The 144,179-nt window shown below is 40.0% G+C and overlaps 5 protein-coding genes and 1 long non-coding RNA gene across 8 annotated transcripts; 2 read left to right on the top strand and 4 right to left on the bottom strand.

Annotated features, from left to right (window-relative positions):
• Positions 1-4,569: 4,569 nt before the first annotated feature.
• cdc123 (cell division cycle 123 homolog (S. cerevisiae)) lies at positions 4,570-16,291 on the bottom strand. Its single transcript, XM_012851493.3, has 13 exons — positions 16,159-16,291; positions 15,862-15,933; positions 14,724-14,787; positions 11,810-11,842; positions 10,912-11,007; positions 10,713-10,819; positions 10,467-10,518; positions 8,976-9,051; positions 8,628-8,750; positions 8,335-8,363; positions 6,901-7,008; positions 6,674-6,811; positions 4,570-4,968 (listed from the first exon to the last, which is right to left on the bottom strand). The coding sequence occupies exons 1-13, from the start codon at positions 16,230-16,232 to the stop codon at positions 4,909-4,911; spliced, it is 1,032 nt and encodes a 343-aa protein (XP_012706947.1). The 5' UTR covers positions 16,233-16,291; the 3' UTR covers positions 4,570-4,908.
• Positions 16,292-17,176: 885 nt separating this feature from the next.
• On the top strand, positions 17,177-22,333 carry nudt5 (nudix (nucleoside diphosphate linked moiety X)-type motif 5). The gene is made up of 10 exons (XM_012851494.3): positions 17,177-17,251; positions 17,533-17,616; positions 18,569-18,636; positions 18,726-18,778; positions 18,863-18,970; positions 19,150-19,245; positions 19,377-19,478; positions 21,192-21,200; positions 21,283-21,336; positions 21,602-22,333. The coding sequence occupies exons 2-10, from the start codon at positions 17,563-17,565 to the stop codon at positions 21,709-21,711; spliced, it is 654 nt and encodes a 217-aa protein (XP_012706948.1). The 5' UTR covers positions 17,177-17,251; positions 17,533-17,562; the 3' UTR covers positions 21,712-22,333.
• Positions 22,334-36,849: 14,516 nt separating this feature from the next.
• LOC105916857 (spexin prohormone 1) lies at positions 36,850-39,077 on the top strand. Of its 3 annotated transcripts, XM_036149112.1 has the most exons (7): positions 36,850-36,960; positions 37,181-37,264; positions 37,359-37,416; positions 37,535-37,561; positions 38,456-38,518; positions 38,697-38,783; positions 38,895-39,077. In XM_036149112.1, the coding sequence occupies exons 1-7, from the start codon at positions 36,955-36,957 to the stop codon at positions 38,957-38,959; spliced, it is 390 nt and encodes a 129-aa protein (XP_036005005.1). In that variant the 5' UTR covers positions 36,850-36,954; the 3' UTR covers positions 38,960-39,077. The 3 variants fall into 3 exon arrangements, with proteins under 3 accessions (XP_036005005.1, XP_036005006.1, XP_036005007.1); XM_036149113.1 differs by lacking the exon at positions 37,535-37,561; XM_036149114.1 differs by lacking the exon at positions 38,456-38,518.
• A 6,704-nt stretch (positions 39,078-45,781) lies between these two features.
• Positions 45,782-46,144, bottom strand: LOC110367070. The gene is made up of 3 exons (XR_004933107.1): positions 46,112-46,144; positions 45,989-46,039; positions 45,782-45,868 (listed from the first exon to the last, which is right to left on the bottom strand). It is a non-coding gene; the product is annotated as an uncharacterized LOC110367070 (long non-coding RNA).
• A 7,444-nt stretch (positions 46,145-53,588) lies between these two features.
• braf (B-Raf proto-oncogene, serine/threonine kinase) lies at positions 53,589-121,062 on the bottom strand. Its single transcript, XM_012851492.3, has 19 exons — positions 120,904-121,062; positions 103,283-103,384; positions 102,929-103,189; positions 99,814-99,917; positions 88,205-88,307; positions 87,130-87,278; positions 83,585-83,704; positions 82,977-83,136; positions 77,488-77,527; positions 72,280-72,416; positions 72,088-72,205; positions 68,334-68,418; positions 65,273-65,449; positions 65,154-65,200; positions 64,916-65,034; positions 64,676-64,807; positions 62,734-62,868; positions 59,035-59,188; positions 53,589-56,062 (listed from the first exon to the last, which is right to left on the bottom strand). Exons 1-19 carry the CDS (start codon positions 121,057-121,059, stop codon positions 56,040-56,042), a joined length of 2,322 nt encoding a protein of 773 aa, XP_012706946.2. The 5' UTR covers positions 121,060-121,062; the 3' UTR covers positions 53,589-56,039.
• A 3,186-nt stretch (positions 121,063-124,248) lies between these two features.
• mrps33 (mitochondrial ribosomal protein S33) lies at positions 124,249-133,964 on the bottom strand. The gene is made up of 3 exons (XM_036149187.1): positions 133,816-133,964; positions 132,418-132,634; positions 124,249-127,054 (listed from the first exon to the last, which is right to left on the bottom strand). Exons 2-3 carry the CDS (start codon positions 132,630-132,632, stop codon positions 126,949-126,951), a joined length of 321 nt encoding a protein of 106 aa, XP_036005080.1. The 5' UTR covers positions 132,633-132,634; positions 133,816-133,964; the 3' UTR covers positions 124,249-126,948.
• Between the last annotated feature and the right edge of the window lie 10,215 nt (positions 133,965-144,179).

Below are 144,179 nucleotides of genomic sequence, written 5' to 3'. Positions count from 1 at the left end.
TTCTAAGCATCCGTTCAGTGAATGGATGGGTTCAGAGTCACCTGGTGACGTCGTAATGTAAAGCTGTGTATCATCTGCGTAGTTATGGTAACTAATTTTATTTCTTTTAATAACCTCAGCTAGTGGGAGCATATAGATATTGAATAGAACGGGTCCTAGGATTGGACTTTAGGGTACCCCACATGTGACTTTTGTCCGCTCTGATGAGAAGTTACTTATTGACACAAAGAAATCCCTGTTCTTTAGGTAAGATTTGAACCAGTTGAGTGCTGTACCAGAGAGCCATTGGTACTAGAATTGTGAGGGGAGGCTGAGTTCAGCCCGTTGCTGTTGCACCCCCGACTCACCCAGCCAGGTAGTCACAGCACTGAGACCAGCCAAACCAGCGGACTTCTACAGGAGCAAGCCAACTTCTGGGAAGGCGGGAGCGATGCAGTGATGAAGTTAGGTTTGTGCGACCAGCCAACAGTGTGATTTAAAAACTTCAACAATACACAAGAAATAATTTCCAACAAGAAAAAAGTAAGATACTGAATATCATTTCAGCTTGAAGCATTTACTTGACCAACAGATGGCTTTGCAGGTTGTTGCCATATCTGTTTGTAAATTTTGAATGTGAGCGGGGGTGTCCAGGCAGTTCGTGTTTGCGCGTTTGTGGCCTAAATGTTTTGTGAAAGAGGCTACCCACAGATCCCCCAACCCAAATTAAGGCAGTTTACTTATGCGGATGACCCAATAACCATAAAAGGGCATCAGTGAGAGAAGGGCCTAAGGAACTGAACACAACTTCTAAGGCTTCATCTCCTCCCATACACCAAACTCATTGTTAATTTCTTCTTTAACATGGTATATGCTTAAAAAAAGACCAAAAACCATTTGATCATGATAAAATAAGGTTATATACACCAAGCCTCCATCCTGATAATGTCATTCCAGTCCTTTTCCTTTTGGAATCATATTTTTTTTTTTTGCGTTTTTTTCCCCCCCACTAGATCTTGGAACATTCTTCATTGTTTCACCTGGAGATGCTAATAGCCGTTAGCTGCCTCCTTGTTTTAACCCCAGCTGCGCACGGGCAGTATGTACTTCCGTTAAAATTGTATATAAACGCGAAAGGCTTTACTTATTCACAAATTGAGAAAAAACAACAAATAAAACACCGAAATAACAGCTAATATGCCAGCAGGATGTGATCATCTTTCATAAAAACTGTGTATGCAACCAGAGGGTGCTACTGACATATAAATTAAAAAAGTTAAATAACGTGGCTAAGCACCTTTAAGGTCATTGCTGATTTCTTTCCATCTTGGCACCTGAATGATCCAGAGCTGACAAACCGTTTGCTTTTACCGAAGTGACTATTTGTCGATCATCGGTTCACTGTATGCCTTTTATTATTTGCACTTGGTAAGCAATTACACAATCTGTTCAAAAGAACACTTCATTCCTGTATTTCAGCATGAATTATGGTTAGTGCCGTTTTACCATCCAACTTGTATTTCAACAACTCCGATAAGCACCTAACGATTTTTTATAGGTCCTGCTGCAAAAAGGGATTGTAAATAGCTCGTGCTTCAAATTTCCTTGAAATGTTCAGTGTGATGTATTACGGTTTCCAGTCAAAGCGGACGGTATTATTATGGGGCACATTAGCCGTGCCGCATACGCTGCTGAACGTCCACAGCCGTTCCCCTGAGGTACCGGGACTCTCAACTCACTCACTTCCTCCTTCGCCAAATGATTGCTCCGGTGAAGGCAGGGACCTGGTGGGGGGGGGGGGGGGGGGGGGGGGGGTGATTGGAGCCATGTCCCATGGCCGCACAGCTCATTTAGCTCCCAGCGTAATGAGGAGTGTTACGTAAGAAAGGACAATCAATTTCTTTTGCGCTTGTTTACTGCACCCACTGGACTGACAGTCGGTCAATATATGACAAGAAGTTTAATGGAGGTTTTTTGGAACTCGTGTCCACAGCGAGGCATGATGGAGAGCAACGAACTCGGCAGGGGCAGCCGAGGCAGCTGGGAGCAATGAGTGTGTCAAAAAGGGCTCAGAGGGAATTAGCAGAAAGAGGTGCAGGAGCAGAAATAAATGAAAGATGACAAAGTAATTAAGGGGGTTTAATGGTAAACACGGAAGCTCATTGGTCTCGAAAGCCACAGAACAACACTGCGAGCGTGCTCCAGTTCATTTTAAATGAAAGGGCATTAATACAGTTCATGTCTATAAATGAGAACACCCTATGGAAGTCTGGGTGTTTTTCCTTACATTATTGGACATTATAGCAATTCTACAGGAACTGAGATTAAAAAAAGAAAAGAATTAACAATAAAAACGGCCTCTGCCTTTAGTTGCATTTTAAACAGCTAGAAAACAAACACTGGCCAATCACATCAGGTGCACATGGTAAAAACAGTTACTCAGCATTCTGTAGGAACTTTGTCCCGATTAAACCTCAGACATTTAGTTTGTTGCTCTGGACACTTGATGGTAGAGTGATCACCAGGGTGAGATCACAGGAGCTTTCTGAGGCACAATCAACCCTGACATCCTCCACCAGAAGCTCACAGCGCCGCCCTCCACCTGTCACTAGGTTACCAGCTTCCTGACCAGCAGGTGAGGCTGGGGAGCACCTTCTCCCGCCTAAGAACAACTTATACTGGCGGCCCCCAGGGGTGTGTTCTCTCCCCTCCCCGCCGACTATTTGAGAATGACCCAAAACATCCAAGTAAATCCACAAGGTGAGATAAGTAATGGGAATTCCTGGGCCAGGTCAAAGCCCAGATCTGGGTTTCTTTACCGCAATCCCCTGGACTGAACGTGAAGTGCAGTTTTCTGCCCAACTTCCCCATTAGTAGTTAGACCGATTTCAATAAATTACCTGCTGGAAACACATCTACCGTATTTTTCGGACTTTAAGGTGCAGTTAAAATCCTTAAATCTTTTCAAAAAGTGACGGTGCGCCTTACATATGAAGCCTCCGAGAAGTTTATAGTGTGACGTGGACCTCCGCGAAGTGAACTACACCTGAGTATGGGGGGGCCTTGACATGAATGCACTTCTAGTTTTGACATTACAGTCAGGCAGTCTTGTAGACAGCTCAGGGGTCCAATCAGGTAGTGACAGTGCACCGTAATGCTCCAAATACCCATTGAGCGGCGTGGCCTCGTTGATTACCAGCTCATACTTACACATTTTGGGTTTGGGAGGTTTAGCTGCGCTGATTTTACTGACTTTTACTGTTGCGTATTGTACAGACCGTGAGCTCATAAGGTCTCATTTCAGCGTAACTTTGACAACTTTCAGTGTAAGGGTCCATTATGCTGAAATGCACTGGCGAGAACCCTGCAGGTGTGCGGTGGGAGCCTGCTGGAAAAGAAATGGCTCTGGGTGCTCAGCTAGCTAATCACACATTTTACCATCTGTTCTACCGCTTCGTCCCGCTGGCAGAAAGTGGGAATTGTAGGAATTTGCCACAAGAAATGTAGGCAATGGTACGCTCCGCTATGATGGGTAAAACGTCCGCACAGCTCACAGTATAAGCACAGTACACTTGATTATTGGGGGGGGGTTAGGGTTTAGGCAGCTCGCGCCCGGAGTACCCGCCATCAACAATAAACCTAGTAACCTAATTCAATATAAAAGTTCAGTTTATTTTGGCTTTATGTTAGAAACAGAGCAGTGTAGTCCAGCTACTCTGTCCTCCCAAAAGAGACGGATGACTTTCTCAGGAGAGAGCTGTATACATGAAGGGGCGGAGTGATATTACACACTTGAGACAAATATTTAGTGTGCCTTATAATTCGGTGTGCCTTATATGAGGACAAAGACATTAATTCACTGTGCGCCTTATGGTCCGTAAAATACGGGTACTTATACGGCTCCATGTATTCCTCATTTATCCTGGGACTCCAAATAGAAAAGGGGCTATTGGGATCTGGTGGGGTGACGTGAAACAGGCGGTACATGAAAGAAACCCCTTAAACATCTCTTAGCTGGAGGTCAGGAAACTTTCATCAGATATCAGAGAGTGGTGGATAGTTGCAAGGTTCATCCCACTGAAGATATCTCAACCACACCAGTTAACCCTTTTATTAGAAGGTAGGGTGTCCTAAACTTTTCCTCAGCTAGAAAACACATACATAATGAGTAACACCAGACTAATTTTGTGGTTGAAGTGCACTTTAGGCAGTGCAAAGTGGCCTAGTGGGTAGCTTAGAAGGTTCTAGGTTCTAAAGCAAATCCTGGCCAGGGGCCTTTCTGCTTGGAGTTTGCATGTTCTCCCCATCCATGCGTTGGTTTTCTTCGGGTATTCCTGCTTGCTCCCACAGTACAAAAACAGACTTAAGTTAATATGTCTCTCTAAATAGCCCTTAGATATAAATGATTTTGTGTGCATGGTTGTATGTCCCTGTGTTGCCCTGTGATGGACTGGCGACCTGTTCAGGGTGAACGTTGCCCGTTGACCGCTGGAGACAGGCACCCCCCCCCATGTTACCTTGGAAGGATAGGCAGATACAGACAACAGATGGATGGACAAATCCAGAAATAAAAACAACTCTGGACAAATATGAGAAGAAGTTAATATTTAATTGGGTGTTTTTAGTTTTTTTTCCACATACCTGTCCAGAACTCATTTCTATATATAAAAGCAGGCAATCTATACAATACAACACCCTACAATCAACTCTGCAGAGGTCTCTGTCCCAGGTACAGAGGAAGGCGAAAACCTGACAGAAAAATTGGGTCTTCGGGGGTTGGTAGCGCGAGTCGTTAAATTAACACGTTCCGTTTCACAGCCGTAACTCAGTTTAAAGGAGCTGGTACAGACCACTGGGTGAAAACAGCATGAAGAGAAAACGACAGAGAGGGCAACAGTCTCTACACACACTTTACATAGAAGGCTGTCATCACTGTGGAGGATTCTCTTCCTCTTCCTCCTCTTCAGATTCCTCCTGCTGGCTCTTCTTCTGTGAACAGAGAAAGGAGTGGAATGTAGGAGACACCAATGAAACTTTATCAGACGGCAGGCAATGAGACGAACATTTATACAGAGCAGGGGCTTCATGTACAAAGCGTGCCTATGCACAAAAAACCCCTGCAGCGCAACGTTCCACACAACCCAGATGTATAAAAATGAACGTTGCCTTAAAGTGTGTGGTAATCAACGCAACTTTTTTCGATCGACAGTAACAAATGACCAAAGTACTAAGCGCTGAGCCATTCATATATATATCGGAGTAGGCACGAATCGGAGTAGGCAGATGATGTCATGTGTACTTCCCGGTTTTATATATATATATATATATATATATATATATATATATATATATATATATGTGTGTGTGTGTGTGTGTGTGTGTGTGTGTGTGTGTGTGTATATAACCGGGAAGTACACATGACATCATCTGCCTACTACGATTCCATTTGTATTTTTTATTCTTATTTTTTCTCATTTTCTTTTTGATCCACTGTATATAGGAAGATGCACTGTATATAACTGATGCACGCTTTCCTACTCCTGACTATTGACTGATTTCTCCAATGTGAGATCAATAAAGACTATCTCATCTGTGAATCTCCTTTTTTTTTATATATATATATATATATATATCCCAAACCTGACCACAGCCACTATCATGGTTATTTGGTCACGTGGTGGGTGTCTTCTAGGTATTTATACTACTTTACATATTTATTTGTAGGCGGATACTGGGCGTTCCAAGCGGTCCTTGCAACTGCGCTGAATTTCCTGCAAATCAGGACATCTAAAGGAAAGGTGTGCGGTGGCATATGTACCACCAACTTTTAGTGTGAGAGCTGCACTCTCCTTTATGCACAAGGCCCCAGATGTTTAGGAAAAAACTCAACCTGTGAGAAACTTGACCCAAAACTAAAGTCTAATTAGCAGAGATGATAAGATGTTTTTTTTTTTTGTGGCCACTTTCCGAACTGACCTATTAATACCGATATTTTACCAGACACATTTTTTATAGAGATACTTTAAACCACTTGAAGCATCTTACATCAGTGATCCCTTTGAGTCTTCTTCCCTCAGTACGCGTATCCACACCAAAGAGTGTTGCTCTTACCGCCTCATGGTTCAGCTTGGCTGTCGTGTGTTTGGTGAGATCAGATATTACAGGGTTTTTTTTTCAGTTTTTCAGAGCATCTCTATATTATTTTTCACAGAGGGGAAGAAAGAGGTGCAGCACTTTAAATAATTCATGACGGCTCTTAAAAAAGCCGAGGTGTAATCGGTAGTCACGGCTCCGTTTAGCCAGTTGTGATTAAAATCTCGGCTGCGAAAGCTTAAAAGCTTTCTGTTGGTTGAACTAAGCCGAAACACTCCTCCCAGTTCAGCGTTTGATGATATCATGATGGGGTGATATACATTTGAGCTCTTCATGTTGAGTCCAGCTCACAAAACACACAGAACTATCAAAGAAACTGCAAGAAGCCAAAAATGAGATCCTGGAACAGGATGGACCGAGTATGGCTCGTTTGAAAGGACAGCCAGGAAAGAGCACAAAAACACGATGTAAGCACAATTTAGGTTTGTTAAATTGTTTTTGTAGACACCTGTATGCATTAGGTTAGGTTTAAATTACAATTAGAATCCTCGTTTTACCATGAGAGTGTAGAGAATGTTTCCTTGCAGGCGTCGGCACCTACCAGTTTCAGAAAGTCCATGAGTTTGTAGGCGTCCTCTCCGGTGGAGAGGTCCACAAAGTCCCGCGGGATTCTGTAGCTCAGACAGGGACTGGGCTGCACCGTCACCTCGCTGGTGGTGCAGCGGAACGCGGGGCCGTCCTGCACAAGCACCAGGGCGTGACCTTCATGGGGCTTCAGGTTGGAAATGAAAGCAGTGCGTATGGATGCATGGCTCAGCGCTTGCTAACCTGCAGCTGATGGGCGATTTCTCCACCAGACATCAGCTCCTCCCAGCTGAAGAGCAGCGAGTCGGTCACCTCTCCGAACGGGTTCAGGTCGATGAGCCACACCCTCCCCTGGGAAAAAAAAAAAGTAAACATTTATGCTTAACGCAAAAATTTGCCTACGAATGTATTCATCCACAGCTTTTTGTTCAGTCTGCCGTGTTACAACTACAGGTGTAAATCACCAGCTTAGTCGCGATATGATGTTATATTGATTTGTTTGGATGACGATATGATATTTGCCGATATCACAAAGTCTGTTACGATATGTTACAATTTTGATTAACTTCAATTCACAAGTCTGCAATCAATATGATGTAATGACATCTGTCTATCTAAGACTTATTTACATTGATGTCAACTCACAAAAATAGGAAATGATTTGACATTTTTATTTCTAAGCTCTTGCAGGCATCAGGGATTTAAATCAAAAACAGCATTCATCTAATAAAATAAATAATATACCACCTGTTCACTATGGTCTCATGCCTTGTGAATTTCAAATTAAAGGTGTATCTTAAAAATGATGATATGGGTCGATGTTTTAATTTTTTACATCAATGCAATTGGATTATTAATTATTTAATCGATGTGGCTCGATCTACTGTTGCACCCCTACTTAACATATGGCATATGCTTTTATCCCAGTGGTTCACAAATGTTTTCTGTTGCGCCTTTGAAGAATGAAAAACATTTCAGGCCCCCCATCCCAACAAAATGGGTCAAAAATGTAACTTTATTGTTTTCTCTCTTAATGCCTTGAAGTCGTCACTGTAAAGATTACCCATAATCCTTTTTACATATCACCACAGTTAAACACGTTCTATACCATTTAATTTTATCATTATTATTTTATTATTTATAATTTACTACACACTTTATAAACTGTATAACAATATAAAAGGTTCTTAGCCTACAGTTAAAAAAGAGGAAACTAAACTCAATACATATACATACATACATATATATATATATATATATATATATATATATATATATATATATATATATATATATATATATATATATATATATATTTATTTATTTATTTATTTTACTTGAAATTAAGCGTAACAGACTTCTAAAAAAATTCATTTTCGTGTGAAAATTAATTTTTATTTAATAAATTTAAATTAAAAAAATTATTTATAAAATTTTAATTTTTTGATATTCATTTTTATTTAGTCTTTATTGTGTGGGGGGAAAATAAACACTGTCAGACCGCCATTTTTCATCTCGTGCACCCACCACACCTGCAGCATACAGCTATGTGCCGCTTCCTGTTGATCCAACAGAAAATCTCTATAAAGCACGTAAAGTTTGTTGTTGTCCTGACAAAAAGTTGACAAGCTCAAGAGCCAGGCATAGCTTACCACATAAAATAGATAAACGAGTTACCTGGCTATCTCTGTACACATCAAACACGACTGTAAATGAGAAAGAAAGAAAAACATTAGTGTTAGAAGTTATTTCACATTAAATTCACTTTTTTTTTCTCCACAGCCACAACTTTATAATACCAAACAAGCTAAAATATTAAAATTTCTATACAGCAGAACCCAGACTCATTCGTCTTTCCTCCTCTTTGCTTCTGCTTAATCAACTCGTTTCTACAGTCATAAATAAATGATGCTGCTGTGGCGGCAGTGAAAGGCCACGGACACGCAGACGCATAAAAAGCTGCAGCTCACAGTCCTCGTCCAGGAAGTTGTACTGGACGTGCTGGCTGAAGAACGCCTGGATGGCCTGGGAGATGTGCTCCTCCTGCTTCAGGACGTGCTGGTAGTACTGCGTGTAGTCCCTCTGGGAGATCGCTGCGGGATCAACGCAGACACACGGTGAGCGCAGCTCAAATTGGATTTTATAATTGCTTCACAAATGAGCCCGCTCGACACGGGGCAAGGCTCAAACTCGGCCCAGCCGCTGTTCACGCTCCGGTTCTTCATCCAGCCTGTCGGACTCACATCCAGCGCTGCTTGTTTACAGCTACTGATATTTTTCGTATATTTTCTGAATATGAGGCTAAAGTTTTTTTTTACCAATCAGCTTGTTTTCTTTGACGAAGCAGCGAAACTCTCCACCAGGAATCAGCTCGCTCCACTTCCTCAAAACCAGCTGGGGACACAAGGACAGCACCGACTGTTACTATCCAGCAGAGTATGCACTCCATACTGATTGTGGAATCCCTCGTGTTTTGGCGATTAAAATTGTTCTAATGACAGCTGCTACCTTTATTTCATTGTTACAGCATATTTATATTGTAGCCTGCAGGTTAAGTCTATTTTAACCTTGTATTGTCCGCTGTAAATTATTTTTGTTATTGTTTTCAGCAAGACAAATCTTCCATCTGTCCAAGGACAACAGATTGAAAATGAGCCTATTGGCTGATTCTGGTGCATTTACAGCAATCTTAATTCATGTACACAGTCACAGCCAAATACATCAACTAATCAAATTAATTCAAACAATTTCTCCATTTTTGGTTCAATTTCTGTTTAGAGAATGACGACTGTGGGAAAATCTCCTGTGTTTTTGGATTTAAAGCAAGTTTAGGAACCTGATCCCAGATTTAGGATGCTGGGGTATGTAAAACCCTACAACCCAGAAAGGGTGTGCTGTCTTTTTACCATGGAAGAAAAAGAACTAAACTGTTGCAGTGATTACCTTCCTTTTTTATATCAGTTCCCCCCCTTGGCAAATGTTGTTTGTAAAGAAGACTCTCTATAGAAACAGATTGATTATATGAAGGAAGCCCAGTGGACTCTCCATCACACATGCACAGAGCTGAATTTTATGGCCATTTCGCATCATTATTTTGCACTGCCAACGTTGCCGAACTTTCATTAATCAATTTAAATTTAAAAGTACACAACTGAACAATTACTGCATTTTTGCACCATTATTATTTTGCACTGCCAGTTTTTAACTTTTCAAATTAACTTTTCCCCCCTTTTTTTTTTTGCACCATTATCTTTGCACTACAAACATGGTTGAACGTTCTTCTGCACATTTTGTTTTAACCGTTTTTCTCCTGCACTGTACATTCTTATCACTGCTGCACTCTATATTGCAATGTTATTTTATTTCAATTGCAATCTCATTACGTTATCGTAAGCTGTATGCAACGTAATTTCATTTTGTATGCACTCTAGCACACAAAATGACAATAAAGTTTGTCTAAGTCTAAGTTAATGCATGGGAGTTAGAACATGATTTGGCATTCATTGTTTTAAACCAACATGCTTTTTACACCTTTAAGTGCAAACCTCTTCTCACTCCTTTTTTAAACTTCTACCTAATTGATCTGGTGATTTATTTTCTATTTCTTGATTCATTTGTTTTATTTTTTGCGACACCCTGCCTTCCTTTATTATACAAATGGGAATATTCTATATGTCTACATACTTATTTTTTTGTCTGTTTTCAAATAAATAATCTGAAAAAAGATGTATTTTCTGTGGTAAAAACAAGCGCCTTAAATATGAGTACATCGAAGGAACAGTATTTGAACAGAAAGAAGACTAAAATACCTCATAATTGATGACTGGATCTGGAGAGTCCTGGTCGCTACACTGAAGGAATCTGCAGAGCAAATGGCACCAAAGCCAGTTATATAGATGGATTTAGCTAGCAGAGGTATGACTAATTCACTTCACGGTGATTGATTGCTTTCTCTGCACACATACCGCTTTTATAAAGCCCTGCGCTACTGTACATCAGTTCAAAACACTGCAGAGCACAACATGAATTCATCTTCCTGCAGTGTGAGAGCTTACGGCTGCGTGAGGTCGTGCGTGATGAAGTCGGAGCTTTTGAAGAGCAGGAATATGTCGCTGAGGCTGCGGCACTGCAGCGAGCTGTTCAGGGCGATCCAGTTGGCATCCTGTCAAAGGCAGAAGGAGGCCGGCTTGTTAACGCGCCTCGCCACATCAGCATACACATGCAGCGCTGAGCAGATGAATGCTGGGCTTTTACCCGCGGAGCGCTCCAGTTGAGTTTGGGGAAGACACGCCCACCCAGGGCGTTTATGGCCTCCAGCACTGTCGAGGTGAATTCTGGGAATTCGGGTGCCTGCCAGACACAAAGCATGATGACATCACAACTAGATTCTCATAGGCATCATACACTCACTGGACACTTTATTAGATACACCATGCTGGTACTGGCTGGGAACCCCTTTTGGCTTCAGAGCTGCCCTATTTCTTCTGGCGTAGATTCAAAGAGGCGTTGTGGTGGATACTTTAGCAACAGTGAGAGGATCTGAGCTTTGTGACATGGTGCGTCATCTTGTTGGATAATCATCAGAGGATGGGTACGCCGTAGTCATAAAACGGTGGACGCGGTCAGCGACACGCTGTGAGCAGACCGCATTTTTCCAGTCTGTTACCGTCCAGTTTCAGTGAGTCTGTGTGAGTTGTAGAATCTGTTTCGTGTCGTGCTTTCAAAAGATTGTCTCACGGCTTCCTTTGAGCTGCCGTTGCCTTTCCTATCCCCTCCAACCGTCCTGGCCCTTCTCCTCTGACGTCAACGAGGCATTTTCGGGTGGCTTAGTGTGTGAAACTCTCGGCAGCTTTTCTGAACCCGGTCAGTCTGGCACCGACAGTGACGCCATGGTCCAAGTCGCTCAAATCTCCTTTCATCCTCATTCTGGAGCCCTCATCTCTTTAGCGAGACCCAGGGAATTAACTGCTACAAATATGATTAGTGGTTTGCGTCAACAAGCCATTAAAATATTCTACTGTACCTAATAAAATGGCCAGTGCGTGTGACTAACTGAACTACTTGCATTTCTAAGTCCGACTTAAAAACACTTTGTGAAGTATGTTTGGTGACAAATATCCCAGCACATGTTAGAAAACACTGAACTACTTACAGTGGCTGTGGCTGTTGTCTCGTCATCTGACCACTAGAGGGGAGCAGAGAAACAGAGGAAGTCCAAATGAGTGAGAATTAACCGTGAACGCCAACAGATTTTAATAAGTGGAGTAGAGAAATGCTCTAAATGCAACTCTAGTCATAAACCCTTGAAATACAACTGAGACTTTGACTAAAGGCTGGATTGGCCTAGTCAAAGCCCAGATTTGACTCTAAAAGTCTGTGATGGGAAAGAAAAATTACAGCACAAGCGCTGAACTGATCCAGTTCAACACACCTGGAGCAATTTTAGATTGAGGCATGGCCAAACGTCTTAGTGGCTCGATGGTCAAAATTTAAAGAGGCATAACAAAACATACACACAACGATAAATTATAAGTGAAATATTCTACTTTCGTTCCCTAATTTTTAGCTTCTATGGTGTCTTCCCCCTTCCTTATTTCTTAGGCTTTTGCACGTTTATCCCACTTAACTGCTTCAAAACACTTAAATATTAGTCAAAGATAACACAAGGAAACACAAAATGCAGTTTTTAAATGATGAGTTTTAATATTATGGGGAAAAGAATCCTAATCTGCATGGCATTGTGTGGAAAAAAGTGATTGCCCCCTGTTAACACATAACTGAGGTTTGTCACACCTGGGTTCACCTTCTCTAGCCTGATCACTACCACACTTGTTCTTAATCTAGAAATCACTTGAATAAGACCTGCCTGACTAAAGCTAGACCTCATGCTGGGATCCAGGAATAAATGAGAAAGAAAGTATCAGGTCTATCCATCTGGTAAAGGTTACAGAGCCATTTCTAAAGCTTTGGGACTCTGGTGAACCAGAGTGAGAGCCGTTATCCACAGACGGTGAAAACATGGCGCAGTGGTGAATCTTCACAGGAGTAGCCGGCGACCAAAATCGCCCCAAGAGAGCAGGAACAATTCATCCAAGAGGTCCCAGAAGACCAAAAAAACTACATCCAGAGAACTGCTGGCTTTACTGGCCTAGGTTAAGGTCAGAGTTCACGCCTCCACCATGACAAAAGGCCTGGACTGAAACAGCCTGCACTGTAGAGGTCCAAGATTAGGGCTGGATAATAATTAAATAATAATATATATCGATAAAAGAAAAAAAGGGTCAATAAAAACTTGAATAGAATGAAAGTTTTCCTTCCTTTTGCATTCTAGCCTTTCATGTAGGTTAATATTACAGTCATTACATCCTCCGGACCAATCACAACGCAGACCCAGGAATGCTCTGTCACCAAGCTCCGTCGCCTTCAAAGAGTTCAGAGAGCATGAGTTCTTTCTTTTCTTTCTTTCTTTTTTTTTTTTACTTGCAGTTTTGGTCAAAAGTTAGTTGAATAAAGGATTGGTTTGAATTCAGTGTTTGTGTGTTCTTTATCTACAAATAGGTCGCTAAGCAAGAGCATAAAATGGCCAGGGCTGCACTTAAAATACATGTTTTGAATTTGTTGATAATTATCGATCAATTTAATTTCTTTTTTATTGATATGCTTTTTTTTCCTATATCATCCAGCCCTATCCAAGATGAAAACCACTGCTGAGCAAAAGGAACATGAAAAACATTAAGGCTCGTCTCAATTTTTCCAGAACACATCTCAATGATCCCTAAGACTTGTGGGTAAATATTCTGTGAACCCACAAGACAAAAGCTGAACTTTTGAGAGGGGATGTGTCCCATTACATAAAAGTAACACTGCATTTCAGAAAAGAACATCATAGCAACAGTAAACTACTGTGGAGGTGGTCTGGGGCTGGTTTGATGCTGCAGGACCTGGAAGATTTGCTGTGATAAATGGAACCATGAACTCTGCTGTCGACTAAAAAAAATCCTGAAGGAGAACATCTGTTCACGACCTCAAGCTGAGAGCAACTTGGGTTCTGCAGCAGAACAATGATCCAAAACACACCAGCGAGTCTACCTGTGAATAGCTGAAGGAAAACGAAATGAACACTCTGGAGTGGCCTAGTCAAAGTCCTGATCTGAATCCCATTAAGATGCTGTGGTATGATGTTAAAAAGGCCGTTCATGCTGGAAAATCCTCCAATGTGGCTGAAATACAACAATTCTGTAAAGGTTAGCGGGCCAACATTCCTCCACAGCTCTGGAAAAGACTCACTGCAAATAATCGCAAACGCTTGATTGCAGTTGTTGCTGCTAAGGGCGGCCCAACCAGTTATTAGGTTTAGGGAGCAAACACACAGGGCCATGTAGATTTGGATGTTTTTTTCTCCCTAAATAATAAAAACCTTCATTTAAGAACTGCCTGTGTTGTCTTTGACTAATATTCAAATTAATTTGATGTTCTAAAACACTTAAATGTGACAAATGTGCAAAAGCATAAGAAATCAGGAAGGAGGCAAACACTGTATACAGGTTAACATTCTGTTTATTTTCTCATATTTATAGATCAAAATAATATATCCAGTTTAAAGTTTACTAAAGCAGAGAAAATTTGAGAGTGCCCTTTACACTAAGTGCAGGTACTGTAAACGTCTAAGCTAATTGTCTGTCATTCAGACCTCATAAAGGACAGATCATTCTCTGTTCCATGGACGCTGGCTTTTTAAAGGGTTTTTATTGGCTCAGAAGTGGGGCTTTCACATGTATTGATCAACATCCAGACCTGACGCTGAAATTAACTCGATAGACTGCGAATCAGGCTCCACAGGGCCGGAATCTAAGCTCCTACTTTGACATACCATAACTTGACTGATCATTGCTGCCGTTTAAACGTTTAATTTTTCGCAAGTATTTTAGACTAAGATCACAGTTGCTGTTATTGAGCGGAAAATTGTCAATGTTGAAGATCTCAAAATTGAAACCGGTAATTTCAGCCCATGGCAAAATAAAATGCAGCCACTATCTCTGTTACTGACAACCTCAAGGCCATCTAACCTGAACGTCTTCCTCAGCATCCGAGTCGCTGTTGTTGGTTTGTGTCGGCTGAGAGTTGTGATCACTGGTGGGGGGGGGGGGGGGGGAAGAGAAGGAGGACAAGTTTACAGTGCATGGTAGGCATAAAACTCCACTCACAGCCCCAGAGAACTACTTTTCCTTTTGCCCAATTTACTTAAGGTGATCAGAATCCAAATAAATCAGAATGGGCTGGAAGGTAAATTTAGCAGAAAGTTAAAAAAAAAAACATGCCTACATCAAATAACCATTGTTCTGCAGAATATTGAACTATTAAAGAGACTGAAATTATATGCAGTGGTTGCGTATGACATGCAATTATTCAGCAAGAGAAATCAACATGTCATACCTATGCAATGACTAGACAGAGTAGGAAACAGGAGTAGGAAGGGGTGTGAAATAGGTGTATGAATTGGTGAAGGGCCAGATTGACCCGGTCATTTGTTTTCTATAGATCTACAGATTCTGGTCAGTTCCTCCAAGTCTGACACCGTTCCCAGCTGCTCCTCTCATCTTAACAGTCAGTGCTCGCTTCAAGCAACTTCCTTCCTTAAGTGTTTGCTCATGACTGATGGTAGGATGGAGTAATAACGTAAGGTGGCCACGGCTACGACGTGATTCGGTGAAGAAAGAGCCGAGTCTAAAGCTGAATAACCCGAGCTGTCATTCCATCTATTTTCTAAACCACGCCTACAGTTATGAGAGAAGGATCAATTTGCAGGTTCTTAAGCGAAGCTGCGCTGAACTGGAAAAAAAAAAAAAGACCTCGGCTACAAGTGAATGAAATTAGTTTTCTTTGTAGGGGAGCTGATCTCACCCATTGTAGTCTGGGAACACCTTTGGATCCCAAAGTGAACTGAAGAGGAGAGAATGGAATGGAAATTAAATGGTAGGCGGATGGATGTCCACAGTGGCACCGACTCTGGCCTCCACCTCTCTTCTTAACCTAGCTTTAATATCTTTTGGCATATTTCCACATTATGGCTGATTTTTTTTTCTTCGTCTCTACATTTCCAAGTAAAACTCTCTACTATTGTTAATAAGATCACCACCAATTTACTTCCCGTTCCACTTCTGGCTGTGTATGTGTGTGTATGTGTGTGTCTGTGTGACATCGTACCTTCCAGAGACTACCAGTGTCCCATCGTCCAGCAAATAGTCTATTACATTCTGAGGCAGTGGAAGGATCAGACTGGAAAACACGACAGAAATCACTCAGGTATGCAAATGGATGATTAAAGCAGGAGGATCTTAAGAGAAGCTGCGCTCAATTGCAATTAACAGATATTCCAGTGACACAAAAACATCAAAACAGAGGACACATATTTCCATCGGCGCTAACGTTAGCCGCGTTTCACAGTTACACCAACAACCAACCCGTCTCTGTCTGTTTTTCGACCTAACTGTCGGCGTTTACCTTTTAATCGTGTGTTTCTTAAATATCGGATACCAAACCGAGAACTGACAGTGGACAACTTGCTCCTTCTTCATGCTGCGGTATTGTGAGAAGGAAGCGTGTCCGTCACCAAATATCCTCCGGGTCCAGGTTGTTGTTGTTGTAGTTGTAAAATCGCTAGCGACTCCACAATTCGTTTGCAATATCAAAATATTTGAAAACATTCATGTTCGTTTAAACACAATCGTTTACTCTTTATTTAAGTATTTTCATTTTAATACGTACAACGTCAGTATTTTCCCTGATTGTATTAAGCGTTTGCCTTTGTCAGAGGGGAAGCATTTTGACGATGCACACAAAGGCGTTGTGAATGCACATAGATCGTTTATTAGCATGATCATGTCTTCTAAAACTTTATAAACTGTAATTTGACTTAAAGTTTGAAAACAATTACTGTAGTTGGATAATAATTTACAATCCAAACGTGTGATTATTCACTACTTCCGGTACGCAAAAATAATTATATGTTTAATAATATGTTGTTGTTGTTTTTCAGGTTAGAATAAAACATGACATTTGGTTGCCACAAAAGCATGATTGGATTACGGGAAAGGACAGCATTTCACTTGAAGAAAAATCCAACGTTTTTGAGAAAGTAATTTCAGATGAAAAACTGAATATGAAATTTAAATTAAAAAACTGCATAAAATAAATGGAATTAAATTATTGAAATTTTGAAGGAAAAAATGAGTTGTTGCATTTAGCGACATGTTTAGCATTTTTTTTATCTGTTATTCCTTATCTGAGTTACTGTATTGAAGTTAATATTAAATCTTTGTATGTTTTACAGAACCTCACACAAGACGACCAGGAATCTATTTATTAAGTCATATATCTTAAAAATAAGAACACTTGTTAAGAATTATTTTTATTGAATGTGTTCTTAGCTTTACTCAGGTTGCAAAATTTGTTTCCGATCGGATAAAAGCAATACAAGAACAATAAAATAAAATGCGCGTCGATGACGTTTTGTCTATAACAGGAAGTGTCGGAGTGACTCATCGCTCAGCATTTTACCGTCTCTGGTGCTAGTTACGCACGGCTTGGATTTCACGTGAGTTCAGTTTAGGCTCTCTCAATTGAAAGACAAATATAAAGCTAAAAAAAACAGTTTCCGAACTCTTGCTTCGCCTTCAACTACAGAACTTATATGCTTGTGTTTAACAGACTGACAGCTGGTCTACATCCGACTAATGTTGAATTAAAGGAGCAGCTAAATTAACACTTTTATGTTGTCTTGTTGTTGCAGCTAACTGAGGCTATCCTCCAACGTTCACACTCATAGCTTTTAATATTAGGTTACTGACATAATAACGGTGGGTTCATTTTGTGCAGGCTTCTAACTGGACGTCCCTTCATGTGAAAATGAGCAACCCCGAGGACCCTAAAGTGACAACACCACACATACTAAAAGAGGAGGTACGTGTGTGGGTAAACAGCTGCTGTTAAAAGGGCGAAGTGTGTGTGTGTTTTTATATATATATATATATAAAATTTGGTGCTTTTCAAGCCTTTATTTGTGGTAATTCTATATATATATATATATATATATATATATATATATATATATATATATATATTTATATACCCCTTTTGAAAGAAGTAGTGTTGGACAAGGCCACTAAATGAATAACTTGGCATGCAGATATATATTCACAGCTACCTTCAAACCTGGAGCCCCAGAGCAGCGTTTAGCATGAGGGATTGTAGGAATCTTCTAGGAATAACCTTGATTAAAACTATTGTTGGATTTTTCACAGACATTTTAAAACATACCTGCATAACAGGATGCAACTGCTGCCGTTTACAACGGTACAACGCAACAATTATTCTGATCAACTAACAAGCGGTTACAGTTTTCTTCTTAGCTGTGTAGGTCAAAGAATTTGCAGGTCTTTGCTTAATTCTATCCAGGCTGTGGGTTTTGGGTAGTTGTCCCGCTGGGAGGAGCTCGTTGAAGCCTGTTTATCTAAGAATAGCTCTTCCCATCAACACGTCCTCCTATCTTGGCTGTGAATCTCTACAGGTCCTCCAGAGTTCCCACGAGCCTCCTGTCCTGCTTTCGTGGCTCGCCCCTTGTCGTGGTTGTTGAATAGCGCTCTCTATTGACATGCAGTAGTGTCTATCTACCTCATCGCTGCTTTAATCTTCCTCAACGTTCTCCCTGACCTGCTTTCTGAGAACGTGTGGAATTACGTTGAGCATAAAGTGCGCACGAGGGATCTGATAGAGCTGTTTACTATAACCTCTAGCGGCGTGTTGTTTTAATGTAAGAAAACATTTAAGGAGGTGACGCACGGTAGTGGTCACCTCATTTAATGAGGATGGACGCTTTTGCAAGACACGGTGTTTTCTGCCCGCTGTCTTCCAGCTCCTGGCAGAAGGGAAATGGGTGAAGCTGGAGCAAACCACATACATGGACCCCGCAGGAAACACCAGGTATGGCCTTAACCTTGTCTAATATATGCGTTATCGAATCGATCATTCGCTCATTGCGTCGCTTCCTATTTGTGTTTTCGACTCCCAAGAACCTGGGAGACTGTGAAGCGGACAACCAGAAGGACCAACACAGAAGCAGATGGTGAGTATTGAGCTTTCTTGTTTTGTTTTTTTTCTGTGTTCCCTCACCGCGTCGCCGCTCACAGAGCAGCGTTTTGTTTTGCAGGCGTAGGGATCATCGCGCTGCTCAAACGGACGCTCCACAAAGACTGCGTAGTGATGGTGAAGCAGTTCCGTCCTCCGCTGGGATGCAACACGCTGGAGTTTCCTGCAGGTCAGCACGCGTTAGCTCCTGGAGGAACTAAACGTTTTTACGCAGCTGAATTCTTAATAAGCCACATTTTAGGCCACATCGGGAATCTTTTCTATTGATTTTTGCCCCTTAGCACCCAAAATACGGTGACGTTTGGACTTCTTGTTAGCTGATGCCTCTGGCGTTGTTGCTTTGTTTAGGACTGATCGATGAGGGAGAAACTGCAGAGGCGGCCGCACTGAGGGAGCTGAAGGAGGAAACCGGCTATAAAGGGGAAGTAGTGGGAGTCACTCCAGGTATCACGACACAAAGATTTGATTGCATTAGGTCCCTTATCTCATGTGACAGAGGTCAGCTGGGACAGGAGTGACGTCTACGTGCTGCCTGTAGACCTTTGTGATGATGGCTTACATGTTGTGATCAACAGTGACCTGCCTGGACCCTGGCCTGTCTAACTGCACCACCCAGATCGTCCTGGTCAACATTAACGGCGACGACATGGAGAACATCCATCCAACACAGCAGCTCGGTGAGAACACGCTATTCATAGGCTTTCCTCTAAAATACAATCGCCAAACTAAATCCTAACAGAGAGAGATTGACCAGTAAGTGTTGCCGCTTGTATAAACACAGGAGTTTTGGGCCGTTTGCTGGTGTGAAGCATACGAGTGTGTTTTACCTACAATGCCTCGATGGAAACACAACAGCATATTCAGATCTAACCTGAAGTGTACAAAACGATACGACAGATCTCCCCCTGTCCTTATTTCCTCCTAAAAACAGAGCTGAAAGTAAATGCTGCCGCTGGTTTCTAAGGAGTCGGGAAGTTGCTGCTACTTGATGAACCGATTATTAGGAAGTACGTTCTGCACTATCAAATAATTCAATTCAATTTTATTTATATAGCGCCAATTCATGAAACATGTCATCTTGAGGTACTTTACAAAGTCAAAATCAATCAGATTATACAGATTGGGTCAGATTATACAGATTGGTCAAAAATTTCCTATATAAGGAAACCAGTTGATTGCATCAAAGTCCCGACAAGCAGCATTCACTCCTGGGGAAGCGTAGAGCCACAGGAAGAGTCATCTGCATTGTCCATGGCTTTGCTGCAATCCCTCATACTGAGCAAGCATGAAGCGACAGTGGGAAGAAAAACTCCCCATTAACAGGAAGGAAAACCTCCATCAGAACTGGGCTCAGTATGAACGGTCATCTGCCTCGACCGACTGGGGTTACAGAAGACAGAACAGAGACACAACAAGAGAGACAAACAAGCACAAAAGCACACATTGATCCAGTAATCTGTTCTACAATAGATGGTAATAGCGGGTGATCTGTATATAAAATAAAAGGAGTTCTGGGCGTTTGGTGCTCTGAAGTATACAGGTGGAGTTTTCTTCAACAGCAAACAGGGAAGAAAAGAGCTACTGTAGCTGTCCATTAATCGGGGGAAAGTCTCATCAGGGTTTCAGCAACGTCATAAAAACACTAAGATTGTGTCTGAGGTATTTCATTCAAACGGTGACGAAGCTTATTTTCACCGGAATATATTTAGGACAGTAAAGAATCTATTTCAGAGGAGAATGTGCCTGTAAATTCATGTTTAGACTGTGCCACGCCCAGAGAAATTGCAACAAAAAAAAACAAGGACTGGAGTCTTTAGAGTCTCCAGGCCTCATGTAGTGTGTTAAACATTAGAACTAGAAAAAGGCTGAACTAGAACAGCTTCTTTGGACGGGCCAGTAGGAAGATTTTCATTTAAATTAAAGACCATGGCAGCACGGCTTCAGTTTGTAAAGGTTGCATCTAAACTAATCGGCATAAATATGATCCCAAACACAGATCTACAACAATATAGCTGCTGGAAAACCGTAGATCCAGATGTTGCAGTGGCCCAGTCAAAGTCCGACCCGCAGTCTGATCGAAATGCTGAGGTGGGACCAAAGAAGAGACCTGCATTGGAGCAGAATTTCTTCACAATGTGAAAGGCAGTTAGAAGCAAACGGCTGCAAAGCCATGCTTGTTTTAACACGTTGATGGATGTGTTTGATTGGCTGATCACCCAGCAGCTCAGGTCTGGGAGCCATTCAAAAATCTATTTTCAGTCAGGAAGTGCTGACTTGGGTCACAAACCTTCATCCCATGCCTACAAAACGCAGCTCAATCCTTCACTTGTGCATTATGTGCAATATTTATCTGCTCCAGTGGGTTAATCTTTCTCTCTTCTGTTTTCTAGGTGACGGAGGTGAGTTACATCTTCTTTGTTTTCACAAATACATTATTCTGTCAACACAAATCACCACACAGCCCTTGATATTCCTTTCCAGAGTTTGTTGACGTTATCCTTTTACCTCTTGATGAGTTCCAGTCCAAAATTGATGGTAAGTTGTGAGAATAATTTTAACACAAGCATGTGGATTTCAAACAAACTCGTTGACGTTCATCTCAGTAAATTAGAATAAAGCTGAAGGGCTTAGTTGTTTCAGTACTGCAACACAAAAAGCAAAATACCCCAATAAATACTTGAAGCTCATTGCTGTGCATAATGAAGCTACATAGTAGAAGTTTCACTTTTTGAGTTGAATTGCTGAAATGAAGTGACTGATTATGTACCAATTTATGGAGTCATCTTTGTTTATTTTACAGACTTGTTGCGCAAAGAAAAGATCATAGTGGACTCCAAAGTGTATATCTTTGCTATGGGAATGGTTCAGGCCTTCTTCAAGCCGAGAGAGCTGCCCGTCCTAAAGCAGTGACGGAAATGGGGACGGCATCCCTAGGAAGATGTAGTCTTTACCGGTACACGTGCCTTGGAAAATGAGGATTTTCAAATTCTGACAGTGAAATTTATGGAAAACCTGTGGCTTTTTGTTTTTTAGATCTAAATTAATCTGATTATCAACGATCGGTTATGTTAGTTGTTTTCACCTAAACTGTAAAGAAACAATGAAAGTCCTTAAGCCTTTGGTTTCAAAATAGATTCCCGGAAGGGATCAATGTACATTAACTCTGCATCTCAGTAGGACCTCAAAGACCCAAACATGAACTCCTTTTCATTCTCAACATGTTAAAGTTTCAGTTTTACATTCCCTGAATGATGACCAGTAACTTTTAATGATATTAAACCTGTTTTATTGTAGCTTTCAGGAAACATTCCTTAATAATCACTAACATTAGGTTTAACCATCTTATTCAAGAGGCACCTTGTACCTTGTAGGCACTAATTATTGTACGTGTAATATACCTGATGATGTATTAATAATGCGATTGGGTGTTTTACTGTGTAACCTCCAACCAGGCTCCAATACTGAGCATTCCTTCTGTACCCAAGTTACTGACCAATGAATAAAGGTGATACGACTTGTGTTGTGACTGAAATGTGTGTTTTTTTGTTCCACATTTTTTGTAACTTTACAAACAGAGGCACTTTGACACCAGATAATGGCCTTTCCCCTTTGTTTAATCCCACTACCGCCGTCCAACCTTTAATGACGAAACAATGGAAGGATTACATTGTTTATCTTAAATGCCAGTGATAAAGCAAGCCAAACCTACTTCAAAGTTTATTGTATTTCATAGATGGATTTCAGACTGTTCTCCACTAAATGTCACAAAATGATTAATCTGTTAAATGCTTTAACCAGAATCCCTTTGCAGCCCAGAATCAGCTTGTCCAAGACTCCCTGTGTTAGTAAAACTGTGCCAGACGTATTTAGCTTGAACTGATTCAGGTTGGTGTTGAGTTCACTTAGTGCTTTTCAAAGTACAACACAAAAAATGATGTCATTTTGTTGCACTATTCTGACTTAAAACAGAATATGGCGATGTCCTGATGAACAACCCAAGTTTAGAAGACCACTATAATGCCTCTCCTGAAACACGCCTAGCTTTTCAATGACTCTCACACAGCCTACAATTAATGATGCTTTCATAATGGAGCCGCTTGCTGCTAACGCTAGCAGGGTTTCTCCTTGTTTTGATTATTTTTGCCTTGATATCACTCATTGATATTTCAGCTAGTAATGTTTCAATGCACTGCAGAGTCCTTAATGCACAGTTTGCTTTGGAAGCAACATGGCTAAGGCAGTCAGGGACGTGCGTATGATTTTAAAAAGCGGAGAAAACACTTGGGTGAGCACATAAGGATGCTAACACTGTGGCTGCAGCTAACGGAAAAACACATAATTCACTAATGTGGTGGTATGAGCAATAAGCCAGTCCTCCTATGGGCAATTTGTCAGTATAAATATAGAGGTCTGTTAGAAAACAGTAATGAACAGCCTCATGAAGACCAAAAATATAAATAAAAAGTGGTGCAGACACTTAACAAGGTTAGGTTTTGAAATAGTCCTAACTTTGAAGGTCTAAACTGGCATGACAGGCAAACACTAACCAAGACAGCACTCAAGAGGCCAGGGATAACTCTGGAAGAGTTGCACAGAGCGGCACGTCCAGCTGTCCTAAATTAGAGTGCGTTTGGATTATGCTGCAGGGCAATGAGCCAGAGCACATTAACAAGCCCACCTATGAGAGGCCCAGTCAATGCATTGATTTGACTCCATTTGAAATGACCTTCAACAGGTTTTTCTTACTGAAACCCCTCCAAAGTGGCTGCTAAGAAGACTGGCCCACAGTAATATAAAATACTCCAGTTTCCGGTTGGTTTGGAAAACTGTCTTGGTTAAATAAATGAAATCATTTTAAAACTGCATTTTTTTGTTTAATCAGGTTGTCTTTCTTGGATTTTAAATTGGGCCCCATGACAAAAAAGCTCATACATATAAATATAATTTTCTTTTTTGGGGCTAGTCATGTGCCCTTGGAATTGACAAAAAGGCCTACATCCCTGTTACAAAAAGCTTCATAACAAATAATTGTAAAAAGATAAATAAAAAATTCTAATTCCTTTGGAGAAGCAGCATTTAATTCCTATACTCCACATATCTGGAACAAACTTCCAGGAAACTGTAAAAGTGCGGAAAGCCTGAGTTCTTTTAAATCAAGATTAAAACCACATTTGTTAAGGACTGCCTTCGACTGTTCTAGTTAAACTGTTTTACTGAAACATCATTAGTTCACTTTGTAGTCCAACTGTTTTTAATGTCTGCTTTTAGTTTCTATTTTTCCATGTTCTATTTTGTTTCTACATTTTATTCCTACTTGCTTTTATTCAGTTTTATTTTCCTATGTTTTAATCATGTAAAGCACTTTGCATTGTCTCTGTACTGACATGTGCTATACAAATAAATGTGCCTTGCCTTTGCCACTTCACTGGTCTGTGATCAACGGAAGGAGGAGACGACACCAGGGATTGCTGGATAATGCCCTGAACTTTCACCTTAAATCAGGTGGCAAGGACATAGAAACCAAAGAAATAAAAACTGTATCAGGGTATAATATAATTTTTTCTTCAAATACACAAGAACTGACAGCATACAAACAGTGGCCCCAAATGTTTCCAAACAAACAAATACGACAAAATATGCTTAAATCTGCATTTCAATTTCCATCATCATTGGCAAGCAAGTAACACGGACTTCCTTTTTAAAGACACAAGGATATTCCCGGGTGTCGTCCTGCGCCACACCAACAAACAGAAGCTTGGCAGGGATTGTACAGTTTGCCTTTCAGACCCTGAAACCCCAGAAGACCTGTTCCTCGGCTGTGCTGGCTGTGCACCCATCTGGAAGAAGGTGGGTGACATCACTGCGGAAGTGTACACCAACAAAAGGAAAAACAACCAGTGCTGGCACTGGACAAGGCTGTTTGGCTGAACAAATCGGTAGGGACAGCTGGGCGGTGAACTGGTACTCTGCAATATCATTCCTCCAACTGCCAGACACTGTTTAAGACATCTTTGGACCAATTGAGGAATTGTGCTGCTTTTAAAAACTGGACGTTTTATAATGTAAAAAAGTAAAGACTCTTCTTGTTCTTGTAAATGTATATTTTCTGCATACAAATTGGAAAATTGTGTATTACTGATATTTTTTTATTAAAAAAGAGGAAAAAAGAATCATGCCTTCGCTGTACACCAGATGCATACTGCAAAGCAATACATTTGGTCAAGTGTTTAAGAGCCACGCCTTCAGGCTTTCCATGTTTGTTACCACATATTATCTGGAGTTTGCATTAACAATAAAGCAAAACAGAAAGGAAATAAATTTTTTTTATTTTTTTTATTGCTTCTTTACATATTGTTATTGTGACATTCAAGAATTGAATGGAAAGATCCTCTATTGTCCCAAGGTGGGGTAATTCAGGAATACCAGGAGCAAATCCAGAGGTAAATGGAGCCTGCAGATACACACAAAGGTAAAATATATAAAGGAGAAAAATTGTGAATAAGAGACTGTCCAAGGGCAAATTTATACCGCAAGAAAAATAAAACTGTACTGTGTTATTAAAAACAGCATACTCCGACTAAAGAAATATGCAACTGAGTAGGATGGTTTTTAAAAAATGTACAGCAGAGTGAGAAAAGTAGATCTTTACTCTTTTGTGGATTTAGGATGCAGCGATCTGTTACAGAAGGACCTCACCAGTTCTGCAACAGCTTCTTCCACCTGGGTCAAGGGGACATCCTAGGCTAGACCAAAAGAACACTAAACCATAAGGAAAAAGGCCTAAAAGGAAAAACAAAAACTGCTTAATCATGACAGCAAAATATTGGGGAAATATGCAATACATTAAATGCCATATCTTCCCCGTCACAAATTGATGCTTTTGTTGACTGTGTCACTTCCTCAGTGCATTTTGCATTAGACAACATAGCCCCCTTGAAAAAGAAGGGGATTATTTACAGGAAGCTGGCTCCCTGGATTAATTTAGAGCTTCGTACTTTGATGCACAGCGTTAGGAGATTGGAGAGAAAATGGTGCTCTACACGTCTGGAGGAATCCTACGTAATATGGAACAACAGTCTGCTGTTGTATAAAATGACTCTTCGCAGAGTTAAAGCAACTTATTTTTCAGCATTAATCGAGGAGAATAAAAATAATTCTAGGTTTCTCTTTGATACGGTTGCCATAGTTACACAGAGTCATAGCTCCGTTGATCCATCCATTCCCTTAGCTCTCAGCAGTAATGACTTTATAGGATTCTTCATAAATAAAATTGATTCCATTAAAAATAAAATAATTGGCATCCTCCCAAATAGGATTACCTCATCCTCAGTAAGTGAGGCAGCGTTGGAGGAATCTTTAGAACCTGTGTGGTGTTTGAACTGTTTAGAAGCAGTAGAGCTTTCTGAGCTATCGGAAATTTTAGCTTCATCTGTATGTTAGACCCAATCCCAACCAAGTTGTGTAAGGAGATATTCCCATTGATCAGTGGCACTATTTTAGACATGATTAATCTATCCTAAGTAAATGGATATGTACCACAGGTTTTTAAAGTAGCTGTTATTAAACCTTTACTTAAGAAACCCTCTCTTGATCAAGATGACTTAATAAATTACAGACTTATAACTAACCTTCTTTTCTCATCTAAAATTCTTCAGAAAGTTGTTCCTAATCAAGCATGTGAACATTTACAAAGTAATTATCTATTTGAAGAGTTTCAGTCAGGCTTCAGAGCTCATCATAGCACTAAAACAGCTCTGGTGAAGGTCACTAATGATATTCTCATCATGGCCTCAGATAATGGACGTGTGTCTGTACTTGTCCTGTTAGATCTCAGTGCTGCATTTGACACAGTTGATCACAATATTCTCCTCAAAAGACTTGAACATACTGTAGGGGTTAAGGAGAAAATTATTATGCCGTTTTCCTTTTGTTTCAGAGTGCACCCATGATGCAACAGGTGGAAAAACTCATTGTTTCTTTTGCCATCAATAACAGGTGCCAAACAGACAAGAGACAGGCGGTCAAGGAGATGGTGCTGGCTGTGTGGGCAACACAGTTCAAATGTCCCAATGCTGACATGCATGTACCTATGATAAACTTCTCTTCCTCCCTTCCATACAAGCAGCACCTGATTCTGACCTACATGAATAAACACATCACCCGGAGGGTCAATCCCATCCCATACCTTCCAGAAAAGGACTTCCGGATGACCAAGGATGGCGTCCATTGGTCCAAGGACACCGCGGCTCAGATCCTCAAGTTCTGGTGTGAGCGGCTAAAATAGGTAGCCCTCTGAGCCTGCAAAGGAAGGAAGTGCATGGGACTAATTCACAAAATAATATTTGCAACTAAAAACTTTGTTCTTTCTGATGCACACTTCACTTTTGAATAGGGGTTTAACCTTTATCCCTATGCAAGGTAATAATAACCACAAAATAATAAGGTTTCAAACCAGACATGACATACAAAAATATCATAGCAGGATTAAATTGGCTGTTTATTATAGGGGTAACATGGAGGATGTTAATAATCCTATTACTAATATCAGACCCTTCATGCCTGAATCAGATTGGTCTCCTCCTGAAGGAAGACCTCCATCAGAGGCGGATGCTCTTATCCAACAGGATTTGAGATATTTTGATAAAAAATTCAAAATATAGAACACTTATCATACCCTAACCTTAGAGGAAAGCCAAGCACTGAAGCACCTAATGAATGATTTTTTTATTATTATTAAACCAGCAGATAAAGGCAGTTCTATAGTTATTCTGGACAGAGAACAATATATATAGGAAGGTAACAGACAATTATTAGATTATTAGATACAACCTACTATAGTAAATTGGATAAGCCCATATATGAGAACAAGGTACTCGTGGTCAACAGGATTGTTGAGAATCCATACAAGAAGAAATGTATTAATGCAAAACAAAGGGACTACCTCAAGCTCCTCCACACCCAGAGCCAGAAGGTTTTATTTGTTGCCAAAAATCCATAAGGAACCAACAAAACGGAGTAAACCCCATGAAATCCTCCCAGGAGACCCACAGTCTCTGATTGCAACAGTTATTGTACAACTGAATTCATTGATCACTTTTTAAACCCGTTGTCTGTTAAACATCAAAGTTTAACAGACAACGATACTTGTGTATCTTTAATCACAAGTATTAAAGATACTTGTGATTTTGTAGAAAAAAAATCTAACAGATTGACTTACCTACACACTCCTTCCTGTTCACCATAGATATACAGATTCTCTATACTAATATAGATATTAATGATCAGATAGCAAAAGACCAGACAAAGAACTGCTTTAACTTCTGGAAATTAACCTCAGGAAGAATGATTGTACATTTAATGGCCAGTTTAACCTGCAATTTTTTGTCCTAAATAAACGTATCAAAAAGCCCTTACATTATTATAGCTATTTAGATGACATTTGGGGGGCCTGGACACATTCTCAAGAAGACATTAAATGCAAACATTAAATTCACACTATGCTTCTGTTAAACTGGAATCCACGCAACAAACAGACTTCCAGGAAACTACCAAAACCCTTATATAGAGAGGCTATTCCAGATATTTCCAGAGAAGATGCAGATCTTCTTTGTTGGAGTTCAGACCCCCTGATGCATCTCACACGGTTCCACTGACTACTACTTACTCCACCTCAGCAGGCCCACAGAGAGGAAGCTCTTTTATTAAGGGGTCATAGAATTATTGCGGCCTACAGAAGAAATACAAACCTTAAGGACCTTTTAGTTAAGGCTGAGGTGAAGTTATTGGTTGAACCCAGAACCAGAGGTTTTTAGGATTTCTTTAAACAATTACATTGGGTACAAAACAATTTTAATAAAACAGTTATTCCAGCAGCAGGAGTGCCCATGCACTCGATAGGTGCGGAGCCCATCCCCCCACGTCCTGCACCCCTCCGCTGCATTGGCGGGCGCCTTGGCCCTCTGGCGCATTGACGGTCCTCAGGTTTGGGGCGAGTTCCCGGGTGGGCGCCGGCCCATTCCCGGCGGTGGCTTCGCGGGGCCTGGCCCCCCGGGGGGCGGCCGGGGCCCCTGCCGCGGGGGCAGGCGCCCCTGGGGCGCTGGCCCCCGGGGCCCATGGCCAGGACCACTTCAGCGTGGCTGGCTGCCGGCGGAGCCCACAGGCTAGTCCACACGGCTCTTGGGGGCCCCTTTGGGAGTCCGGGATTATGGGTCCCCTGACCCCTGCCTCTGTGCTTGGGGAAGGCGGGTCTTTGGTTCTCCACAACCACTATCGAACTATTTCCTTCTGGATAATTTTCACCTAAACTAGTGCACTCTCACAAACTCCCACAGGTGCTGGGTCACCAGTTATTAAATGTTCACTTATATACAGAAAGGCTATAATTTATTTATTTATTTTCTTTTACTTTCTTTTTTAGGTATCACATTACACATGTCAGCTTAAAAATTAATACATATGATTTAGCAATGGTATAAAGGTGTTACTCGATTGTATCTGTTGCTTTATGTCTGTTGGTTGTGCAGTTCTTTTTGTGTCTCTTTCCAGGTGATGGAGCAGACAGAGGAAGTTTTATCATTCTCTCCCCTTTATCTCTTCTTTCTTTCACCTCTTCTTTCTTTTTTTTTCTCTTCTTGTTTTTCTTTTACTCTCCTACTTTCCCATTGTAGTGTCCATATAATTTGAAATTCTCCCTGCAGGAATCACAATAAAGCTATTTACATGCACAAATCAAGCGGAGCATTATGGCGAAAGCTGTTTGCTCCACTTGTGAAAGTAAAATCTGTCGAGCTCTATTTGGCATTAAGATATCTACTTTTATTGCCACATTGCTAGACAGGACAATGAGAAAAAAAAAAAAAGAAAAAAAAAAAAGAGTGCCCATGCACAGAGAAATCGGCAACAGATTTTTCCTATTTCAGAATCCCTAACCAGCCAGTGCCTCTCTTTCTCCCTCTTGGACATGATAGATCAATATATTTTTTATGTCTACTTTAACCCTATCCCCGTTATTTTGAACTAAGCTTAACCTCCTCCGACCTATGACTAACTCTAAGAATTGGATTTCTGACAAGTATGGGGATATTTATGGGTTGACTTTGAATGATTAGATATTTTTCTAAATATTTTATGTAATAAAGTCCAAAATTGATGATGAAGACTATAAAGGGTTGAATTTACACAAGGTTGCTGTTATTACCATTATTTGACAGCAGATGGTGGTAACATACAAAGATTTTTGTAAAACTTTTATTTCAGGGTGCACACTATTTATAGGTTTTGGAAGGGCAAAAGCTAGACAATGAATAGATATAGTCGAAATTATTGGCTTCTGGTTTTTATTAAAGTTTTTTTCACATCTCTGGAGAAATGTTAGTAACACCTTGGATCCTTCTTTTTTTAGAATATGCACACTTTTTCACAAAAAATAAATATTTTATATGCTTCAGGCTGAAGAGTGGCTCTGTGACCACTGCTATTTTTTCAGAGAAAAAAATATGAATAATTTACCAAAACCTTTTTTTTAAAAAAACAAACAAACAGAAAAACTGTGTTGTGAGTGTTGCCAGATATTTTTGGAAGGTGTGTGTGTGTGTGTGTGTGTTTGAACACATTGAGCTGAAAACAATAGCTTATTTCTGGTAAAAAATTTGGAAAACTTTTCACAACATTTGCTGGGTTTTTACAAAGAATTAATAAAAAAAAAATTTTCATTGTGGCAGAAAACTAAAACTTTAACATTTTAATAAAATTGCATGTCCTTGTACTCATTTTATTACTTTTTTTTTTTTTTTTTTTTTAAATGAGTAGAATCTCTCAAACCTTACATCATCAATGGATAAGTCTCTGGTTAATCAAGCGTCCCTATCAATTTGTGTTAATCAATGGTGTAAATGCCCTAAATGGGGGACAGTTCTTCTGATCAGCTTAAAATGTTTCATGGCTGTGTGTGAAACAGAAATGTTAGATTGATCTATACTCTGTGAGAAAGGAATTTTATATTAGTTAGATTTACAACTGATGTTGATAAATTTTTTTAAATTGCAATATGATGCAACATGATCGCTAAAGTGAGTTTGTGTGTAATCTGGTTGCACATTTTGTGGGCAGCCTGTATGCAAATTTTTTTCTTTGCTCCAGTGTAGTTGTGTGCTAATGACATGTTCTATATTATGTGTTTTATAATTCTACACTTTTAACACGAGTCCAACAGAGGGTGAGATTAGTGCTGTTTTTTATTTTTTATTTTTTTTATTTATGTTGTACATGGACTGGAAACTATCAGTCAGATCAGTGGTGTCCATTCAATTAACTGAAATGTCAAGCATAAACAGACGTGCTGATACACATCAGCACCTATGTCAGGCTGAACACTGACTGAAGTAAACATTCATACGAGGAGAGGTAACCACAGCAGCCAGAGAGCACAAGGATCACAACACAGCAGAGTTTTCTTCTGCCTGCAACCCAAGTTTATTTAATTTGCCTGAGTTTCTCTGCTTGGTTCTGCTCTTTATGTTCCTCGCTGCCATATCTAACTCTCCTAGCATGAATGTGTCGACTTTGTGCTGATGTTCCCAACAGACTTCCTGATTGCTCCTGTTTACTCCATTGTCCCTTTTTAAATTTGTTTGAAAATAAGTCTGAACATCTACGAGTATTTGTAATATCGTCCGTAAAGGTGAGATGTTAGAGCCCAAAATGAAATTTAATCAGATGATACATACACTCTTTATCCATTTTCTATGTTTAATTGAGTAAGAAAACGAGGAAATTTGTTACGAAACGAAACGGTTGTCTAAAAATAAAAATAAATGAACAAATGATGTATAGATTCGCTTGCACTGTCTTTGCTTTGGATTTGGTGTTAGGGAAAAATCCATTATTTCAACACAGTCCTCGTCATTCAGCTTACCAGCAGGGTTTTAAACAGAATGCTATATCAACTAATGTTGTGTTTTATGTTGTTTTGTATCGTCTCAGATTTACATTGTACTAACAATTCCAACATTTCTGGAAGCTTGTGGAACCTTCTATGGAGGCCAAGATGATTCGGGTCATCAATGCCAAGGCCTCCATAGCTGGCTCTGACAGATTTCACACATCCTCGGTGTGATGATTATTTTATAGATCAGATCAGAATCAGATCTGGAGTAATCCTTGCAGTGTGTGCAATCAGAAAAGCAGTAATTGATGCGCAGAAGGAGGATATCTATACCCAGATGTGTCTTTGCAGCTTCAGCATTTTTACCATTCTTGTGTTTTGGTATTTAGTCAGTTCCCATTTCAGAGCTGGTGGCGCGTGAAGCTTTGTGATTATGCTCCCTTCTAGTGTGGTAACTAGGAACTACATACATTATAAGTTACATTATAAGTTGGCAAAATCAGGAGAAACCACATTTAAGTTATTTTTTATACTATAAATTACCCCTTTAAACATGATTTTTAGAAGCATTTGTAAACAGAGCTTTTAAGATATTTTTTTGTAAGAGTTGCATTTTAATTTCTGTGTATTGTCTTTGTGTGTTTTCTTTTAAAGAAACTCCCTCCTATTGATGAGCTGTTCCTTTTTTGACGTATATCCTTGGGCCAGCCAGCCTTCTTGCAAAAAGGTTTGGCGAACAACAGTAAGCAGGATCATCAACACATCGGTCCTCTACCAACGTGAGTCCTACCCTTGGCCTGGGTCTTTCTGCATGGAGTTTGCATGTTCTTCCTGTGCATGCATGGGTTCTCTCTGGGTACTCCGGCTTCCTCCCACAGACCAAAAACATGACTGTTAGGTTAATTGGCCTCTCTAAATTGTCCTTAGGTGTGAGTGTGTGCGTGAATGGTTGTTTGTCCTGTTTGTCTCTGTGTTGCCCTGCGACAGACTGGTGACCTGTCCAGGGTGTATCTCGCCTCTCGCCCGGTGAACGCTGGAGATAGGCACCAGCAACCCTCGCGAAAAAATATAAACACTTAGTTCATTTTTGGTATTTTACCATATGTGTTTGATTAGTGTCATGATTTAGGTTTTTGTTTGTTTGGCTTTGGACATTTCTGGACTTTTTCCCCATCAGCCTGTCACCTCTTAGCCACCAGCCACTATCCAATCAGCTCAGTCAACAATTAGTCCACATCAACTCCACCTGCTGCCAGTAGTTAGTCAGCTTTGCACCTGTCTACATATACCTGCTTCAGCCAACTCTTCCAGGCCAGGATGTGTCTCCCTTTCACCTTTTCTCCTTCTTTCCTTTCTTTCACTCTTCTACTTTCTTATTCTAGTCCATATAACATGAAATATTCCAAGCATAAATTATAAAAAAAAGCTATTTACATGTATAAATCAAGCGGAGCACTATGGCGAAAGCGGTACGGCTCCTCTTGAGAAAGTAAAATCTGTTGGGCTGTTTTTGGCATTAAGACAACAATTCTTATTGCCACATTGCCAGACAGGACACTATACAAAAATGAAGCCTTTCTGTGGTTCAGTGTAACTACTTGATTACAACTGCAATAATGACAGTTGTTCTGAGGACCAGAGGGTTACTGTATATGTGGGACCCAAGTGGTAAACTTAAGATTATCATCAATAACAAAACTAATGAGTCCAAACAAATTAAACTAAGAATAAAACGGGTTTGATATCACAGGGGTGAGCAGTGCATTTAAAAACCAACAAGATTAAAAATTCTAAACACTTTATTACAATAAAAGTAAAGCCTTTTATTGTTTTTACTAAAGCTTTACTTAAAAATGAAAACACCCTAAAAAAAATAATAAAAAGTCCAGCAGCAACAGTCCTGCAATCCTGTAAGTAGAGTGGGTCAGCTACTTATGCTCAGCGTCCTTCTGCAGTCCACCCCCCAAGTTATTGACCCAGCGGTTGAGCCGAGGGGGCCAGCGTCTCCCCTGAGCCTCTCCTCCATCCTGCCCTCGTCCCTGGCTCGGATGGGTTCCTCCCCGTCCGGCCATTGTGCATAGCAGCTTGAGCGGCAGTTCTTGGCCCAGGTGCGTCTCACCATTGCCCCACTGCGGTCTCGCTGCTCTCGGTCCTGGGGTTCACTTCTGCTTGGACTCGATCTGGATCTGCCGCATATCTTTCGTGTCGCAGTATTGCTGGACAGCGCTTCTCTCAAGATGCCTCTCCCGGTTCCTTCCGATCACCGCTCGTCGGTCAGCCGCTGGCCGGGCGCTGGCTGCCCTCCACAGCCTGCTCTGTCAGTCTCTGCCCTCTCTCCTGCTTCTCTGACTGGGTGTGGCCGCCCCTTTTCTTCCTGCCTCATCACTCTGGATGAGATACACCTGTGTAATCAGTCAGTGGCCAGAGGAAAGGGGTAGGATTTGGTGTCTCCAAAAAGCATGCAAAGAAATATACATACAACCATGCAACCAAACACAGCTGAAACAAAAAGACATGCACATAAAAAAATCCACCTTCCTACACATACTGGTTGCTGCAAAACATTGATTGGTAGAATCCAGAAGAACAGTCATCACCTGCCATCTGTTTGCCATAGCTGTGTGAGTAAAAAAAAAGCGAAAGATAAACCATAGATAACTGAGACGTTTATCGACTTACTCTGAAGTTGCTTTCATATAAACTTGCAGACTATACAGATTGAATATTGAATGGTTAAGAAAATAGTTCTGTCCAGTAATTCATAGGTTTGATAAAATTGTTTTGGTCTTAAACTTGCAGTAAATTACATAAATATGTAGTAGTTCTCATAACATTCCTACTTGAATATCACTAAGGTTATTGAAAAAGCTGTATTTCAACAATTAAACTCCGTCTTAAGAATGACCAGCTGCTTTGACGTTTTCCAGCCAGGCTTCCGTGCTCACCACAGTACAGAGACTGCCCTTATCAAGGTGTTTAATGACATCCATATAAATACAGATTGTGGAAGAACCACCGTGCTGGTTCTATTGGACCTCAGTGCAGCATTTGATACTGTCGATCACTCCATTCTGTTAGAACGCCTGGAGAACTGGGTCGGCCTCTCTGGTACAGCTCTCCACTGGTTTAAATCCTACTTAAAGGACAGGGAATTTTTTGTATCAGTAGGTAACTTTACATCAGAGACGACAAAAATCCCATTTGGGGTTCCCCAAGGGTCCATCCTGGGTCCCCTCCTCTTCAATATCTACATGCTCCCTCTAGCTCGGATCATAAAAAACAACATCAGCTACCATAACTATGCAGACGACACACAGCTCTACATCACCATGTCACCAGGTGACTATGAACCAGTTCAAGCACTGAGTAAATGCCTAGAAGAAATCAATACGTGGATGTGCCAAAATTTTCTTCAGTTGAATAAAAACAAAACAGAAGTAATAATCTTTGGACCAATAGAGGAGAGATCAGAAGTTAGCACACAGCTTCAGTCGCTTCAGCTAAAAACCACTGATCAGGCCTGAAACCTGGGTGTAGTGATGGACTCAGACCTGAACCTTCAAAAGCATCTAAAGACAGTTACAAGGTCGGCTTTCTATCACCTGAGGAACATTTCTAGGATTAAAGGACTGATGTCTCAGCAGGATCTGGAAAAACTAATCTATGCGTTTATTTTTAGTAGAATTGATTACTGCAGCGGTGTTTTCACAGGTCTGCCTAAAAAGTGGATCAGACAGCTGCAGCTGATCCAGAACGCTGCTGCCCGCGTCCTCACTAAGACTAAGAAAGTAGAGAACATCACCCCAGTTCTAAAGTCCTTACACTGGCTCCCTGTATCTCAGAGAATAAACTTTAAAATCCTTCTGTTAGTCTATAAATCCCTAAATGGCTTAGCACCTAAATACATCACAGACTTGTTATCAGCGTATAAACCCTCCAGACCACTCTGGTCTTCACCATCCCTTTTTTAATGACAGGCCCAGCTATGCTGCCGAATGAAATCTGTGATAGAGGGAATATAAGAGATACATATTTCCCCCACATGGCAGTTGTTCAATTTCAAAAATTTCAACTTATGTCTGAAGGTTTAAGTATTCATAAAATTTTAATGTGGTCATATCTAAGCTTTGTAAGTGTCTTTACTGGAATCATAGAGAAGCAGTTTAAATTATATAAACCTGGAGCTGGTCAGCAATTACATATATTCTCCAAAATGTTTCAGATTCTCTTATTAATACAATTCTAAGAAACAGCATTACATGTACAAAGCACTCACCACTGTGCTGTTGATTAAACAGACAGGCATCAGATTTATTTGTACGTTGAAAGGTTTTGGTATTTACGGTCATTTAGAGCATGATTATTAAAGTTGAACTCCATGAGGATGGCATACCGTGATGTTTATAATTGGGTCCCACTGCTCACATCCTAAAGGTCAGCCCAGAGCTGAAGATGGTTCACTGGCTGAATGGATAATTGACAGATGGCCCCCAAGTTCACAGTTGCTTCTCCGATAGCATTTAGTGAATAACATGAATACAGTTTGAAATACCATAACTTTAAGACAAGTTGCTTCTTGAGCCAGTAAACGGCACAGAAGCATAGTGTGCACACTTTTGTATCTGCAAGGTAGACAAAGAACTGTTTGCAAGGGGTAACTACTGCTTTTCAAAGCCAAAGAAATCCTAAATTAGCCAGAATAGGCCTTAACATAACCTTGGCAGATGAGCTTCATGAATATGAAATAATTGCCCTACCCAGTAATGCTGTTAGGTCCTCAATGGTGTAGTTGTATGACGTATGGAAACTACCAAAAAGAGTGTGCGTGAACTGAAAGTTTAGCCCTGAGAGATGGCATGAGGAGCGTTGTCCATCTGAGGGGAGTTAGCTTATCTGAGTACCATCAAGATTTCCACATCTACAGTCATTAGCTTCAACATGACTTAAAGCTACTCGGAGGACATACAAGAGCTTGTGGTTGCTACTTTAATTCTAAAACATGTACGATTGATAACAGATTTCATAGTAAGGAGTGTTCATTATTAGTAATGATTGAAATTGATCTGCATTTCTGTTCATTCCCTCTCCTACCCACTCCCATTTCATCATATCGACGTGACCTATCGCTGTTGGCATCATGAAGGAGTGCGGAGCTCAGCGCCTTCGCAGGCGGGTATAAATAGAGGGAAAAGAAAATCAGTAGCAGTTACCTGATCATGTTTTGTGTCAACATCTGAGCTGGACACCAAGCCAACTTGACATCTGGTACCATGAAGGTAAGAAAAACACACACATGCATGTTTAATCCATACATTACAATACAATACATTCTAGTTTGATGTGTTCAGACACCTTTCGTGTTTGCCCATTTTTTTATTTTTACATTTTTTTTATTTTTATTTTATTTTCTACTTACTCTTTATACACATATTAGAGAATTCACCTGGTAGGATTTTGACTGCAGCTCTTCTTCCGTCTTGCCTTTTCATCCCACAGGGTTTGAGGGGCATCACGTTGATACACTTGCTCACCCTTTTGCTGCTTGCATCCTTCATCTCACACTCATGGAGTGTGCCAAAAGTAACTCTTTAAAAAAACAAACTGCAGTGAATAAAATGTGAAAAACTGAAAGCATGAAATAAAACTGAAGGTTTTTTTTTGGCTTTATCTTTAGGGCTCATTTCAACGAAGAAACTGGACCCCCCAGGCAATGTTGTACTTAAAAGGCACACGTATGTATTTGCTTTAAAATCAATAAAATATATATTACAGTTGCAAAAGTGTTTACACTACTTAAACCTTTTTACATTGTGTTGCATTCCAATCATATATGTGAATATATTTTTTTAGGGATTTCAAGTGACACCCTAAAACAAGGTTTGTATATTAATATGAAGTGGAAGGGAAATTATGCTCAGTTTTAAAATTGTTTTAGAAGTGAAAATCTGACGGTATTGTTTTCAAACCCCAGAATAAATACTTTGTGCAGTTTTATTTGGTTGCAGTTACAGCGACAGGTCTTTTGGATTATGTCTCTACCAGATTTGAATACCCAGACACTGAACATTTTACCCATATTTATTTGTAAGGAGCTCAAGCTCCATAACACTGGATAAAGAGCATCTGTAAACATCATAGGACTTACTTAGGTCTGGAGTTTGATCTGATCTAATCTTTGAAAAGCACTTTTTTCCACGTTTGCATGGCTTGTGGCATATCAGACTTCTAAAGGTTTTTTCTTGAGACTCTTTTTATAGAATTTACGTATTATAGTCCGAGGTGAGACCAAATTATTAGACTTCAGGTCAACAGTCACTGTCACATAACACCCAAATAAAGTACATTAAAGTCTACGGTCATATTTGTGACCTAATGTCAACATTTGTAAGGAGTGTAAATACTTGCTAAAAGAGATCATATATGTTACAGAATAGTTTGATTTTATTGCCACAGCTGGAAATTTTGTTCAGAATGGCCATGGTTGATCAGAAACGCTGTGCCTGCATTTACAGAACAAAGATTTTAGTTTAAAATGAGATGAAACTCATCCACCTCTCCACCGTCGCTTCATGCATGCTTAGTATGAGGGATTGCTGCGCAAAGCCATGGACGATGCAGACGATTGTCCACTGTGGCTCTACGCTTTTTCAGGAGGAGTTTGAGTAAATTTGACTTTGTAAAGACCTTGAGATGACATGTGTTGTGAATTGGCTGTATATAAATAAAATTGAATTGAATTAAATGAAACTGACTTGGAATACTTTTTGTCAGAGGGTCGTAGGTTCATCTCTGAGGACCGAAAAGAAGGAGATGTCTATGACACGCTACACTTAGGTACAACAAAGTTTATTCAGTTCTCAGTTCAGTAAAAATGAATGTTTGTTCTGAGCAATATCTGTTCCCAGTGTAAAAACAGTCAGCATTTCCACGTTTTGTCACAGAGCTAGAATCAGAACAGAGCCATGCAGAAGGACCTGTGATGTGCGTGATTTGTGTTTTGCTTTTTTTCCAGATACCCGCAGTCAGAACACAGAGAAGCTTAGTGTTGATCAGGCAGCTACGGTGCTGCTCAAGTTCCTTCAGCAGGCCAAAGAAGGAGGTGATCACTCACAATTTGACTCCTTATTGTTCTTTGTAGTGTTTTTCCATGAGTATTGTTCTTTTTATAGGCAGCTTCATACTAAGGCTTTTGTTCTTGTCTCTATCCTAGCTGATGAGGCTCCAGATGAAGTGTATTTCCAGGAGCTACCAGTGTGGAAGAGAGAATACTTCTGAAAGCAGCAGCAGTCATATTTTATTTGTTTTTGGTGTAACACTGTCAAAAAGCTCCATTGTAAATATGAATAATTTTACTGTGTTTAAAGTAACATTTAATAAACAGTTGGGAATTGAACTCTGAGTCTGGAGTTGCTTTAAATGTTTGAAATAAAATCACTGCCTATTCATAAATCAGCATCCATTAATGACTGGTAGAAAGTGATTGTTTTCACAAGAAAATGCATGTATGCTGCTGCACAAGACAATTTAATGCCTTAAACATTATGTTATACTGGTACTGGTATGAGCGGGGATAAGGAGTTAAACTCAAATTTGAAAATTAACATCCAACTTTCAACCAGAACGTGGTTACTCAGGGAATACCTTCTAAAAGTTTAAACCTTCTAGGTATCACAAGTGATTTATGGGGATTTTTTTGATAGTGCAAGTTCGCATGTACATGTTTGCCCATAAGCCATGCCCACTTTAGCCAATCATACTCAGGGCGATACTTTGAAGATATCCACCAAGTTTTATAAAAATTGATTTACCCACGTTGGTTGTATAACTTCCTCTAACTTAGAGTGCCCCTTTGTGTTGGAACATGCTAAAAAGACAAACATACACTCAAACCAAAGTTATGCACCACTAGTATGAAAATTATTTCTAAATCTTAGACTAAGGAAAAAACTTTTACTGGCTTAAATAATTAATTTTCACATTATTTGCAATTTTTTTTGAAGATCTGTCCACATTGTTTGATCATCCATGTCAGAAGTAACCTGACCCTATAGCCAGATTGACATCGCTCCGCCTAGCTTCACTCACATCCATCTGGGACCTCTCCCATAGAGAGTGATTTCTTCAACCAATTTTATTGTCCAGCCAATCAGGACGCAGGCCTGGAGTTTCATAGATGTGACGTAGTGGAGAAGCGACCATGATGTGAGACTGTTCTGATTCAGACAATGGCGGCTCGCATTAAGGAAGCAAGCGTTAAAATTGATGCTGCTATTTCTTCCATGTTGTCCAATCTACCTAATATTGTTTCATTAAAAGAACATCAAAGAACGGCTCTGAAGGCTTTTGTTGGTGAAAACCATGTTTTCACCCTTCTCCCGACCGCATTTGGCAAGTTTTGTTTTCCGGGGTTTGCCGGTGGCGGAGCGGTTAGCGCAAACCATGTTAGGAGGCCTTTAGTCCTCGACGCATAGCCGAATACATCTGACTAGGGTCAGGTTATGTCAGAAGTCCTACCAGGACAGTTTCAGTTTGATTGGCCTTTACCCTAAGGAGGAGTTAACGAAAATAGGTTTTGCATATTACACAATATCATAACTAATTAGCATAACTATTTTTTTCTTTCAAAACAATCTTAGCATGACTCAAGAAATATACAGATAAAGAGATTATGTATCTGGATCTAGAGTTTATAAAGAAAACCTTCAAACCTCCATTTCTGTCATAGCAGCGCCCCCTAGTGGTTAAACGTTATTTATTTATTTTTTACATGTATGTAGATGGCCTTATTTTGTATATGACCTGTGATTTCCCTGACAAAGTTGACAGAATTGACTGAGTTCAAAGGTCAAACATCCACTTCATTATCATATTAAAAATATGCTCTCAGGCAAGGGTTTTGAAGTTTTTTTTCTTCCTGCTTCTCGGTAAAGGTGGACACTTTTCTTTTCTCTTCTCTCCTTCCTCCCCCGTTTCCCTGACTGCTTCTATCAATCTTTTTTGGAGTCTCGTTTTACACATCTTCCAAACTATAAATTATGAATCTGGTCAGCTGGACTCAACGAAATTGATAAATTTTTCTCAACAAGAAGACTGGGCGAAAGAGAGCCCATGTGCCTGACGGGGCATATGCAGCTGGACACACGGTGGGAGGACGATCATGTGTCTGTCCATTTTGTCAGTCAAGGATGTTCAAAATTTGATTTATGATAACAGGATTTCTGCTTTTTGGAGGTGGCGGTTACCTGGAGTATCGAGAAACTATGAAAACGTCGGCAGCTGTTTCAGCCCATGAACTATGTGAGGGATATGTCCGCTTGCAGGCCAGCTGTGGTTTCTGAACTTGCTAGCAGAATTGGTCTGATCTCGGAGAAAAGTATAAGCTGGATTCTGGCAGAATGACCACAATTTTGGCTTTTTTGGAAACGCCATTGAGATGTACCAGTGAGACTTTAAGGCAGACAGAAAAACAAGAGTCTGCCTGCCCAAAACAAATGCTGCTATCCAAACTGGCTCCCCTGCAATCTTAATTTCTCTTGGATGTTATATAAACAAGACGTTCGGACATCTGTGACCTTGAACAGAGCACGCTGAGAGAAGATGAGCGGCTGAGATCTTGTGAAAGCTGTGCGTAAGTAAAAATGCCGGTATACACATAATACGAATCTGATCCACAAACAAGCCAATAATTCAAAATTAAACAACGTGAAGTTAAAATATTAACAATTGTTTCATATTTCACAATACAGAAACTGGACGACGACACCTTGACCAGCCTTGAGAGCTACCTGGACGAGTGTTTTGACAGCATGTTAATGGGGAAGCTGAAGAGCTCCACGGTTTGAGAAATACAACAGAACCTGAAATTTCATGAAAGGAATACTTAATAGTAAGATTACTAAATTATACAAGACGCACATAATCTTCTTTATGACATTTTTGGTATTGTCACCTCTATGATTTATGATTACCAGATGCGTGACCTATGGCATGCAACCTATGACCTAAGATTTATGACATGTAACTTAAGACCTGTGACAGGGTATTTATGACTTGAGAGACCTATGACTGACTTAAAGATGACCAGATGCTAGCGTCAATTTTGAGAACACCTCCTAACTCTGTCAATTCCTAACCATATGGGAGGAGTTTCCGTCTTGAATACGGTTGAAAAAATGGTATTAAATAAAACATTTTTTTTTTTTAATCAAAGACCCACCACAAATTGGAGAAGCGGTCATTGGATCAGTTGCGATAGAAGAGGATGAAATAGGGGTTAGTATTTCCAAACTCTTTAGAAGCTTACGTTGATGGGTCGATTTTCTCTGTGTGAAAAAAAACATTGACATATCAGGACCAGCCTCTGGAACCATCCCTCTTCTAAGACCCTCTACCCAATAAATAGAGTGAAAGAAGGCTCCTGATACACTGATTCTTCACTCATTCTTCTCCTCGTTAAAAGATGGATTTTAAATTCTTCAGGATGATGTCTGCATACTGGTATAGAGTCAGATTATACAGGTGCCGAAATTTATAATCTGGTCCGTACCACCCTTTTCACCAGTCTTCCACTCGCAATCGTCCTCTGCCTCCTCAGCAATGAGCGTGGATTGCTACGGTGAAAGTGGCTTTAGTTCACTGTCAGAAATTTATGAAAGATACAAGCTACGGTTGTGAAGTAAGCCACCCAAGTCCACGACAGCATCAATGCTTGGAGGTGGTAAACGAAGATTTTTACCAGCAACGTTTTTACAGTCTCATGGGTTGACTCGATACACCGCAACTCATTCCCTCTATCCAGAGACTGCTGAGTATGGAACAACATACAGGCTGAAGATCATCGTGTCAAGACAATAACAGAGACGCTCTTGTATGAACTAAGTTCTTCAGACAGAATTCACGCATCGATTCAAGAGATGTATGAAAAGACTAGAGAAGTGTATCATCTGAGACAACTCCACTCAGTCTCTGAGAGCTACTGTTAAACATAGTAAACCATTGAATAAAATTGTTCTCATCCAACACGATAGTGTCATTATTTAAGCAGCTTTTGTACGGTCCAACCCTCTCCAAATAGTCTCTTTTACTGTCAAGACATGCCTGAATTAAAAAAAGGGTTATAGATATCTATAAATTGACCAGCTCTATCAGACTTGGATATTAAGAATCTCTTAAAGGCACAACATGTTTCATTAGAAATAGAGGTTTTACTCCACCAAAAGCCTTCTGCCCGTCTGTTTATCCTTGCTCCACCAAAATCCTTTTGTAGGTGTCTCTGTCACTGCTGGCTCCTTCGTGGTCGGGGATGAGAACAGGCTGTCACGTAACAGGAGGTGTAATTTGTGTGCTTATAAACACTTTCAGCTCACTTTAGCCATTTCAAAGATGGGAAGAAAGTTTTCACTCATCTTATTGGAGAAGAATTTAAATTTAATGTGTAGTTAAAGAAATTTAACTACACGTTCTTCATGTCTCTCATCCCACTCAGCTCTAAGTACATGATGACCTCATCACCTCTTAACTCTTGTATTCTCTAAAGAGGTCGGGAACTGATATTTTTCACCTTTTTAAAGTTTAGCAAATGACCCTTTATATAATAATCACTTTCAGAGAAAGTCCTGATTTAAAGAAAGAACTTTGTCTACCAGTGTGTCGATAACAACGGAGCATGGTGTTCTAGCGCCTTACATTCTAAACCTATTTCAGCCTTATTTCAATTCTTTACTGTTACGGCCAGTGGCCTTTCTCTGTTTAGTTTTTCTTCCTTAGTGTGTGTTTGTAGGTGTAGTTGCAGCTTCATGCCAGCTGGTGCCACTGTGGGAACTTGCAGCCCTCATGTGTCTCTTCCTGGTTTGCCTTCAGCCACTTCCTGTTGCAATCATCCTCATCTGGATTGGACACTGACCTGTTTGCCCAACCAATCTATGGAGAGACCTTCTTATTTAAGACAGCTGTGTTTTAGAGCAGCTTGCCTCACTGCTGGGTGGTATTGTTTGTTGTGTAAGGTTTTAGCTTTAACACTGTTAATTGCTGGTTGTGTTACTAGTTTGCTGTTTTGCTGCGACACTTTGTTAAACCTGACAAATGCTGGTTGTGTCACTAGTTTGTTTTACTTTTGCCCTTTTGGTTTATTTTAGTGTTGCTGCTGTTTCCAGCAGCAACACATCAGTTCTTGTGGCCTTAAGTCATTTCGGGGTTTCTTTTATTAGATCACGTCCTGTCCTTCGATAGTGTACTTATTGTTTCCATTACTTTTGTTCCTAAAACCAACTAAACAATAAATCTTAACCTTTTTTTACTCAACCTTTTCCGTGTTGGCTCTAAATGTTACTTCCAGCTTCCCCCTAGACAAGTTGGGTTGTAACAATTAAAGTTAGATCTGCTGTATTAATTAAGATGATATCCTTCAATAGTGTAAAAAACAGGGTTTAACTCTAAGGTTACATCTCCTTCTAATTAAGTAGCTTTCTAAGTCGATTTTAAAATCCAAAACATGGATTCATCCCATCAATAACCATCAGCCGCCACCACCAAAGCCCCTTCAAACTACACGCAGCACCTGGCTACTGTACTTCTTCGCACCTCTGTTTGATTAAACCTTACAAAAATAGCTGTGCGGTAGTTCCTCTGATTTAATGTTATTTAAAGATAATTGTTTTACTAATTAGGTCACTTTTAGGGTAACCACCCGTTTTTAAAGAACAGTGATAAATATGAACACACCACACTTTTCAGATTTATATAAAAAAAAAAAACAACATTCTGCATCTTTTTAACGTCTATTCCCGTTTTTCAGAATAATAACATTGAAATTACTGGTTACACTGTGGCAAGAAATTGAATGACATAGTTCTTGGTTTTTAAAGGTTCACACTTTCTGCGTTCACCTCTTCATCTTCTAACTTTCTTGATACCATGTGAGCTCTACTATCAAGATCATAAGCAAACATTCAGGTATTAGTATCAAAAAAACCTGTTTGAATCAAGTACCATTTGACAAGAAAAGTACATCCCAACAGGAGAATGTTTCCTTTATCTACAAGGCCTTTATTGTTTGTTTTACATAAAACCTGTAAGCTATATCTCCACATAAAAACGTTAGCAGTACAATGTCATGATTTGGGTTTTGTTATGGTCTGTGTTTGTTGTTTAATTAGTTCACTCTCCTGTCTTAGTATTAGCTCTGGTTTTTATTATTTTTATTATTATATTCTGTCTTAGGTTTAGGTTCTGTACTAGTTTTGGTTAATGGCATAGTTTGGGTTTTAATGTGGTTTGATTTTATACTTTGTTTTATGTTATCAGTTTCTTCTGGCCAGGGGCCTGTTTCAGAAAGGAGGTTAAGTGAAAACTCTGAGTATGTTAACCCTGAAATGAGGGAAACTCTGGGTTTTCTGTTTCAGAAAGGGATGTAAGTTAAACCTGAGAAACCAGAGTAAGTCAAGCCCGTTTCTGAAAGAGAGGTAACTTATACTCAGAGTCAGTTACCATGGCAATTTACTCTGTGAACCTAACCTGGTTGGGAGCAGGTTTTCTTCAGAAAACCCAGAGTTTATTTTGGTCTCCTCCCCTTTTTTAAAGAGGAAGTGGTGTTTAAACACCTCATTGATTCTTTGGGGACATATTCATTGTGCACATTTCAGTCACGCAGAGCGCATCAAAGGGAATGAAATGACATGTCCATTTATGGATGATCCTGTTGACGAAGAGGTTGTATTACTTCGTAGGGAGTTACATTTACGTCGGGAAAGGATTTTGAGGCCCAGAGTGGATTTTTTGTCATTTCCCTATCCTATCACAGCAATTTATATGGTGTTCTTCATTTGCTAAAAAAAACAAACAAACAAACAAAAAAAAGATTTTAAAATAGTTTCAATACTTCCTAGAATTCACCTGTGACCATACACTCACATCTAGCTTTAGTTTCAGAATGTCGATTTCCAGATCTGCCTTTTGGATCTGGCGGTCCAAGTATACAAGTTCTTTGCTGTTTTTTTCTATCTTTTTAATAAGAAGAAGTCTATATAACTCCTTATCTGGCAACTGAAAATACATTAGATTAGAGTTACATCATGAATGTAGTCTAAAATTCAGAATGAAACTGTGGCATTTACTGTAAATCACTGAACTGTGTCCATCTGTGCACCAGAAGTTGATGGACCTTCCTCCTGCCGTTCTTCCATAACTCTGGGGGGTAGAGATAAGAATGACCATTTATAGATATAAACTTGGATTCTATAGGCTACTCCACATATAAATGTGAATGTGTAGATTGTTTGATGTGTAGACATATAATATTAAAATTACCTCTGTAGGCCTGTCTGTGGCAGCAGAAACAGTTTCTTTATCCCCATCATCCTGAGCATTTCATAGAGTACACTTTATAATACTATTTGTCATAATTGATGGTGTATGGGGTAGGCTACTGACAACTGTATGGGGTACTGTTGGGACAGGAGGCTCCAAGAGGCAGATATTACCATCCGAATCTGTTGGGACCAACAAAAAAACCCAACCCAAAGTAATATATTACTTTGGGTTTTTATCTTGGTTTTTTTTTATCTTCAACAAGTCTAATTAGATTAATGTAATAATTACTGTCTCTAGAAAGTATTGGTCTACTTACTAATTTGTTTTACTTACTTAATAATTACTTTCTAAATTCCAAATCAACCTCAACTACTTGAACAATACAAGGAGAGACAAGAAACTGCACTTCTAACGCTTTCAAATAAACAATATTCAATTGCATGAATTAATCTTAAATTGACCAAAGTGTGTAACTAGAGGGAGAAAGTTAAATTAAAAATATACCTTTTAAAATTTGATATTAAATCCACTATTGTTTTATAGTCTTTAATTTAATTACAGTATTTAGATGACTTAGTAACTTAATTCATTACACCCAACACTGTATAAAAGTAATTAAAATGTAAACATACGCATTGACTCGAGCAGCTATTTTCACCCAAGCTAACTCTCTCTCCTTCGCTGCTGCAGCCGTGTTGCTTTTTTTTAAAATACATGCTCAAATTCTGCATATGCTTGCATAAGCACATCCAGTTCTGCTGGTGAGAAATATGCACACCTTTTTTTGTCTGACGCTGTTGCCATGTTGACTCGTAATATCTGCGCTCCATTGATAATGGCTTTTTATAGTTTTGGTGCACGCGCTTAACTCAGAGTCAGTCAACTCAGAGTTGATTGAACTAACTAATTTCAGCTGTTCTGAAACCCAAAACTCAGAGTTTCCCATCTCAGGCTAAGTCAACTCAGAGTTCAAGTTTTAACTCAGAGTTGGTTGAACCTCCTTACTGAAACAGGCCCCTGCTCTGATCACTTCTGTCACCAGCCTTTATTCAGTTCACCTGCCAGCATTCTTTCATCTTCCTGTCACTCCCCTTCACCAGTCACCATCCAATCAGCTTCAGTTTTCTTCCAGCCACTTTTTCCCCCCTGGTCAGCTCCACCCATTCTGGTAATTAGTCTCACTCTGTTCACCTGCTCACTCCTCTACTTATACCTGCCTCTGTCTCCTGCACTCTGCCAGATCATTGTCTTAAATGAGTTGTTTGGTGAGTTTTGTCCAGCATTCCGTTGGCTGAAATCCTGTTGACGTTACACAAATGCTGCCTTTTTTGACTTCTGAGCCAGCCTGAGTCCTGATCTTGATTTTCCTGCCCTGTTCTGATAGCTTACCTGTTAACCAACCTGAGCCTGTACCTGTTTCTGATTTTTCTGCCTGCCTCTCCGTGTACCGGTTTTTGGATTCCTGTTTTGACCATTGAGACTGTTTGTTCCTGCCTAACCAGTTCTGTTTATTAAAACCTGGTTATTCCATATACCTCGCTTGTTGTTGGCTGAATACTGGGTCCCTCTGTCCCCGTTTCTTGATTATACGACATATTTACAAGATTTTCCTCGTTTGATATCCTTGAGAACGTAACAAGTTACAGCATTGCCTCTTTTGTCATTACCAAACCAATTTATCGTTTTTTTACCCACCACAAGGTCTCTGGCTGGAAAAGTTGTCAATGGTTTTCTACCCCATGGTCTGTTATCTCTACTGCTTGGGGATCCGGAGTATATTTAAAAACATAGTCCTAAATTTGCTTCTTAGATCAGCAACATTGAGAGAAAAAAACTACAGTTTTTACAAATCTTCCTTAGATTTTTGGTTACAACAGTAGCTAAAAGGCAAGGCCATTGGTTCTGATTCTACCTCTATGCTTATGACAGTTTCTGCTTCCTTTCAAAGCAAAGTCTAAGACTAGAAATGATTCAGTGTATCTATGTTTTCACGTGTGCTTTTAATTATTTGTGTTTTTAATGTTAAACATTCAACTTTAAAGTTGTTTAAAAAAATAAAGCAAATGTTGTAAGAGTTAGTTGATTTATTACTCACACCAGGATAATTATTTAATGTTGCCTAAATCTGAACATGCTCCTTATCACATTAAATATATGTTGTAGGTTGGATTGCAAATTTCCAACATATTTTCTTCACTTCGAATACAATTAGTTGCCTGTTTCCTTTTTCTGCTTTGGTAAGCTAAAAATCTCTGATTAAGGTCCCAGTATCAGCTAACTAAGTCACATATTAAGCCATACCGTTCAGCCTCATTTTTTTCAATCCACTGGGCAATTATCCTACTAAACTGCTGGTAATTTACTTGATAAAAGATGACCAGCTAATATTATCCTGGGGAGAGATAAATATATCTGTAAATATTTTCTTATAACTAATTTTTTTTTTAAACTTATATTGTTTTAAAGTAGGCCAGGCTATTAATTAATACAGTGAACTTGTCAGCCTTAATTACAACATAGCAGTAACACAGCTAATAATGTTATCAGTAAAAATATGGAGCAAACTAATACATTGAAAATTCTATTTGAAAAAGCAAATCTTAACTGTTGATCAGAGTTACTGAACACGAAGCTATGTAGAAAACCAGCCTCAGAATAGACAACTATTTTCAGTGTTGAAACATGAAGACATTTAATGCCTGATAAACAGAACCTGTACCTCCACATTTAAGATAATTACAGAAAACACTCAATAAGTGTTTACAGCATGCTAATGGTCACAGGTTCTGATCTAATCATGAACCATTTACACCGTATCTCAGACATTCATGTCCCTTTGTGCATGTTTTAGCTACTCCAAAGGTTTGTATAGTCATGCATACGGCACATTTATCTCACAATGTAGTGTAAATTGCCTGCTGCCCTTCCTCTGATTAATCTGAGTATTCAATTTATTTTAATCTGAATATGTTGTATTTTTAATAATTGGGCAATACTTGCTTTGGTTTTATTTTGGTCATTCTGATCATTTTATTCTCTGTTGCTTTACAACTAGCTTTAGATGACCTTGTTTTTATTACTGAGTCAGTCCGTAACTCTATGCTTTTTTTTTTTTTTTTGCCACTGGCATGCCCAAATTCACTCATGGTGGGATAATGAAGGTAATTTCTTATCTTATTTCTCCCTGACAAATGTTTCTTTGCAGATCATGATATAGCATGGATTATTTGGAAAATATGTAGCATTCTTTAACTCATTGTTCATTTTTTATAATGATGTAATGATACTGATTGGATTTACAACCCCCGGTTAAAGTATTTATTTGTTTATTTGGTACTTTTGTCGACACAGAATTACACAGACTACAGTAACACTTTTTAAACCTTTTTGTTGCTTTTATCCACTGTTCCGTAGCCCAGGATAAAGCACCGTGGTGTAATAGAACTCAGCCTCGCATCGTTCTGTGAACTTTCTAGTCTCACCTTTGAAGGTTGATATCAGCGTGGCTGGATGAATGATGACGTCAGCGCTTTTTAGTTTGGCTCGTCTCCCCAAAACCGTCTGGTTTCTTGGCCATCTCCGTGGTCAAATCCGGGAAAATCCATAGCTTCATTTCATGAAAGACGCACACGCTTCTCTTTTGCCACTTCTAGGGTCTCCTGCTTTGTTGTAAAATGTTGAGCGCACATGATCATCACTCTGCCTCCTGCTCTCCCCACTGATCCAATCCAGTGCGCAATCTCCACGGCAGCCTGAGAACTGTAATTGAAGAGCTCTGCCATAGAGGGTTCAAATGGAAACAGTCCAGACTTGGATGTTTTGTGCGTGCTCCATCTAGTTAAGGCGGTAGCCCCAAGTGGCTGGACTGGAGCAGTAAACGCATCAGCCAGGGTTCTTAGACTCTTGGTTCATTTGACTCGATGTTGTGGTTGCAAAGCAGAAAGGAAAGCTCAGTTTGGGGATTATGATTTTTATAGGGTCCACTTCTGTCTTGTTACTTGCTGTAACTTGAGCCTCAGTCACAACCTTCTCATAAATTATGAACATTCATTTTTAATTGGTCTTCTGTCAGCTACACGATTGGCGACAGGACAAATAAACATTTCTGTGTCTGTAGCCTAAAAGTTTTGTTTACTTAATTTGCTGTAAAGCTGTCTTTGTTATAGAGCTCCAGAAAGTACATTTCTCCTCACCATTCTCTTCTCACCATGACCTGTGTGCAATTGTACAGTGTTTAGATGGTGTTTTGTTCTAACTTGGTAATATTCTGTATTTATCTTTTTAAATTCTCAGTGATTTTTATTCTCTGTTACTTATGTTATGACCCACCTAAATTCTGTTCGCTCTCAGAATTACCAAAGAGGATCAGAGTTACGGCGTAATCATGGTCAATTACTTCTTATCTCGTTACAAGTCTCCTAGTAAACCTACTATTTTTTTTTAAACAACTAAACAGAACATAATTGCATTCCATCATAATTTAAAATATATTGATGTTTATTGATGCTCTCCTGGAACCAACAGAGGAAAAAGTGGCAATAGTAAGAAACTCAACCCTTTTGTCAGTAATGAGTTTTTGAGGCACTATTGGTAAAGAATGTATTTTCACAATAAATCACATATCCCAATAATGTTCTTCTCCAATAAAAATAAGATGATTGCACGTTTGTATGTTGCGCTACTAATTTTGCGATATGTAAGAGAACACTGTGACGCCCGGTCCCAGCTTATAACAATGCTTAACTAAAGGAGCAGGTTTTACCATGTTTATGATGGTTAAATGCTGCAATCAGGTTGAACACAGTACAGCTTGATTCATTTGAGACAAAAAGAAAAACACCCGCAAAGTTTTTTACTTTCATGCACTTCTTTAATATATCAGTTTTTTTATATTCACAACCAATACATAAAGCCTCCTCCCTATATTTACAGCTTTAAATATGTGTACACTAATATCTTCCCAAATTGTCATTCCTTAGTTTCGAGCATCAAGGAATTTGTTACATGTACATTCTCCATGCCTCCTAGCAAACTGACATTCTTTTTACAACTATTTACAGGTGAAAACAATGCCGTAAAGGTCACACTTGAAATTAATTAAAGGTGCAAGCTAGGATGAGAGGCAGGAAATATTTAGGAAAGAAACAAAATATAAAAGACAGAAAAAGACTGAACAGAAAGCGATTCATGGATAAGAGCAGGTTTAAGGCATGACCATAGATTGGGTGGAGGAAAGCAATTCTCTCAGTAATAGAGCTCAGTCTTTGCTCTCGTAGAGCTAAGGATATATCCAAAATATTTTTAATAGAAATTAAAACAGCACTTTGAAAGTCATTACCGTTTGCTTTCTCAGCTTTCATTGAGAGCAATCAGCTGATCTCAGCGCCGTAGAAAATGCAGTTAAAGCACTGAAGGATCGTTCCAAAACGTCTGTAAAGGAACAAGCCATATGCTAGGTCGACTAGGACTTCACAGCTTTACATCTCCACTGGTTTACCAGTACAGGTTTTGGGAAGTTTCAATATGCTGTCATACTGAATCTTCTCAAGATTTAAATATCTTGAGACTTAAAAACATAAATGCCTGAAAAGGAGGCTGGCTGTTGTGTTCTTGTCTTGCCCTTAGAGATACAGGAGTCATCATTTTAAACTTTGTGTTCCACCCCCCTCCAACAACATTCTCTAAGGTAAAGAGCAGAAGCTGAAAATACAAACTTTTGAGCACATCCACCACTCTTTGTAATGTGCAGACGAAAATGCAAAACACCATCTCTCTGTTAAGACTGTTCTGGTTGTATGTTTGTAGCTATCTCAACTCGACCCAATGCAGCTTTGAGTCACAGAGATTACTCGCACAAGGTGTTAAAGAAAACGACAATGCATCCTAGCCATCTTCATTTTTCTAATCACAAGAATAAAGCACCACCAAAAAGTTAATTAAGTTAAAGCTATAGTTTTTTTTTTTAAGTTTTGTCACCCATGAATACTTTATTATATAAAGGGCACAAGTTGCGTCCATATTACAGTCTGACTTCACAATGACACAAAGAGGGAACAGAAATATAAAGTGATACATTGTTTAGAGTTAACCTGACTGTTAATTCTGTTTCCTTCAACGTAACTGCCTGTTTTAAGGAGCTTTTAACTTGTGAAAAGGCTTGGACAAAAAGTCAGGTGGAAATGTGGACATAAGTTGCCAAAGAGTAAAATGTTTGACTAAACCCAGACAGTGGCAACCCAAGATGGTAGCAGCAGCAGCAGCATAGTCTCCAGCTTGCATACAAGGTGACAGCGTTTTTCTAGTAATCCAGATCACTCAAGGCCCTTTGAGATTAGAACGTTTCTTCCAACAACTGTAACCCCAAATTGCCCGATTTATATTAGGAAGCCATACAGTGTTGCTGAAAAACTTATTTCTTTACAGTGTTTTATTTGTGATGGTTTAACTCAACACCAATGTAGTAGTCAGAAGATTATTCTGAGGGCACTGACACCCCACTCAAATCGTCCAAGTCTTTTCACAGTTAAGTCTTCTAAAAAATAAAATTGACCCTAAATGCCACTTTAAGCTTGTGCCGCAAATAGTGGCTGGAAGAGAACTCTCAACACTGATGCACGAGATGCCAGCTATAGTCAAACAGGCTCTGGTTCATTTTGCTCAAACACTTGGGGAGAAAAATAGTCACCGGTTGTCTGGAGAAAAAACGAGCGTAGGTGGAATGTATCGAGAGAGATGTTGATACAGCATCTGACTTTTTGCGTTTTGAAAGAGGACATAAAATTAGGATAAAACAATGACTTTTCTCACATGGAAAACTACCCCCTGTGCTTGCTTCTGTCTGGCTTCCCAACTCGCTGCTAGAGCTATCTGTTGCAGCATGAACAATGTTGTGCATCTTCCTTTTCCTTCATTTAACAGATAAGGTTTTCGGTGTGTGAGGAAGTTCTGCCCTCTTCACTCTCACCATCACAAGGTTAACCCATAGTTCTGCCACAGGAGATCTTTGGGGATTAAATAAAAAATGTGCTCAGTGAAGCCTTGTCCTGCAGCCACACATCTAATCAACATATTTTATACGGCTTTTTTATCAGATGGCAGTGCACATTAGTTTTAGAAGAGCGTAGCTCCAAAATCTCAGAGGATCACATAATTTCAAGCTTTCATGAACACTTTTGCTTTTAAGCTTTTTTTTATTGCCCTATTTTTCCCTCATCTCAGTGTGCCAGCTTTTCAACTTGGTATGTACACCACATAGTCTTGGATATTAGTTTAAAACAGAGGATAACTGTGTTGTAAATTCATTCATTCCACAGATGTTGTCTACTTCTGTCGTAGCTTTAAGGTGTTCACTTAAGTACGCTTACAATGTTATACCATTGTTACCTAGACCACTTCAGACAAAGAAGCTACAAAAAATAAATTGCTGAGAGAATAACTGGACAAGAAGCAACAAAGGAAAGTAACTAAAAAGGAAGTGCATATAACAGCTCAGGCTAAGACCGTCCAACATCAAGGCTAAAAGCTTTTTGTGCTTGTTGGACGTCACTTATTGAAACTCCATCTTTGCGTGTACGCAACACAATCTTCACAGTCCAGCTCCAGGGGATGACTCTAAGTGGCACTTAAATAAAGAGTCATCTGCTTTCTAGCTTGTAAGTCCTTCTTCAGGTGAAAAAAAAAAGGGTGGGCCAATTGCTTAATCACTCTTCAAAGTGTGAGTTTACAGGTCACAATGACAAAAACAAGCATTAATAGAAAGTAATAGTTCTAAATCAACTATTCTGGACATAAATCCTTCATAAACAAAAGGTAACTCATAAATATGTCAAAATCTCCAGGCCTGCCTGTACAGTAGAAGGCAAATAATAACACAATTCAAGGAACCAATATAAACAACTTCAATTCTTAACACAAAATGAAATGAAAGATGTAACGTTGTTAAAAGAAAATTAAAATGTCACAGAAAGAAAGCTTCCAGACTTCAGGGCCATCAAAACCTCCGAGGCTACGTTCACACTGCAGGGAAATGCAACCCAAATCCAATCCTTTAGCCCATGTGCAATCCATATGTCTTTTTCACAGCAGCGTGATTGGCCCAATTTCGATCTGTTCACCCCTAACAAAATCCGATTTGTGCCACTTCCAAATGTGGTACTAATTTGGATACGCATCAGATTTTTTCCTGACTTTCTGTCTGACTGGTCATGTCGCATTTTATCCATCTTTCACGCCACTCTCCAGGTTCTGACGACACATCCGCACACAGCAGGAGCAGCTAGCGCTCCATAAAAGACCGTTAACAGCTGTGCTGCGTTGCTCAACAGCTTTCTAATAAGGAGAGATCCTGGCTGCTATCTGCGTTTTTCCCCCAAGGTATGTTAAACAAAACTTTATTGGACACTTCTAGAAACAATTACATTCACCATTATTTCCGTAAATAATGGTGACGCCTGTTACCTGTGCATGCGGGTCGCTTTGCGGTCTTGAACCGTTCAGACAGCAGAATGATGGCGGTCACATTTAATAGTATTATGAGCGGCCACCTCAAAAAAAAAAAATAAATAAATCTGATTCCAGCAGAAAATCGGAATTGAGCATCTAGACCTGCAGTGTGAACGTAGCCTAAGAGGTCTGGATCATTCAGTGGGCAGTACCCCTGGCCATCACTCAGCGACAGCAAAAAGTTGCATCCTCATTTTAAGTGAGAGCAACTTTAAAGCTGCTTATTCAATAAAGGAAATTATGATGGCAAGCAAAGAAAACATTTTCCGAACAGATTGTGGAAAACAACCTGGAAGCCCAAAGAAGCCATGAGAACTGTCCATGGACTAGCATTCAAAATGTTAATTTTTTTTAATGTTTATTCACTCCATCAACCTCTCCATTTTATTTTGGGATCTAGTGTACTGTTAAGACTTGAAAACAAAAGTATTGCAGTTTTTTTTAGCATAATTTTCTATCAATCTTACAAACCCTCTGATTCAGAGTATTAGAAAACCCACAAAGGCCAATATAGCATACTATAATGAACAAGTGGACAATTTGGTCACAGCGACTGTGTGAAAAAGCTTCTACAGCTTAGATCTTAAAGATGGTTCAAAACCAGCACGTCATTTCTTCCAATAACAAAAAATCTCTTCATGTTCAGTTGGTGGGCTCCAGATTGTTTGAGATAACTCCAGTTAGAAAATTCCAAAGTCAAATAAAGGGCAGAATGAAAACTGTCTATAGATAATAAAACAAAAATATACAAAGCATTTGTTGTTGAAAAACAAGTTTGAGCAATGGAAATACCACCTGAAATGTGCGGAAAAAAGCGCACCTCTCAGGGGAGTTTGAAATTCTTCATTAATTAAGAAACTTTCAGATGTAAGCTTCTGTTCTTTATCATTTCTCTGAACATTGGTTAGTCCAAAGATTAGGGCAAAACTGCTTTTTTTGTTTGTTTTTTCTTTTTCCCCCCTCCAGAATTAACATCACAAAGGGCTCAAAGAAACAAGACAGTCTGCAACACAACTCTGATGAAACCCTTTCCTCTAAAATAGCCTTTCACTCTGCATTCTAAGCATCAGCTAGCAAAAATATGAAAGGGTGAGAAGTGAAAAAGATTGTTCATGTCAACATCCTACAGGAATAACTTCAGCTTCTTTCAGGGACTAATGAAAGACAAGAGGTCTCCTCAACTGGCGTGGTTCTGCTGTCCATCAAAATGCAATTAACTTGCCAGGACTACTATTCCAGCAACTGGCTTTGCTTCAAACATACATACCAGTAGATTTAGTCCACAGCTTTCAACTAAAAGCATTTTTATCCCGAAATCTTGCATCTTGTTTTTCCTTCAATCCCTTGTTTGACCTTCCTTTTGTTGTGAACGGGAATATGGTGAAGGCATCCTGCTTCAGGGTGGTGAAAGAAAGAAAACAGCATACTCTTTCAGACTGGATTTCAGGGCTTGTTTTTCTATTAATTCCCAAGAATTGATGAATCCACCGCAAGAACACAACACGTTTGAGAGGTGATGAGAGACGGGCTTCTGTGCTGGCTGTAATTACTTAAATGCAGAAAATTCCCCTAGAAAGACAGAAAAAACAAAAGTATGTAGGCACTACTGATACAGGTCATCTTTATTAAAATTAAAAGAAACAAATTTCAATCAAACTATTATAAATATATCTTAATTATAATTCTTTCACTTTTGAAATCTGCCAGCATCAATTTTTAATCCCATGCTGGCAATTTTTGTGCTGCAGGTAGATGGGAAGTAGAAACCTTTGGTTGATTTAAAAAGTGATCAGAATATGTTTGAGGACATGGAACAAAGTTTTTTTTTATTGCATGTGCTTGTTTTCTTAACAGTTCTTAGTCTTTGAATATACACTGTGTGATCTTATTTGTCTTAAGGTGCTATCACACCGTTTACTGTACTGGCATGTATATTAGTGTTTCAAATAGCTTGCCAGAAGGAACCGCATTTAGCGGAAAGTCAAGTCCTGCCACATCTTTGTAGTGTGTTGATTTGTATAGCAGGTACTGGGCAGTGGTGTGCACAGCTGACTAAAAGGTTAGCTTTTAAAATTAATATTCCGCACAATAAAAGATTAGCTTTAAACCACTTAAACCAATATTAGCTTAAACCAAATGATTAGCCATTAACCGAAGATAAATAAAGAAATTTGAGGAATGCTAGTCGTTAACAAATGACTGTCGGCGGAACTTTTATATGGCAGCAAAAGCTTATGAGAAGAATATTCTATCCCTCGGTGCCCCTCATGAGACTGCAGCAGTTACAAAAAATGTATGCTAGTCAGGAAGCCATTCCAGTTATTGTGAGAGAAACAAGCAACCAGCACTATTACCGCTACCTTGTAAGCAGTATAAAAGAACAAGCCCAAAGCTGCTGATAATAAGCGGACATGGAATCACTGCTGGAAGCCTGGAACGCTGGTGAGCATTTCCGGAGGTCCGTTTCCTCTCTATCATCATTCTTTAAAAAAAGTGAAATCAAATCACGACGTTCAGGATTACCTATTGTTGTAACATCGGTAAGGTCATATGTGCACTATTTCTAAATTGAAAAGCATAAATAACGATGGGCTTCATCATTGCTGTGTAGAAGAAACAAGTTTACACCAGCAGTCCCTTGAGGATTACCATAGGGCAGCCGGTCGGTGTTCTGTACAGAAATGTTTGAAAAAACAATGAGTCCCACTAACAAGAAGAAAGGTAAGATGAAAACAGCACCGCTATTCAAAATGTTTTTTTTTTTTTGTGAAGCTGTGAATCTAACTGCTGTAGAGAAGTCTGTGAGCCAGGACAGTGACGTAAATGGCGGATAAATATCTTGTTGTGAATGTTATCGTACTTAGTTAACCCAATACAATGGACGATAACCAGTCCGCAAACAATTCTAAATTTAACTTGAATGATAATGAGATGAACAAAAAGTTGAGTCCCGCAAATGGTCTATTTTTGTATATTATCGCGACTGTGACCACCATTGGATATGGGATTCTATTGACCAGCATGGGGAAAACAACTTTTCATGTCGGTGTCATTTTTTTAAAATTATTGATAAGGATTGAGGAACAATTGAGGGAAGTCCAGGAGCTAGGGCAGGATTGTGAGTCGCGGATCGCTTCCCACGGTGTTTCTGTCTGTTCAGGATCCAAAACTGTTATCCCGCTTGGGGGATAGATCACCCATACAACAGAAGTAAGGACAGCGGGAGATTAGAGCAAGAGGGCAGGCAGCGGGAGCCATGTGGGGCACATGTGGTGACTGGCTGTGTCCTGCTATGGAGCTCAGACAGAAGCAGCGGGAGAGAGAAGAGCAAGAGACCGGGCAGACAGAGCACCCGACCTGGCTGCAGAAGCGGCGGCTGGCCGGGCGAGTTTTGGAACTACAAGAGGAGGACGAATGATGAATGATTTAACAGTCCTTTTAAGGGCTAAATTAAAACGGCTTTTGTCAAAGCCACCCACAAACCTCTAAAGAACATTCCTTCTTCTCATGTCAACATTCATTTTTCTATCTTATATTTTGATTGAAAAAGGCTTTGCGACTTCACCCTGTCACAACCACATCCGGTCCCTGATTGGTTGCCGCAACACAATTTGACAGAAAAGTTCTGATTTTTGAAGTCCTGCGAAAGTCACCGATTCGATTGTTCTGTGCGGACCACTTCAACGCTCCTGACCGCGCCTTTTGAATAGGGATAATATTGAAGGGATAATATGGAAACCTCTGCTGAGGCCGTCTCAATCATGTTTGGTGTGAATGCACCATCAGAGACACTTCGAGGAGTTCTGTTACCCGAGGCAGATTGGAATAAAGTGACCATCTCCACTATGGAAGGAGTCAGTTGAGCTGGATCTCATCTCAAGGACAGCTTGCTGGTAGGAAAAGATGTCCCATTTGGCCTTCGAATGTCTTTGGATCACACAGAACTATCTGGAGAGTGTTTAAAGATTTTTTTTAAATGTCAATGGACTTTTTTGTAAAATGGCGTGGGTTACATTCTTTTACAGACAGTAATAACAAGGTGGTATTTATTATCAAAAGCAAATTAATATTAGAGCTGTATACATTTTAGTATAAATTCTGTCTATAGACAGTTTTTAGGAACTATTTTAAATCATAAATCAAAGCGTCAATATGTGATGTTTATCTAGAAAATGTTTGTGTCACATGTTTATCGGCTTTTGCTTCACATTATAGTGATGTCAAAGTTTTTTATACCTATTATTTCACCGTTTTACTTCCCATGATACTAAAGATCTTAACTATTTTCTTATTTGGTTTCTGAAAATTTCCAATTTTAATTTCATTTGGTCTCTCAGCAGACCAAAATTAGCAGTTGATGACCGTCCAATGGTTCTCACATGAAGAGTCTGCTTGAGACCAGCATTTATTTCCGGTCCCACGTGGGCACAGGAAGCACCATGATTTCCATTTTCACTTTTTCCATTTTTGATTTATGGCATTAACACTTTACTGCTTGTTAGTGTAATTGTTTGAAGAAAAATAAATCTATATGACCTTACCATATCCTCCAGCTTGAATGGGGGTTTTAGGTGAGGCGCAGGAGTAAAGACTGAAGTCTTCCGTCTGAAAGCCAGCTCGGTTTAAGGAAGGCTCTGAAGCGCTGCGGTGGATTTTGGGTAACGAACGAGCCAGCAGTTCAATAGATGCCAAAATCTAGGAGAGTAAATTGTACAAGTACAATTGTCACAATATCACCAACTATTCATCTTACATCATTCATTCAGTCCATCAACAAAGAAGAAATAAGCATTACTTCAGACTGTGGTTGCACAGCGGAGCAGTTGTTGCCTTGCAGCCAGACCATACTGGGCTCAAATTGTGGCCTGGCGTATTTCTGCACAGAGTTTGCATGTTTTCCTGGTGAATGCATGAGCTATTTCTGGGTATTCTGGCTTCCTCCCATGGTAAAAAAAATTAACTTGGTTTCCCTGAATTGCCATTAGGAGTCTGTCTGTGGGTGCAGGGTTGGTGGTCCTGTGTTTCTGTATCCTTGTGATCAGTGTTAGTGTCAGTATCATGTTAGCCATTTAATCTGGGTGGCATTAACTTGGCCTCTGGTAATAAAGTAAAAAATCTTGGCGTTATCTTTGACCAAGACATCTCGTTTAAATCCCATATTAAACAGGTTTCCAGGGTTTTCTTTTTTCACCTGCGGAATATCGCCAACATTAGAAATATTCTGTCCAGGGGTGATGCTGAAAAACTAGTCCATGCATTTGTTACTTCAAGGCTGGACTATTGCAATTCTTTACTATCAGGAAGTCCACAAAATACAGTTTAAAGTTTCTCTCAGTAGAAACTTTCAAACTTCAAAGTAGAATGGGAGGCAGATCCTTTAGCTATCAGGCTCCTCTCCTGTGGAACCAACTCCCAGTTTTGGTCTGTGAGGCAGAAACTCTGTCTACCTTTAAGACTAATCTTAAAACTTTTTTTTCACAAAGCTTATACTTAGAGTGGCTTAGGTTACCCTGATCTATCTCTGTAGTTATGCTGCTACAGGTTTAGGCTGCTAGAGGAAATCAGGGTCTATTCTTCTCACTCTGCTGAGTTCTCCTACTGTTCTCCAATTTTCATTGCTTGATTGTTATTTCATCTTTTTGTTCTCTGTCATTTGTTTTTCTTCATAGTAGGTACACCTGGTCTGGGGTTCTGTTAACTGTGACATCATCCAGGGAAGACAGATCACCTGCTATTACCATCTAATGTAGAACAGATTACTAGATCAATGTGTGCTTCTGTGCTTTTTTGTCTCTCTTGTTGTGTCTCTGCTCTGTCTTCTGTAACCCCAGTCGGTCGTGGCAGATAACCGTTCATACTGAGCCCGGTTCTGCCGGAGGTTTTCCTTCCCATTAAAGGGGAGTTTTACTCTCCACTACTGTCGTTCATGCTTGTTCAGTATGAGGGATTGCTGCAAAGCCATGGACAATGCAGACGACTCTCCCTGCGTCTCTATGCTCCTTCAGGAGTGAATGCTACTTGTCAAGACTTGATGCGATCTGCTGGGTTCCCAATAACTGTTATCAACAAATGTGAAAAATATGCTGTCCTATATAATTGCTTATACAATAGTTAGTCTACAGAATATACATTAAGGTACAGACAATGCAGCTCTGAAGAGAACCAGAAAAGGAAAATGGGCCGTCTCCCATGACTGCTGGCGATAGCCGGGCTGGAGATGGCCTGAAACCCAGGAAGGACTAGCCGGTAGTCAGTGGAAGCGGGGATGTTTATTTTAACTTGTAAACCCATCTGCAGGCCATAAGTTATCTTACACTGTCCAAAAAAACTACACCTATAGCAAACAGGCTTAAATCGGAGGCAGCTGGACTTTCACTCAGGTTTTCCGAAAATGTCTCACCACTATCCAGATGTCTTGGTCAATTCTGGTTGCTCACACCTGAGCAACATGTAATTGGGATGCTGCTGTTTTTAAGCACATGGTGGCTGATCCTCCTAGGTGTATTCCAAGTCAGATGCAAATCAATGACCCACCCGTAACTGTCCTGGGTCATTAGAAGTTATTGCTTGGTGTGAGTGGCTGTTGCTTGGTCACCTTAACAATGATGAGACTGCTTCTGTTCAATGTTGGCTTTCCTCTTTTGACCAAACGGCTTATTTCATCCATCTTTCAAATCAGCTGTTCTCTCTGTTCAAAATATGGACATCATTGTCATCAAAAGTGTGTCCTTTGTGAAAACGTTTCCACACCTTTCCAGGAGTCATGGTGTTGCGATGACCCGGATAACTGAGAATTTGCACAGGCAAAGTGTGCCATTTGTTTCTGAGGGGCAAGTGGACACCAATTTTGTTCTGGGCCATGCATTTCTGTAGTTGTTGCTCAGAAAAACTGAACGGTAATCCGGTTGCCTCTGATTTAAGCCTGTTTGCTGTTGTTATAATAGAGTTTGCACAGGCAATGTTCCATTACAACGTGGGAATGATAACCTCACGTTGGTGCAGGGGTATGAGTGTATTTCCAGAGAGCCTACAGATTAGACTGCACTAACCACCTTCGGTTCAGTCTCAGATGCAGAAACCAAAAACTGTTTTCCAACAGCATGCACCTCAAGTTCTCCATCAAAGGGTACAGAGTGGAACAGATCACTCTGAGAGCCCAAAACCAGCTTCTGAGCAAGGGTGGAAACTCCATTCTCTTCTAGTGACAACGAGTGCCACCTCTGCTACTGCTGTAGCATACAGAGAGGAACATGGTGACAATCAGGGGCGGACTGGGACAATAATTCAGGACGGGAATTTCTTACCATGCCAGGCCACGCCACCACGAGCATCACCTTAGCACCTGCAGGTGTTTTTATCCTCTTACAAGTTTCCTTTAAGGTTCCTGCTTTGACTCCTTATTGCTGCTGTTCACCACCCCCATGCCAGCAGGAGCACTGGCAGCACTACTACTATCCACTGAACTGACACTGCTTTCTTGTAAAAAACGTATTCACACCCACATAATTTTTAAATTTACTAACTGACTAATGCATTGGCTATATTCAAATACAACAAATATTTTCTTAAACTTCATTTGATTTTACCAGATTAAACAAAGGTAAATACAATAATGATTTCAAATGAAATTAAATTCTTTGGAGAATTTCCATATGCAGCAACATCAACTACATGAAATGGTTTAGACAGTGATGTCAGGGCACATTTAAGTATTTGCCAACTCAGATATACAAGTGTTTCTAATTCTGAAACTAGACACAAAGTGGGCAGATCTGCTTCTGAAATCATGCTGAAATCAAACAGCATAATTGTGCACTGATGCAGTTTGCCTGTTTTAAATGAGTAATTATGCATATATTCAAAGGAGACCCACCCATGTTTATGTAAAAAACCATAAGTGTTTTTCAAAAGTGACAACTATTTACGTTTAGCAAAGTCATCAAGCTGTCACCAAGGAAATAAGGGAAACATAAAACGGACGTGCTGGCATACCTTCCTTTAGAGAAGCCTGCAGAATATTTTGGAAATATTTTTCTAGTTAGCTAAAAAGAAAGGGAAAAAATACTCCACCAAGTAATTTGGTGATTTATGAATCTAGGACGCCTGAACCTGAATTTAGCTCATTTTAATACCTGGTAGGGAGGAGGAGATATGTCATTGTTACCTGATAAGTAAAGAAAACATTCCACAACAGATGCATCATGCTTCCATTAAAAAGAACAACAGTACTTAGTACCCACCTGGGGGAAGAGAGGTCGCTCTTCTCTCTTTTTCTTCAAGCACTCTGCCATCAGTCTCTTCATGGCTTTAGGACAGTTGCTGCGAACCTTGCTCAGGTCTGGAGAAAGGTAACCTCGTCCCACCATAAAGATAATCTGAGGGAAGGGAAGGTAAAATTGTTTAACAGACTAAAAGCAAATGTAAGTACCAAACATGCAGAGTGATGTAAAGACTCAAACATACTAAGACACAGTACTGTATGCAGTCCTCTTTAATTTAGGATCTATATGATATACATATAACCTATGTGACTTGATGAAAAGGATGTTATTCACTCGTTTTTTCTTTTCTGATGATTGCACTTCCCCTGTACATCAGGTGAAGCAAGAGGAAACCAGTGAGAGTCTCAATCTGCCCCACAGCAGTATTCTCTCTCACACATTGCCCTAAACTCTCCAGATGTACAAAATGTTGCAGCAGAGCACAGCTTGAGAACTGAAGAATTATTATCTCAAACTTCCTGAGACCCCGCTCATTTTCTTGAAGCATTCCCAAGCCTGGAAATGAGGTGGATTATGAGTAAGGGAGGTCTCAAATGGAATTTCTCTTTGCTGATCCCAAACTATCTCCTATGCATGCAACAAGAAAAATATTTTAAAGTCTGCTGCTCCCAGCATTAGATTTTGTAAAGGGGCTGAAACCAAGCACACCCAACAGCTTTTTTTTGTGTGTTCTGGACTCTGCTTATGCAACAGTACAAGGTGGAGAGGAGCTCGTATTTTTTAAATACACCACAGAATCCTCATGAAAATCTCTCTGCACTGACTGAACCCTGCAGTTAAACATGATGCTATTCCTACTGCTGACATTGGCAAACAAGACAGTAAATAATTATCTACTGTTCCAACAGTAGATAACGATCTTGCACATTGGTTCAGGCTACCAACGGGTGGCATTACACTCCCAAAGTACCGGCTCTTAGTGATCTCCTGACTGAGACGACAATATCAAATATCAAATATATGCAAATGAAAAAACCTCAACAAATAGATGTCAGTACTTCTGACTCAGCAATCCCAGAAGTCCATTCATCACCTTAAATGGCAACAAACACACGATGCCACCAAATCAAAGTTCCCAAGGCCCAGAGCTGGTTTCTGGTTTGTTTGGCACATTAACACTTTGAAGATGGGTGAGAAACTTAAAAAAAAAAAAAAAAACTAAACGTAAAAATGTTTGCATAATTGTTTGTACAAGTTTGTATTGAATTTTTATCCAGTGGGATAAATATTTGGATCACACATACATCAGGCTAAACTATATATGATTTGTATAAAAGATTACCTCATCAAGCTAAAGGCGACATGTCCAGGATATACCCCGCCACAAATAATTTCTGTTCGATCGACTGCTTAATTTACCAATTTGAGTCTCCTGGGGAAATAATTACATTAATAAAATCAAGTGTCCTGAAAGGTTATTGATTTGCATTTAGCAAATCATTCCTGAAAATGTTATTTTCTCAAATAATGTTCTATCTGACTTTGAGTTACATTTTGAATGGGTTGAATACATACCAAATGTTCTTAATTAGATAAGCTAATTTAAAAGGGAAAAAAAACAAAAAAAAAACGTTTCAAGCAAAAAATTTATTCTGCAAACCTCAAAACTGTCAGTATGGTTGAGATTGTTAAATTTACTGTTTGAACTATTTTCTTCCTCCAATGTTGGCTCTATAAGAGTACTCTTTAAAACAATTTTTTTTAAAATATGATTTGATGCAATTATTCTATACTGTTAAAGCCATGCAATTGATTATAACTGTAATACAGAATGTATTTTTTATCGTTGTTGCAGTAAATGCAACAAATTATTGTAATAAAGATTTTAAGTCCAAATCGCCATCCATACCTGTAGGTGAGCCATGAACAAAGCGTCATTTTGATCTTTTGAAAGCTTTACCTGGTCTCTGTTGTTAATGTTGGAGTAGGGCAGAGCTCCTGACATGAGCTCATAAAGTACTATGCCAAAAGCATACACGTCAGACTGGAAGCTGTAGGGATTCTTGTCCTGCAACCTTATCACCTCTGGAGCCTGATAACACCAAAACAAAGACACACAATGTATTTCATTCAATTCATTAAAAGTAAACTGAAGCAGATGTAAAGCACAGCAAACTTTTATTTATTAGAGGACACTGACCATCCAAAGTATTGAACCAGACAGTTGCTCAAACTGGTGGGAGCCACTCCAACGAGACTTGACTGTAGCTAGACCAAAGTCACCAATTTTTACAGTGAGATCCTCATGGAGGAAAATATCTTGGAGGACATGAAGTCAAGGAAACTTTATTTTCTAAAACAAAATTTTAAGTCTAAATTATTTCACCATGTTTAAGTCTGTAAACATCAGCATAAAAAGCTCGAAGAAATAAGGATACTGTTGCTCTTCAAGTCTCTGTGAATGATGGATTTGGCGTGCAGGTAACTGAAGGCAGAAAGAAAAAACATTTAATTACACTACTTGAGAAATCTGACGGTCTTTTGATGGGTTACTCACTCCATGCCCTGAGCTGTCTGTCGAGCAATGTCAATCAGCTTGATCATCTCAAATTTGGTCTCGATGATGTGCAGGTGGTGGTACAGACTGGAGCCTTCACACCACTGGGTCACAATTGCCAGCTGGGGCTTGGTTGTGTAGCCCATAAACAGCAAGATGTTCACATGACGTGTTTTCCTAATGGAAAAGAGACATCACAGTTAAGTTATAAATGAACAGAACTTTGAAAAATAATTAACAAAAAAAAAAGTAAAGAATCTGCAAAACATTTTTGTTGAAAAAGTTCAATTAGTGCATTTATGCATTCATCTGATGACTCTGCAATTAATTGCTTCATCTGTCATGATCCTTGGGTGTTTGTGTTTTGATTCTATTGTGTCTCCTTGATAATGCTTTCTTTTGTTATTTTTCATTTTGTCTATATTAGTTAGATTTCTTCCTGTGTTTAGGTCTTTTCTTCACCCAAATCAGGACATCGAGAAAAAGGAGTATTTAGTAGGTGATGCAATGTGTGATGGGGATCCAACGGAGCTGCTGTAAAATAGGTGTGATGTTAAAGGAACAATAAGTAATAATGACACCTAGTGAATAAAATCGGAAAAACACATACACAATGCCTTTTACTCAACAGACCATTGTTGCTGGGTGACTCCGCTGAAGTTTTACTTACACAGAATAGATATATGATGTTGTATGTTGTTCTATTTCTGGTCCACTTCTCTGACTGGCATCAAGGTTTGCAGGCTGCTGCTCTTTTGTCAGAATAAAAGACCAAATGCTGCACTCTGCTTTGGAACTCCTGGGGACTCTCATATGATTGGCTCAGAAAGCAGGAAGTAAACACGGGCTACACACTGACGGAAGTAGTTTTGAACCGTACCTCTTGGTGTTAAAGGAGAAAAACGGGACTAAGACATTGTTGATGGAGAGGACTGATTGTTTATACGGAATGTTACTTCCAACCCAGGTGACACATGAGAATGATTTAGGTTGATTTTACAGCAAATATCTTACTTAATGCTCCTTTAAGGATTGAAGGGCTGTGTGTAATGATATGGGCGGATGATCTTTGGAACAATTGTAATCTGTGAAGGGCTTTCTGTGTAAGGCCAAAAAGGAGATAATTATAACAAATCTAGACCGAAGGTGACCAAGCTTAAACCAAACAGGAGTGAGGAAGGAGAAAAGGATGGAGACCACTGATGATACGAAAATGCAAATATTATTGACATGGGAGGCGAAGGAGAAGGTGCTGCAGAGGATGACATCCAGATTTTTAACCTGAGGGAAGGGGAAGATTGGAGCATGAGTGATCGATGGGAACAGAAACGTTATGGAGTTATGGAGTCGTTTTAATGTAGATTACATGCCTATTAATAGAAGTTCTGTTTTTGTTATTTAATTTAAGGAAGTTTAAATAAAGTTATTATTATTATCATCATCAAGCAGAAGAAAAATGGATAAAGAACCAGAGTCAGCAGCAAGGAGGAAGTCATTAGTGACTTTAAGAAGTGTTGTTTCAGTGCTATGAAAAGGACGGAACCAAATTGAAATGGTTAATATAAATTATTGCAGGATAGATAGGCATGGAGTTGAGCAGCAACTGTTTTTTCAAGAATTTTGGAAATGAATGGAAGATTTGAAATTGGACAAAAATTGTGAAGATTATTGGGTTCTGAACCAGATTTCTTGAGTATTGGGGATACAGTATCTGTTTTAAGGGCAGATGGAACCACACCAGTGGTAAAGGAAGAGTATATAAAGTCTATAATGACAGTGAACTGAGGGGAGGATGGCTGTAACAAGGACAGTGAGAAGAGGATCGAGTCGGCAAGTTAAGGATTTGAGTTTTTTAATTAATTTGAAGACATCGTTAGCTGAGGAGAAGAGTGAATACTGAAAATGAATGGTGGGGACAAACAGAATTGGAACAAACAAAATTGACATAGAAGTACAGCTGTTGATGAATATGTTTTATTTTTGAAGAGAAAATTATACCAAAGTGAAATCAGAGGAGTACAGGCAGGGAGGAAGTCAATGTGGCAGTTTTGTAATTTTTGCAAGTAGGGAGAAGAGGGCCTTAGAGTTACCATCATTTGAACTAATTAAGATAGAATAATAAACATATTTGGCTGTAGAAATGCAGTCTTTGTAGTGAAGAATACAATTTGAATACACGTCTTTTGTGCTCCACTAGACCAGTATTTCTGTAGTTTTCAAGTTGAAGGTCTTTTGCTTTTAATTGTCTAAGAGTGGAAATGAACCAAGTTGCCGTATGAGCGAATAAAACAGATTTGCTTTTGAGTAGAGCAAGATTATTTAGAAAGTTACAAAGGCAGTTGTAGGGAAAAAAATACTGTGTTCTAGGAATAAATTCATCTGGGGTAGAAGACCAGAGGCTGGAGCTGCAGAAAGTAGTTAACAGGCAAACGGCAAATAACTTACGGACGCCAAGGACTTCACAGATGTGGCACGCATAAACAAATTGACAGCTATCTGAGGGCAGAATGGACAGGTGGGTATCAGACAACATGGGAGGAATCGTCCAATTATGGAGCAGGTCTTTGCTGATCCATATAAGCTGACGTAACCAAGGGTTTGGCACCGTCTCGCTTCCGGATGTTAACCTCTCCACATGGTTTTATGTGTGAGAGTCCAGTACTGAAGCTGTAAACATCCCTCTGCCTTCTTAGATTAAACATGTTAAAGTATAGTTTCTGTTTCAAGGGTCTTTTATTACTACATACTTCTACAATACAGATGACCGCTTATACAGGTAAAGAACCGGGGAGGACTGCAAAAGGGTACGATTAATTCTGAGCAAACTGGAACTAGGATGTTTTTTTATTTTTGCTGGCCACAGAGGAGATGACATCATGGCTGGCAGTTACACAAAGAAAATAATGTGAGATTTATTTTTTTCATCTCTAGCAGCTGCGACTGCAGTGCAGCTTACCACCGTCAGCGTGTGAATGTGTGTATGAATATGTGAAGCACTTTGGAGCCTTGGACTTAATAAAAGTACAGGCCATTTACCATAAATCACAAGAAGCATGTTTACCTGAGGACTCCCACTTCATTCTTGAAGGCCTGCAGCTGCTGTGGAGTGGGAGCTGTGACGTTCAGCATTTTCACCGCCACATCACCTGGGAGTAAAGGTAGGAGACATCTATGATGAAATAAATAGACGCTTAATGAGCTGCTATTTTATAAATAATAAAAATAATAATTGACAGTGAGGGCCACTGCTTCCAAGAAAAGTGGAGATTGGAGTATTTTTTTCACTGAAACACAAAATAATTGTGTTTGCCTAGAATGCCAAGAGACTGTGGCTGTTTTCAAGGAGTTCAATATTAAAAGACGCTACCAGACGAAACATGCAAACCACGAGACGGTAACTGGGAAGGAAAGTGACAAAAAACAGAAGCAACTTGAAGCGGTTTTGGCGGCACAGCAGTGCTTCTTCACAAGAGCCCGTGAGTCAAATGAAAATAGGCCAGCTACGAAGTGGTGACACTGACTGCCAAGCACTGCAACCCTTAAAATGAGGGTCCCGCCCTGATTTACAAAGCGGGATAAATTTTTTTTATCCTCTGAAACTATTGCACGAAAACAATTCCCTGAATCTTATTCACGCACAGCTTCAATCCCTTAATCACCTTGTTCCTTTATGTGCCTTTGATAACTGTTTTAAAAATGTGTTTTATTATTACAAACAATTAATATGCAGGCAATGTATATTCGTAACACTGTGGAGAGGAGAACTAAATAAGTCTCATCTGATATTAAGAGACCGTTGGTAACAAAAGGAAACCAGTTTGAGTTTTTTTTAGTGAGTTTGCAATGAAACCACAGACGCATCGGACATCGCTCAGTTACTGAGGAGTGGACAATGAAATTAATGTTACTGAAGAACTACTAGACCTCCATAGTTTTAAGGACCAAACAAGAGGAGCCGATTTATTCGCATCAGTGTGTTCTGCTGTAGATGACATGAAGCTACCGTGGAATAACATAATTGGGATTATTACAGATGGTGCACCCGCCATGGCTGGCCCAAAAACTGGATTATCAACCTTAACACGCTCTGTTTTACCAGAGTAAAACAAAGCCTTTAAAACACTACTTAGACTTATCAGATAATAATAAAGCACTAGGGCTGGAACGATTAGTCGACATAAACAACAATGTCGAAATACGACTGATCAGTTAAGTGTCATATCTGTTTTGTTGCTACAGCAGTCTGAGCTGAGACTGCCCTAACCTAGAATAGGCCATGTGACCTAGAGCGGTACGCTAAGTCACATGACCAATCCGACTCTCTCAAGTTACATGGTCAATTTTTTTGAAAGGGCAGCCAGCAAGAAGCGTGGATATGTGCCAAGTACTGTATTTTGACCTGAAAACTACCCTCATACTGGGGTCAAATGTTACACAGTGCTGCTTTAAGATTATATATCCCCAGTAAAGGAGCAGCCACGTACTACTCTTTACACAAGACTTTTATCCTTCCTACCATACAAGTCAATATGGTGAGATCACAGGCCATATTTGCTTAGAGGCATGCAGATTGAATGCTAGAAAATAGGGACAAGGCCTTCATCTTGAGAACATTCATGTGTTGTGATATGATGCTTTCAAAGGCTGCAGGCATCAGGGGACTGCCCCCTCACAGCAGGGTGCCCACTAAAACTATAAAGCTAAGCTGCCCGAGCCAATCTTCCTCTTTGGCCTGCTGTTCGTCAGCAGCATTGGAGAGGAATGCTGGAGTTTGGTGACCCACAAGCATGTACACAGGCTGCTAAGTACTGTCTGCTTTCTGTGAATCAAATCAAAGCACCTGTGATCTTTCTAAGCTGTGGAGAGGCCCTCACAGGAAGCCTAAGGAAACCCTTCAGGTCCCCACCTCCACAGTTTGAGTCTTAATTATTTTCTAGAGAAATAATCACGTTAATAGAAATCAAGTGTCCTAAAGATTATTGATCTTTATTTAGCAAATCATTCTTTAAAATGTTATTTCCTAAAATAATGTTTTATCCAACTTGGAGTTTCATTGTTAATGGGTTGAACACATACCAGATGTTCTAAATTAGTTAAGCTAATTGAACCTCATTCCATATTTTTTAAGATGGAAGGTCGTCTAACTTAGATCTTCAGTGACCTCTAAATTCACTAAATGATTCTTATAGTGATGGTTTTCAACCATTTCTTTTGATCGTGTGTGTGTGTACATAGTTGGTTTCTTTAATCTTAATTTTGCTTAGTAGTTTTAGTTAAGTTTTACTTGCCTAGTAAATATGATTTGTTTATTGAAATTTATGGTTAATTCAGGTAAACATATGTGTTCTCTGGATGTGCATTTATTTCTGTTACTAAATTCTTGTACTTTAAGAAAAGCTGTCACTCATTTATTCCATATGTGCGCAGAGTTTGTTAAAAGAATGCCAGCGCTCGAATCATCACTATTGTCCTGATATCAGCCGATTGAGCTAATATTTATTGGACTAAACCAAAGAGGCCAAGAGATATTTAACAAACATTAAATAACTTAACATGCACACATAAGCAATATTTATAAGATGTGTATCAGGGATTTCCTTAATATTTGGCTGAATTCTGTATTGCGATCTTCATTGCATTAAGTGCATCATCCTGTCATAGGCTAACTACCTTAGTTCAAGATCATGGTGAGTAAATTAAACAGAAAGTAGCACCAACTGCAAGAAATATAACTTTTTAAGTTGGTATAAAAATAAAATGTATCAAGTTTGTTAGGCAATATTTTCATGTAGGTTTATAGCCTTCCTGCTTTCTTTCACCAAATACATCTCTCTTTGGGGTGAGTGCACTGGAATCTTTCTTTATACAAGATGAAAAAGCTGAGAAGAAAAGTATTTTCAGTACAAATTGTTTACATGTTTTATACCCATGTAAAAATATATTTCTCAAATTTACCACATTTCCATACATTTTAAAGTATGGGTGTAGCTCTTTACCAAAGCTTCCAATGAGTGGACAATCTACTGGCAAAAAAATAAACCATATGCCACACAGCGTGGTTGTTCTAAAAAAATATTTCTGTCTATACAGAGATAAATAAAGAGATATTGGGTATTGTGCATTTAAAAAAAAAAAAAATAGTTTTCCTGTTTGGTGGGCTGAGTGGATTTTGTTTTGGTTCATGCATCGACACTAATATGGAGGACCAAGTCTTCCATATTTAAAAATAAATACAGAAATAAATAAATGCTCAATAAATAAATAAGCATACAATTATTTGCCACCAAATTAATAAATGTAGGTAGAAATTAAATTATAGAGTGAGACATAAATGTATATATCTCTTTTAATTAGCTTCTTTATTTATTCGCCTTTGTAATAATTACCTTATTTATTTATTGTCGTTTATAATCTTAAGTATTTGTTTATGTGCATGTTATAATATTTTAGTCTGTTTTATTCTTCCTTTGTATTTTTTTTACCCTATATATTTCTGTGATGCCATTTATTTCTGCCTGTCGTTTTTACATTTCTGCCTGTCTTTTTTACATTTCTGTATGCATTTCTGCCTCATTATGCAAATGAGGAGGGGCTGTGTCGTAGGGTTAGGGTTAGTGTTAGGTTACACTAATGCGTCAATGCATGAGCAAAAAACAGCAAAGGACAGATTACTCTATACAAACCATAATGTATACAATCTCTCTGCTTTGGTAAGCCAACATATTGTCCACTCTTTCACTGATAAACTGATGCCCTCAACCTTGTTCTAACTTGTTGAATGATGTCTAAAAGCCAAACTTTAGCCAGGATCTTACCATGCCATTTTCCTTTATAGACGGTTCCAAAGGATCCAGAACCTATCCTCTGACCCAGGGTGATTTGACCTTCTGGGATTTCCCAATCATCACTGGAGTCCCTTCTACCCAAGGTTTTCTGTTCCAAAGGACATGGAGCTGGTAAAAACCACAGTACTCTGGAGTTCAACACCATCTCTGGCAGGCTCTCACCATTTTATTGCGATCCTCAGATGAAGAGGAGGACTTGCGCTCCCTTTGTTGGCATGGTGACTTCTGTGGCGCTTTGACATTGGTCAATGAACCAGGAAGAGACGCTGGAGGTGTGGCAGAAAGCCCTGTGGTGGAGCCTGTAGAAAAACAAATAAGAGGTGAGTAGGGCTGGAAATAGGATTAAAATTTCTCATCTTTTGAACAATGGACCAAACAAGGCTTTTCAGCTCTTCAAATCTTGAGCTATTGTTTTATAACCAGGCCCTGCTTTAAACTTCCCAACAACGTTCACCCTGCCCTGGCTAATGTGTACCTTAGTTTTCACTATGTGATTTGGTTACTAATGTTCTACCCTCTGAGACTTTCACAGAACAGCTGGAATGTTGCTGAGGAAAACGTTCTCCCAGGTGAAATTATTTATGGAACCCCTAACCTTAACCTGAGTTTATCTGGGAATATAGTAATAAAACAGGGTAAATAAGTATTCATGCCACACTTAAAAAACAAAATTTTTTAAAACAAATGTAAAATTAAAATAAAACAATATATTCCTTGCATTTTACAATGGTATTCCAATTAGCATTGGTCTTTTACATAAAATATCAATAAAGGCTGAAGTTTGAAGAACAGTGACAAATTGGCCATCGCAGTTTCTGAGGTTGCTGAGGACATGTAGACCCATTTCTCTCACACTGCTGAATTCTCCTACTATTCTCCAATTTTCCATTATTTCTTGTCATTTAAATTTTTAACTTTATGTTAAAAGGATGCGCAGCTACACGTGCATTCTCCTGCACTGCCACGCTTAATGTTGGTTTGGCTGTGGGCTCGGCAGCTATTGCTTTCGTCACAGGTGTATGGGATGCCTTAAACCATAATATCACAACATGATTGGCCCAAACCATTTTTGGTTGGATCACAAACGGTTGAAGTGGGAGCAGTAAAAGATGGATTCTCGTGTGTTTGTGAATGCAAAAAATTCTGTGAGAATTCAGCTTGCAGGCAAGGTTTGAGAGATATACTTGTGAATGAAATCTACAGGACTTACCAGTATTCCTATGGGGGTTTAGGGGGAGCTGTAGAGTTGTGTGGTCATGCTCATTTTGAATTACTTTTAAATACAAATGTTTCTGGAAGGGAAAATATTGTGTAGTTTGGAAGGTTTTTATGCTTAGGCCTCCAAAAATGTGTTTTAAGGCAGATCAGAACAATAATAAATCTGTACAAGAAGCTTTTGCAGCATTCTTTGCACAGGCCTAAATACTAAATATGAACAAGTTTAAAGAGTGGAATACTTTAGAATGCAGTTACTACAACTGTTTGGTTTCAATAACACGCCATCGTCATATTTGGACATTACACCAGCCCAGCAAGGTTTGCCTAACCCGCTTTATGTAAACTGAAAATCCTATCCCTATCAAACTTTGTCAAGCATGGCTAAACCCATCAAACCACATCTCTACATGAAGGCAAGACAAAATGTTTCCAAAAAGAACTCTGTTCACAGCATCATACTTCTGTCAGATATGAAAACTAAGATTTCAATGATAAAATTTGAACATCCCACAAACATAATTTTTTTATTATTTGCTTAAACTATCTTTCCCACTTACATTACTGATGCTTTTATTACGGCCATTTTTCCCACTTTTTCTGTATCGATTGATTGATTTGCATAGTTATCATAAGATTGTGCATCTTTTTGGCATTTTTTTGTATTTACAGAAATATTTGCCTCTCTCCTTTGCCATTCTTAATTCCTTCTTAGACCCACATGGGGTTTTATTTCAATGTTATGCTTCCATTTTCATTTGTAAGTCTCTTTATAATGTAAGGGATACAGTTCATTGACAGGTTGGGTTTTTGAACAGTGGCAGTATTTCGACACATTTTTAATCTCACACTTCTGCACTTTTTAAACTGAAATATCTACATACTTTTTTGCAGTTTTTAAAACTGATTTATTCTATACATTTGAGTATGCTAACTACTTAACTTGTTTGTGTTTTGTTCCATAGTTATCCATACCTGGTCAAAGAAAATTCTAGAGAATGCATAGGAACCCTGTACCTTCCGTGATGGATCAGACACGTGACAGGACTTATCAGCTAATCTCTTTTGTTTATGTGAGTTAAAAGCCCTGCAGCAGAGTTCTGGACAACCTGAAGATGGTTTAGCTCCTTCTTGCTACACATTACACCAGTATTGGCAGCTCTGCACTGGTTACTGGTCCAGTATAGAATTCAGTTCAAAATTCTTGTCCTTACTTTTAGAGCCCTGCATGGTCTAGCTCCTCCCTACATTTCTGAGCTGATACAGCTCCGTACTCCGACCCATAGTTTGAGGTCATTGGGCCAATCATTGTTAGTGGTCCCACTCATTTATTTTAAAACTAGAGGGGATCACTCATTCCAGGCAGTGGCTCCGTGGCTGTGGAATGTTTTGCCTCTTTCTTTACGTTGTTTAAACTCTGTTGCTTCTTTTAAAAAGCAACTAAAGATGCTGCTATTCAAGCAGGCTTTTAATTAGATGTGCTTTTTATGGTTTCGTTTGTATGTTTTCCATTTTGTTTTATAATGCTGTTTAAGTATTGCTGTATACTGTTTTTTGTATTTGTATTTTACTGTGAAGCACTTTGTGATTTTTATCTGAAAAAAGTGCTCTATAAATAAATTTTACTCACTTACTAATCAAGCTGCAATAAACAAATGTAGATCATAGAATGAAAGATAATCTAAAAGGGACTACATGTTGAGCATGGTTTCTATCTACCTTATTCATTTTACCTGTGATGCTTCACATGAATTATCTGAGATACTTCTGGACCAAAGTTCTTAGCAACACGTCACCCAAAAGGTATTCACAGTGCTTTACCTTTTCCATCTGTTTCCTTTTCTGCTAAGTTACATCTTTATTTCAAAATGTATCAAAGTAATTGTTTTTCTCAAAACTCTTAATACAGCGGCATCTACTAATGTGACTTTTTTATTTTCACAAATATGTAGAAAATAAATAAGTACAAATTTTTATATATATATATATATATATATATATATATATATATATATATATATATATATATATATATATATATATATATATATATATATATATATATATATATATATATATATATATACACACATACATACATACACACACACAAGTATTCCCAGCCTTTGCCATGAAGCTCACAATTCAGCTAAGGTGTATCCCTTTTCTACTGATCATCCTTGGGATTTTTCTACAGCTTAATTAGACGCCATATGTGGTGGTAAATCGAGTCCACTACAAAGAATTTGGAAAGGGACACAGCTGTCTCACGCTTGAAGGTGTATGTCAGAGCACAAACAAAGCATGAATTCAACAGTATTGTCTGAAGACATTAGGACAGGACTGTTTCAAGGCACAAATATGGGGACGGATATAAAAAAATAACTTCTGCTTTGAAGATCAAACCGAGTCCTCCCTCATCTGTAAATGGAAACGTTTGGAACCACCAGGACTCTTCCTAGAGCTGTGGTCTTAACTGGCACCCCGTCTGGACTTTTCAGACACCCGAAGGACTATAAGCCCATAAGAAATGGGCTTATAGTCCTATCCCAATTGTGAACCATGGAGATGGCCGTGTTGTGGGTATATTTTCAGTGGTAGGAACTTGAAAGATTAGTTAGGCTAGGCCAAAAATGCACGCAGCAATCTACATGTGACATTCTGGATGAAAGCTCCCAGAGAGCTTTTCATCTCAGACCAATCCCCCTCATGAAGTGGTTCCAGAACCATAGAGGACAGAAGAAGTTAAAGAGTATGACATAGTGATGCGATGCAAAGTAAAGGGACCAAATGCACCACAGTTTGCGGCTGCAAATAAAGCAGGCACACAATCTTCCAGTGTCCATATAATCAGAGAAATCTATTGTTCTGCTGAATTTTAAGTAGTTACAAACATACTGAAATGGGCTTTAACCATTTACATGGAAACTGCCCATCAGACAACATATAGGAGGTGTGTGCTGCAAGTTAAAGGCCACACACCTCTGGTTCTGTAACAATAGCTGCATGTTCTGAAAATACAGTCCAGTGATGATGTTACATTCATGTGTATGATCTGAATGACAAAACAATCACTAAAGGGGGTTTTGTGGTTGTTTGTATTTCTTGAATTTTGATCTGGCAAGGCACTTTTCTTCCCTTCACACAATCCAAGGAAAAAAGGCATACACAGGTGACTTCAAAATCCAAGACAGGCTCCTTCACCTTGACCAAGAAAGTAAGAACCTAAGCCGAAGGACTGCATTTGAGAGCTACCCGTGACCCATTTTCATCCCCTATTCCCTTTTGCTATTTGTCTTATATATTCTTTTGCTACGTGATTATTTCTTCAAAGGAATGTAAATAGACATCAAAAAAATTCAGCGATGGATCTAAACAGGATGTAAAATTGCCAAATATAAATATTAGTAAGGAAAGGACATATAGAAGATGTAAAAAGTATTTTGCTATGTAAAAAATATCTGAAAATAAATGTCTCCTCATTTATAGAAGCTGTAAATCCTCCAAGGATTCCATGACTGACCTTCCATGTGGCTGCATGTCTCCCACACTACCCATTTACAGTCTGATTAAAAAAGAAAATTTTAATATAGAGAAAATATTTTAAGTATATATGTAAAAATAAAAAGATCACAGAAATCTTTCAAACATAACATACAAGGCTATACATAAACTCAATATCTGTAATAACAAACATGGCTGGAAATGAGCCAGCACACCTTCTTAACCATCATCGTACAACTTGTTGCCTAGTTAACAAACCTCAGCAAATGATGACACAGACTTAAAAAAATAGCATTTTATGATTTTAGTGAAGTTAATTCTCTATATTCAGTGCAGTTATGATGTGTAATCTAAATTCCAAAAGCTAATAATTTATTTTAGAGAACTATAATGTTAAGCTTGCATCAGATAAAAGCAAGCCAAAGTTTTACTAAAACTAAATACACTGTGAGAATCACTGTGATTTCAACTTCTGAACATGAGTATGGAACCATTTTAATCATCTTTACATGGTATAGCCCAGAATAGCCTCTCCATTTATTTTTCAATATTTGTTTTCTTACTAAAGCTGAGGGATGAATGTGAAAATATTACAAGTCTCTATGAGTCACAGACACTCAATATCCAGAAGTTGATAACTATGATCCTTACCTCCATCTGACCTCTGCAAGCCCTGATCACGAATAAGGTCCTGAGAAAAGAAAAGGAAACTGTAAAAAATAAAAAAAAATAAACAAACAAAAACTGCAGAATATCTACTGCTGGTAGTGGAATGTGGTGTCGGTCATGGATGATTGGTTTAATTGAACAAATCATTTGCGTCAAAGCGATTCAAATCACTTCAATAACTCGTTTGTTGATTTCTCAGTTAAGAGCGAGCATGCGGGTCGGGTGGAAATTCTACATTCTGTAACTCACAAAATGTATAATAAAATTCACTCAGTGGGAGACAGTACCATCTCCTGCATAGTAGTTACACTTTTGGAGTGAAATCACTGTCAACCAGATTGTAATTCGTTTACACTGTAACAGCGCCACAGCAAAGAAGAAATCACGTTTGGTTTGCACTCTCAATCACTAGGACAAATAATGGCACCCCCGCTAGGCTAAGCGTAATTTGTTTAGTAATTTTAAAGAAGTTTTTTATACACCAGTAACAGTGACACAAAAGATAAGAGTATCTTTGGTAACACGGTTGAAAATGCAATGGGTACATCCTATGGTCAATATGTAATTACAGAGGGAGTCATAGGTCAGGTGTCTTTTTCATCAGCCAAAGCCTCAAAAACACTACCTGTCAACATGCTAACAAGTTCTTCGAAGTTATTAGAAGAGTAAGGGTCAAAGGACGTTGAACACTTTTTGCCGAAGTTGGAAGAGCAGCGGAGGAGACGACAACCGCAGTCGTTTACCTGCAGATCAGGCAGAGCTAGCACCAGCTAGCATGGATGCTAGCATGTCATCTGTGAGCCACAACGGTAAACATCGAATTAGCAGATTTAACCCAATATGGTTAGTTAACCCTAAATTTAGTGGCTGGCTCTACAAGAACGAGTATGGTAAGAATGTTTGTACTATATGAAAACATTAACACCACTACATGTGCTAATTTTACGTTGACTTAACAGTAAAATGTTGTTAAAGTACTTCTTGATTCTGAGATCGACCAACTCGGAAATACATGCATTAGTGACCATATTTTCAAAAAAATTTACCATTAAGATCGTGATTGCGCCGTTAAAAGTTTTTTTAAAGACTTAAAATAGTCCCTCGGCGACCGCTTGGCTGAAAATCCACAATTTGGGTCGATGACGTAGTTTGTAGGCTTTGCCCAGGCTACGCTACAGAGAGTTCAATGAAGTACACCACGAGAAGTTCAGATGGTGATTCACAAAGTGATGATTTTGACACGAAAGACATCGCAAGCGTCTGTTACGACTCGGGTAAGTCTGAGAAAAACATTTTAGGAGAATTAACGGAATGGTTTGCTAATGTATAATAGGAATTGGTGCTCATAATCGCGGTCATGGCTGACCGTTCAGATGTAAACACGGAAACAACTCGTTGAAGCTTGATTGTCTGGCATCGTTCACTACCTCTCAGCACAGCAGCGCCATGCAGAGAGGTAGTGTAGAGAGCATGTCACTTCTCAGCAGGCTGCTGTGATGACGGCGAGATTTCTCCGCTTCACTGCGCGATCAGTGAGGAGGAGAGGAGAGAATATGGACATTTCAGCTGCCTGAAGACAGCGTTTATTTTTATTTTACAATTTTGTAAACAGCTGCCGATTAAACTGAATGTTACAATCTTGACATGATTATATGAATTGTTTTACCGAGAAACCGATCAGAAGTGCCGTGAAACCCCGCCTCTCTGGCTGCAGCTCCCGACACAGAGGGGAACAGATTTTCACAGGGGAACTGAAATTCGCACAACAGGACTTTTTGGGTTTGGAAATGTGTGTAAAGAGACATTATCCTTGTTGGTATTTGACCAACCATAAGCCACACACTTTTTAGCCATGTTTAATCCGTCTATTTGTCTTTGAGAAAGCGAGTTTGCAACCAGGAAGTATCTTGTTACCATGTCGACAGATCAACGCCTATGCACGAATTACGTCATCGGTCATGCAACATTGTTTTTATGAGCCTTGAGATAAAAAGCCTTAAAAATCCACTTTTTCATTGAATTTTTAACATTTTATTCCTCAGGTCATAATAATATGTGAACTTTCTAACATTTAGCAACTTGTATGATCTCAGAATCAAGAAGTACTTTAAGTTGAACATTATATGTGTTTTTTCTTTTCTCTAGAATTGTGGCTTTTTGGTATATATATATATATATATATATATATATATATATATATCCCAAGTACTCCAATGACCACGGGCACTACTGTTGTCTTCACCTTTCAGGGTCTTTCCATTTCTTCCCTGCAAGGGTTTTTCCTCCCACGATGGTTCTTTCAGTTCCTTCGCTTCCAGCTTCCATTGTCCGAGACATTGATTGAGCGCTTCATCCATCTTCCTGATATATTCTTGGAGCTTGGATGTTTCATCTTCAATGGTGGCTCGGATGCTCACTAGGCCTCTGCCTCCTTCTTTGTGCTTAGTTTATAGCATGTGGATACTGGATCTGGGGAGGAATCCATTATGCATGGTAGCTTTCATGTTTTAACATCAGTGGACTGGGTTTCCTCCTTTGGCCAACTTATTACCCCAGCAGGGTATCTGATAACTGGCAAGGCATACCTGTTTATTGTCCAGACCTTGTTCTTGCCATTGAGCTGGCTTCTCAGAACCTGTCTTACTTGTAGGTATTTTAGCTGCTGCTGCTTTCCTTGTGGCCTCTTCATGGTTGCCATTTATTTTATGGTATTCCAAGGTACTTACAGCTCTCTTCAACATCTGCTATTCTCCCTTCAGGGAGTGCAATTCCTCTGTGTGTATTACCTTCCCTCTCTTTGTCACCATCCGGCCACATTTCTCCAGCCCTAATGACATTCTGATGTCCCTGCTGTAGATCCTGGTGTTGTGGATCAGCAAGTCAATGTCTCACTCACTCTTAGCATATAGCTTGATGTCATCCATGCACAGGAGGTGGCTGATAGTGGCCCCCGTTTCTGAGTCGGTATCCATGGCCAGACTTGATTATTTGGCTGAGGGGCTTCAGGCCTATGCAGAACAGCAGAGGGGACAGACCATCTCCTTGGTATATTCCACATTTGATTGAGTATTTTTGTGCAATTGGCTTGAAGTTGGCTTCAAGAGTGGTTATCCACAGCCTCATCGTGTTTGCTATGAAGGTTTTCAGAGTGCTGTTGGCAGCTTCAAGCATTCCAGGATCCATTTGTGTGGCATTAAATCATAGGCTTAATTGTACTCAATCCCGGCAGTGCATAGGTTTGTTTGTCTGCTTTTGTAGTCTATGGTGACTGTTCTGTCAACCAGCAGCTGGTGTTTGGCTCCTGTGGTGTTTTTACCCAGGCCTCTTTCATGTGTTGATCCATGTGCCCACTTATCTCAGCCGCTATGATGCCTGACAGGAGCTTCCATGTTGTGGAAAGACAGGTTATACGACTATAGTTGATTGGGGTCATCCCCTTCTGGGGTATTTCATTATCAGGACTGTTCTGCCCTTTGTCAGCCACTCATCGTGGGTCCCATTCATCTTCAGTTGATTCATTTGTGTGAGATATATATATATATATATATATATATATATATATATATATATATATATTAGGGCTGGGCAATGATTAAAATATTTAATCGCGATTAATCGCATTGTATTTACAAACTCCAAGAATGAATTCAAAAGTAGTGTAAAGAGCACTTTTATTTTAATGTTCTGCTGCCATATGAACAAAAGTGTTGTAACATTTGTAGCACTTATTTTATACTGGATATTTTCAACCTATCTATTGAATTTAGTGCACTAGTTGATCTTTTCTTCATAAGAGAACAGCAAGCACTGCAGCCAAAATATGGCCTTTTTTGACCTGCTGTATATTAGCCAGTCCCAAAGCTTGATGTATCATGAAACTGTTGACCTTTTGGGTTTTGTGGTTTTTATTTTATTATTACAATTAAATAATAATAATAATAATAATAATAATAATAATAATAATAATAATAATAATAATAATAATAATAATAATAATAATAATAATAATAATGTTATGTTCAGTGTTTTTTTGCTAATCCACCTCTTATATATTTCAATCCTTATGTAATTTTGTCTGTGTTGTGTGGACCTGCCTGTTGCTTTAATCCTATAAATTTCCCCGTCGTGGGATAAAAAAAGGATTAGCTAATGTTATCTTATCTTAAATAACACTTTTTAATATATGTACTGGGTTCTTTCAAGGTCTTAATTACATGTTATGTGTGGGCTCCAGTAACATCCATCCATCCATCCATCCATCCATCCACTGATCTACCTGGATGTTCCATGGAGGACTGAAACGCCTCAGTCAGAGACGTCAGTCTGTGGGTCTGTCAGGGCAGTGAGAGAAGTTTCGTCTCCTCTCTCCGTTTCTGGGGCTCGACGTTTTCATGTTTTTTCACGTGCTTAGATAAATTTGTTGTGTTTCCACTTAAATGAACCGGCTTTTTACAAAACATACAGCTTGATTTCATTTACGGTATTAAAATAAAGCCAAACGGTGCTACTTCCTCTGTTCATGTTTTTTTGCTGCTGCGGTCTCTCTCAGCTGTTTGTTTGTTAAGTTTGTGTGAGAGCTGAGTGGGCGGGCCAGGCTGAGCCTGCGTGCTGATTGGCTGGCGCCGCTGAGCCATGTACGAGAGGGGAGGGGGAGCGGGAGAGTGCTGCCGTGACAGCGCGCTGCAGTCAGCGCGCCTGCTGACTGACACTGACTGAAAGCATGTGAGCAACATGCGTTAATGCGCGATAAAATAAATATCGCCGTTAATAGTCTAATGAATTAACGCGAAATTAACGCGTTAACTTGCCCAGCCCTAATATATATATATATATATATATATATATATATATATATATATATATATATATATATATATATATATATATATATATATATATATATATATATATATATATAATTCATTTCGTAAGATGTCAAAGAGAGGTTTATAAACACTGGAACCAAACCAGAATCTATAATCAGCTATAATAAAGTTTTACTTAAAGTGTAACTCACCCCGATGTTAAGGCATATCCCTGCCCCAGACCCATTTTGGAAAATGACACTAAAGTGGGCGGTTGCAAGAGACAGGGCGGAGTGTGGGGATGAGTGGTGGGAGTTTTGAGCAGTGCTTGTTACTGCAACTGTCAGGAGGAGGCAAAGTGTAGAAACATACAGTGACAAGGCTGACATCTTGTGGTTTTGCCACGGAACAGTCTTTTGAGGTGGAGGATTTTTCATTCCCTAAACGCAGGGCTATGGTGATGAAAGCATGTACCATTTGAGCCAAAAGGAAAATTCAACTGTAACAGCAACTGTTCAATCCTAAGAGGGCAGCACTAATATGGTTTTAAGACAAATATTGCAGAATTAATTAATTAGTTGATTTTGAGGTGAGTTACACTTTAACAATACCGATTACTTTGAGAAAGACATGATTTTGCATATTCAGCTTGTCCAGTATACTCACATCAATGTTGACAGGCTCAATGGTGTTGATATGAACATTGGGAGCAGAGGATGAACGATCTCGCTGACCAAACTGGTTACGGTGGTCCTCCTCACTGGTCCGAAAACTAGTTGGGATGGGGATAGACTTAGACGGAGACACTGTAGTGTGGTATATAGACCTGAAGAAATGAATGAGAAATAGATGAGCTCAACAGAATGCCATCTGCCCTGCTTTTCTATCTAATCTCACAAACATTGGAAATATTGTCGATGTTCAAAAGTAAAAGCTGCAATAGAAATGACATAAAGCTCTCATACAGTATATGTTCAGATGTCCTGAAAACTGCCATTGTTGATTATATGCAAGGTAATATTTGCCCATCTTTGCTGCCTTCCTATACTCAACAGTAAAGTATTGTATAGAATAGACAGTGAAAAATGAGGATTACACCAGTGCAATGCGGTCATTGGTTGAAGTAGGGACAATTACAGTCACATTAGTGACATTTAGCATATTAGGTAAAACACTCCCCTGTGTATCTGTGTCTGAGACATGGTTGGATAGGTTTTGGGAACAGTATCAGCTGCTGACTCCTAAGTATCAATCTGAGCTAAAGAAAAGCTTACCCAGTGGAGTCTGATGGGGGAAGAGATTGACAGAGCTCAGACACAGGAGTTGTTCCCTCAGAGGAGACCTCTTCTTGGCTGAACGGGTGATGTTCAAAAAACTTTGATACAAGCAACAAGCTGCAGAACAAACACATTAAGATTAAATCATTTTTACAATTAATTTTAAACCTCTACAGACGTGTGCTCAGAAGGGGAGCGATGATACTGTTCAGCTCGATGTATACTGTATCAGGGAACAGGAAAACATGTAGATACACTATGAAAAGGCCAGTCAGACTTTTACTGTTTCTAAAAATAAGACCACAGCACCATCATGTGGGCCACATGATAGGAGTTTTACAATGTTAACTCCAGGATGTTATATCAAAAAATAAAAGTACATAATAATGTAATATTATGAACCACATACCTTTATATTATGCTCTGTGTAAAAACATAGTTATAATTTATATTTAAAATGACATTCATTTACACACATGTTAAAAAAAAGAAAGTCCACCCTCTAAGCTTTATGTGTCAAGACCTAAAATTAATGTGGCCTTTTCAAGGTTCTAAAATTATACATACAGGGCTCAGCTGTCAGACAGGTGGCTTCAAATTGACAGTAAAAAACGGTTGTATGCAAAGGAATCCAAACTGGTTACAGTGCTAACATCTCTAATGCACAGCCTTGGTGCAGTCACTAAAAAACCGATGCTACTGGTCCACCAACTCATAAGCTGGGGACACTACATGACTTTTATGGTTGTGATCATAGACTAGATTTATCAGGATTTATCAACCCAACTTTTGAAAGCCTTTTACATCAGACCTGTTGCAGTCTGATGGAAAAGGTCCCATTTATTACTTAGGTAGAAGTATAAATACTAGGTTTAAAAACATTTCTGTAGAAGTTAAAATATCAACTTAAGTTTTTTTACTCAAGTAAAAGTTTGAAAGTACTGATTTCAAAACATAAGGAAAAGTAATAAAGGATAGAAAATTAGATCTCTGTGAAAACTGCAGGCCTGTAAAAACTCTCACCAATTCCTCCCCAATTGGCAAGGATTTGTCAGAGTTTTGCAGGTATCTGAAGATGATGTAATAACCTGCCTTGAACAAGCAAATAAATCAGTGTCACATCTCTCTCTCTCTCATTTGCAAATAGCCCTATTTTGTGTTCCTCTCCATTAACTATAACTCCTTTAATTTCTTCTTCTTGCCTTACCTCCTGTGCCAAAGGCTCTATGAAGAGGGCAAACAAAATAGACGACAGGCAGCACCCCTGCCTAGTTTATCTCTGTATGTTGAAGTTGTTAGTCAGGCTTCCATTTATTTAGATTCTCGCAGCGGGGTGGTGGTATAATGTCTTTATACACTGCATTGATTACTGAAACCAAATCATTCTAGTGTTGTACATAGAAATTCCCAATTTACCGAATCAAATGCTTTTTCTGCATCTACACACTTATTAGTATGGTACTTTGTTTTTTTCTGTTGTGGTTGATCTACTATATTAAGGACTCTAATATTGTCATGAGTTTGACGTCCTCTCATAAATCCCGTTTGATCCTCCTCTATCAATTCTGCTATAGAACTATTTCATATTTTTGAAATGATTATTGTATATAGTTTATAATCTACATTTAATAAGGAAACTGGTCTATAATTACCACAGTGTTCCTTATCTCTTCCTTGTTTTGGAATGACTGAGATCGTGGCTTTTGTCCAATTGAAAGAAGCTGTAAGCAATGGAGTCAAATCTTCTTTGAACACCTTACACCACTCTGCTGGGTATCCACACTCACCGTGTGTGAGCCAGACTTAAGACCCAAAGTAAGTTATGTAACCATATTCTTTCTTCTGAGATAAGGCTTTCTCCAGGTAACATTTCTAAAATAATCATGTTTATTAAATCCATTTTTAATCATCCTTACCCTTACATAAACACTGCCCAAAATGGAGGACTTGGCTTTTTTGCAGTTCCTCTGACTTTGGAGAGTATTTACTGGAGCACCAAGCATACAATGGCTACAATGAAAGCAATAAGGGTGAAATTAGATTTTCCAAACGCACTTTTTCCATTTATAAAGCTCAACATTCCTCCTGGTTCTGACTGGGAGCAGTGTATTTCCACAAATGGCAATAGGACCACTGGGACCTTTAATTTTTTTCACAGATTATTTAACTCATATCTTATTGTCTTACTGTTAAAATTGTCACATAGTAACAATTTTAACAAATATGTGAAAAATACATTCATACTAAAGTTGCCTACTGCAGCTTTAATACCACTCACACCCAAGGTCACTCAAATGTGGAGCGTGCCATTGGCTTCTGAAAATGCCAGGGGCAGTATTTGATTCGTCAGGGGAGGAGGGGGACTCTTGGACCCCCATCCCTCCTTGCCTCCTTCCCTCCTCCTTCCCTCCTCCAACAAAAGAGAAATTTCAACATGGAGCATAGTCCATCCAACGTTTAAGACAACCATAAAGTTCACTATTTAACACGTTTTTTTTTTAAATATGTGATCATCATATGTGCTTTTACCAGGAATAAAGGCCTATCTGCGAATTTCTTCAATTTTGTTTTGCTTTTCCTTCATGGTTGCTATTGTTAATCATGAAACAACAATGATCAGCTGACTTATTTAAATACAAATTGGCATACACAAGGTGATTTGCATTAACCATTTATGGTTAAATATAGGCATGTAGAGGGCATATCTTGTGGTGGAATCTCGGACGCAGACGTTCAGGTGCAGCAGTGAAATTGCTTGCTGGTGTGCATGTGCCTGGTTTAATAAATCAGGTTTGTTTCTTTGACGTACAAAAGTACAGATCCTATCAACGCAATGTTTTATAATTGAGACCCCAGATCATTTTATTTTGTCCTGATTTGTAAGACCTTATAAACGACAGAGGGTTATTAATTAAATTTCGAGAGAACCTTCTTTTTTTAACCTCTGTAGGGCATGACAAAAAACATTGACTGCCTGTGCAGCTGCGGAGTTGATTATGTCTACTGTTATTGTTTTTCTTTTTCTGGGACCTGGGAAATTTCCAGCAGACATTAGATGGTGAAAACTGTGATGCAACATCTTTCATAAAAAAACTGGTATATAAGGGACAGCATAGTTTTGAATGGAAGAGGTTAGATCAGACCTGACCTTTTCCAAGGACTGTGTCCCTGCTATTCTCCCCATGACAACACAATAAATTCTGACTGATAAAAAAATAAAAATAAATGACCAATCTCTGCCTTGGTATTTAAGAAAAGCAATGAGAGAGTTTTTCTTTCCAGCTACAGGGTGTGCTTTGTTTTGACAATTACTTATATTGGAACATAATACATGTTTTTGTACTAAGCAAGAAGAGAAGGTCTAGCATCCAAGGTACATTAGCACAGAGCCATCATAGTGCAAAAGAGCTTTCTTACTAATATTACTGATGAGCGTGTAAGGAGTTATTAAAACACGGGCATCATGACCGCATGTCTGATTAAATTGAAAGGTAAAGTTCCAAGCTGGTCAGCTGGATGAACCCTACATGTCTGGGACTTACTCTAGCTGGTCATAGTTGACACACATGAGAGGAACCTCTGTGCTGCAGCGCTGGTGGAACTTGTAGCCACAGGTCTGACAGCGAAAACCCTGGAAGAGCAGCTTTCTGCAGAAATCACAGAAGGCCAAGGTGAAGAAGGTCTTCCTCACCTGCCAAACACATAAACACACAATCAGAGACATGTCGGTCCAAAACACGGTGAGGTTAGCTTCTTTCTCGACAGGGAGTTTTCAGTACAGCTTGACTGTTAAACCAGTTGGTAATACCACAGCAGTAAAAGCACTAGCTTTCAGTTAAACAAAATTAAATTACATTTTCATATGGACTTGATAAAGTCCAGATTATGGCATCATCTCTGAGGTCCATTGATTTAAACTTTAGCTGCTCAGGTGTGTTAACTCTCTGTTTGTTTGTGTGTATGTGTGTGTGTGTGTGTGTGTTAGAAGGTACAGCAGGAGGCAGCTATTGGCTTTCCAAAGTAAAATAACAAATACACTTTTTAAATTACAAAAAAATACAAACTAAACAATAAGATAATGCATAGCCTCTAAAAGCTATTATATTGGAAACAGAAACAGTTAACATTTGGCATTTTGTAAAGTTTAGTGGCTTCACAAATCGGGTAAAATGGTGCTCAAAAATCATGATTCAGAACACACTTATGCAACATATTGATACTTGCATTATATTAACATTCAACAGCAAATTAATAAAGTAGTAGTTGAGGACCAAAGCGTCTCCCAGAATGTTGAGACAATTGCTTTCACTGCTGTGGTGTAGAACACCCACACATATCCAGGGTAGAAATCAGAGGACGGCAGAGATATCTCCAGCTGTTATTTGAATAGTAACCTGGTGCATTACTAAAAATTCCCCTCCTGGTGTGGAGCGTGAGACATCTTCATGTTCCCAAATAGAGGAGCTTAGTAGTAGCTGGGAATTGTCTTTGCGTTGTGTTGGTGTCACTTTTTAAAGTTGCACACCAGAACATTGCATTGTGCACTTGGTTAAGCAGAAAAAACACTCTGCATGTGTTCAGGTACATTAATATACGTGCATAAATTTGGAAACTTACAAAGTTATGTGTGGTGAGCGGCACATTCTCCAACACTTCCACATGGAGCTCCTCTCCAGTCAGCCAGGAGATGTCTGTGTCCCAGCCAATAGGCTTCTTCTCTCTAAAACAGGAAGTGTAGAGTAAAACAGCTGCTGGTTTACCCACCAGCAAAAAAGCACGACAGTTTTCAGAAGAAAAAAACAGAACATCCTGCTGCATTAGTATTGCTGTTCACTTCTATCCCAAGCAAGTGTACTGGAAGTCTCCACTGATGCAAACAAACCATCAATTTTGTAATTCACTGTACCCTGCAAGACTACTCACATGCACAATTTTGAAATGTATCTAATTTCAAATGTAGGTTTTTCATCTTAATACAGGCATGTCCAAAGTGCAGCCCGAGGCCATTTGTGGCCCCTGTACTGATTTTGGGTGCCCCCCCAACTGCATTTCAAGAACGATTTGGTGGCTGATGCAGATAGAAGGTTTTAGTTTTTAATTAGGGCAATATTATTACAGAAATGTTAAAATCCTACAATTAAAAATGTTAAGGACAACACAAAGTATTCATCTTTTAAAAACACAATTTTGAAATTCTCTTCAATTTCATTGTGACATCTATCTAATGATATTTAATTACTCGTTACTTGGGTGCATTAAAATCTGCTTTGAGTTAAATTATTAAAATTGGCTAATATCAGCAAGTGTTTTCAAAACTGAGCCAAATACTGTTGTTATAGTGCAAAACCAAAAAGAGTAAAGATTATTATTAGAGTCAAATTAAAAAATAAAAAAATAATTTGGATGACAAGTGGGCAAAATCCTTTTTTAAATGTTGGATCTACAATGATTTACACATTCATTTGCTAAAAAAAAATCTGACTTATTTAAAATTATCATATTGTGTACAGCAGGTAAAAAAATATATGCATATATATTTTTGGTTTAAAATGTTTTTTTAATTTTTTGGCCCTCGAGTTCCTTTGACTTGACAATTTTGGCCCATCTAAAAGTTGTGTGTTTGTGTTACATGTTAAAGGTTTGTGAATGTGACTAAACCTCTGTTTGTCTGTATGAAAGTTGAACGCCACAGATTTGAAAATGTTTATTTGTGTCAAGAGAACTGCAGCACATACATTTCGGAGATCATCTGGCAAAGAAGCAAAGATTTAGCTAAAAGTTTGAATAAAATAAAAAATAATGTGTGGCATTCCACATTATATCTCCGGCCCAAAATTAAATAAATACATGGAAAGGTTAACATGGCTTGACCCAAAAATAATTCAGGTTAGTTCAAAATAATTAGAAGCGAGGGTAAGCGGTAAACAAGGGTTCATTTGGTTTACTGTCAGACAAATAACGTTCCTGAAGCGTTGAGGCTGTATTCAGGTAAAAACTCAGTATTTCAGTCTAAAATTGCACAGAGGTTATGATTAAAAAAAGATTCATTTTTAATGAATCTATTTTGTTATTTCAACTTGTCAAACTTAACTGTAAAAATACCAGATTGGAGGCTGGTATAATGTACTCATTTGGATATTATTAGAATTAAAATAGCAAAGAAAAACAAACCAGAGATTTAGCCTTAGGTAAAATAAAAAAACAGAATAGGAAATTGCTTGTAGCAATAAGGATTCATCACAAACAAGTCCATTTAAAAGAAGGCATAAAATAGACTCTTAGAAGCAATATTTGAGAGGATTAATAGGTTATGAGAAATTAAGAGCAAGGCTCATTGTAGTTTAGATTTTAATAAAATGTGTAGAACGCAGGTGAAATTAATGCTTTAACTTTAATCAACAGTGTATGAAATTGATTTAAATATGTTGTGCATTTTTTGAGGGAAGCCTTTTGGCAGAATTTTAACCCAACTAAAAGAGGAAATTTGATGGGCTGCAGTCTCTCTCTCAAACACATACTTGTACAAATTCTTGTAAAATGGAGGTAGAAAAACTCATTCTAAAAAAATGACCCATAGTGTGTGTGTGTGTGTGTGTGGGGGGGATAAGGATCTTGTTCAGTTTGTAGGAGCAGAACCAGGTACTTTCAGTCTTCGCAAGCGCGCTGCTCTAACCACGAGGCCACCACCCCCCCCCCATCTGCTCTAACAATGAAGAAAATTGTTTCCCCCTGGGATCATTAAAGTTTGTCTGAATCTGAATCTAAAATTTCGTAGCGTTCTCCTGCAAATCCTTCCTTATTATTTTTAAGTTCAGTAATAATTTTTATTTTTTTTATTTCGGTTTCTACTTTTATAATGTGTATAATTTATGTAGTATTAACTTTTAAGTCTCGCATCCTTGTAATGGAAAACAGCGGATAAGATAACACTTGAGAGCTAAAAAACCTTCATGAAGTATGAACCAAAGATTTAGTTGCTTATTTTTAGAATGCTTCTTTCTGCTTCTATTTCCCTGTCAATTCGTTTGCTGATACACTGAAACTACTACTGAGGGCAAATAAAATGAGCTGCTGGAACAGGGGAAAACCTTGGAGTTTACGGACTGCCAAAACTGGACTCTATTTTCCCTGAACTGCAGCGGACAACTAAGGCTGTGATATCCCACCTTCTAAGGCCTAAGAGGTGGAGGAGAAACCGTAAACAAAAGCGGGGCAAGCGGAGAGGACTGCACGCTAGGCTAACCCATACAGACTGGCTCTGCCCGGCCTCCTCCTGGCCAACGTTAAATCACTTGCCAACAAACTGGACAAGATCTGGCTGAGGAGCAACTCAAGTAAGATGGACAGCTGCAGAGCAATATTCACCGAGATGTGGCTGGACAACAACGTCCCTGACGCTCCAGTGAAGCTAGCAGCTTGCTTCGAACTAACAGGACTACAGCTGCAGCGAAAAGGTTTGGCACTGTATATTATTAACGTGATGCACAGCAATAAAAATCAGAACCTTCTGATCCCCAGATATTACTGATCAGGAATATCTGGCAGTAAAGTGCAGACTAAACTGGTCAGAGAACTTGGCCTTGCTAATATCACTGCAGCCTACATGCAGCCAAATTAGCCCTGGAGGAGCGCTACTGTTTCATCAGCAGCCGAATGAACACTAGAGGCAGCTGTGATCGTGACTGGAGATGCTAATCACGTTGAATTAAAAAGCTGTGCTCCACAAATCTATAGAGTTTCAGACCAGAGACCAGAGTACATGAGACAAGGACAATTACAACATTGCAGGATCAACCCGATCCTCAACACCAGCAAGACTAAGGTCATAGTGGACTACAGGAGGTCCTGGAAGACTGAACATGCTCCTCTCTGCATTCTCCTGACCTGAGAACACCTCTGGTGTTCTATACTCTCTACTCAGCTGCTCATAAACCTTTATAGAGCCAACACTGAAACCATCCTGTGTCTCAGCGTGACAGTGTAGTATGGAGAGCTACATGGCACAGGAGAGGAAGGATTTAGCAGGGGTGGTGAGGACAGAACAGGGGATTATGAGATGCAGTCTACAAGATCTAGACATGGTTTATACTGCAAGAGTCCAGAAGGGGGTCAGACGCATTATCACAGATCCCCCCCACCTGGGCAATTTTAGTCCCACTTCCATCAGGAAAACAATTCAGGGGCATTATATCAAAAACTAATACACATAAAAACTAATAAAAGCTGCGGAGGGAACCATCCCCTGCTGAGAATCAAATACACCACCAGGCCAGTTCATAGCCTGTTACAAGTTTTCAAGAGAGGGTACCCATCTGCAGACACTCCAGTCAGTCATGGAGCTCTGCAGCCATATTTCAAATCCACACCGGTCCACACGGGAAGTATGCAAAAATGCCTTTCTGTTCGCACTGACAGGTGTGCGGTGGGAGCCTGCTGGAAAAGAAACGGCTCTAGGTGCTCAACTAGCTAAGCAAACATTTTACCATCCATTACGCCGCTTCGTCTCACCATCAGAAAGTGTGGGAATTGTAGGAATTTGCCACAAGAAATGTAGGTAATAGTACGCTCGACTACGATGGGGGGGGGGACTACAAACGCAGAGGCGTGTTAGTCCTGAGTGCACATAATGGACCTGTGCCAGGTTCTGAGAGTGGTCGAGGCGTAATTGCTTTACATAATTAAGCTACAGGCTCAGCAGCTCATGCCGTTTGTGTTCCTAAGTAACAGGATGAGAGAACGGGAGGAAATTATCATCATCCCTCAAAGTTTTGGGCTGCCCAGCACTTCTGCCCTATACTCATGTGCATTAAGTTCACTTTTCACCGATCTGAATTACATGATTGGAACAAGTGTGTTGTGCAATTAGTTATGTTTTTAAGTTATTTAATGTTTATTAAATAACTCTCACTCTGTTAGGTATTGTCCGGTGAATGTTGGCTCAATCAGCTGATATTACGACAATAGTTGAAAGTGATTCAACCACTAGATTTCTTCTAACAGCAAACTCTGCACATATTCCAATAAATGAGTGACAATCTTATCAAGTTCAAGAATTTATTAAGAGAAAAAAAATACACATTCATGGAACTCCATAATAGAATGCCGTTTATCTGAATTAACACTACATCAACAAATCCTCTTTACTAGGCTAGTGAAACATAACTACTAAGCAAAATTAAGATAAAAAGAAGCTAAGGAGCTATGTACACACAAAGGAAACAAAAAGACCAATAAAAAATAGTTGAAAATTATCAGAATGATTAAGTGAACCTTTGGGTTCATTTGGAGAACCAAATTCATCTTAAAGAACGTGGAACGAGGTTAAATTAGCATACCTAACTTAGAACATTTGATATGTGTTCAACCCATTCACAATGCAACTCCAAATTAGAGAAAATATTATTTGAGGAAATAACATTTTGAAGAATGATTTGCTAAATAAAAATCAATAACCTTTATGACACTTGATTTTTATTAATGTAATTATTTGTCCAAAAATAATTAAGACCCAAATTGGTGACTTAAGCTTCAGAGCGCTGTAAGCTGACCATTGACTGGAAATTATTTGTCAGTTGGTTGATTAGTTAAAGGAACAAAAAGTAGTAATGACACCTAGTGGTTAAAATGGGGAAAACACAAACAAAATGCCTTTCACAGGGACCAGCCCTTTACTCAACAGTCTGTCGTTCCTATAAAACTCCACTTACACAGGACAGGTATATAATGTTGTATTATGTTCCATCTCTGGCCCACTTCTCTTACTGGCTTCCATGTTTGCAGGCTGCTACTGTTTTGCCAAAATACAATACCAAATGTTGCGGTCTGTTTTAGGAACTCTCATATGATGATTGGCTCAGGAACCAGGAAGTGAACATGGGCTACAATCTGAACCAAAGTAGTTCCAGACCGTGCCTCTAGGTTTGAAAGTAGAAAAACGTGACGTGTTCTTTTTGCATCTCTCTTTCCAGGTGACGGAGCAGACGGAGAAGGTTTTATCATTCTCTCCCTTTTATCTCCTCTTTCCATCAACAACGTGACAAAGACATTGTTGATGGAGAGGACCGATTGTTTATAGGGAATGTTACTTCCATCCCAAGTGACAAATGAGAACAATTTAGGCTGATTTTACAGTAAACGTCTTACTTATTACGCCTTTAATCTTAAATTACACAAAACACCATTAATTTCCTCATTAATGTTCCCATTAATGCTGTACCAACGCTCGTAGGACTATTGGATGATGGTGGAGTATAAACAAACCATAGTTACGTTTTCAAGGGTTAGTAGTAAGTTATTAGGGAGGCTATAGGGCTGGGCAATATCCTAAAAATAAAAATCTCAGTTTTCCACAACACATCCAATTTACAATTTTAATCGATTTTTCTTAAATTAAAAAAAAGAAAAACGAAAAAAAAAAAGAAACAAGGAAATCATTCAAATAAACTTTGTTTTTAGTTGACACAAAAAAAATTAACAACCCAAGATGAATTTCCCTATTGGGCTTAAAGCGCAAACCTTACACTAAGACAAAATAAATAAAAGATTCCGCTTGAACAAAGAAGAGTGCTACTATTGTGATTAATAGTGGAATAACTTGCCGCAGCTCACAGCAGCTGCCTGTACCTGTGAGACAGCTGAGGGAACAGGCAGACCCAACATAGCTCTCGCACTTGTCGTGAGAAACGGCAAACAGATTGCTGCTTTCAAGTGAAGCTGCTAAATCGCCAAAAACAGAAAAAAAAGTCACTAGATCTGTTTCCAGTTGCTTTTTTTAATAAAAGTTGCTAGAGGGGTCTAAAAATTCCCCCAAATATGAGTTGCTAAGTGGGAAACACTGGACCGTGGTCTCTAGCAGCGCCCGGTAGCCACCAGCAGCTTGAGACACTAGCAGCGACAGACAGGAGTCAGAGGAGTTGCTTTTTCAAAATAAAGTCAATTTTAACATTTCATGATATTTAAATTCATCTTAAACTCTGATTATGATTAGAATAAGTGTGCAAATATGCAGTAGCTATGCTATATCGTATTCTTCACATTGTTTTAACATATTTTTGAATTGATACCGAAGGTGCAGCAGCTTTTATTTTGGTGTAGTAGTACGCCATGATGTAGTGGGAAACCCTCGTCTTAGGGTAAAAAAAGTTTCCTCTTTATAGTATTTCCACAATATTCTTTCCTAAACATATATTCAACATTGCGAGCTTTTACCAAAACAATTTCCCCTTTTAGGACTGATATATAAAGTTACAGGGGTACACTGACAAAAAAAGAAAAGAAAGAAAACCTCGATTTTCCAAAAATCTTCACAAATTCGAATTAATCGATAAAATTGTTTTATCGGCCAGCCCTAGGGGAATAATAGCGGCTAAGGCTAGCAGACATTCTGAGCTTATTTAAAAAGACTTTTAAGCTATATTTTGGTGTAATGAGCGGACCGGAAAACACAAACATTAATGCTCCATCGGCGTATAAAATCCTTATGGAAATAAAGCTTGTCATAACCGTAAAACACAACCCAAACACATCAGCATACCTTTGTTTCAAAGGTCGCTCGGCCTTTTAGCTCCAGGTTTTAACATCAGTCAAACCTTAAAACATACTGAAAAGACATTAAAAGTAAACCATTTTAAAATGATTAATGCCATCCTAACTTTCCCTGCTAAACTCTGCCAAGCCTTTGCTGTACCGTTCTGTGGACTTTGGTGTATCCGGTAGCAATGAATTTCTCCAGGGTGAAAGCTATTCGGGCCGACGGTGAGCAAGCGGCTCTGACTCTCCTTTATTGCGGGTTCACAAAAGCTCGTTTCTGTAGAGGCTGGTTCCGGCGTCTGATTCCGCAGAAGACAGACTGTAGCTACTTAGCTTCGTTTGCCAGCTTGAACACACGGTTGCGGGTCTCTCCAATGTGAAACTCCTCCTCATGAGGGTCCACGGACAGGGAGAGAACGTTCCTCTCCGGTGCTGCTGACGAACAGCGGGCAAAAGAGAGAGACTGGACAGCTAGGCTTTATGGAGTGGGCATCCTGCTGTGAGGACAATCCCTTAGGGAGGGAGTCTCTGCTGCTTCTTATAGCATTAGAGTTTTTATTGTGGCTTTCAGCCAACAGTATGATATTTACTCTCTCTCTTGGCTGATTTCCCAACAACCGTTTAGATGGACGCTGATCGGATTATAGGTCGACATAAACCCGCCCCGTCAATGAGAGTGCTATTTTATTCCAGTTGATTGACGGTAATAATTTGTTGATTAAGCTTCAAGTTTGTTGATAAAGTCTGAGTGAAAACACTGCACTGTCTGGGAGAGAGGAGCAGGGCTCTAGACTCATTTTTCAAGTATCAAGTGTCTTTGTCATTATGTAACCATACTGAAATTTTGCCGAGACACCAGCTAAGAACTTACATAAAACTAAGACACAAATTAAAAATACTTAAAAAATAAGCGTCCTTAGAGAACACCTAAAGAAAAACTTAGTATTAAACACCCTGTTAGACTCTGCAAAGAAAAACAACGAAGCCACTCTGCTTAATGGACATTCTGAGAAATACGGTACACTGTGTCACTACCTGTTCGCCCCCGTACCAGGACCCCTGAGCTGTCTACAAGACTGCCTGACTGTAATGTCTAAACTAGAAGTGCATTCATGTAAGGCAGCCCGGAGTACACACTAGTAACAATAAACTAAGTGACTTAATTTAATATAAATGTTCTGTTTATTTCTGCCTTATGTTATAAACAGGGGAGTGTCGTCCAATAGTCTGTCCTCCCGGCAGAGACTCAGGAGAGAGCGGAGTTAAGGAGGAAACACACAGGCCGCGTTGTAGTGCGTAAACACAGCAAAGCAGCATATGTGTATCCTATGTTTAGGTTAGTTTTTCATTTTAATCAGTCAATAAATTTGCACTAGAAGCAGCGCATATTTACGGTACATGACGCCTAAACTAAATTGAAGTTCTAATTTCAGACGCGTATTCTCTCCTGTTTAGCAGTGAATGAACGGAGAACAACATCAAAGTTCACTTCTGGAAGTATCCCAAAATAAAGCGGCATGGATGATGTAGTTATGACAAGCTAACAAAAGTAAAATATGCGATTTCTAATTAGATATGGTCAAGACACGGACTTTTAGGTGATCAAAACATATGATATATTACTGGTAATTTAATAGCTTACCCATATATTACTGGTAATTTGTCTTTAATTACTTACCCATGACGAAAGTTGTGTCACGCGGCCAATGTATTTCCTCCTTAAGGTGACCAGATTTGAAAACTGAGGACGTCTCTGATTTTGTTAAGCACAGAATCTCTTCCTAGGGGTTGGTTTGTTTTGTCTTAACTGCAACGCCGACTGGGGGCGGGGAAGGTGCATTCGAGCTCTACTACGTCCGGACAGCAGCAAGACTGGGTAAATACCTCTTGTTGCGCTAAACTTTTTTACTCTATCGTGATGCACTGAAATCAGAGACATCTGGTCACCCTACCAGAGGGACGGAGTGATATTACACACTTGGGAAGATTAGCTAATGCGCCTTATAATCTGGTGCGTCTTATATATGGACAAAGAGACAGACACGTTAATTGACGGTGCGCCTTATGGTTTGAAAAATATGGTATTATACGGCAGCAATACTGGACCCAAGGTACAAGGACTGGTATTTCACCCTCCCATCAAAGCGGCAAGCAACAGCTATGCTGTAAGAAAGGTTGCTTGAGAATAATCGTATCACAGCTGGCACCCCCCAGCCAGAACAGCCACCAGAAAAGAGGAGCAGGGCAGACGGGAAGAACTCTAACTCTTTGATGGGATTGTTTGACGAAATCCTGGAAGAAAATACTGAGGCTGCAGATCTCCAGGGAAACAGCAGAGTGATTGCAGAAGTAAGCGTATATATTAAGTTATTTAATGTTTATTAAAGACACAAATTATAACCAGTGTTAATGTTGAAAATACATAAATACATTGTGGTTTTTTTTCTTCTGTTTCATTAACCGTTAGCTCCAGTCATACTTGTGGGAACCAACACTTCATTTGAGCTGTTGTTCACTCAAGTACTGTAGAAGCAACAAGTCCCACTTTGAGTGCCTGGCCCAACTGGCTCAGAAATATCTTTCAGCCTCTTGCACTAGCATCAACAGCAAACGCTTGTTTTCTACTGCTGGAAAAGTGATGACAAAAAGGAAGAACAGTCTTGCATGCGAGAAGGCAGAGATGCTGCTTTTTCTAAAGAAAAACCTTCCCCTGATGTATCCAGAACGAGTAAAATAGGTGGAAGAATAGTTCTCCAAGTTTTAGAAATACATTACGAATGAATGCATGAATTAAATACATTAAGAATCCCCTTTTTCAGGTTGTTGTTTACATGGACATGTTTTAATTTGTCAATTGTCCATTTTTATTTTATATTTTTTTAGAAATGCACTGTTTTCAGGTGGTTGTTTACGTAGACAAATATGTAAAGTTGTCAGCAGTTGATTTTTTTTTTATATTTTTGAGGAATGCACTATAACAGTTTGAATAATAGATTGAAATTATACTTTAATAAAATAAATAAATGTACTTTAACTTGTCAGTGCATTATCTATTTTAACCTTCTGGAATGCACTTTTGGTTTGATCACTTTAGCAAATTATGGTTTGTTAATAGTGCAGATTTTCTGCAGATTTTTCTATAAGCTTGTTGTGGAGAGTGTGATCTCCTCTGCCATCATCTGTTGAGGTAGCAGCATCACAACAATTTACCTAAAGAAGCTCAACAAGCAAATAGAGAAGGCAAGCTCTGTTCTGGGGACCCTTCAAGAATGAAGAAAGTCATGGATAACCCTGATCATCCTTTATCAGACTGTCATGCAACAACAGAGTGTCTTCAGTCAGGCTTTTTCAGATCTGTTCTAACACAGACTGCTGTAGGAGATCTTTTAGGCCATCACCACCAACAATTCGTTAAAAAAAAAAAAAAAACTTGAGTTACACCAGCATTTATTTTCCCTTTGGGATTAATAAAGTATTTTTGAATTTGAACCGAATTTACACAAAGTGCAGTTTGTGATGAAACAGTCCATGAAATGGGCAGGTGGTTTATTTGATCGTCAACATAGGTGTTTTTGTTACAGATGCAATGTTGTGCCTGAGTTTTCCCCCCCAAGGTGGACCAGAACAAAAGTGACGTGCACTCAAACTGCATTATCGTTTTTCATCTAGACACATTGACTGTTAAACGATTGACTTACAATCTAGTCAACATAAAGTTCTTTATTGGAAGCAAAATTATTCATTATTTAATATTATTGTAACAGAACACCTTTTGAGCGCTTACTTTTTCTTTCAGTCCAAATGCTCCATTTTGGAATCATTGATTAATAAAAATCAACCAATTCATCGATTACTAAAATAATCGTTAGATACAGTCCTAGTTAGGACATCCCATTTGGCAGTTTTACTACTACACTATTGCAGAAATAGTTACATTATTAACCCCTTTAAATTGTTGAGGTCCTAGCGATGCTAAAATCAGAGCTTAGCATTCTTCAGTTTTTCCTACTCATCCGACTCATAGCAAAAATACCTCCCTATAAAGCTTTTGATTTTTTCTTGTCCTCTAAAGGTGGTCACAAAATTTATCACCGGATGTACTTGTAATTTTATTGAGGTTTATTACTTCCAGTAGCAGCTGAGCGCCCCTATTGTCAGCCCTGATGGTTGGCGTCTCTGTAGGGAGGGGAGTGACAGAGTTCATTGGGAAGATGAAAATGGCTGTTTGTCAGTTTTGATGCAAATGAGTATTATTAAGGAATTCATTATATTATTTTATAACAAATCTATTGTTTTGAGAACTCTAGTCCAGACTGGCAAAGATGAGCACTTTAAAATGGATAGCATAGCAAATTTACATCTAAGCAGGATCATCACTACTGGCTCTCTGGTTCACATTTAAATTTTCATCTAAAATTTGTGATTTTCTTGGCTAACCTGTTTGAAATATGCCTCTTGCAAACTACAGTGAATGGATTTCTCTTCAGCCCAATATGTACATCATTTTCCTCGTTTATGTTCATATTAGTTTTGCAGTCTGAACAATCAATAGAATTGTAAGAAACAATATTGCTTTGAAGTGATCAATCTAGATTTGTTATTCTTTCAAGAAACACGTGCTCAATCAGGATCCCTTCATAGTATTTCTCAAAGATAGTCTTAAAAGTCATAGCCTAGAATTTTAACAGAAGACTTACCCATCTTGTATTCTATAGACAGCACAGCACTCTGGGATGAGTCCACGCATCATCAGCGCTTTCTTCAATGAGTCTCTCACAGTTAGGCCACAGCGGGCTGGAACCTGAACACAAAATACCACCACTCAAAGAATTGTCATGGCCCAACCACCAATGGAGATTAGCTAAAGCAAAAGAGGAAACTTTTTGCTGTTAAAATTTTCGGCTGGAGGTTCAAGTTGACAGATATGAGTGTTGCAGTTAGTTTCACACAATCAGTTTCTTTGGTGTTTTCTCTGTGGTTGCCATTGATAACCATGTTAGCAATGATCATTTGGCACGTTTAAATACACGTCAACATTCATACAGTGCTTTGCATTGGCCATTTATGGCCATTTACTTTTGGTAAAAGTAAACTTTTAGTATAAATTCTATGCAATGTTTAACAAATGAGACCCCAAAACCGGTCCAGCACAACTCTCCTCCTTGGCAATTGTCTCAATTGAAGCAGCCAGACTTTAAAAAAAAAAGAAGGCTAACAAGGATGTTTTTTACAACCTAATGAGACAGATATTCATGGAGGAGGATAGGTGCATAGACTTTATACACAAATAAATGTAAGCTCAGACATCATTTTCAATTTTAATAAAATAATAATAATTTACCGCCAAATTTATGTGATAATGTATTAAATCTGGAATGTAATAAAACATCAGTAAAACAGAATTTTGTAATAATCACCGCAAAATGTGTGGTATTTTGCACATTCTCATGATCAGCATAAGTTCTACATATTCATGAAGCTAAATACGCAAAGTGGATTGGGCCTGCTGTTCTGCTCACTTTGCTGAATCAATCCTGGTTTGTAGATCAACAATGCTCACACTATTATCTTTGTAGGCTACTTGCTTTAATACTTGCAAAACATTTGATGATCAGACCCTAAACAACCAAAGGTTTAGCATTTATTGAAAAGAGTATCAAAGATTTAAATGTTTAGGATTCAACATGACAGTTACTAAATGTATAATGTTTAGAATCACCACAATTACTGGTTTGCGATTGTTTATTGCATAAATCGGCAGAATTTTACGTTATCTCAAAAACATAAAAACTGCCGCATTATGCAATAACCGCTAAAAAATGTATAACATCATGCGACAGAAACCAGGCTTTCCGCTACATGTATTTGATCGTTGCACACCGTCACACCGAAATAAAAGCCACCACACCTTCAGAATGAATAAAAAAATAAAATAAAACAATGTTAAGCATTTAATATAGCATAGCTAGTGTATATTTGCCGCCTCTCGCCCATTGACAGCTGCAGATAGACACCAGCACCCCTCACAATCCTAGCAGGGATAAGCGTGTTAGAAAATGGATGGATAGATGGTGTATATTCGCGCATTCATTTGAATCATAATCAGAGTTTAAAATGAATTCAAATATCATGAAATGTTGAAATTTACTTTATTATGAAAATCCAACACCACCGGCTCCTGTCTGTCTCGCTGCGTAGCTGCTAGTGTATGAAGCTACTGGTGGGTACCGCACTGCTGTCGGTAGTGAAAACTAGAGACAACAGTTCAGTGCTGCCACCTTAGCAACTCTGTCGCTATGTTTGGGGACTTTTCTCAGACCTCTAAGCAACTTTTATTCAAAAAAAGAGACTAGAAACAAATCTAGTGATTGTTCTCTGTGTTTTTGGCAATTTAGCGACTTCACGTGAAAGCAGAAATCTACCTTTACTGTCTCACGAGGAGACCTGCTCTGTTTTCACTCTGCAAATGTATAACGCATGTGCAAAGCTGCAAATGATTCCACCCTGGATTACAAAGTGGGGTATAAATATAATCCTTATAGTTTTTAATCTAGTCTCTTTTTTCCCCCTCTGAATGAGGTGAATCAGTAATTCAAACTGTGTGGTAATCAAGTAATTATATTTGTTCAGCAGTTTCAAAGTGTGTTACTTTGATTACTAGGTTTTTGGTAAAATTAGATGTACATAGTGTGGATTCAGGCAATGTATAAAAATTCATACATTTCATAAAGTATGACATTTTCACGACAGTGACCCAATTCCCCCCCACTCCGTTTGACCCCCACCATGATTTTAAAAAAAAAGATCCTACAGGAAACCCTGAAAACTATTACAAAATATTTCATTATATCTTGCGGTGATTACAAAATGTGATTTTAGTGATTTTTTTTTTATTACATTCTGAAGTTCAAATATATTACATTACAAAATGCAGTAATACAAATCAGCTAAAAAACTATTAAATATTAAAAGATCATATTTGACCTTATATTAAATATTTTTTTTTCTTGAAATTGTTTTGTTGAAAAGTTGATTAATGGATAATTAAAAATTTTTAAAACATAATGTTTAAAGCAGCATTGTGTACGTTTTGACCCAAGTATTAGCTTCATTTGAAATATATTAAATTATGTTTTAGGTCAATATACAGCTCTTGGCCCATATGGATGCTCCTTGCAGGCTGCCCTTCTCAAAACCTCGTCTCTGTAACTTGAGAAAGTCAGATCCGTCCCTGAATGGGTCATGACCCATTAACCAAAACAAAACAGATATGACACTTACCTTATCAGACATATTTTTGGTTCTCTGATGTAGGATTTAATCTAGAGGGGTGAATGTGGCCTTGTCTTTACAAGTAACTTGAAGACTTCTCAATCTGCTGGTCCAAAGTGGTCTGCTATAAGATTCCAAAACAGGGAGGGAGACTGTTTAATTTTGCAACAGTGCTTAATTTTGCAACAGTGCAGTGTTGCCAGTGGTCTTAATGGTTGCTAAACCGGAAACTCTAGCACCCCTAGTGGTTAAAAGTTACACAGTGCTGCTTTAAATTAAGGTCAAAATTGAAATACAAGAGTGTATGTTTGTTTCATACATTTGTACAGCCGACTCCAGAAGCATCAGTGCCTCACCAGTCATGGACCTCACCACATGTCATGTACCTAGTAGAGCTACCAAAAGTGCTCTGATCCTAATGATTTCCTCCCAATGAGTAGCAGTTCTGTTGTAAATTAAAAAATAAAAGTGTTTGTATCTTACAGGTTGGTAGCTTTAAAGTCATGTTCTCTATCTCCACAAGCATGCCATTAGACATACCACTGTTCTCTGTTTGTTTGGCAGGAACACACGGACAATTGGCTTCTGGGGGGAGCGTGGATAAGCCCGTCCAGTATCGGTGGGGGTTTGCAGGACTGCTAACGTGTTGGGGGCAGTTCCACCTCCACCAATCTTCACCTCCAACAGGCCTGGCATAGAAGAACTGGTGCAGGAGAGCTCTGTGCCATTGCCCATGGCCTCCAGCAGCTGCTGTTCTCTCTGTTGTAGGGCGTCCAGTTTACTTGTGTACTCTTCATATGCCTGCCAGGAATGATACAAACACACTGCTGACTGAACAGGTTCTGAGCCTCCATAGACTAAAATTTTCCATCTTCCATACCAAAGTATTCTTACCTCCAAATATATGGAGGGAGGGTTGTGCTCTCCTCCAAATTTCTCCAGTAATGCCTCCAAGTGTTCCTGTGTCAGCTTTATCATTTGTTTGATGTTCCAGATCTGCAGAGAAATGCAAGAGCTTCAGTTAAGTAAATAAATAAACTAAGCCTACAGTCTAGAGATCGACCGATACAGGTTTTTTAAGCCCGATACCCAATACCAAGATAAAAATGACACAATGATAATGAATTAGAGTCAATTTAAACAAAAAAACAAACATTTATTAAAAGGAGCATAGCACAATTTCTAGAGTTTTTAGAGAAGTTTCCCCCTTCTGGCCAGAAGTTGAAATGACACCAGTGTTGTGTATGGCAGAAGTGGAAAAGAATCTACCGCTGAGACTTCACAGCTCTTCTGTTTAGAGACATCATGTCTTCTGAGGTAAGAAAGCTATAAATATTGAAGCTAGCTCAAGTTCTCGCTCTTATGCATCAATGACAAAGTCGCCAGGTGAGCGAGAGCGCACCGTATCCACACCCACGCCCAGAGAACACCACCCTGATCACTCTCTCATGAACTGACTATTGAGGCAACAGCATTAAATAAAGGAAAACTAATTTTACATGTCAAGCATGTATGAGAAAGGAAAAAAAAAATCTTTAAAAAAATCCATAATATATAAACAATGGAGAGCAAACAATGTAGAACATTTAAATATATAACAATAAAACAAGCATTGCGCTTGTGTCCCGGAGGTTCTGGGTTCAACTCCCACAGATTGCCACTCTGGATCCCTGAGCAAAACCCTTAACCCCAGATTGCTCCCCAGGTGCCGCCCACTGCTCCCTAAGGGGATAGGTTAAATGCATAGAACAAATTTTATTGGAAAGTATGTGGTGGTGGTGGTGATGATGATGAAATGTTTGTGCACTTCACGTAGCAGCACGAGCCTTTTGTAGTGCAAATTTACATGCAGAGAACATTTGTAAACAGCAACTTAACCAAAAGAATAAAAAATGGGAAATATCTGAATCTATGTGTTTATTTACACCCAGTCATCAAAAATTACCTTCCTGAGAACATCTTCTGTTTTATCTATATATTAAACTGTTATTTGTTTCTACTTAAAAAAGTGACCACGTTTTACTATCCCGTCTATTATGCTCTAAGTGGCCTGAAGTAAACTGTCAAAGACAGACACAGAGAGGAAGAGGCACGCGCGCGCACGGATGGGGAGAGCGCTCACACATCTGCTGTAGCTACACCACTCTGTCACAACAACAAACAGGCTTAAATCGGAGGCAACCGGACTTTTACTGAGTTTTTTTGCCCAGCACAAGTTCAGCTAATGATCAGTACACAGACCAGTTGATGTAAACAACAAGCTTCAATTATAAAAGTGGCACAGAAAATACCCATGTTGCAACTCTTAAACAAAACGTGTCACAAGGAGACATTGAATGGGAGAAAAAAGACAGACCATCGCTTCGTATAGACATTATTCTCTGTAAATTTCGATGTTTGTACGCTTTGGTGATTGTCTTCGTGTGTGCATTATTCTCCAGCGGTGGCAGGTGGCCAGCTAGAGATCAGATGTTTTTTTACACAGTGGGAAACGAATTTTATACCGACTTTAAGCAGCTGGACCACTATTTAAAAAAAACAATGTTGAGACGCGAGTTTAAGTGGTAGAGTGAAAGTAAAAAAAAGAAGAAAAAAGAAAAAAAAAAGATGACCTGCCTGTGAGTGAAAGAAGCTGTTCCAGCCCGCTCACATACAAAGAGGCAAACATTCAAAAGATAAATAAATCTAAGTTAGACAATTAAAAATACAATTAAAGTTTAAAACTTACTGTCTTACAACCGGTCTTACATTACCAGCCGCTCTCTGCCAGGAAAGGAGCAGCAATGTATGCGCTTCCCTTGACATCATGGCATGGCTGCTGAATGTGCTAATGGATCGGCTAACCCATGTATCGGCCGATATGATACAAGAAAAAAACTCAAATATTGCCCGAAAATATCGGCCAGCTGATATATTGGTCGACCTATACTACAACGCCTTGCAGAATATTCACACGCCTTGGCAATTTTCAGGTTTTGTTACCTTACAAGATGGAATTGAAATAGGCCGACATCTTCAACGGCCGATCAATTTATGTGCGAATTTGCGAATACACTTTTTATTTTATTATATTTTTTATTTTTTTTTTATTTTTTTAGGTAGTTTACTCAGAAGAGAGAATATATTTTCAATGCCTTACCTTCACACAGAAACCAAAAGTTTGCATTTACACTTCATAACTGTGGAGCTGTACTTAATTTATATCAGGTATGCAGTTTCAGTTGGGACTTGGACCTAAACCCTTCTGGGCTATGGGTTTAACAGTTGTTTTATATAAGTCTTCTAATTCTAACCAGAACTACAAAGCTGCAAGTCATTTGTCATGTTGACCATTTATTTGATAAATCTTATATTTGATATTATCTATTGTGCTTTTGTGACAAAGTTTGGAATTAATTTTCAGTTGACATGGACAAACTTGTACATGAAGTTTTCAAGAAAGGCTAGTGAAATTCAACGAAGTAGTTGATAGAGGTAGATTATCAGACTACTGGTTTGTTAGCAACAAACATAGCAGCTCCTAGGATCTTTTAGCTCAATAAATTGCCAAACCCTGGACGAGAGAAGTTTCCAAATGACATCGATAAGTAGGGCTGCAACTAACGATTATTTTTATAGTCGATTCATTTATCGCAGGGATTCCCAAAATGTGGAGCTTGGTCGCTTGCTCAGCTTACAGCTGGGTGAAGCGCCATGAGAACAGACATAACAGGTATTTCACAACTAAGCCATATCTTGACAAACCAAGCAGATATTTCGGCTTTAAAAAACAGTAGTGGTCTGGTCTGATCAGGAGAGACGGCATCCTACCCACTTTGCATGGTGCAGCATTCTTCTTTCTAGAATTCTGGCCAGATTTATTAGTTCCCCAAAATGCTGACAACCCAGGGTCCAGACCAGGAAGCAGAGCTGTAGTTTAATACATCTCTTTGCAGCTTCTGTACTGTTATCCTCCCGTTACCCCATTGCGACAGTGTCTTTACCATGGCCAAAACTAAACAGATAAAAAAAGGATATAAAAAGGAGCAAATCATAAAAATTTCATAAATATCAATATGACTCAACTTGAACAAAAAATAAAAAATAAATGTGGTTTATTAAATATAAAGTGTCTCCCTGCAAATACTTTGTTAGTTAATGAATTGATTTCTGAAAATCTGATTGATTTAGTTTGTCTCACAGAAACCTGGCTGCAAGAGGACTACGTTAGTATAAATGAGTCAACTCCCTGTAATTAATTAAATTTCCACATTCCCCGAACTACGGGAAGAGGAGGAGGAGTAGCAACCATCTTTCAGTCTGATGTATTAATTAGTCCCAGGACAATTAATAACTACAATTCTTTTAAACATTCAACCCTTAGTTTCCCTCATCCAAACTGCAAAGCAATAAAACATCTTCTGTCTGTTATTTTGTATCGCCCACCAGGCACTTACTCTCAGTTTTTAGATCAGTTCTCAGACTTCTTATCCGATTTAGTGTTAAACACTCACAAGGTTATCATAGTAGGGGATTTTAACATTCATGTTGGCACTGAATGTGACAACCTCAATGTAGCCTGTAAACTATTCTAGATTCAATTAGTTTTTAATAAGCTTTGAGTTCAATTTTATCGAGTTCTCCACCCCCAAAATAAGGTTTCATTATAGTAGATCTTAGTAGATAATGCTGTATGAAACTTTAAAGAATCTGCCCCCTTTTAATTTCCTCAGTATCACAGAAATGCCCAGCAGATGGCAATTATGTTGTTTCATCCAATGTACAAATTGACACCTTTGTTGACAGTGTCACTTCCTCGTTGCATTTTGCATTAGACAACGTAGCCCCCTTGAGAAAGAAGATGCTTATTCACAGGAAGCTGGCCCCTCGTTTAATTAAGAGGTACGTTCTTTGAAGCACAATGTTAGGAAATGGCGCTTTACACATCTAGGTATCTAATCCTACCTAATCTGGACAAACAGTCTACTGTTGTATAAAAAGACCCTTCGCAGAGTTAGAGCAGCATATTTTTCGTCATAAATAAGTGAGAGTGTTGAAGGAATTTTTAGAACCTGATCAGTGTTTGAACTGTTTAGACTTAATAGAGCTTTCTGAGCCATCTAAAATTTTTGCTTCATCTAAACCCTTCTACATGTATGTTAGACCCAATCCCAACCAAGTTATTTAACACCCCTATTTTTGACATGATTAATCTATCCTTAGTATGTACCACAGGCCTTTAAAATAGGAGTTATTAAACCTTTACTCAAGAAACCATCTTTTGATCAAGATGACTTAATAAATTACAGACCTATATCTAATCTTCTTTTCCCATCTAAAATTCTTGGGAAAGTAGTTGGAAATCAAGTATGCGAACACTTACTAAGTAGTGACCTATTTGAAGAGTTTCAATCAGGCTTCAGATCTCATAGCACTGAAACAGCTCTGCTGAAGGTCACTAATGATATTCTCATGGCCTCAGATAATGGTCCTGTGTCTGTACCTGTCCTGTTAGATCTCAGTGCTGCATTTGATACAGATGATCACAATATTCTCCTACAAAAAGACTTCAACATACTGTAGGGATTAAGTGAAAAGCATTAGACTGGTTTAACTCTTATCTGTCTGACAGATTCCAGTATGTTCATGTTAACAATAAATCTTCTTCAAACTCTAGTTCACTTGTGGAGTACCACAGGGTTCTGTCCTTGGGCCAAAACACACACACACTTCTGATTGGCAAAATTATCAGACAGCATGGGATTCATTTCCACTGTTATGCTGATGACGCAGCTATATTTATCCATAAATCCAAGCAATTACTTCAACTGCAGGCATGTCTTGATGACATCAAAACCCTGATGACTTTAAATTTCCTGCTTTTAAATTCTGACAAGACAGAAGTTGTAATCTTTGGACCAGAGTCCTCAAAAAAAATAAACGTCTTAATCACTTAATTTGGATGGTATTAATAAGCTTCTGCTAATAATTAAATTAAAAATCTTGGTGTTAATTTTGACCAAGACATGTCATTTAAATCCCATATTAAAACAGGTGACCCACACCAGCGTCATTTTAAATCTAGTGTAAAATATAATAAGCAATGCTTTAACTTTATATATAACATTTCTATAGAATTTACGCCGCAGGTGTGGGCCAAGCGTCCAAACTCTTGACAGATGTTACTGAGTAATCTGCATGCATGGATTGCAAAACAGGGCGCACAGTTTCTGCACATATTGCAGAAACAGAGCACAGTTTAGTAATCCGTGAGCACAGATTGCAAAACCGATTTAGTAAAGTGTCACCACGGATTTCCACCTGCTTTGTTTTTTTTGTTTGTTTTTTACCCGCTCACACTTGGCCAGGCTCCGATAAAATAAAATAGAAGTTTTCCACTGATTAAAAGAATTGGTTTGTGTGGCCTGGGAGTCTAAATCGATAAAGTGACGGCACCTGCTTCTGAGTGCGTTCAGAAACAGAAATAATGACTGACAGACTGCGGCAGTTTAAATAATCCAAAAGCTACGCCGCCATGTTTGAGGCTCAAAATTATCTTATAGCCAGTAGACAGTGGAAAACAAATAGCCTTGTTTTCCACTGTCAATTCAAGGATGTTCACTTGAACAGAAAAGGTCTTTTCTCGTTCCACCCAGCCTGTATCTTCTCCATAGTTAACTTACAAACATGCAACTTACAACTATAATTATTTGGCCCACTCATTTTTTATTAGGCCTGGCCAAAAAGCAATGCCTGGCTACGCCGCTGTTTATAAATGAGACCCCTGTTCTTTACCTGATGTCACTGCTAAGCCTCAACACACACTAGTTAGGTTTTCTGCACAGTCTAGGAGATGCTGAATAGTAGGAAAATCAACAAAGAGCATGTCAGATCATTTTATGAGATCTCGCAAGCTATATGAAAAAAAAGGATGGATTTAAGGAAAGATTCCTAACATTGGTTGCTTTTTGCACACATTTCAGTTGAACCCTTCTTCACAAACCCTGAAAGCTAGGAAGAACTTATTTACTCCTTTCAAACACTTTATACTTATTTCAACTACTGACGGGCAAACCATGTATGCACTTTTAAAAAAAAAAATGTAGGAACTGGTCTGAAACTTAGCATTGGCAAATAACGGTTGCGTAATGTGGACAATCTACTAGTGTGTAAGGGGAACGACCCGACCCGATCACAGACGCCGTCAATCACTTTTGAATTTATGAGCTTTTTTTGAGGACCAAAATGTTCACATTTTGGACAAAGAAGACAGATGGTTTGAGAGAAGAATGAAGGAAGCCATTTAACTAAAGCGAGAAAAAAGTATTTTAAACAGAGGAGGAGGGTTCGGATTTCAACTTTCAAAACCTTACAACACAGCAACAGGTTTGATTCCTGCCAAGTTTCACCTCAATTCATACCTCCAATGATGTGACCATAACATTTCTCCAGTGAGCCAGGCAAACAATGAGCCAAACGACTCTCCATTGTTGGAGCGACCAGTTCCAGGTAAATTTACATGCAAATCTAAGCTCTAATTAGGCCTCGCCTGCAGGTCTATAAAGTATGAACTCCACACTACTCCAGAGATTGAGTTGAGAAAGCTTCCTGGATGGGAAGCGAAACGTCTTTAGGTTCAGAATAGAAGTCGTTTTATTTTTTAACCTTTTTGTGGATATACACGATAATGTTTACTCCTTTGTTCATACTGGTTAACATGAATTACCATTTAAATGTGATATACAAGTCGCACAGTAAGTCACAGGATCGGCCAAACTGAAAAAAAGTGCTTCATTCTCCGAAACAAACGGTAGACGGATTTTCTTGTAGGCGTATAATTTGTGCCAACCTCACTTTATATTAATCACATAGGCTATATTTATATTTTAAGTTTAAGTAAAGGTGGTGTTATTTAAGAAATGTGCTGTAGCCCTAACTTTGTTGGTGGTGGGGGAATATACACTTTATTGCCAAAGATATTGGCTCACCTGCCTTAACTCCCATATGAGCTTAAGTGACATCCCATTCCTAATCCATAGGAGTTCAATATGGCGTTGGTCCACCCTTTGCAGCTAGAATAGCTTCAACTTTTATGGGAACGCTGCCCACAAGGTTTAGGAGTGTGTTTATGGGACTTCTTGACCAGAAGTCAATTTGTGAGGTCACATACTGATGTTTGACGAGAAGGCCTGGCTCTCAGTCTCCGCTCTAATTCATCCCAAAGGTGTTCTATCTGCTTGAGGTCAGTTCTATGTGCAGGCCAGTCAAGTTCCTCCACACCAGACTCTGCCATCCATGGCTTTATGGACCATGTTGGAAGAGGAAGGGGCCAGCTCCAAACTCTTCCCACAAAGTTGGGAGCATGGAATTGTCCAAAATGTCTTGGTAGGCTGAAGCATTCAGAGTTCCTTTCACTGGAACTAAGGGCCCAAGCCCAGCTCCTGAAAAACAACCCCATACCATAATCCCCCCTCCACCAAACTTCCATTAAGCTCTCTGTGCTGTTTTTGATCTAATCTGAAGGCCACATGAAGTTTGGAGGTCTGTAGTGACCCTGCCATTCACTATATGCACGCGCAAAAGCAACAACAAAAAAACGCGCGTTAGCGTCAAATAAACATGCAAGCATATAGAGTTTTTTTTTTTTTTTTGGAATGTTGGCGAAGCGGTAGCGTGAGTTTGGCGAGGCGGCTGGTTCGCCAAGATAGCGCTGCGGGAAACCCTGTAGATGTGGCTGTGACATGGTGTGAAGGACTGCGGCAGAGATTAAGCTGTTTTCATTCAACATCGAAGATTTGCTGATACTGGCGGTCTGCGGTCGGCCTGATTTGTATGACTCAACCAATTATTACTACAGAGACGAGTCCAGAAAGGAGCAAGGCGGGAGAAAAGTGAGTGGCGAGGCTGGTGTGGCAGCTAAGTGAAAGCATCACTAGATGGCGCCATTGTACCGCTGTATTTCTGGCTTGTCGCCCACTGCTATTGCTGTCGCCTGCTGTGCGAACGGCCGGCGATAATGTCAGGCGAGCGACAGCAAGCAACAGTGACGACACTGTGGCGCCAGTGTGATCTCATTTTCAGCCCCGTTTTGCATTTACAAATGGTAAATGACTTGTACAGCGCTTTAACTAGTCCGATGACCCCAAAGCACTTTACACTACAAATCAATCACCCATTCACACACACATTCACACCCTGACGGTGGTGAGCTATGTTAGCAGCCACAGCTGCCCTGGGGCAGACTGACAGAGGTGAGGCTGCCATACATTGGCACCACCGGGCCCTCTGACCACCGCCAGCAGGTAATTCGGGTGAAGTGTCTTGCCCAAGGACACGACTGAGAAGACGGCCGGAGCGGGGGATCGAACTGACAACCCGCCATCTGCAGGATGAACTCCCCAACTCCTGCGCCACTGCTGTGATTTATTTCTTTGTGTTTGAATGTTTTAGAATTTGCATCATTCATGTGCCGGCAACGCGTTGGGCCATTTGTGCCGTATTCAGCCACTTGCTGTGTTTTTTCCCCTGTCAGGGAACATTAAGAAGAGTGTGTGCACTCAAAAAGCCACTTTTAGAAGGGGCCATGACAACACATTTCATTTTTCTGAGACTTTGGGGGTATAATATGGTCTGTTGTGCACTGATGAGGCTGTGTTAATGTCTAAACTGAATACCAAGGGACCTGCTCAGGGATAGTCAGCTTTGCTGATTTGCTCAAAAACAGTCAGATCAGAAAACATGTTCTCTTTCTACATGGGTTTGTCTTTCTACGTAATTCATATACTCCAATCAGAGCACACCATCAAGCAAACAGCCTTCCCCTTCCCTTCCCCCTACCCTCTTCCCTCAGCTGATGCACCGTCAGACTGGAGAGGAGGAGGGCAGCCAGTGAGCAGACGGCAGCCCCAGCTAAGGCTCCCTTTATCGTCTCAAAGCAGGAGGCAGTCACCGCAGAGGCCGCGGAGAGCAAATATCCCATATTCAACCTCAAACTTATTTCACAGCGGTTACCAAAAGGGGGAGCTGACATGTCCGAAGGTGGTCTAAAATGCATGAAGGTTTCGCTTACTCCCGAAGGACGAGAGAATCACAGAAGAGTTTATGAGGACTTTACTGAAGACTGTTTCCTGTGGGGGATTCAAGTCAGGTTTTCCAACAGCAGGATTAAAAAAAATGTCATTTATAAATGCAGTCAAATGTAAGATAGAGTGCGTCACTGTCACCGACGGTGGAGAGCTGGCAGACAGCTAGATAATGTGTTGCGGGAATGCTGGCAGCGACTATCTGGCTTTGTATTTCGGTCGCATTGTGTTGAATCGTGCCGGCAGTTTGAAGCCTTTGGTCAGCTTGGCTGGTTTGATCAGTTTTCCAAATATGGTTGTAGACAATCACAGTGTAGTCAACTTGGTCGAGCTGCATATCATTGCCACAACCAGCGCTTTTATTGAGGAGGGACATCTGGCCTGACAAAACAACAAACTGAGGTTATTATTTTATAAAATTCTTTGGAGAATTCACATAATACCACCAATAATCAATTAAATGAAATGGTTTATTTATTGAAGTCATGGCACCTTTAAGAGTTTCAAAATTCTGGAGTTGTACAACAAAACCATGCCAAAGTCAAAGAGGGAAAATCCAGTCTTGGATACAATTAAAATATAGAATCAGTCCTATGCTTTACAGTTATTAAATAGACTCCCCTTCTATAACTGGTTTATAATTAAGGTAACATCCACAGTATGGATGGGGCCGATCCAGTATCGGTCTCCAATACCAACGTTTGTTTTACGCATCGGAAAATTCCGATCGATAAGCTGCGTCTGTGCTTTAATGTTTTCTGCTTGAAAGTCACCAGAGTCTCTGCCGGCTGTTCACCGTGGAAAGGATTTCCTAAACGGGGCCGTGTTGCCCCGCCTCTCATGATGAGATCCCCTTCCAGTCAAGAAAACCATTCCAGTTTGCAGCCATCTAGCAGAGGTACTGCACTGAACTTAGTACCAAGGCTAACCAACTATTAATCACAACATGTCCGCTGTGTGGAAATATGTTACACCGCAAAGCAAGACCGCAGCTAACAATCTTACGAAGCTGTTTTTCCAAGAGGCGAAAGTTCCGCCGCGACATACAATGCAACGGACTTATACATCTGAAAAAGCCCCCACTGCGGAGCACTGGGATGTTGCCAGGGCAACAGACTCTGCGCAGGCGGCGAGCCACGCAAGGTTTGAGTACATGCGAGTACCACGTGGGATCAGGCGGCAGGAATCACCTCTGGAGTCATTCCAACCACAAGGTACACCTCACAGCTATCATCGTCATGGAGTTACTGGGAATGTTTACACTTAACTTAACACTCACGGTAACGACCCCTTTTTGCATTTTTTAACAATATTTGACAGCGCATGAGCTCTTGTCAGTATACTTTATATGTGCTGATCACATTAAGCAAACCTTTGAATTTTATTTGGAAGCGTTAGATAATATATGGGGTAAGATAACTGTCAATATAAACGTATGCGTAGGTGTTTGAATTTGTAAATGTAAGTCAATAAACGTGAATAAATGTATTATTTGTATTTGTTCCTGGTTGTCAACTCATACATGCGTGTGACATTAGATGTTTAATCCGTGAGAATACAAGTTTAGAAGTTATGAAGACAAATTACACAGTTACAGCTTTGCAACAGTACAAGTACAAATTACAAGTATGAATAATGTATCAATATGTATCAACAACCCAATAAAGGGGGCTGGTTCTGCTCTGGGGACGACTGTGGAACCTCAGGAGACGATGACGCAAAGAAGGATTTTGCACAAAATCAAGAAAATGAAACATCTGCACAGATGAAACATCTGTACGAAACACACATTTTCCATTATGAATCCCATATTTACGAGTATGAATCTGAAATTTACAATTACAAAGCAAATTTACGGGTACAAATCATAAATATATGAGCCCAAATCACAAATTTCCGATTATGAACCCTAAATATACAAGTATCACAAATTTACAGGTACGACTCTACAACCCCTGTGACAGACTGGCGACCTGTCCAGGGTGTACCCCGCCTCTCGCCCATTGACAGCTGGAGATAGGCACCAGCATCCCTCGTGACCCCGCAAGGGATAGACTTATTTGAAAATGGATGGATGGATGGATGGATGGGTGGATAGACTCTACAACCCCTGATTGTCAGGGATCAGTTCCTCCGGCTTCACCATGGACAGTTCCGGATCATTCCACTCTGCTCAGTCCCACTCCAAGCCTGATCTGTTTCACCTGCTGCTCTAGTTATCCTGGACTCAATACACCTGCCAGCTCCCCTATATAAACTCCCTCAGTCTGTTCCCCACTGCTGGTCCGTCTGCAACCTTCAGATGCCCTCAGTCGATGTGTGTTCCTCGTCCGCCGTCTGCCTAGCATCTGCTCCCTCACCAGCTCAGCCGTCCAGCTCCAGCCATCTTCACACTTCAGCCCCAGCATGGTATAGTTTCCTGGTTTTTTCATCCACTGCTCAAACCCTGCAATAAAGACTCTTTAATTGTGGCTCTGTGTGTGGCTGAATTCGGGTTCAATCCACAAAACCCTGACAGTACGGACCAGCCAAATGAACCTGTCACCCACACAGAGCCCGGAGCTCACCTCTTTCCTGAGCTCCACAGCGGAGCTCTTCTGTATCCAGCTCCGAGAAAGCCTGGATGCCATCGCCGCAGCCAGCCCGCCTTGGAAACGGCTGAATGCCGTCAACCACGCACGGAACATTTTCAAGGACCAGATCCAGCTCCTCTCAACCCTCGGAATCTCTGGGCTGTTTGAGGAGTTGGAGTGGAACTATCAGGCTGCGCATTCCCAGCTCCTCAACGAGCCACCTCCACCCAGACCACAGCTCACCTGCCTGTCCACCGTTGCTCCTCCCGTCTCTGCTGTCTCCGCCGCTGCTGCAGCTCCAGTCTCTGCTGTTTCCGCCGCTGCTGCAGCTCCAGTCTCTGCTGTCTCCGCCGCTGCTGCAGCTCCAGTCTCTGCTGTCTCCGCCGCTGCTGCAGCTCCAGTCTCTGCTGTCTCCGCCGCTGCTGTCTTTGCTGCAGCTCCTGATGCCTCACCGTCAGCAGCAGTTTCTACATCACCGCCCGGCTCCTCCCGGCGCAGACGCCGGACTGGGCGGCACAGAAAATCTCCTGAGGCCAAGCCTGACATCCCCGCTGAAGCCGCACCAACTGCAGCCAACGTCACCTCCCTTTCTCCGGTGAGTCGGCCGAGCGCAGATGCTGCCGCTCAGGATAGTCTGGCTAGAGCACCCCGCCTTCATGAAGATCAGCTGTGGGACTTTTTCTACGGGGACAGGGACGACCTTCTCCCATGTTGGTCCGCCCCTGATGAAACTCCCACAGCCTACGAGGCCGGGGTGCACACCGCCTCTCCAACCACCGCAGAGGTTCCCACCGCACACGCCACGGCCCAAGCCTGCGTGGGTGTGCGTGCATCCGCCGAAAGCTCCGCTCTGCCAGCCGCCGAAAGCTCCGCTCTGCCAGCCGCCGAAAGCTCCGCTCTGCCAGCCGCCGAAAGCTCCGCTCTGCCAGCCGCCGAAAGCTCCGCTCTGCCAGCCGCCGAAAGCTCCGCTCTGCCAGCCGCCGAAAGCTCCGCTCTGCCAGCCGCCGAAAGCTCCGCTCTGCCAGCCGCCGAAAGCTCCGCTCTGCCAGCCGCCGAAAGCTCCGCTCTGCCGGCTATAGTTAAGGTTCCTGCTGCGCACGCCACGGCCAAAGCCCGCGTGGGTGCGCACATCTTGCCGACGCCGGCCGACGAGAGAAAAGCCCCGCCGGCCGACGAGAGGAAAGCCCCGCCGGCCGACGAGAGAAAAGCCCCGCCGGCCGACGAGAGAAAAGCCCCGCCGGCCGACGAGAGAAAAGCCCCGCCGGCCGACGAGAGAAAAGCCCCGCCGGCCGACGAGAGAAAAGCCCCGCCGGCCGACGAGAGAAAAGCCCCGCCGGCCGACGAGAGAAAAGCCGCCGCCAGCCTCTGAAGGTCCTGCTGAGCCGCCGCCAGCCTCTGAAGGTCCTGCTGAGCCGCCGCCAGCCTCTGAAGGTCCTGCTGAGCCGCCGCCAGCCTGTGAAGGTCCTGCTGAGCCGCCGCCAGCCTGTGAAGGTCCTGCTGAGCCGCCGCCAGCCTGTGAAGGTCCTGCTGAGCCGCCGCCAGCCTGTGAAGGTCCTGCTGAGCCGCCGCCAGCCTGTGAAGGTCCTGCTGAGCCGCCGCCAGCCTGTGAAGGTCCTGCTGAGCCGCCGCCAGCCTGTGAAGGTCCTGCTGAGCCGCCGCCAGCCTGTGAAGGTCCTGCTGAGCCGCCGCCAGCCTGTGAAGGTCCTGCTGAGCCGCCGCCAGCCTGTGAAGGTCCTGCTGAGTCGCCGCCAGCCTCTGAAGGTCCTGCGGAGCCACCTCCAGCCGAAGTCCCGCAGTCCAGCGAGGGGGTCCAGGGGGACCCGCCTCCAGCCCACGCTTCCGAGTCCAGCGAGGGGGTCCAGGGGGACCCGCCTCCAGCCCACGCTTCCGAGTCCAGCGAGGGGGTCCAGGGGGACCCGCCTCCAGCCCACGCTTCCGAGTCCAGCGAGGGGGTCCAGGGGGGCCCGCCTCCAGCCCACGCTTCCGAGTCCAGCGAGGGGGTCCAGGGGGGCCCGCCTCCAGCCCACGCTTCCGAGTCCTGCGAGGGGGTCCAGGGGGGCCCGCCTCCAGCCCACGCTTCCGAGTCCAGCGAGGGGGTCCAGGGGGACCCGCCTCCAGTCCACGCTTCCGAGTCCAGCGAGGGGGTCCAGGGGGACCCGCCTCTGGTCAAAGCTCCAAAGCCCCCAGGGGGTCGACCTGTTCCGCCGGCCGACGAAAGACCTGTACAACCGGCCGAAGAAAGCTCTGTCCCGCCGGCCTTCGCTGACGTCCCGCCGCCGCCGGCCTTCGCTGACGTCCCGCCGCCGCCGGCCTTCGCTGACGTCCCGCCGCCGCCGGCCTTCGCTGACGTCCCGCCGCCGCCGGCCTTCGCTGACGTCCCGCCGCCGCCGGCCTTCGCTGACGTCCGCCCCCGCCGCCGCCGGCCTTCGCTGACGTCCCGCCGCCGCCGGCCTGTGCTGTTTGTCCCGCCACAGTCCGAGGGCCGCCGACGCTCTCAAGTCCCGGGAGGGGTTCCAGGGGGACCCGCCTCCCTTCCACGACGCTCCCGAGTTCTGCGAGGCGGTCCAGGGGGGACCCGCCTCCAGTCATCGCTCCCCAGTCCTGCGAGGCGGTCCAGGGGGACCCGCCTCCAGTCATCGCTCCCCAGTCCGGCGAGGCGGTCCAGGGGGACCCGCCTCCAGTCATCGCTCCCCAGTCCTGCGAGGCGGTCCAGGGGGACCCGCCTCCAGTCATCGCTCCCCAGTCCGGCGAGGCGGTCCAGGGGGACCCGCCTCCAGTCATCGCTCCCCAGTCCGGCGAGGCGGTCCAGGGGGACCCGCCTCCAGTCATCGCTCCCCAGTCCGGTGAGGCGGTCCAGGGGACCCGCCTCCAGTCTCCGCTCCCCAGTCCGGCGAGGCGGTCCAGGGGGACCCGCCTCCAGTCTCCGCTCCCCAGTCCGGCGAGGGTCCTGCTCTGGAATTCCACGTCTGGCAGACCGGGATGAAGCTTCGACGCCCGCTGTGGACCCTGCTGCCTCGCCGGGGTCGCCCACCGCGACGCCCGCACCTGGCCCTGCCTCGCCGGGGTCGCCCACCGCGACGCCCGCACCTGGCCCTGCCACTCGCCGGGGTCGCCCACCGCGACGCCCGCACCTGGCCCTGCCTCGCCGGGTCGCCCACGCGACGCCCGCACCTGGCCCTGCCTCGCCGGGGTCGCCCACCGCGACGCTCAGAGCCGGAGATCCTGCCGTTCTGCTGCCAGATGGCTGCGCCTCGCCGGGTCGTCCTCCGCGACGACCGCCTCCAGAGACCTTTGCTGCTTCGCCGCCTGCCACGTCCGGCCGTCCTCCGCCGACCCACCTGGCCACCAGTCATCAGCCAAGCATCCTCCCGGCGCACCGAAGCAAGCCACCGCTCAAGTTCCCCAGCGCTCTCAAGTTCCCCAGCGCTCTCAAGTTCCCCAGCGCTCTCAAGTTCCCCAGCGCTCTCAAGTTCCCCAGCGCTCTCAAGTTCCCCAGCGCTCTCAAGTTCCCCAGCGCTCTCAGTTCTCCAAAGCCGCAGCTTGTGGTCTCCAGCTCTCCGCAGTGGCTTCCAGAGCTTTTTCGTGGCCGTCAACCCCCTGGTCGACCACCTGAACTTCCTCTTGTTTCGCCTTTGGCCTGCCAATCAAAGCCTCTCGCCGTTCGCCCTGGTTGGGTAGTTTTTTGTTGGACTCTCTCCCTCCGTCCTGTGCCTCCCTCCACCCACCCTCAGTGGGTTATCTTGATGTTTGGACTATTTTTCTTTGGTCGTCTGGGATCCGACCTTGAGGGGGGGGTAATGTCAGGGATCAGTTCCTCCGGCTTCACCATGGACAGTTCCGGATCATTCCACTCTGCTCAGTCCCACTCCAAGCCTGATCTGTTTCACCTGCTGCTCTAGTTATCCTGGACTCAATACACCTGCCAGCTCCCCTATATAAACTCCCTCAGTCTGTTCCCCACTGCTGGTCCGTCTGCAACCTTCAGATGCCCTCAGTCGATGTGTGTTCCTCGTCCGCCGTCTGCCTAGCATCTGCTCCCTCACCAGCTCAGCCGTCCAGCTCCAGCCATCTTCACACTTCAGCCCCAGCATGGTATAGTTTCCTGGTTTTTTCATCCACTGCTCAAACCCTGCAATAAAGACTCTTTAATTGTGGCTCTGTGTGTGGCTGAATTCGGGTTCAATCCACAAAACCCTGACACTGATGAAGCTGTTTTACACTCCTTACCAGTTGTTGGTGGTAATGCACTTCAATGTTTTTCACCAACCACCATTAAACAAGAAGAAGAAAAAGAAGAATAAAACAGCACTTGCATTCTCACAGATGAAACATCTGTAGTCACATGGCATTACTGCCACCAACTGGTAGGGTGTGTAATAGCTTCAGAGGTTGTAGATTGGTACTTGTAAATTTCTGATTTGTACTTTTGCAAAGTTGCAACTTTGTAACTTGAATTCTCCCAGATGAAACATCTGATGTCACACATATGTATAAGCTGACAACCAGGAACAAATACAAATCTTACATTTATTCACATTTATTGACCTACACATATGTTTATATTGACAGCTATGTTACCCCATAATAAAAATAATAATAATAATAATTATACTACATTTTTCGTAACCCACTTTACATGTGGATTACATATCTCGAATTGCTACAATTAAGGTTACAAAAGACATAATTAAAGTAGAATTTAATCAGAATCAGATCAGATCCGAATCAGACATACTTTAATAATCCCAGAGGAAAATTGCTAAAAAAAAATAAAAAAAAATTTAAATCTGAAGAGTTTAAAATAAAGTTGTGTTAAAACTCTTGAACAGCAGCAAAGTTTACCCTTTCTGAAAATCTCTCTGGGATGCACAGTTGCATTTGTTTTCAGGATGGGAATTTTTCCTGGGAACACAGTTTTTCTGACTTCTTTTGTGAGTTTACACTTATCCCAAGTTGTATTTTGGGACACATGCTTACATTCACACATATCATACATGCAGGTAGAAAGGAATTTATTACAGCCTGATAAAATCACAAAATAAAAAAATAAACAATATGATGAGAATAACATTAAAGCAAAAAGAGCTCTGGTATCGGAAACGTATCGTAAGATACCCAGATTGTCTTAGGAATAGGATGGGAAGTAAAAAAACTGTGGACCGGTGCATCCCTAACACAGTGCAGGCTGCTTGTCTATATCATGGCATCTGTAGTGTAGGTGATGAGGCCGGGCCTGGCTCATGCTTCCTGGTCTAACAACCCATTTCTGGCTCAGCTGGGATCGGAAGGCAAACCGATCATAACGGGAAAGCAGCATACGCGGCCAACCACAAACACTAACAGCACGTCTTCAGCTAGGATCCGTCTCCATCTTCATCATCATCATCACCACCACCACCACCACCTCCATCATCAGTCTTGGGGGTGTAGAGCGAGAGAGCGAGAGAGAGAGCGAGCATCTGCATAAAACAACTTCGCCAGCACCCGCACAACGCCAGCTAATTGCGTGTGTTTGCCTCGGCAGCGGCGTGGTGTCCCCGTTTTTTTTCCTGGCACCAGGCTGCAGCTGCAGCGAGCCTTGAAAAGTAAGCAAGCAGCGACAGGAGGAGAGCAGGCCCCAAATAAACACGGGCTCCTCCGAATCAAAACCTCTCTCCTGCTCTCATCTTCCTGCTCGCGGTGCCTAAACGGGACTAAAAACGGGTCGCCGGAGTTGGGTTCGTCGTCCCCGCACGCGGCGTCGCATCCACCTCCACCGTCCCCCGCCCTCCCTCGGTGTGCTGTACAGCCGGTGTTTCCTGAACGTTTCCATCCAATTAGCTCCGCTTGGAGCGAGCTAAGTCTCCGCTGGCCCCGCCGCCGCCGCCGCCGCAGCGCTTACCTCCTCATCCTGCGGACCTCCGGGAATCCCCGACGAGCAAGAGGAGTCCAGACCCGGACCCAGCTCCTCCAGACCGCTCTCCCTTCCCGGCTCCCGCTCCGTGGCGTCTCCGTTGAAGACGGGAGATGGAGACTCGGCGCTGCTTAACGCCGCCATTTTAAACTGCAAGAAACGGACGGGGAGAATAATAGAGGAACAGGCAGACTGGTGCTGAGGACAGGAGGGGGAGACAGAGACGCAGGACGAGACGACACTGTTCTAACCTGTTCACCTGGCCATCGCACGTTCAGTTCTGTTCATCACACACATGCATAGCCTACACTTTCTGGACGGAGAATTTATTCACGACACTAATAGATTAAAATTATATCTAAGGGATATAGGACTAAACATGATTTTTTTTTTATGAACACAGTGTTTGCTGTAATTGTGTGTTCGAAAAAAAACATTCTAAACAGAAACGTTTAAATAAACTAAAAATGTTTCACTTAAAAACTTTTTTGTTTTTGTCAACTCGTCAGACACTAAAAATATATATATTTTTATTTTTTCAGTCCAACGTGACGCCAAAGTTTTGAAATGTGGGAGTGAAACGATATATGGGAGAAACATGTCCCACATAATAAGTCTTCTATATATTAAATTTAAAAAATATAACTATAAAAACACTGTACAAGTAACTTCTGTCACACTCATGAAAGGGATTTACCATGTCAGAAGAGGAATTGATTACAATTTATTAAAATGCAGGCTATGTCCTGATAAAGTGCATACAATGTAACCTCTTCTCAGAACTTTACAATATTTAACCTCCCAAAGATATGTTTAAAAGTGCTTCAAATGCATAAATATAAATGCCAGATAAACTAAAACATTACATAGAATACAGTATACCATATTTTAAGAACTTTAAAATATAAATCTTATTTAAAGTTCTTTATGTACACTCAACAAAAATATAAACGCAACCCTTTTGGTTTTGCTTCCATTTTGTATGAGATGAACTAAAAGATCTAAAACTTCTTCCACATACACAATATCACCATTTCCCTCAAATATTGTTCACAAACCTGTGATAGTGAGCACTTCTCCTTTGCTGAGATAATCCATCTCACGTCACAGGTGTGACATATCAAGATGCTGATTAGACACCATGGTTAGTGCACAGGTATGACAGCTGACAGAATCGAAAGCCTTTTCCGCATCTAAGCTTAGAAGAATAGCACTTTCATTTATTTTCTGTATCTTCTATTATATGGAGAGTCCTTCTGATATTGTCTTGAGTTTGGTGTCCTCTAATAAAGCCTGAATGATCTCCATGTATCATTTCTAAAATAAATGTCTGGAATCTATTAGATATGATTAATGTATATATGTTGTAGTCACAGTTTCATATTGATATTGGTCTATAACTTTCATAATGCTCCCTATCTTTGCCCTCCTTATGAATTACAATACTTATCGCCTTTCTCCATGAAGGAGGAACGACACCTTTTTTCAGTGTTTGATTAAAGGATGCTAGCAACATGGGATACAGCTCTTTCTTAAATATCCTATACAACATGTCCATCGGTTTTCGCCAGGCTTCCAGCGGTCCAGCTGCTGTCCTCCACAGCTCTGCTGAGGGTTCCAGCAGTCTGGCCCTCACCTGACTGAGCTTTGCCTAGTCTCCAGATGTCTGGCTCATGTTTTCTGACAACTGAGTTATCGATTGGTCTCTCTTATTTCACACTGAAAGTTAAGTTTTGTCTCTGAAGTGTCCATCCATCCACCTCATGCGGTATATGGCAGCAGCTGTCTGCCTTTACCTGCTGCCTGATCATTTTTCTGAATAAAGCACACAGGGGGAGCAGCGGGGTGCTTTTGCAGAGTTGCCCCACTAAAAGGAGCTCGAGCACGGTCAAGCTTCACCATCTCTCTGCTGACAACAGCAGTCTGGTAGTACGCAAATAATGAAACCAAAAAAAAAATGCTACAAGGAAGCTCAAGCTGAGACAGCCGGGGAGTAAGCCCAAAAATAAAAAAATATTTCACTGCAGAGTGAAAATCCTTTTTATTAATGTAATCTTCTCGTCCCCGACATGGCTGAGGCAAAAGATCTCATATAAAGGTGTAAATATTAACTCTGTCGCTGAATCAGACGGAAGATGGAGTGGTTTGCCCCGGAAAACTGAAACTGCTCTAGGGAGCTCAAACTCGGCTGAGAGGCCTGAAGCTTGCAGGCGAAACGGCTCCGACTCTCTACTTCTGTCTTACTCTCTCACTTTCAACTGCACAGTTGCAAAGCAGAGTTCAGAGAGGCTCTCCCTTGTTTGATTATTAGATTTACTCCTTAAAAATGTCCAAGGCAATCTTGCATGTACAGTTATAGAGTCCTTTACATTTTTTGTTTCATTTATGTTTCATTTATAATGATCTATTTATTTATAATTGACCATTTCTTGCAGGTTTCTTTAAAGTGTCAACAGGGGGTGAGTGATACAGTGGACAGGGCGGGGGTTAAAGCAACGCCCAGGAGGCATTTCCTTCTTCCAGGTCTTTCTAGGCTGGTGGAATCACTAAACCAGGCGAAGATAATCCAAGCGGAGAGGAGCCAAGTAGGGTGGGCGAATACTGGCGGGCCAGTGGAACTGCGGCTCTATATAAAGAGTAGACACTGCATAGGCTGTTAGGGTATATAAAATATGGTTGCCATCTTGGAGCAGTCGTCCTGCAACCTTCTTGGTTTGAAACTCGGTGGTTTAAGCAAAACAGAAGAAGGATGCTTTTCAGCACTGTGCAGCGTATTTTTGTTTGAATCTACAGTCTATTGACATTAGGGCCCGAGGTACTTTTCACAAGTAAGAACATGTTTGTATTTTGTGATTAGAATATTATTGTTCTGTATTTATGTCCACCAACGAAATTCAAGCTAGTTATGTATAATGTTTGGTGCCTGTATCATACCAAACAAGTTATCCCCAAAAGAATAGGCTTACCGACATCATAGGAAGTCTCAGAGGTTTCTTAACCTTTATTTAGATTAATAATTAGCAATGGGAATAGTTTTCAAACAAGCTTACTCCAACCTCAACAGCTCTGGGTCATTATCAACAGATATGCATCAAAAGCTCTTTTTGAAGTAAGGTTCTAAGAAATTTCTAAATTTGAAAATACAACAATATAGAGGAAGTGGAGTGTCTACATAAAAACATTGTACAAGAGTTCAAAGTTTAAAGCTTTGCTGCTAGCATTTTAAACCGGAGGATTTTGACCGGACAGGTCAGATTGTCTGACTGACATATGGTGTTGTTCCATCAATACTTAGCTTCCTAGTTCACCTCCAAAGAGGAGTAGACATAAGTCTGTTAGCATTCATAATATTTTATTATCAATCACAAGGCAGAGCGAGATATGTATCTCTCCAGTTGTGTACAGCGTGGCTGGAGGGGGACTCATTTTCATCCCTGGAGTTTCATGCCTCAGACCAGCCCACTTGAGCTAACAACCTATTATTATAAAAAAAAATGCAGATTTTATTTCATCCTATTCCCTTTCACTTGTGGGCTTTGTGTATTTACTATCTCTGATAGTAAATACATCATAGCATCAAATCACTAAGCCCCACCCACATTACAAAGTGACACGTGCCCCGTCCATTCCGGTCTCATCCCCAGACCACTCCCACTCCCGGTATGACCATCCAGTGACCTATGATCTGTCACCCCGTGACCTTTGACCATGTGACCTTTGACCCGAGATTTATCATTACCAGATGTGTGTCTTGTGATCCATGATCTAAGATTTATGACATGGTATTTATGACCTACGATCGCCTTAATGATGACCAGATGTGTGAGCCTAGCAGGCATGTCAAGATAATAATAAAGGTGAAGTTCATTTAAGTAACGTGGGCCAAGCCATTTAAAACCTTAAAAACAAAGTTCTTTAAACTGAACTCTAATATAAAAGGGCAACCAGTGAAGGAAGGGCAGATGGGGTAATGTGCTCTCTTTTATGTTTTTCCATTAAAAGGTGTGCGGCAGAGTTTGAGCCAGCTTTAGACATTTATGTGAGGACTGACCAATTCAGAGATAAAGTGAATTACAGTAATCCAGCCAAGATGAAATGAAGGCTCGGAGTAGTGTTTCTTATTGCTGCCTTGAAAGAATAGGTTTTAAATTTGCTTTGTTCTTTAAATTATATAAAAAAAATACTTAACTGAGGCACTTTTTTGACTGCCAAGTTTAAAATCAAGATTCATAAATGTGGGCTAATCATTAATTGCCAGGGGGTCTAGATCAACAGGATTGACAGCTCTTTAGATGTTTCAATTGGTATTTTTGCAAAGAGAAAGTCTGAGTTTTGAAGGCCTCCTTGTCATCACCTTGACTTTATCTCATTCAATTCAGGACTCTACGGAGCCCCACTACGGAGCCTCTCTGGTGACATGGACGGACATTTTTTTTTTGAAGATGTTAAGTCGTGGCCACGATTTCCTAATGCGTGGCCACAAGATAGATACGTCGTCAATGGCCCAAAAATGATTATGGTTGGGTTGCTTTTTTTTGGTTCTGACCACGAAGGGCGCCTGGAATCCGCCCTTGAGGGGTGGGGAATAACTCAATGTAAAGATCCCCAGGGAATGAAACACCACGGCGACTTTCCCTCCCATTGCTCGTTGTTCGGCTCCTGTATATTGATTCCATTTGGTCAAACCACTTTATAATCTTTTTCGGGTCTCGTCACTCCGACTGTTGTGGTTCTTAATGGGCCGTAATCACTCATCTTCGTCTTTACTGGCAGCGTTGTTGTGCTGCTCACTGGAAGCCCTCACCGGCCATCAGTTTTAGAGCTCCATAAATACCTTCTCCTTTCTTTGGGTACCGTTTAACTCCATCTGATTTTTTCCTGTCCACCACAAAGCACAAATCGCATCTACCCCGACGCTTTGCCACGGTATTGATTTGAGGGTTTCCATCTCCGTTCAGTATCTATTAGTATGCTCGGTCTCTGCTCCTTGGGCTGTTTTTTTTTTTTTTAAATATGGCAGGTCTGATTCTAGCACTGTATTTGCTATTACAGACAGCCTTCTGCGGTGACGTCTTCAAGTCAGGTACTAGATATGGTAAAGTTGGCACTGCTGGAAAAGGGGCATCAGTGTATTGGTAGAGGGATGGTGAGGCTGGAATTGCCTTGCAAGAGGCCGAGGAAGACCAGAAAGGACATTTATGGATCAAATGAAAGAACATGAAAATATTTGGCGTCAGAGAATGATACAGAAATTAAGGTTAGGTGCAGACATGACTCGCTCTGGTGACCTCTGAAAGAGAAAAGTCAAAAGATCGTCCTTGAGCCATAACCACCAACATTTCAAGAAATATTTTACTTTGTTTTACAAATGTATATCTGATTTTCATTGTCTGATATGAGTAGCAATTTTTATTAAAAACTTTCACAACATTAAATTTTTTTCAGATATACCTGTATATTTGGCTATCCTGGTCTGACTTTAATTGTCCTTTAAGCCCGTTGGCAATATAGAACTTTGTTACCAAGATCAGAAAACTAAGAGGCAGAGGACGGGACATGGAGATGACAAAATAAGACAGTATGGAAATTATGGGTTAATTGCAGAAATTGTTTTTGCAATATTCAATATTAGCAGCAGCATCTTATTTACTTGTAGACAAATATTTTTTAAAACGGCACAATGACAAACATTTTATTTTTATCAGATTTAAACAATTTAAATAAACACTTTTTTTTAGGTAATTCAATGTTAAGCCATTCCATCCATAGTGAAGCAGAAGAACTTTAACACTGACACTTTATATGTAAATGCATAGGACAACAGGCAACATTCTTTCCAAAAGCAGTAATCTCTATATCTTATAAAAACAACAGCGTAAAACATGTCCATACCATTTATATCTAATTTATCATTAGATATAAAAGAAAGCCTTTTAATGGAACAATGTTTGGATCAGGTCCAGTGTTGATTAAAGTTACGGAAAGAAAGGCTTGATTCCTGCAAGATTTTGCTGGAGTAAAAGAAGATGCATTTCATTTCTTCTTGGCCGCTCTTTTTCCTTCTCCTTTCTTAGGGGTCCCTTTTCCTCTAAGTTTTCTCAGGCGTCGCATCTCCTCTTTGAAGTCCTCATGCTCATCTCTAAAAAGAAGGAAAAAAAGATCGTGTCATTGCACCCACAGCTTCTTTTGTTACCATCAGTCTAGTTCAGTGGTCCTTGAGGTCTGGAATTGAAAACCACTGGTCTAGTTCAGTAATTCATGCTTATTTAAAACCATACCCAAAGTAAATGAAAAACATAAAAATGAACAAATCATTCTTAAACTTTTTTAATTTTAGGAAATTGTAACATTAAATGTTACGTAGCTCCCTCCTCTGTGAAATTCAAAAGCAATTTTACACTAGCATATTAGTCTGGCATCAAATTTTCAATGAACAAGAATTTCCTTAAACTTAATTATTTTGGCATAGAACTCTATTTTACCAATTTTTCTTCTTTTGGCTTTCTTTTATAGAGGAATGTTGAACTAATAAATTATTCCAACTTAAAATCTTTAGCTGAAATTGAAAAACTATGCTCAGGAGTGTTTTATCCAGTCTACGTGATTAACAAAAATCTGGACATGTCTTTCAAAAGCATAAATAAAAAGGGAAGCATGATCTTCTACTCTTGGGTTCACCATCATAATGCTATACAGTCATGTCCGTCAGGGCTAGGAGCATAATGCGACACTAAACAATTTATAACAGGTGTATAATTCTGAGGAAGCCCCCAGGGGTGATGCCTACACAATCAGCCCCCCCCCAGATGCCATACCCAGGGCAGTCAAACTTTTTTACAGTAGCAAGCCGTACACTATCAGGTAGGAGGGTGCACTTAAGCCGTTGTCCGATCCCCGGAGGGGAGAATTTTGAAAAATAGAGTCTCCCTGATGTATTTTGAAAGCTTTCAAGACAGGTGATTATTTAAAGAATACAGTCAGAGTGCATGTTTTAAATTGAATAAAAGGCAAAAAAAGAAGTGAATGATCAATTCTTAAAAAACAACCTTTGTTTTTTATTATTATTCTTAAAACATTTTTTTCACATGATGTTATCATCATGTTTTAACAAGGTAAGGTAATCTCCATTTGCATAAAATTAGTTTAATTTGAATTACTAGCACCCCATTAAACAGATCAGATTAAGTGAGGTCTATTCATCTTAATATTATTATTCACAGTTCTGTTCTAAAAACGATCGTAACATTTCTTCACGAACAAAATCGATATATCATCGGCAAGGATTCTAGAGACGAACACAAAATGCATCCCCTGAAAAACTTTGATAATTTGCTGCTGTAATATTATATTTTATTATATGTAATATTGTAGATTTTTCAGAATAAAAAGCTAACAGATGATGTGCATAATCAAAAAATATCAGAAATACAATTATAGAGCATTCAGTATTGTAAGAAAGCCCACACTGTTTCTGGATAAATACATTTTTGTATGAGTTAAGTTCTGTTCCGTTTTATGCCTCTTTCCTTGTAAGTTTGAAATGTCCCATGCTCCTGAATGCACCATAGCTTTCTGACGCTCGCGAATGCATCACACTGGTCTATGAAAGCGGTGCTGTGTAGATGCACGTTTGATCTTCCGCTTAAGACAAAGCTTTGCAGTTTCAAAACTCACGTCGGCTCTCACGGTTTATTGTTGTGAGTGAATGACAAGAGACCACAACAAAAAAATTCAGCCGGACCTCGGATAAAAACTTTGGATTTAATGTTGTTCATGACATCCGTAGCCTTGCGACAGACTGGCGACCTGTCCAGGGTGAACTCCGTCTGTCGCCAGATAAACGCTGGAGATAGGCACTAGCAACCCCCTGTGACCCCATGAGGGATTAAGCGTTTCAGAAAATGGATAGATGGGTGGATAACACCTGTAATTTTGTAAACGAATCTGCCAAATAACAGTTTTTTTTCGCACAAGAGGGTTAATAAAATGTTTTGATCATTAATTTAAGAACAAGTAACTGCGTTGGTCACATTTTAATCCGTTTTCGTCGATATTCAGTCGTACAGAGCGAGGCGCGCTCCCACGACAGGGGATGCATATCTCAGCAGGGATGCACTTTTCGGCATAACACCGGTCTGTGTTTTGATCGGAAAAGTAGCATCTCAGTTGGAACAAGGAGCCCAATCACTCGTTAATGTTGCTCTCAGTGGAGACAGATGCAAAGCTGATTTTTGGGATGTATAATCGGGGAAATGTAGGCGGCAGCAAGAGCTGCTATAGACGGCGATTTGCCACCATTGACCGGCTACTTTTGACTGCCCTGCTTACCCCTCCCACAATTAATGCCTATATGTAAGTGTGAAACCTGCTTGCTTTCACTGTCACGGCTGTTATGGAAGAGCGGGTCCATTCAACTCTGTCTCATTTTTAACCAACTACCAAGTAGACAAGTTCTACTTTTGTTAAAAAAGTGAAAGAGAAGTGTCAACATGTTATTGTTCAGTTAGTGGGTTAAAACAGAAAAAAATACACAACCTGTGATTGTTTCAACATACTGAGACTGCCTAATATGAGGAGAACCACTTCTGTTTAATCTCCATCCACATTTATGCTCAATGTTGCACCTTCTCAACAAGCAAATGGCTCTGTGGTCATTTCCAGATTCCTGACAAAAATACGGTTTGTTCTGATTGTTGCTCATGTCCAGAAATTCTGTTTGCTGCCACCAAAACTCCACCTTCCTGAGTCCATTCCAGCTGCCTGCTTTATTTTTCTAAAACAGATTTGGTTTCTAGATGGACCCAAATTAATGGATCACACCCCAAATGTACAAATAATCACTAAATAAAGTAATGAAGTAGTTTTAAGTTGCCCATATTATTACACTCCTTTTATTAAGAATGGAGAACTGCTTTTTATTTTATTTTATTAGAGTACCACTCATGCAGAGTGCCTCAAGGCTGCAGGCATGGCTTCTTCCCCTTCACCCTGTCCCTTTAAGAAACCAGTGTTTAGCCTTCTTTTTTAGGCTTTTATGACACTAAAAGGGAAATTAGTTGCTCTAAAAAGAAACTTCTCAAAGGCATTGCAGAAATCATGATGTCAACAAAGTTTATTTTTTTGGACTCATTGATGTCTCTAAGATCAGTGTTGACCTGGGACCTTAAATTCAGTATCTGACACTGACTGCTACAGACCTGAGTGTAAGACTTGAGAATAATCTTACAGTTAAAATCAGTGATCAAGTCCAGCTTTTTCAAACTTGGACAGCTGACTAAAGATTTTTATGATTTAGATTCCTGCACTGCACTTTACTCTGGGCTTAACAAAACTCCAGTTGGTCCAAAACGCTGCTGCTCTTCTTTTAACTGGTACCAGAAAATAAGAGCACATTTCTCCAGTTTTGTTTCAAATCATTCTTAAAAATGTTATTTTCTTGAATAATGTTTTGTTTAAGTCAAGATTTGCATTGTGAATGGGTTGAAACACATACCAAATGTTGTTCTAAATGAGTCAAGCTAATTGGATCTCATTCCATGTTCTTTAAGATGAACTTTGGTTCTTTAACTTAGATCTGTAGTAAACCAGGATTCACTGAATCATTCTGATTATGGTTTTTAACTATTTTGTCTTTTCGTTTCTATTGTGTGTACATAGTTGCTTAGCTCTTAATTTTGCATAGTAGTTTAGTTAAGCTTCCCTAGTGTAGTAGGGAGAGTTTGTTGATTGAAATATAATGTTAATTCAGATAAACAGCATTCTATAGTGATGTTTTCTGCCAGTCGACCCGGTCAAAGGCTTTCTCAGCGTCAAGACTGGCTAAAGCCATACTCAGTTGCTGTTTATTGGTTTAGTCTATAACATGCAATGTTTGTCTTATACTGTTGTGAGTTTGACGGTCTTTAATGAATCAAATCTATAAAATAATGCTCCATTCTCCTAGAGATTATAGAGGTAAAGAGTTTATACTCAACATTCAGTATAGAGATCCGGCGATATGACTCACAATATTCTATATTTTTTCCTTCCTTAACGAGGACAGATATTACAGCCTCTCTGCTCTACTCAGAGTCCAATTAAAAGACTCCAGCAGAACAGGAATATTGTTAAATATCGTAAGTCAAATGATCAGTTAAAGGGTCTCTGATTTTGGTAATCAAGTGCTTTAGTTGCTGCTGTCGGAGGCGTCTTGCCAGGATTCTTGTGACTTTAGAGCCAGACTCTGAAATGACTTTGAAAATCATAATTTTTTCCCTCTATCTCCTCATGTATCATACAATTTATATAATTTTGTTATTTGTTCGGTTAGTTCTTGATCATTAGGCCTTTCTTGTTGTTTTAATTATAACCTCCTAAGTGTTTTTTCCAACTCATCACATTTTAATTGCTTTGTCTTCTTCAAATAGGCAGTTCTTAAAATGAGTCTGCCTCTCATTACTGCTTTAACTGTATCCCAAACCAGAACAGGATCTACCTGACTATTATTATCTTCTACACATTCTGCTATTTCCTTCTTAATGTCATTTATTGTGGTTTCCCTGATTAGAATACTTATATTTAAATGCCATAAAGTCCTTTTTGGATGATTAGATAAGTGACTAGACATGCAATTTTGTGGTCAGATACATCAGATGTTCCAATTTTGCATTCCTTCACCCTAAACCTGTCAGTGGTGTTCATCAAAAAAGAAAGGGGGGGAGGGGGGGGGGGTAAATGTCATGTCTTGGTCAAAAATAACACCAAGGTTTTTTTTTTTTTTTTACTTTATTACCAGAGGCCAATTTAATGCCATACAGATTAATTGGAACAAACTATTATTTCCTGTTATGAAGTATGAAATGTTATCACAATCAAAAGACGCTCTAATCCATGATGAAAAAATTATTGATACTATTAATACCAAGAGCAACAGATGACACAAACCAATAAGAAGAATATATGGGTTTGAGGCAGGGCTCGATTTAATCTATTATTTTGAATTTACGATTTATTAAGATTAAATTTTTCAAAAATCTGTATTTTATTTTGAAAATGCTCTCATTGGGCTTCCATGAAAAGAATAGCATCCACTGCTGAATATATCGTGAAAATGTTATCTTGTCCTCTTACCATAAAACAAGACACTTTAATTCATTAATTTACTTTAAGTTAGTTTGAATTTACACAAGTGAAGCCTCTTGTTAGCTCATTGTGTAATTCCACTAGCAGCAAACATTTGTTATATCTTCATCGTTTACAATGGCAGGACCAGCCATCTTGTTTTACAAGCATGTTTCACAGCTTGTATTTAGTTGTACTTTGAATTCAGGTCAACTCCCAGATGAAATTCTTGAAATAAAAACAAGTTTTTAAAATAATTTCTTTAATTTATTTTTGTGAAATGAAAAGGTGGAAAATAAAATTGATTTATCAGATTTGGTATAATAAAATCGGATATTTTATTTTTAAGCCATATCGCCCACACCAGCATTTTTCACATAATAAAACTAATAAGAATCCTACCTGAACAGTCCCATGAACCTGAGCTTCTGGGTCATGGCGTAGTAAATCTTGTGATGAGGATACCAGTCATACACCTCCTTTCTCCTGGCCAACGGAGGCTCCTGGAACATCTGGACCACCTTCATTGATTTTCTGTCTGTCGGGTGTACAGCTTCCCCAAAGATCCTCGAGCTCAGCCTCGCCATGCGCAGCGCATAGCTGGACAAGCCGGCCATAACTGTGAGGAAAGTGTAGGACAAGTTCACTAAATGTTTAAACCAAAAAGGGAAATAAAACTGACTAACTTTGAAACCCAGGGTTGTAAATTCAAGAAAATTTTAATCTTAGCTAAAATCCTAAAATTAGTGTTGTGATGTCATAGAACAAATGCTGCTTAAAGTGTGACTCACCCCAGAGAAAAACATTTTTGCATATAAATTGTATAAACTGGGCATGGGTGCTACTTTAATGTTGAGAGAGAATGTTGGAGAGAGAACAACTTTCACCCAGTGAAATGCTTTCTCTTGCTGGCTTTCTGCTATGAGATATAATTCAGATATCTAATGTCAATGTTTGGTTAGTTCATTATTATTATTCTCTACAAATAAACTGATAGAGGGGTCGTGTTTAAGTTAAAAACTGTTTTACTAAATTTATTGATTTTGTTTAGTGGTATACTTCAACATAAAGTTAAACATTTGGCTGATTAATTAATTAGAATATAATAAGGACGATAAATCAACATTTTAAATAAGAGGTTGTGGGCCATAATGCATAGGTAAAGGGGAAAATAAAAAAGTAATTTACTGTGGAGACAAACTATGGTTTCTATGACAGCAATGTACTATAGAGGTCAAAATAGTAGATAACAATTGTTGTATGTTTTATGGCCACCGTGTAACTGTTATATTGTGGTACCAGATGTATTATATTTGAGAATTTAACTTATTAGCTGTACTGTACCATGAGTACAATTCGTGTGTTCTGTTGCCATCTAGTGGCTGAACAAGAAACTGCATTAAACATAGCTATGTAACACTGTAAAGTTAGCAATCTGACATATATTAGTATTCTACCAATTGAACGGGCCACCTTTGCATTCGTCATAACATTTGTGTGTGTGCCTTTTTTGGCAAATCTTCTAAAAAAAAACATCTCCTTTACTCTCGCGCGCGGGTTTTAGGTTCGCAGTCTCACACGGCTCCTTCGGTCTTGCGCGAGGATCTTAGGTGCACCTGCGAGCCTGTTTACGTCCAGCTTCGTCCACGTTGGCTCTGTATTGCTCCCAGTCAAACACGTTTCACCTATGCTGTGTGTCCGAAGCCAGTATCAATGGGCTGGACTCGAGCATTTTTCTGCTACACGCCTTGTTTAATAACGACAAAAGTCGCTCCTACAGTTTTGTCAGCTGTTACTTACTGTGGCGGGCGATAACTTTGATGAAGCTGGTGAAATTGCGAGGTCTCGGGATTATATCTCTGTTGGCTTACTTTGAACGTTTCAACCTTCACAGAACAAGCTTCAAAACGTCACATTTCTTCTTCTTCTGTCGTTTTTTCATTCTTCTTCTTCTTTAATGGCAGCTTACAACCATGACTTTTAGGTGCATACCGCCACCTACCATATCGGAGTATATATCATGAATCATATCCAATGTGCCAATGCAATATATATATATATATATATATATATATATATATATATATATATATATATATATATATATATATATATATATATATATATATATATCTTTTTTTTTCAAAATAAAATTACATACAATTAAAAAAATTAATCTGATAATATACTGCTATATTTATTCCCTTTCCTGTTATTAAGCCTTTAAGATTTCATTATCTTCCTATCTGTGTTGTCTATTGTTTTAATCTCATCCTTTCTTCACCATATTTCCTGCAATGCCGTAATATATGTTCTACAATTTCTGTTATTTTACATTCTAAACATTCATCTGTTTTACATTTTCTTAATACAATGTTTTGTATAACCCAGTATGATCACATTTTAGCCTAGTCAAAATAGTCTCCTCTCTTCGCCTCTTTTTAATCACACCCTTGGCATTGATAGATTTCGGCAAACTATAAGATTTCTTTCCATTTTATCCATGTTCCACCTATCCTGCCATTTTTTTCTTTATTTCTTTTTTAAATTATTGTCTTAGCATCTCCTTTCCCATATGGTGTATTTATAATATCATTTGTTCTCATTTATTTTTTTAGCTATTTTATCTGCTCCCTCATTTCCAATTATTCCTACATGGGCAGAAACCCAGCAAAATGTGAGTTTTTGTAGTCTGAATAAGCGTTGATGAATTTCTAATACTGTTTTTTTTTTAATGCATCAATAGGTTGTTGGCAAACAACCTAATGATGCATTACCGCCACTACCTGGTAAGGAGTGTGGATCGGTATTCTAATCATTCAAAAAATAAAATTGACAATAAACTAAATGAATACATTAACAAATGAAATCATGTCGAATAAGCCAGTATTTTGAAGAAATTGCAATATTAATGGATAGCATTTCTTGTTCTCTAAAACTTCTTTTAATTTTTTTTTTATTCTTTTCAAGGTTTCAGATTAGAACAAGCTATTACTCATATTCATAAGCCAACACTTCATACGATTGCACAGGGTTATTTATCACCATGTTCATGTATGTGTGCGTGTCAGTATGGGCCCATGACTCTCCAGCCGCCCTCCTCCAGTCATAGTCTTAGATAGTATATTGTCAGCAGTTCAAGAAGAGCCGTGTTTGACTTCACAGGTGTCATGAGCGACTCCTGGCAAGAATAGAGCATCTTGTTTGTGCAACATCCAGGAGTATTTCAGATAACCAGCACCAAGGCTAGCGATCAAGATGCCAGATTCAATAACAAGGAGACTGTTTTGTGTCAGCCTTCAAGTCTCTGCTGGTCCGTCTTCATGGCAAGTCTCAAATTTGTTGGACTTTCTGCTGTAAATTGAGCTAGAAACAACCCCGAGGTCTTTCCATTCCACCATTCAGTTCAAACCACTGTTGGCATGCGTTACTGTGCAAGTTTTGCACCCAGCTTGCGGTTTTGTTCACTGAGCATCTGAGTCAGGGTAATCACAGCCTGGTTCAACCCGACCCAGCCTTTCCATGGCCCAAACTGCCGGCGAGGACTTCCATATTTGCCAATATATCAGGTAACCGTCAGCTCCAATAAGCAGTAATCATGTTATCATAAATCCAATTATATAAGTATCTTTCACGTCATCGATGGACAAAATTAATAAAATGAAAACTGCAGTGACACTAGTTTCTGTATATGTACTACTTCTGTTTGTGAATACATAAGTCTTTGGAATCTGTATGCTACATATTGGATGCATAAGACTAAACAAACCAAGTGGTAACCAATAATATGTAAATAACAGGACATCAGTAGAGCAACTTTAGAAAAATCTTTAAATACTGGTTTGTGCACCAGCCACAAGAAAGTTCTAGGCTCTAAAAACAACTGCAAAACACTCAGAATTATGTTTTAGAACCAATTTTGAATGACCACATCTTGACTTTTTAGAACCGACAGTATGTGGTTTGCTTAGTGCTTTAACTGGGTAAATAAAACATTATTTGAGCTCTTTAGAATACTTATAGACAAACAGAAAAAAGGATTTTGAAAATATGCCAAATCTACCAAATGAACAACACTAAGGCCTTGCATTTGTTGCTGCTGCTTGAGCAGTCATGTGACCTGCAGGTTATACTTTTCTACTTTTTTTTACAATACAGGCAAATCATTAAATGTTCAGTTTTAAATGTTTTAGATAGTTTTTAACAGCCTCTTCTGACCATTAACACAGAATCTGTTAAGCTACAAGTAAAATACTATGTGAAACAGAGATATAATTACCATCCATTGCAGAACACATAAATAAAAACAAATCACAAGCAGCTGCAACAATTCCAACCTAATCGATTTACAGAACAAGTCTTGAAGAAAGCAGAAGGATCATCTCCAAAGAAGACTGGTAGCCCTCGAAAGCAAAGGCACCTTGTATCTGTAGGTTCGGCGGTCTAAAATGTTTTGAAAACGTAAACACCTCTTAATTTTTATGGACCAGATAAAAAAAACAATCTCTACTAGTTCTTAAAATCAATGTTGTTACTTTTTAAAACTGAAAAATATAGGTGGGCCAAAAGATAAGAGGAAGATGATAGAAAATGAGGTGAGCAGAAGGTGAAGAAGAAAACTGAGAGGAAGAGCTGTAACTTTCTGGAAATCAAAAGCGATAAATGGGAGCAAAAATGACCTAGGTGATAAAAAAGAAGGATAATATGGAGATGGCAACAAACTACTACTACTACTACAACTTTATTAATAAAGCACTTTAAAACAACAGCAGCTGGGGCAAAGTGCTGTGCAGACAATCAATAAACATTCAAAATGGAAACAGCAAACAAAAGATTACAATAGAAATATAAAAAGGAACTAGAAAAATTTGCATTTCCTGCGAAAATGCACTGTGAATGCAGATAGCTGAATGATTAAGCAAAAGATGCAGAAGATCTTTGAAGAAGAGAAAAAATAGCTGAAAAGCATTGAAGAAGTTGAAAAAGTTGAAGAAGTTGAAAAAGTTGAAGAATTTGAAAGAGTTGAAGAATTTGAACATGAAAGAACAATAGCTGAATGATTAGAAGAAGAAAAAACTGAGGGAAAGGCACCAAACATTTCCTAGCTCATTCTAAACACTGAATCGTTTAACAAAGCAGAAGTAGAATTTCAAACTTTAATATACTGTAGCCATATGTGGGCCTGCATTTCTAGGGAGTATAAGGGGTTTCGCCCCCATTGAAAAGCATTGGATGTTTGACACCTCCTAACTTGGAGATGCTTTACGTGACGAGGCCCAAACTTATTGTGGAGCATTCTGTATAAAGGAGGTACAGACTCTGTAAAGCAGAAGTTTGTCCGAGCTTCCTAGAGCTACTTCCAATTAGCAACATGCTAACCATTAGCCGCTAACATGGTTGTGCTCAGGATCACCTGGTGATTGTACTCTGTCAGTTTGGTCCAAATCCTGTACTGGGAAGTGCCTCAAATAGGGGTGCCAATACTTAATGTCGCCAAACGTCACCAAAGTTCATGGGTGAGATTGGCCTCCTTTAGCAACTCAGCCTCACCACATCTGGGCCCAGAACTCAATATTTGACCAAAATGGTCAGTAGCGCCATTTCCCACAGGTGGGTGGTGCTGTATTGGCCAATTGGGTCGTGTCTGGGCATCATGCCAGGTCCTGTTGGAAGCAAAGGCCCAATAGGAAAGCATGTGAAATCCAAAATTGGACAGAAAAATGACACATAGCTGAAAGTCACTTGAAAATTTTAAAATGTCAAGAGGAAGTGACTGTGCGAATTTCAGATTCCTACATTAATCACAGCAACTGCGGTGAGCGTCGAAAGTTGCCATTCTATCTCAATTGATCCTCTCCCTCTGGCCCTCAGAGTTCCGTCGTCATGGAAACTCACTGACACACCTGCAGCGGCCAGTCTACTCAAGTGCAGACACTTTGTTCACAATAAGTCCCATTGGGTTATAATGGAGAACTTTGCCTCGCACAACGCTCCATATCTCCTGATCCCTAAATGGTAGAGACTTAATTTTTTCTGCGTTTAGTTCGTAACGGATAGGGGAAGAAGAAAAGCTATCCTTTTTTGCTGGAAAAAGTTTAATAAAGGCGTAAAAAAATATGATCTAAAGGTTTTTTTTAAGGAATTTCCAAAATCCTCTAAAAACAGTCCCGAACAAATCGCTCTAGGTGAAAAAGTATAAGAGATATCAAAACAATTATTTCACTGTGAGTATCAGCAGGGTTTTGAGGACTATGTTGCTCATTTTTATGTTTGTACAAAAATCGGTGTAGGCACAGCGACGATGTAAAAAAGTGGATCATTTGGGGTGATGGAGGTCCAAAGCGTCTTCAGGATTTTGCAAATTTGCTACTCCCGAACAAATTGTTCCTGTGGAAAAACCGTAACAGTTATCCACAAAATTCCTTTTTTGTGAGTGCCAGAAGGGTTGGGACATTCATATGTGAAAGTCTCATGCCTGTAGATCAAACGGTTTAGGAGTAGCGACGATGCGAAAACGTGTGATGTTTTGGATTTTCAGACGTCATTTTTCAAAACCGCTCCATAGGAAATGAATGGGGGAGGTTTCGGGTTTGTGTCGCTCTGAGGTAATTTGCGAAAAATCTATAAATGCTACACCAATGACGGTTACATTTCCTGAATCCAGACAAAAATTCCTACGTTTTGATGTATAATTTATGTGGATAGGTTGAAAATTGAGCGAGTGAGAAGAAGTTGTTCGGAGAAGAAGAATTTGTTGAATTTCTAGAGTGCGCACTCTATAACTGCCTCCTTGACGACCATAGCAACGCATGTTATTTGCTGAATTTCTTGAAAAGCCAAAATTATTTTAAGGAGGTACTATATGAAAATGGTAAAAGATATGAAAAAGCTGAAATAGACCATAATAGCTGAAAGATATCACTACATTTTAAAAGTTGAATGGTGTTTCTAGCTGAAAGTAGGCTGAAGCAGTAAGCTGTCAAAAAGCAGCTGAAATGAGCGGAATTTTAGTGAATTACATTCATTTCCTATGGGAGAAAAAAAAAGCTGAAAATGTGCAGAAAAAGCTGAATATTTTAAAAAGTTGAAGAGTTAAAAGTACAAAAAGACATAGCCATCCATTCCAGAAGAAGCTGAATAGTTTAAAAGTTGAATGGTTGAAATCGGAGAAAAATTGTAGGAGGAGAAGCGAAGCAAAGTTTAAACAGTAAAAAGGCGGAAGAGGATCTCAATAACTGTGAATGCCTACTGCATTCACAGTAATAAGAGGGCACTTCTAATATGGAACAGCAACACATTCCATAACTTAGGAGCGACAACACTAAAAGCTCTGTCTCCTCTAAGCTTAGGTTTAGATCTTGGTACCTCCAGGAGCAGCTGGTCAGCTGACCTGAGGCAATGAGCAGGAGAGTATAGGTGAAGCAGCTCAGAGAGGTAAGATGGGGCAAGACCATGTACATTTTTAAAAACAAATAAAATAATCTTAAAATGAAGTCTAGAATGCAAAGGGAGCCAGTGGAGGGAAGCCAGGGTGATATGCTCCTTCTTCCCAACTCCAGTTAAAAGACGAGGAGCAGTTCTGGACAAACTGAAGATGATTAAGGGAGGACAACTTTATCCTAAAGCCCATGTAGTAACGCATGAAGTCCACCCTTCCGTGTCGGCTGCAGGTGTGTGTCTGCTGGAACCGCCCAGGGGCGCATCTATTCATAGGCCGCCCCCTCACTGTGAATGATGGAGGGGCTACACACTCTCATTTCTATCTATACTCGTGTTCTCACAAACAAAACTGATCTGCATTCTAGTGTCAACTAATGCGCTGGGCCTTTAGGAGTTTTTAGGAGTCTACCAAGGTAAACATTTAAGAACAATAAAAAAGCTTTTACCATAAACCTTCTTGACGGTTAAACCCCATAAAACCTCCTGTGACTCTTACTTGCCTGGTATGCAACAAGAAAGTTGAGTGAATTTATAGCCTTGAGTGACTCTGCAGACTCCATCCTCTTTGCACTCCGGGCCACACAGTTAATGATATTACATGATTAATACAACAACTCAGGCCCGTATTAAGACAATGTGGTGCCCCTGGGCACTATACCTCAAAGCCCCCCCCCCCCCTTACCCGTGCTGTCCTCCGGTCAAAAACATCAGACATAATCAAGAGGATTTCTGTAATGGATTAATTTTCTCTAGCGTTAAAAAAGACGATACATTTGCACGTACTTGTGGACCAGCTCAACTATGACAGATTGGGGAGGGGGAGTGATAGATCATGTAGCCTAATCTTGATTTATTTATTATTTATTATTATTGTGACATCAGTGTTCACAAAACGAATAATGCATGGTCTTTCAACAATTTCAAGTAAATAATATAACAATTTATGAAAAATATATTTTTAAAGCATGTGTCATGTGGTTTTGTTTGGCATGAGCCTACAGTTCGGCAGACCGAGGAACCCAGAGCAGCGTCCTCAAACTCAGCAGGGTAGCTCCGCGCTGACGGATCCCGGAGACGCGAGGGGGCGTGACCAGGTGTGCACATCCATGCCGGAGAAAAACACCAGGCAGGTGTGGATGGGATCCAGAAGACGCAGAGGCACCGAGGAAAACAATAATAATAGGATGGCAATAATCCACAATGCCTGTAATGTTTGAGTGGATTTTTTTTTTAATCTCCTTTACGTTGTTAGGCTTACATTTTACCAGCCTTGCATTGTTGAACATATACTTTTTAAGTGCGCTTTCTCATTGATGGATTTTTGAACTGGTCAGTGCTTCCAGCGGTTGCTCGGCTTGTGTCGGGTTACGACCCTCATCCCATTGTTAAAAGGAACTAAAAACACACAATTGTCTCACTTATTACCGACTGTGGAGTACCTGGACGCCTCGGAACCAGACCTCTGCTGCTGGGACCGTATGATGTAACCTCTCAGATCTGCTTGCTGATGGGCTTGATTTCCTCATAATAAAGAGAAGTGCTTCCAAGCGTTTATCCGGATGCTTCTGTTGTCTAGATTCATTTCTTCTCCACAGCATCCATGCTCCCAGGTACCACTCTTCCTGTTTTTGTCTGACGTCACCTGTGGCGTCATTCAAGTAGTGGCGGAAAAACCTGGACTTGATTTGCACCGCTACACTGAAGCTGGAGTCTTTCTTTCTTTTTTTTTTTTTTTGCTTTGCCTGGCAGTTTTAACACATAATGGCGCTGAACCGCTTTGCCATCTAGCTGTAGTTTCCGGACGACTTTTGTGCTGCAGCACTGGATTATATAACGGAACCTGCAGCTCCCGTCCATATTTTCAACTTGTTTTCTACAGCGGAGCGGTGAACCTCTGGGTTTGAGCCGTATGTGTCCAACAGCGCCCTCTGCTGTCGTGTTCAGCCCCAGTTGAGTTGGTCCAACAATCCCGTCTCATGCTTCTTCAGGAGAAATTCACTATTTCGAACAGGGTGTTCTACAGTTTTTATCTAAAGTACATAACTCGGCCCACACGTTTTATAGGAGCTCACTTAAGCAGAGATTTTTGATTGTTTTATTGCTGTTAATGTCTGGTCATGTGCAGCCTAATCCAGGCTCTGGCTTTGATACACCTGCAGATTTTAAAGCAAGATCTGGTCTTGGCTTTCTCCATCTTAATGTATGAAGCATGGTTAAAAAAAAAATGACCTGATTTGAATTCGGCGCCTTCTACAGATGTGGATATTATGATTATTTCCAAAACTTGGCTTAATAAATCTACTACAGATAAAGACATCCACATTCATGGTTATAACGTTTTTAGGGCCGATCGACCCAGGCAGGGGGGAGGTGTTGCAATTAAAAAAATAAAATAAAAAAAAAATCAAGTACAGGTTCCCTGTGAATGTACTGGTCTCAAAATCTGTAGTAAAACAATATGATTTTTTAGCACAGGACATTGAGGTATCTAAAAACGTGCATCTAACTGTTGTTGGCTGCTACAGGATGCCATCAGCTCACAACAGTGCTCTCACTTCTTTAATTCAGCTTCTGTCAAAGCTGAAAAACAATGAAATTGTTGTTGCTGGAGATTTTAATCTGAACTGGTTGCAACCAGTATCTGATGAGTTCAAAGCCCACTGTGATGCTTTAGATCTTTTTCACATTGCAAACAGTCCAATAAGACTTAATTGACTTAGTTCCGACCAGCGTTCTACACAAATATACGTCTGCTTCAATGTTTGCAAATGACCTGAGCGACCACTGTGTCGTTGCAACTGCAAGAGATACAAAAATACCCAAAACAAAGCCTCACATTATCTCAAAGCGTGACATGAAACATTTTTCAGAGTTTTTTTTTTTTACCACAACCTGTACAATTTATTTTATTGCTGATGTTGAAAATGTCTGGAACTATTTTTATGATGGTTTTAACAGCATTGTCAATAAGCATGCTCCTTTTAGACAATTTAGAGTGAAAGGACAAAACAATCCCTGGTTCACACCTGATGTATACACTTTACACGATCGTAACTTGGCTTGGGCTAAAGCCAGAAAAACAAACATTGAGAAGGACTGACTGAAGTTTAGACACCTTCGAAATGTATGTACAGTTGCATTAGAAATGCAAAAAGTGGATCACTTCCTCACTCAAACCACACGAAATCTTAATAAACCGATGAGGTTTTGGAAGACAATTATATCCATAAATCAAACAAACATAAGTATTGTGCTCCCACCCTGCATTGTAATAGACACACATACAATTTATGACAAAGCAGAGATGTTAGACCATTTTAACTAACACTTCATAGCGTCGGGTTCCCTGTTCAATTCACTTCACAGTACTCACATAAACTCAGCAAATTTAAGTGCAGTTCCCTGTGTTGTTATAAATCAACCCTTTAGTTTCACCCCCTTACAGTCAGTGAGGTGCACAAAACCCTCAAACTTCTAAACACCTCGAGATCTCCAGGACCTGACAATGTTGAGCTCTATTTCCTAAGACTAGCCGCTGACTTTATAGCCTCACCTTTGACTCACCTTTTCAACCTTATTCTGGCCACAAATGAAATTCCATCAATTTGGAAATATATAAAACAAATCTATAAAACAATTATAGACCAATATCTAAATTATCATTGCATGCAGACTTTTAAATCAAACTAAAAAGGTTTCATAACTACCTCTCAGACCGGACTCAATGTGTGAAGGTAGACGGGCTCTCATCACAAACACTCACCATCACTAGAGGAGTACCACAAGGGTCAGTACTAGGACCTCTGCTATTCATTCTTTTTATCAATGACATAAATCAGAATGTCATAAATGCACATTCACATTTCTATGCTGATGACACAATTATTTACTGCTCAGCACCCTCACCCGCTCAAGTCATCACTCAGTTACATTCAGCTTGTGACACCATTCAAAATAAGTTCTTTAATCTAAAACTCATCCTAAACTGAGACAAAAACAAAATTCATGCTGTTCTCAAACACCAAATCCAGCTCTCAAATCCCATCACAGATCACCTGCGTCCAGGGAACTCAATAAGAATCAGCCAACTAATATAAATATCTCAGCATCTGGATTGATAGTACACTTTCATTTGCACCCCATCTTAAACTGCTTGTAAATCGATTTAGCGTCAGGCTGGGTTTCTTTTTTTTATTTTTATTTGGGCTTGTCTCTCTTTTGAGGCCCGGAGGAGGCTTGTTGCAGCCGCATTCATGCCGATGGTGGACTATGGTGATGTATTGTATTTGTACTCATCAGCTCAGAGTCTGTTTGCTCTCGATATTGTCTATCACGGAGCTCCGAGGTTCATCACTGGCCTCAAAGCTTTAACACATCGCTGTGTACTTTTTGTGTTGGCTGGCCCTCTCTGGCGTTCTGCAGGCTTCAGCATGTGTACTTACTCATTTATAAATGTATACTTGGTCAGCTTCGTTGCTACTTACAAATTTCTCAGAAATGTACTGGTTCCTGTCATCTTCGTTCCGCTGACCTATTTTGATTGTTAGTTCCAAAGGTCTGATCTGAGCTGGGAAAGAAGAGTTTTCAGTTTGCTGCTCCTTCTGCATGCAACCTTCTACAAAATGACAGAAAACTGTGGGAGCTGGTCTCCTTGGAATCTTTTAAAATACTTTTAAATGACAGAGATACTGTCACATTACCATGTAGTTGTTTTAACTTGTTAG

The sequence above is a fragment of the Fundulus heteroclitus genome, chromosome 17 (genome assembly GCF_011125445.2).
Source record: "Fundulus heteroclitus isolate FHET01 chromosome 17, MU-UCD_Fhet_4.1, whole genome shotgun sequence".
Taxonomy (NCBI): Eukaryota; Metazoa; Chordata; class Actinopteri; order Cyprinodontiformes; family Fundulidae; genus Fundulus; species Fundulus heteroclitus.
The sequence above is the reverse complement of the archived record's forward strand: the minus strand, read 5'-3'. Positions and strand labels throughout refer to the sequence as shown.

What these genes read in the sequence shown, in the direction of transcription:
- cdc123 (XM_012851493.3), bottom strand. Translation starts at nt 16,232, where the DNA reads ATGAAGAAGGAGCAAGTTGTCCACTGTCAGTTCTCGGTTTGGTATCCG. An exon ending in AGACAACAGCCACAGCCACT is followed by an intron (nt 11,008 to 11,809) that starts GTAAGTAGTTCA and finishes TGTGTCTGGCAG; the next exon opens with GCACCCGAATTCCCAGAATT. An exon ending in ATCCAGTCATCAATTATGAG is followed by an intron (nt 9,052 to 10,466) that starts GTATTTTAGTCT and finishes TTGTGTCCCCAG; the next exon opens with CTGGTTTTGAGGAAGTGGAG.
- nudt5 (XM_012851494.3), top strand. Translation starts at nt 17,563, where the DNA reads ATGAGCAACCCCGAGGACCCTAAAGTGACAACACCACACATACTAAAA. An exon ending in AGTAGTGGGAGTCACTCCAG is followed by an intron (nt 19,246 to 19,376) that starts GTATCACGACAC and finishes TGTGATCAACAG; the next exon opens with TGACCTGCCTGGACCCTGGC. An exon ending in GTTCCAGTCCAAAATTGATG is followed by an intron (nt 21,337 to 21,601) that starts GTAAGTTGTGAG and finishes TTTATTTTACAG; the next exon opens with ACTTGTTGCGCAAAGAAAAG.
- LOC105916857 (XM_036149112.1), top strand. An exon ending in GTTGTACTTAAAAGGCACAC is followed by an intron (nt 37,417 to 37,534) that starts GTATGTATTTGC and finishes ATATTTTTTTAG; the next exon opens with GGATTTCAAGTGACACCCTA. An exon ending in AAGTGACACCCTAAAACAAG is followed by an intron (nt 37,562 to 38,455) that starts GTTTGTATATTA and finishes ACTTTTTGTCAG; the next exon opens with AGGGTCGTAGGTTCATCTCT.
- braf (XM_012851492.3), bottom strand. Translation starts at nt 121,059, where the DNA reads ATGGCGGCGTTAAGCAGCGCCGAGTCTCCATCTCCCGTCTTCAACGGA. An exon ending in GTCTATAGAATACAAGATGG is followed by an intron (nt 88,308 to 99,813) that starts GTAAGTCTTCTG and finishes TTCCTGTTTTAG; the next exon opens with AGAGAAGAAGCCTATTGGCT. An exon ending in CATTCAAGCTGGAGGATATG is followed by an intron (nt 56,063 to 59,034) that starts GTAAGGTCATAT and finishes CTGTCTTTCTAG; the next exon opens with GGGAATTTTCTGCATTTAAG.
- mrps33 (XM_036149187.1), bottom strand. Translation starts at nt 132,632, where the DNA reads ATGGCCGGCTTGTCCAGCTATGCGCTGCGCATGGCGAGGCTGAGCTCG. An exon ending in AGGTTCATGGGACTGTTCAG is followed by an intron (nt 127,055 to 132,417) that starts GTAGGATTCTTA and finishes CCTTCTTTTTAG; the next exon opens with AGATGAGCATGAGGACTTCA.